General features: G+C 29.6%; 5 protein-coding genes and 2 long non-coding RNA genes across 14 annotated transcripts in view; 5 read left to right on the top strand and 2 right to left on the bottom strand.

Annotated features, from left to right (window-relative positions):
• LOC107454221 (histone-lysine N-methyltransferase PRDM9) overlaps positions 1-632 on the bottom strand; it is a 14,014-nt gene extending 13,382 nt beyond the window's left edge. Inside the window, exon 1 of the mRNA XM_087160395.1 lies at positions 512-632. Coding sequence (XP_087016521.1) covers positions 512-632 — 121 coding nt within the window. The remainder of the gene's footprint in view (positions 1-511) is intronic.
• Positions 633-10,524: 9,892 nt separating this feature from the next.
• On the bottom strand, positions 10,525-34,528 carry LOC122271924 (uncharacterized). The gene is made up of 2 exons (XR_015433198.1): positions 34,395-34,528; positions 10,525-11,221 (listed from the first exon to the last, which is right to left on the bottom strand). It is a non-coding gene; the product is annotated as an uncharacterized LOC122271924 (long non-coding RNA).
• s-cup (spermiogenesis-related protein stanley-cup) lies at positions 21,308-51,788 on the top strand. 3 transcript variants are annotated; one of them, XM_016058698.4, is made up of 4 exons: positions 21,308-21,477; positions 26,966-29,625; positions 36,459-36,530; positions 50,042-51,788. In XM_016058698.4, the coding sequence occupies exons 2-4, from the start codon at positions 29,616-29,618 to the stop codon at positions 50,491-50,493; spliced, it is 534 nt and encodes a 177-aa protein (XP_015914184.3). In that variant the 5' UTR covers positions 21,308-21,477; positions 26,966-29,615; the 3' UTR covers positions 50,494-51,788. The 3 variants fall into 3 exon arrangements, with proteins under 3 accessions (XP_015914184.3, XP_042910593.2, XP_042910594.2); XM_043054659.3 differs by lacking the exon at positions 21,308-21,477 and adding an exon at positions 24,826-24,980; XM_043054660.3 differs by lacking the exons at positions 21,308-21,477; positions 26,966-29,625 and adding an exon at positions 32,501-32,663.
• A 2,873-nt stretch (positions 51,789-54,661) lies between these two features.
• LOC107444539 (uncharacterized) lies at positions 54,662-95,521 on the top strand. Of its 6 annotated transcripts, none has more exons than XM_087161609.1 (5): positions 54,662-54,880; positions 85,711-85,789; positions 89,180-89,299; positions 92,751-92,816; positions 94,880-95,521. In XM_087161609.1, the coding sequence occupies exons 2-5, from the start codon at positions 85,711-85,713 to the stop codon at positions 95,329-95,331; spliced, it is 717 nt and encodes a 238-aa protein (XP_087017735.1). In that variant the 5' UTR covers positions 54,662-54,880; the 3' UTR covers positions 95,332-95,521. The 6 variants fall into 6 exon arrangements, with proteins under 6 accessions (XP_087017735.1, XP_071038741.2, XP_087017733.1 ...); XM_087161607.1 differs by lacking the exon at positions 54,662-54,880 and adding an exon at positions 58,868-59,020; XM_087161608.1 differs by lacking the exon at positions 54,662-54,880 and adding an exon at positions 75,967-76,090.
• A 2,715-nt stretch (positions 95,522-98,236) lies between these two features.
• On the top strand, positions 98,237-111,351 carry LOC122271925 (uncharacterized). Its single transcript, XR_006226671.3, has 2 exons — positions 98,237-98,375; positions 111,121-111,351. It is a non-coding gene; the product is annotated as an uncharacterized LOC122271925 (long non-coding RNA).
• Positions 111,352-138,145: 26,794 nt separating this feature from the next.
• On the top strand, positions 138,146-139,015 carry LOC122270319 (uncharacterized). The gene has a single exon (XM_071182317.2). It carries the CDS (start codon positions 138,146-138,148, stop codon positions 139,013-139,015), a length of 870 nt encoding a protein of 289 aa, XP_071038418.2.
• Positions 139,016-141,099: 2,084 nt separating this feature from the next.
• Positions 141,100-142,110, top strand: LOC147812021 (uncharacterized). The gene has a single exon (XM_087162297.1). The coding sequence runs from the start codon at positions 141,100-141,102 to the stop codon at positions 142,108-142,110; it is 1,011 nt and encodes a 336-aa protein (XP_087018423.1).
• Positions 142,111-144,179: the final 2,069 nt, after the last annotated feature.

Consider the following 144,179-nt stretch of genomic DNA (forward strand, 5'->3'; position numbering starts at 1 on the left):
TTTTTAAAAATTCCGATACATTTCTTAGAGAACATTTAATAGGCCTTTTATAAATCCATTCGGTGTCTTAGTGGCCGTAATTGGCGTGACAGATCACGATACGGAAATATTCACATGCTAATCCCAAACTTAACATGCGGTTCCTAATTTTTTCTTCACAAATAAAATGAAAAAAAGGAATATTTCATCTAATTTAAAATTCGATAACTTTCAGATAGATATTTCTCAGTTTCAGATAAGTATTTGAACAACGTGAACTTTTTTTCTAATAAGATAAAAAGACATAAGAAATAAGAAGATTATAATAAGAAGCTAAATAAAGATAAAAATATATAAGAAATTACAAGTGATCTATTTTAACTAATCATTAAGAAGATTGTTCTAATAGCTTAAATTATTATTTAATTTAATTATCAACCATTTAAACCGAAGAGAAAATTAATCACATTATGAAACTTTCATGGAATATCTAATTAAAAGAAATAAGAATTCTTAAAGAAATAAAACATACCTAAAGATTTTAGAACTTCCCAGTTTTTAACAACATTTAAATAGCGCTTTCTTTCGTACTCACTTAGAGATTCCCATTTACTGTTACAAGAGAATTTATTTATTCCGCAAGTTTCACTCATTTTTATCGAGAGTTCAATAAACCTACTATCGACATTTAGAACAACGTTATAGCAATCAGAATCAGGAAAATCGTTTGCTTTCAGTTGAGATTAATTAATTTATAGCAAACGATTAAAAAATATGCAGAAAACTTTTTTAATTCTACTTCGAAATTATTTACTACAATTAAAATATGATACTAATGCTATTTTCTAAATTTTAGAATTTTAAAAAATAATAATTTTGAATTTAAAATTTAAGAAAGCTTTTTTAAAAAAAAATTCGTGCCAGAAAAGAAAATTAAACTATTTTCTTTAAAAACTTACGTAGCAAAAAATATCGTTTGCATTTCATTTTATTTGTGACGTAATTTTTTAGGAAATAATGCAGACGATAATATTTCATCAAATCTAACTAATAAAAAAATTATGAAGAAAAAGATATTATTTAAATTTTTGTTAGAGGTAAAAATAGTGTGTACGAAACCAATGACAAAGGAATTTAGATGCTTTTTTTAATTTTGATTGACACAGTTGGAAAAAAATAACGAAAAAAATGATAGATTAAAGCATTTTAATAAATCGAATGATAATGAATTTTATTTGAATTTCCTTTTTTCCCAGATATAACAAATAAAATTATTGATAAAATCTAATATTAGCTAATGGATAGCAATGCATGTTCTATGTAATTTGTGTTTAGGTATAATAAATTCAATGCATTTTAATTGATAAAATTGTTTGAAATATTACATCGTAGTAAAATTATTAGTTGAACTTCCCGAATAATTTAATAATAAAGAACATATTTCTTGACAATGAACTGTAAATTGTCTATATTTTGACTAGAATGCGAATATTACTCCTTTATGGAGAGAATTTCGGTATCGGTACTTATTCATGCTAACAACAATCACCAAGGTTCCAGAGCAATTTTAAACTTGCAAAAATTCCCTTCAATGATTTTCTTCCAAACTTGGCGATTATTTTGGCTTAAAGGGAGAATAATACAGAAGTCTGTAGAGAGTAGGTAATTAAGGTAAAATACTTTATTACTATAAAGAAGGATTTTTAAATGAATTTTGCTACGATTGTCAGAAACTATAAGCATTTTTTTAATCTTATCTTATTATTATTATTGTAAACATTTTAATCTTCATTTTTTTCATGTTGCAAATACAAAAATTTTCAAAAATAAGCGTTCATATAATATATTACAACTTATTTTTTAAATTATCCACAACTTTATGTATTCATAAGTTGAACAAAAAGGATCCGAATTTGATTCCATTTAAATTTATTTTAAACTGCATGATTTAGTTTTCGTAGCACACAGGATTTTTAAATAAAAATTGGAGAAAAAAATTTTAAAACCAACATAAAATAAGTTGCTTTTTCGTTGAATTATTTAAAATCAGTCAAAGCAATTAAAATATTCTTAACCGCAACGGAAATTATATTTATGGTAAACATTGTGTTGAAATTGGAAATAAATCGGTTGAAAATTGTACTAGTAAGAGATACAACAAGTAAGATAAGCATAATGTCGAGTAAATTGCTTTTAAAGTTTTGTGTTCAAAAATCTATATAAATATGTAAATTTTTTTAACTAACTATTATGCATCAAAAAGTGGTCTAGAAGCTACTATGCTTTGTATGAGCGATAAAATGTATCGAAACAAACTAATGAAGTTACAACAAAAAATGTATTTAAACAAACAAATAATATATCAGTAATAAAATTCACTTAGAATGATTTTTAAGATCATATGATATCGCCACGACCACTATATGTTAAATACTAGAAAAATCTGTATATAGTTAAACATCTTATTACACTTGAATATTATTATATAGAAAAAAAAGCCTTTACTGCTTAAATTATTTTTCTAACTGTAAATTATTTGGAACTAGTGATGCTCGTAAAAAAGGTTAAAATTGTTAATAAACGTCTTTTTATAACAATAATTGTCTTTCGAATTTTTAATAATTGCAGCATTAACTTAAATCACACAAACCAAAATTCTCGAAATTTCTTGGAAAAGTACAGTAAATATCGTTTCAAAATTTTATAGACTGGTAAAACATTAGTTACTGCAACTTTAGAAAGTGCAATTTAAGTAAAGAGATATACTTTAGTCCTATATTGTAAAAATATGTAATTGCTAAAAACGTAAGTACGTCTAAAGTTAATAGCTGTACATTTTTAGTAGATGGTAATATTTTTGGAAAAATCTTCACTAGACTGGATTGTTTTATGAAGGATTAAGTATAGAAGGAGATTAAAACCTTAAAAGGAATCACTTTCTTTTAAACAGAATGGATATTTCAGACGAAAGAATGACAAAAACACTATCGCCATATCCTTATTAAAAAAATATAATGTACGCAATGGCCATGGCAATATAATTGTATGTAACAAAAAAAATTTGGTATACCTTGTGGTATTTGTAGTATGTTGCTTTACGCCATGCGTAAAATTTTATTTTATAGTGTAGAAACATTAATATATTATGAATATTATTGAAATTTTATTATTTTACTCGCTTATTATTTTTCCCAACTGCATAATTTTAGCAACCTGTTGAGTTATTAGATGTTAGTTTAGAAGTTGTAATTCTATATCTAATTATGTATAATGGCAGCAATCATAGTAAGTTGGCGAGAATTTGGCAAAATTTAAATGATTTTACATCCCATAGTATCTAAAATTTGAATTCAAGATGGTAGAAGGAGTGAGTAGTTGAAGCCATAGTCCATGAAAATAACATATAATATACACCAAGACAATGACATCTTAAATACGATTAAAATCTTTGTATAGTTCCTCATTGGATATCGCTAGATTAAAAGTTATTAAGAATTTATTATCTTAATTATTTATTTGTTTTCTTAACTGTTCATTTTCAGAAGTAGAATGTTTTTGGAAATAAGTGAGAGAACCTCAGAGTCTTTATCTCATAATGTAAAATGGCGCCATTTAAAATAATTTGGAGAGAAGATGAAGTATACTTTAAAATATTTTCACTTCACTTAATATCTAGACCAAATGCTCAAGATGGAAGGAGAGTTGAGAAGGAGTTGCCAAGGGTCTATTTAAAACGTTTCGTGATGTGAATTATAGCTATGTAAATCGAATCACCTCATCAGAATTTGGTAGTCGGTATCCAATGGCAGATGGGTAGAATGCGGAGGACAGATAGTTCCAACAGCTTCAAATGAAGAATCGTTTTGCTTTTAGCTTGAGATCGAATGATTAGTACAGAAAGTTTAAGCAAAAACTTGTCGAAAGTATGTTATTTGAAGCACGTTATTCAAATCAAGTTTTTTTGTTGATTTTTCTTTAAAAAAAAACAATAATAAGGAACATTTCGGTTTACTTAATAAAAATATTTTATTTCCCTATCTCCAATTGGAAGCGCTTTATTCTAGTTTTTTAATTTAAGCAGAAATATTACTAGTGAAGAAAAGTATGCCTTGTTCGCTTTAAATATTCTCATATAATTTTTTTTTATTTTCCTTATTCTTTAATTTACTCACTTGGATTGTAAATGTAACTCAAATAATAGGTTAACACGTGTAATTTCTATATAAGTCCTTTAATGATAACTGTAGTATTAGTACAGTACAGCTAGATAGCAGTACTTCCAGAGGTAAATAATTAAGGTAAACAGAGTGCATAACATCTTACATATGAATAATCAAGCATTTTGCTCGAGAGCATTTAAAGTAAATGATCATATGCATTATATTGAGAGGGAAACTACGAAAACCTCCTACGGTTAGTCCGCCAGCTATAAAATTCTGACCCCTGATCAGTCTATTACTAAAGAGATTGTACACCAGCTCTGTGATTTTTGCGAGCCGGAAGCGGAATTTGTATCAGCCACAGCTGGGATTTGAACCTAGGTCACCTCCTTTGGGAGGCAAAGGCTCTAACACTTGGCCTACCAAGGATCGCTTACTTTTATTAACGTCAATGATTCTTAATAATAGACACTTTATAATAGACACTAATTGAAATTTAAAAAATGAGATAGGTACTAAAATTCAAAATTATCTCTATTTATTATGCTGGCATACGTCTTTCAGATTCGGGAGTTATTTTGCATTATTATTGAGCACTGATCTATTGTTTAATTACTTTTTGTCCCCCCCCCCGTACAAAGAACGGATATTCGGCTAGTATTAAATAATTTGACTTTTGTATTTTTATTCAAAGAATTACTCCTGAAAATTTCAAAAGAAAATTCCAATTTCTGTTCACAGCAAAATGTTTCATTTCATAGAATTCTTTTTTCCTCAAAAAATTATACTAATTGTTTTTAAAATTTTTAAAAGTTCAGAGAGCTGTTGATTATAATTTTTAATTAAACAGTATTTATAACACTTAAAACTTTGTTCAAATTAACTACGTTTCATGAAAATGAAATTACTTTTTTTTCCTATCTAAACACTTCATGAAGATTTAAGCAATGTAGAGCATGTCCAAAATTAGTACATTTTCTGTAGGATTCTTTTTCCTTAAAAAATTATACTAATTGCTTTTAAATTTTTTAAAAGCTCAGAGAGCTATTAATTATAATTTTTAACTAAACAATAACTAACAATACTTATAACGTTAAAAACTTTATTCAAATTAACTAACTTTTATGAAAATGAAATTACTTTTTTTTCCTATCTAAACACTTCATGAAGATTTAAGCAATGTAGAACACGTCCAAAATTAGTACATTTTCTGCAGCTTATTCTGCAAAAAGATAAGATTTTATCTCCCATTAATGCATGTTAGGATACAGAACATTTAACAGTCTCAGAAATTAATTATGATTCTGCATTTCGGATTCGACAAGATTATCAGTTCTCAGAGAACGCTTTTGGATGGCGTAATAATGTATCCTTGACAATTATCATACCTCTCAAATGGAAATGCATTTGTGTGACGTAAATTGTAGGTAAGATAAGAATAATTTGAATGGTATTAAAATATCCTCTCTATAGAGTTAACGGTGGTAAAACACTTAGAACGTAAAGTATTCCATTTACTATGATCATACATGGCAATACTTTTAGTTTTTCTACAATACTTTCACTTGTACTTCGTTACTTTTTAAATTCAGTTCTTTTATTAGAAGTTATTTATTACTTTTTTGAGGAAAAAGTAGAAGAATTTGTAACAAAATTGTCATAAAGATCGTTATTTGCATTCGTTACTAAAATTTTCTTAAAAGAAGGTTTTTATTCTGCATCTTTTTTCTCTTTTTTTCTTTTTTTTAATTAACACTAGAAGGACGGAAAATTAGTATATACCTACATTGCCCAAATGCAGTCAAAATGACTGGATTATAAAAGAATGAATAAATTTGTTTAAAAATAATTTTTAACATTTTTTTTAATATTATAATAACAAGTTATTAGAAAATATTAACAATTAAAAAAATTATATGTTGTACAAAAAGTCACAAAATTCTAAGAAATTGTGTCATTATGTACATCATTGCTTTTCTAATTGAAATTAAAAACAGTTAAAATGACTTCCTTGGGCAATCTAGTATTAAATAGCTTTTTGCTTCAAATTTATTAATACCGTGTATAATATAACCTAAACAGCTTGAACAGATAGCTTTTTTTCTATGAAAATTTTCTTGAGAATCTGATCTTTTGTCTGAGAATCTGATCTTTAAGTCATTGCGTGAGGGGTTATTCAAGTAGTATATGGAACAAGCTTTATCTATTTTACATAAGCATATTCTGAATTGATTTTTTTAATTATAGATTGATTTTTAACATATAATTGATTGACATATAATTGATTTTTTTAATGAAATAATATTTCTTATGCGCAACCTGAAATTAATGTCTACCTTTTCATTCATTGAAATTTATAACCAATATGACATTTAAGCCGACTTTGAAGTGAAGTTTGAAAAAGATCAGAGGATAATCTAAGGATAAGATCTGGACATTCCTTCATGAAAACCCCCAATTAATGCTCCTAATGCCTCTACAAAAGTAGATGTGGCCGGCTTTAGACTTTTAACTAGACATGACTGTCTGGGGTCTTACCTCTTTTGTATGTTAAATATTCAAAAATTATTACGAATCACTTGAGACAATGTTGACATCTAAATTTAAAGAAAGTTAATTGTTCTTGTCAGGTTTTGAGTCTGGTTTAACATACATTCAATTCGTCTTGAATATTCATAAAAAACATAAAGAAATACTAACCTTTCAATCATTGAGACTTTTGACTAATTTGAAATTTAAGCAGAACTTGAAGTTAAAAGCAGAGAGTATAAGAGCTGGTCATTCCTAACTGAAAACCCCAACTATGTTCCTTATGTCTCAAGAACAGAAACTGTAATTGTCTTTAGACTTTACACACACTTCAATTAAAAATATTTCAATATCGTAAAAAAAATTCTAAATATTTAATTGATTAAAAATGTTTTGTTTTTTTGAATTTATTCATAAAATTGAACAGAGGTTATAAAGAAATATTTCATAATAAACCAATTGAAGAAAAACACTTTTGAATTCATACTTCTATTCAAAACTTATTGTGATGAAAAAAAACTATCCTTTCACAAAAAAGAAAGTTTCCCCTCGAAAATGAGCATTTTAGTTTTAATAGTAAAAATTGAAATACTTATGTCATTTATCAATTATATATCATCCCTTATAATGAATATATCCTGTAGCCACTGAAGAATAAAACAGTCTCTCTAAAATAGTTCTTCAGTTAAAATTCGTAAATAGTTAATTAAATTTTACTACTATTAACTACAGCATTCCAGCTCCACAAAAAGCATTTAAAAAGTGATCCTCCTATTAAATGTTTGTTAAAATTTTACAGTCATAATCACTTTTATTACGCCTTGCAATTAGCTTTACAATTTTGTTTTGTGAAATATTTTATGAATTGGCAACTACATATAGTGATATAAAATAAAGATTTTGTGATAAATGTTAAAAAAAAACGACAATGGATGTGAGAGAAATAGTATTCTATTTCTCTATATCCCTTTTATTAGAAAATTATGATTGAAAAATATTATCAGAAGACAGTGTTTTCAGTATTAGGTAAATATTCACTACATCTAAATCTGCAACTTATCAGTAATTTGCTTAAATAATGAACTTAAGTGTTAAAATACCTTTGAATTAGTTAGATAGTCTAACATTAAATTCCTTACAGGATACAGCTGTTTCAAAAGGTAAAAAAGTCAGCAAAAAGTCTTTAAAAAAAACTTGACTTATGCCTAAGAAAATTGGAACAGATTTTTCTTAAGACGAAAAATTTTTATAAGAGCTAAATCCCAGGCAGAAAAACTTCGTAAAACATTTATAAAGAATTTTTTATAAAATATGTAATTTTTATAAAGGTAAATTAACTGCAAAAGATTTTCAGTTGTTTTATAGTTAAAAATTTTTTTATCAAAGTTTAAAAAATCAAAGGTGAATATTTTTTTAACAAAGCATTTTTTATGAAGTTATCATCTACCTGAACCCAAGCCGCAACAGAAGGGTTGTTTTTTGCTACTCAATAATATGCTCTCAATGCTTCTCAAGCTTTTGTGAAAGCTTTTGTAAAGCTTTGGTACAGAATCTGTCACTTTAGATATTGCAGAATTGTTCTATTCTATTAATGACCTTTTTTTTTCCTTTTTTATGTTCTGTGCATATACAGGATGGCCTATATTTTTTCCTGTATATTAATCTATAGGTCATAATTCTGAAATTTCAATTCTAAAATTATAGCCAAACTAAAACTTTCACCTAACACTAATATCATGAAGAGAAAAATTTTAAATTTTAACAGCTGTTTTAAAAAAATATTTTGGTGATCAAAACTAGAAAAGAATGTTGAAACTAAAATATCCGATCACATTTCTTCCAAAGTAACAATATTAATATAAAAATAAGGCTGTCATAAAGTTTCAATTCTTCCATAATCTTTCATACATCATTTATAACCGTTGTTAAAAAGCAGACACAATTTTTGGGTTTACTGCTGCTAAGGTTCAAAAACGTAGCCTTGTCATCATGAACCCAATCCAGAAGACAAGTGAACTCCTGGATCAAGTATTAGGAGAAATTTCGTAGAGGATTTTTTGGTGAAACTAACTCGCATTTGTGCTACATGGAGAGGTAAACCACAATAATTTCTCACGGTTAGCTTTACGGCAAGAGGACTCAAACCCATGATCGTCTACTACTGAGGATATTTAACGTCAGCATTGTGGTCAATGCAAGCCGGATGCGGATTTCGTACCGACCAGTTATCGCTGGGAATCGAACCCGGTTCACCTCATTGAAAGGCGAACGCTCTTTCCCCTGAGCCATCAAGGCTCTTATTTTATAACCGTCATTGAACAGCCGACCCAATTTCATGGGTTCACGACTACTAATGTTCAACTCCGTAGCCTTGTAATTTTGAACCCAATCCAGAAGACAAGGGAACTCCTGGGTCGAGTATTGGGGGAAATATGCTTCATGGAGGACTTTTTATTGGAACTAACCCACTTTTGCGTTACATGAAGAGGAAGATCACGAGAACATCCCATGGTTATCCTGACGGCAAGGGGACTCTAACCCATGATCCGTCTACCACTCAAGATATTTCACGTGAGAACTGTGATCCGTGCATTGTAATAAATATATCAGAATTGATCTCTTATTGTAATAAATATATCAGAAGTACTTTCAACATTTAGTCTTTGTATACCGCTGCCTTTTAGCACTAAAATGTCATTTGTCAATTACAGCCCAAGGGTTATAAGAATTCATGGCAAATCATTAAATGACTCAATCTTCAAAAAGTCTGTGTGCTGTCTTTCGTCAATTATGAGAGTTAAGGCTCCTATACTATCAGGGGCTCTAGTGAGAGTGACATTATCTGTATCGCGTAAAAACTAAATTCCAGAGAATATGGTAATTTAATTTAAAATACAAGATTTTTACAAGACAAAATTTACACTCCTACCCTTGATATCCATTCTCCAAGGAAGAACGGAAATTTCGCAACTAGTTTTATAGTATCAAATAATACTGTTTATTTAACCCTTTGACGCAGTTGCGACACCGTGCTCTTTTTAGGTTTTTTTTATAACATTCTAATTACAAGCAAAAATATATTTTTGGATTTTTTTTAAATTTTAAAACTCTAAAAAATACTAGAAACGTCTGTTAGATTATCAGAATTCTATTTGTACTAAAATTTAAAATCCAAAAAAAAAAAATGTTTTTTTTCTCATTCATATTTAAAATTTTAAAATTATTTTTGAAAGTAATAAAATTTCAATAATGAATAACTCTTTCGCTTACATCTAAATAACAGCAAACATGAAGGAATTTTTTTTTTCAGAAGTGAGCTGTGTTTGGAAGATTCTACTTTTAACGCATAAAAAGACACCGGTATTTCATGCTGTATGTAAAATGCTAAATATAATATTTTTCACTTGTTTTTATATAATTTTATAGAAAAAAAGAAAGTACAAAAAAATATGTTTAATGAAAATTCTGCATCAAAGGGTTTGGTTAGTAGAATTTGCATGTTATATTCAGTATATTTTAAAACTTTTTCTTGAAAACTTGCGTCAAATATATAATATAATAACGTTTATCAGTCTTTGAAAGATTTTTCTTCGCTATTGTGCATTTTAGGTTCATAAATAATTCCGACTAATATGAATACTATATGTATTAACTAAATTTGAACGCAAAGGGATAAAAACGGTAACTCACAAACACCTTATATTTATTGGTTTAAATTAATTTTGTCCTCACTTTAAACTTTTATCTAGCTAAATTTTGAAATTTTACGACTTGAGGGATGATCCAAATTATTAAAATGTAATATCAAAATAAAATAAGTATTACTGTATAACAATAAGATTTACAGACATCACAATTCCGGTGTTTTTGTCATTTTATTGCTAAAAATAACCAAAATTTAAAATAACAAATGCACGGATTATCCTTAAATAAACAAAATACAAAAACACCATTCAGCAAACGCAGATTGAAAGTAATCAGACCTCATGTAATTATTTTACATGGAGTTAGAATAAAAAAACTTAAATTATTTACAATACTTTAAGCAAATAACTAAGATGAAAGATTTTGATTTAAACAACATGAATAAACATGTATAATTCCAAACACACATAAATAAACACTACACGAAATCAAGAATTATCAAGCTATTTAATTGAACAGTGCAAATTGTTTGTTGTGCAAATATGTTTCCGATGCAACTGCAATCAAAACTTTCTTTCAGGCCAATCGGAAGCTGTTGACATTTCTTGTGTCAAAAGTGGAGCAGTTGATAGATTGTAAACTGGGTTGTCGAATTCGCTCCTAGTGGGTGGCATGTTGTTTACAATCACAACGGATGGATTTTCGGGTTGTGCTTGAACCATGTTTGTGGTGTTAACGACAATGACTTGTTTATCTCTTCTGCAACAACAGCAGCAGCAACGGTACATGCAATAACATAAGGCAACTAGAACAACAATAGATCCGATTGGCGCTGCAATTAGTGCACCCAAATTGGAACTTCCTGGTTCTGTTTCAGATTCCATACTTGGTAGTGCAATTACTTTCTCCTAAAATTAAAAAAAAAAATTAAGAATTATACATCTTGTTATTTGGCATCAGAGAAAAAAAACATTTGGTTCGAAATTGCTAAAAGTAATATTTTTGTCTACGAAATTCAATTTGCAGAAAAAAATGATCGAACTAACCCACATTTGCGTTAGATGGAGAGGAAAACAGCGAAAACCTCCACTCATTAGGAGGCGAGAGCTCTATCCCCTGACGCATCATGGCTTAAAAAGAAACATTAGTCGAAAAATCTTTTTAATTTTCAGTTTTCATTTGGGACCACGTTTCTCTTTATTAAGATTCTTTTTATTTAGTTTCTTTCCCCTCGGTAGTCAAAGATTCCTTTACTTTAAATCTATCTCTCATTTCATCAAACTTTTACTCTTTACCCAAGATTTTTCATTTTAATTCTTTCATACTATATTTTAAATTTATAAAGGATACTTAGTATCATGCTTACTACCCTTGAAGTGCAACCCTTAAATTTTGTATTTATTACATTCTCTTAGACAAGAATTCTAAAAATATAAACTAAGGGCGATGATTGCAGAGGAACTTTATTAATCAAAATAAATAGCGAATTAAATTACACTTGAAAGATCATTAGATGAAACTAAAAAGTGAAATTTTTAAGTTATTAAATTTTTTATATTTAAAATTATGCCACAGTAAAACACAAATTAGGTCATTTTGCGAAGTCTTTAAACACATGCTTTTAATTTGGTGTTTTATGCAAAACCCGTATAAATACAAAAATTATAATTTTGTGACATTAAAGCACTCATTCTGTCTAAATTTTTTGTACTATACAATTAAGTTGGTTTTTACAACATTTTGCCGAAAAAGTACATAAAACTATACCTCACTAGTATAGATGACATATTTCAAGCATGTAACTCAAAAATTGCAATTTGTACTTACTAATACTTTCTAAACTATTGATTCTATCTACATAATTCTAATTTCATTTATTTTACAGTGAAACAATCAGTAGGAATCATACACTGCTTATTAATATAGCAGTATTAGATGCATAAATAGTTATATGAACAAAATTTCACGTTTGTACATTAAATCTTTAACAACACTTCAACATTCAATCATATTCACTTAATTTTGATATTCGATTCAGATTAATAATTACACATGAAATTATAATTTCGACTGTATAGCATGGCCAAACATATGTAAAAAGTACCTTGCGAAGCTTGGTTTTATATAAAACTTGGTGTAATTTTAAGGTATTGTAAATAATTATACTTCACTTTACAACGTATTTGGGTAAAAATTTAATTAAAAAATTAAAATTTGTTCGAAAAAAACTTTTTAATTATCAGCAATTAAAAGACATTTGTTTTTACCACATACATTTTTAGCTATAACTTTAAAAATAATAATTATTTTTTTCTAAAGCTTTGCGCACAGAGTTTTACTAATGCTACCAGTATTTTATTAAAGATTGAAGTTGAGTGAATAATTGCACTTTTGTCTTAATCGACCTGTGTCCACTTAAATAGCATTATTCACCACAATTTCAATTCACTTAACTCTCAACAGTTTCATCATACGATCTTAAAAGCCAACTATTAAAATCAAGGTTATAAGAAAGTTGTAATTAAATACAAGACAATCAATAAATTATAGTTTTTATAGATGGATAGATTTGAAATAAAGAAATATTGACGTTGTAAAATTATAAAATAAAGGTCAACCTACTATAACTTCAAATAATAAAAAAGTATTTTGAATTACTTTATAAGTAACCTTTCAGGCAATTACAATAAAAAAGAACTTTCTAAAAAAGCCCATTTTTTTAAGGAAGTAAAGCTAATATTAAAACTAATCAGTTAAATTGAAAAGAAATGTCACAGCAATATTTTTCTTTTAAATTTGTTAGCATATAACAAGGATATTAATTCTTAACAGAAAATGTAGTGTACTTACTAATCACGAGATTGCTTTATTAAAAATTCTACTTACAGGGAATTCTAAAATTAAAGATCTATCTACAATGTAAAAGTTACGTCGAGTACATCCTAAAAAATTGTTGGTTGTATACGAGAATGTAGAATGATTGATGCGTGCCAGTTAAAAAAATAGTTGTTCGTAAAAGGTTGAAAATATCCATCCTATTGCTGAAGAATGATTTAAATGGAATTATTGGAAAAACTTGGTGAAGATCATTCATAGCATTTTATAATATTAATCCTTTGGCATCGAATTACACATGCATGCATGTATGCTCAAAGGACCTTGGGTATTGTCCTCCGCCAAATGCTCTGTAACGTTGATATAGTAGGTTCGAATCTCGCCGTTATGCTGGATATATGTTTGATCGATGCTGGATATATGCTCTTCTCTAATTTTGGATATATGTTCTTGGGATTAAAAATGGTTATAAGTTGTTCTTTGATATTGAGCACACAAATTTTTGTTGAGAATGAGAAGTTTGTTTCACATACATATGCGTCCCGCGCTGGTCTGATCGTTAACATACGGTTCCTAGCAGATCACCGAAGTCAAGCATCACTGGATGCGTTCAGTGTGCGGGTGGCTGACCACTTGTATCAGTCTGAGTAGGGGCCGAGGGTGTGTGGTATGGGTCCTCGTTAAACTGTTCTACGGTAAAGTGCTCGACTTCGCGTGCAGGTCGTCGGGCTACCGAAGCGGGGGTGCCATCCCCTCTGCAGAGGATCAAAATTGTGATGGCATGCTTTCGGATCATCCTCAGAGAAGTTTTCCACACCATCGTCAATAGCCCATTGTGCAGCTCTAGTGCGACGTAAATGAACAACAACAACACATACATATGCAGGTTTGTGTGAGCATTTAAAGTTGGTAGGTATGTATGTATTTTATTTTCCTAGCACTAGAGCTGCACAATGGGCTATTAGCGACAGTCTGGGAAACATCCCTAAGGAAGATCCGAAGACATGCCATCACAATTTTGATCCTTTGCAGAGGGGATGGCTCAATCGCTTTGATAGCTCAACGACCTGCGAGTGAAGTCGGGCACTTTACGGTAGATTACGAGGACCAATATCGCGTACCCTCAGTCTCTACGTAGGTTGATCAGAGTGGTCACCCACCCGCTTACTGACCGCAGACTGTGATGCTTGACTTCGATGTTCCACTGGGAGCCATGTCTTTACGATCAGTCCACTGCAGGACAAAATTAATTTTAAATCTCTATATTTGATAGTAAGAGCCACGGTGGCTCAAGGGATAGAGTTTTCGCCTCCCAATCAGATGATCCAGATTCGAATCTCAACGTTGGTAGGTTGATACGAATTTTACTCAAGGCTCGCACCGACCACAGACATAAACTGACATAAAGTATCCTCAGTGGTAGACAGATCATAGATTAGAACCATCTTGCCGTAGGACTAACTGTGGGTAATTTTCGTGATTTTCCCCTTTGTGTAATACAAATACAGGTTTGTCCTATCATAAACTTTTATGAAAAAGTTTTCTGGTCTCTTGAATGAGACCAGAAACTCAGAAATGGGTTGGCTTTTCAACACTAGATATAAAATAAAATATTTGGTATTAAAGTAACCAGGCATAAATAAATTTGTTGACGAATAGTATTTCGAGTCTCGTCTGAGTTAAATCTGTGAGATTGCTATTTAATATCATTGAATATAAGAAGTGAAGCTTAGGATAAATTTGTAGCGGGTTCGCTATAATCAAAAAATAAAATGTCAGATTGCTTGAGAAAATCTCCCTAAACATAAGAGATTGATAAATGGAGGCCGAGAGGATAGAACGTTCGCCTTCCAACGAGATGCACAGGGTCCGAATCCCAGAAATGGCTGGTCGATACGAATTCCGCACCCCATTCGCACAGTCCACATTGCTAACATAAAGTTTCCTCGGTGTTAGACAGATCACGGATTCGAGTCCCCTTGCAATCAGGCTAACCGTGTGACTTTTTCGTGGTCTTCCTCTCCATATGTAACGCAAATGTGGGTAAGTTTCATCAGAAAGTCCTCCAAGAAGACAAATTCCTCTCAATACTTGATCCAGGAGTTCACTTGTCTTCTGGATTGGGTTCAAAATTACAAGGCTGCGGAGTTGAACATTAGTACTCGTAAACTCAAACTTGGGTCGGCTGTTCAACGATGGTTATAAAAAAACGGATCAGTGTTTTCTCTTGTTAATGCAACTGATACAGGTTTTTACTCTATTAACGTTACATTCAGTGCAGCTCGACTTATTTACACACATAATTTTAACATAAATAATAACGAATAAGTCTGATGACGTCATTATTATCAGAATCAGACAATAATCACGATACTGCTAAATCGTAAAATAATTCTGGAACAGGATTAAGCGTTTCTTTTTTTGGTTCAATCTAAAAAATGTGTGTAAGTTTCAGAAAATACCGTCCAATTTAACATATTCAAATCTGTTCCACTTATTGCAAGTTTAAAGATTTTATTTCTCTTTCTTTCAATTCTAAACGTGTCTATAAACTTCAAAATTGCCACTCCAACTTTACATAAGTGTTTTAAAATAAAAATAAAAAGCAACAAATAAGACTTTCCTACATGAAATACTAAAAAAATATATATTATTTTGAGATTTAAAAATGTTGCTTTTTTAGGCTCAATTTAAAAAAAAAGGTATCAGATTCACAGAAGACTGTTTCTTTATGCAACATTTTGGTATTTCATTTCAATGAAACAAGAGAACGGGAAATAAGCGAACGAAATAGCAGTAACCGATCGAATCTTTTCTCTGTTATCAATCTCCAAGTGAGTAGTACTCCTTCGACATTCTATCAAGAAACGCTGCTTTCAAGAAGAATAGCTTTTTAGCTCTCCAATATCTTTTACGAATTATTGGCTTTCGTGCTTTTTTTCTGTCTGATTAAACGTCGAAATTGAAATGGATTGCTTGTAACTGTTTTCTTCTACTACATTTACCATTCTCCGATTGATATCCCAAAATATGTGGTAAAAGATTTGGAGTAACTCTTGCCCTGTTAGAATAGATAGTGTATATTGAACTCCTTAATTCTTTTTGCGATTCAAGAATTCCTATTTTTAATACTGAACTTTGAATAATAAACTTAGATACTTCTGAACTAAAAAAATTTTTAGTTTTTAACAACCTGGTTTCCAATGTAGTTTCTTTTTGTAAAAAGCTATAGAAGAGAAGCCTTAGTTAAAAGCAATACATTGGTCTTTACTCGTTGGAGTGTTTCGTGGTAGACATCATCAATATTTACTCCTTAATTCCTTTTGTGATTCAAGAATTCTTATTTTTAATACTCAACTTATATTCATGAATTTAGATATTGCTGAAATAAAAAATTGTTTAGTTTTTTGACAACCTGGTTTTCAATGTAGTTCCTTTTTTCAAAAAGCTATGGAAGAGAAGCCTTAGTTAAAAGCAATACATTGGTCTTTACTTGTTGAAGTATTTCGTGGTAGACATCATCAATATTTACTCCTTAATTCTTTTTGTGATTCAAGAATTCGTATTTTTAATACTGAACTTATATTAATGAACTTAGATATTGCTGAACTAAAAATTTGTTAGTTTTTGACAACCTGGTTTCCAATGTAGTTTCCTTTTGTAAAAAGCTATAGAAGAGAAGCCTTAGTTAAAAGCAATACATTTGTCTTTACTCGTTGGAGTGTTTCGTGGTAGACATCATCAATATGTACTCCTTAATTCTTTTGGTGATTCTAGAATTCGCATTTTTAATGCTAAACTTATATTAATGAACTTAGATACTTCTGAACTAAAACATTTGTTAGTTTTTGACAACCTGGTTTTCAATGTAGTTCCTTTTTGAAAAAAGCTATAGAAGAGAAGCCTTAGTTAAAAGTAATACATTGGTCTTTACTCATTGGAGTGTTTCGTGGTAGATATCATCAATATTTACTCCTTAATTCTTTTTGTGATTCAAGAATTCGTATCTTTAATACTGAACTTATATTGATGAACTTAGATAAATATGAACTAAAATTTTTTTTAGTTTTTGACAACCTGGTTTCCAATGTAGTTTCTTTTTGTAAAAAACTATAGAAGAGAAGCCTTCGTTAAAAGCAATACATTGCTCTTTACTCGTTGGAGTGTCTCGTGGCAGACATCATCAATATTTACTCTTTAATTCGTTCAGTGATTCAAGAATTCGCATTTTTAATTCTGAACTTATCTAATGAACTTAGATAAATATGAACTAAAATTTTTTTTAGTTTTTGACAACCTGGTTTCCAATGTAGTTTCTTTTCGTAAAAAGCTATAGATGAGAAGCCTTAGTTAAAAGCAATAGATTGGTGTTTACTCGTTGGAGTGTTTCGTGGTAGACATCATCAATATTTATTAATAGAATCTTAATCAAAAATGAAAAGAAAAGTTCACACATTAGAGAACAAAAAAATTAATATTTAAGGGAGGAAGACTTTATTTTTTCGGTTCAATTCTTAAAACGTGTGAAATTAAAAAAAATTGTCAACTCAAATTATTTAGGCTTACGTTATTAAAATATAATTAGCAACGAATTAAAGTTTTCTACATCAAAGTATTAAAAATTCGAATTTGAAAATTTAATTTTTTAAAATACAATTTTAAAAAAATGGTATCAGATTCAAAGAAGACTTGTTTCGTGCAACATTTTGGTATTTCATTTCAATGTAACAGGAGAACGGGAAATAAGCGAACGAAATAGCAGGAACCGATCGAATCCTTTCTCTGTTATCAATCTTGATGTGAGTAGTACGCCTTCGACATTCTATCAAGAAACGCTGCTTTGAAGAAGAATAGCTTTTCAGCCCTCCAATATCTTTTACGAATTATTGGTTTTCGTGTTTTTTTCTGTCTGATTAAACGTCGAAATTGAAATGGATTGCTTGCAACTGCCTTTTCTACTGCGTTTACCATGCTTCGATTGGTTACCTAATAGCTGTGGTGACAAGTAAATCGAAGAAAAATTTTCAGCTATTAAAAATTTTATTTATTCGGTTCAATTAAAAAAAAAGTATATAACTTCACAGTGGATTCTTTAACTCGAATTATTTACATCTATGCAATAAAAGAAACAATGGCAACGGCATTTTTACACCAGGAAGTAATTGGAATTATTAAAAATATCTTTTTTTTTCAGGTCAATTTCAAAAACATGTAAAACCTCATGAATAACATGTATATAAGTTGAATAATATGCATATATCTCATATACTTGTTTATAAGTACATACTTATATACGTGTATATAAGTTATGTGCATATAAGATATGTATATAAGTATAGTTATATTCGATTCATACAACTTATATGCAAGAATAACGTGTGTGTAAGTTTGTGTATATAAGATACGTGTATAAGTATAGTTATATTACATTCATGCAACTTATATGCATGAATAACATGTATATAAGTTGTATGAATATATGTATGTAAGTTTGCATGCATGCAAGTATATGTAAACTGGTCGTTAATATCTCATATCTATGCCTATTTTAGTCATTATTAATTTTTCTACACATTGTAGTAATAAAGCAGTATGACAACGCAAAACATATGTATGCACAATTCATGATAAAATTGTAGAAAACTCTTTAAAAGGTCGCATCATTTCTTTCGAAACTAATCATTCATATTTAATATCTATCTCTATTTTAATCATTATTAATTTATTATTATATTGTAGTAATAAAGCAATATGACAACACCAAATATCTATATATATATTTCTATAATGTAGTCCATGATAAAATCTCAGCAAACATTTTATAACTAAGGACCAAAATGACTTTATAATCCTTTTGAAACTGGTCACTCATATCTCATATCTATCCTTATTTTAGTCATTATTTCTACTCCAGTTCAATGATAAAGCTTCAAACAATTTCCAACAATGTTCTCCTTTGCAAGCCTGAGAAACACAGAAAATTATTAAATATGTCTCCCTTATCTAAAAGTCCGTCATTGTTTGAGACTTCTGGGGGAGAACAGCGTGCTTATCAGCTTTATATAACAATGGTCAGGGTCAGAAACGTAATAGCGTCTGGGAAAACGGAATAGGAAACTGGACTTCATTATCTTCAGCTATACGGGAAACAGTTTTCCGGAGTTTGGGAGGAAATCTTTTATTTTAATTTGTGGGGCTCTTTTCCTTTTATCTCTTATTGTGAAACATGGCGTTTTCTGAAGTTTAAATTTTCAACTTTTCGAACGAGAACTGTTTTAATGATGTTACCGAGTTGTTTTTTGTTTTTGAGACAATGAAATAAACTTAAAATACAGTTTTGAAATTTTGAGCTAAACTGCTGGTTGTTTGTATCATGTTTAACTTTAGAAGTATTTTCAGTAGTTTATTCTTTTTTGTAAAAAAAGTTGGATTTTTTTTTATTTGCCTGAAAATTAAGATTTTTACAACAAAAGTAAATCGTAAAAACGCAATAAACGAATAAAGATTTGTGAGGAGAGTGTTTTCGACTGTGCCAATCTTCATCTTTCAAAAGGTGCCTCAATATTGATCCGAGTTATCATGTTTTATATACTAGTGAATTGCAGTATTATAAATGTAGTGGTAGTTACACAATAATATTACCGCACGTAATAATAATAAACAATGACGCAGTCACAAAAAGCAAATGAACTGTTGGATGTGAACCATTCATCGAAGTGAACGTAACTTTCGATGTTGACGAGTTAATATCAAAAAGGCACTCCAAGATTGAATCGAATCAGCATGCCTTATGTACTATTGAATTGATATTTAATAATCGTAGTGGTAGTTACGTGAAATATTGAAACATATGTAATGTATAGTATGCAAAAAAGAAGGAAAAACGGATAATTTCATAACATTAGCTCTAATGATTGGATTTTCACGTATTACCATTCAATATTAATGATTTGATCACATAATTTTAAATATGCCGAGAGTTTATTGTAGACGATGTTTTAAAATACGGAAGCAGACACAGAAACATACATTCTTCAAATAAACGTTGCCTCTTTTTTTTTTTTTTTTTTTTTTTTGACGGATTTAGAATTTTTTTTACCCTCAAATATAGGCAATCCCGAAAAAATATGATCCCGATACTTAAGGAAGGGGAACAGTCGAAAGTATTTTCCCCCTTCAATGTTAATCTCACTTTTTTCTTATTTCGGCAATATCGTAAGAAATCATATTTTTAAATTTTTAATTTTCGAAAAAAAAAAAAAAAAAAAAAAAAACGCAATTTTTTTCAAAAAAAAACATTTTTTTTTCATTGAAATTCAAGTAATTTAAGTAGGTGTAATTATTTGTATACCATAATATTCAAACTTCCTTTCGAAAATTAGTAAACTATATCATAATAAACAATTACACAGAGAGATTTACCCAGACTGTGATTACTCATTGTTTCATTATTACTATTGGCAACGTATTTGGAAAATAGAGTCAATAAGACAAATGCGTCGTTCTTTTGAAACCGGTTCGCCTTACAAATGTAACCGGTTTCAAGTGAAAGCAGCGGATCAATATTTTAAATAAATATTCGCTCATTTTCCGTAAGTTGACCTTAAACAACGAGATAACATTTTTAAAAAAGTCCGTACATCACCATACTTTGATTGAAAATTAAATCATGTTCATGTTTGTTAGTTTAAATAATGATTATTGAGAAAGAGTATAGAGAATAATTGAATGATTATTGAGAATAATAATTATTGAAGATTTTAAAAAGTTTATTGTAAGCAAGGGGAAAACTTTACCTGAATGACGACTTTTCCACAAATTGACACCCCCACGTAGAAGTAAACTCTCTAAAAATTAATCGTCTTCCTTAGCTGGACTATTTATATATTCCGAAAACATATTTTAAAAATGGCGTCATTATAACCATTCATACTTTCGAGCTCAATGTTTAGACAAAATTTAATATTTAAAAACTTTTCTATAATTATTTCTACATATGAGCGTTTTTCAAAAACTTGATGTCTATTCTCTTATATTAAACCGATATAAGGTAATTTCTAAGTCGCAGAAAAATTATAAATACTTCGAAAATCCTTTGCAAGATATCACAAAATACAAGTACAAAGATAAGTAAGCTAGAGAAGGAAATGTGAAACAACGATTTCGTGACATAAGCTTGGTGAGTCGTGTATTTATTCAGGTTATAGGTAGCAAAATATGTGAAAGCTTATTGAGAAAGAATAAAACTTTCACTTTAGAAGTTTTTATAGTCCTAAAAATTGAAAAGCAGATTCTAGTTTTCTTCGATTCTCATTTTTTGGAAGAACACGTAAGAAAGTTATGATTATCAGTTACATTTTCAGTTATAATAATTATAAGATATCTATAATGAATTTAGATATTAAACTTTCAATTTATTATGTTTTAAAATTAATATAATATGGGAAACAAAAATGACTTTTTATTCATTTCATAAAATTTTTTTAAAAAATTATGTCATTTATTTGCTAAGCGAAAGTATTAATTGAAATTGCAACTAAAACAAAGAAAAATAACTTTGTGCTCCTAGCATAATATATAAATAACTTTTTTTCGCTTTAAAAGCATTATATGTAATGAAATTTATTTAAAAAAAACTTATGAGATTTTTTCTGTTTTTTATTGTTTTAAAAGAGCGCAATATTTAGTAGGTTAAAAGAAAATTTAAAATAATTCAAGGCTCTTTTTTTCATTCTTTTTTCTTCAATAGGCATAATATTTATTGGGTATACTCTTATAATCGATACTTTACTGATCAATTAAAATTTTAACTTTACGTACTAAGAAAGGAATGTGTAAGATCTTCAGTTTTGTAGGAAAGGAGATCAGGGGTTGCCAACAATTGCCAAACATGTCGCCAAATTGGCGATTTTTTAAAAAAGTTTAATAACTTTTCAAATAATTAAATTAAAATAAGTTAAAGTAAATTAAGGTATCTTAAAAGTTTAGTTTGAATTATTATACTTTCTTAATAATAGGTCTAATCAAAACGCCCAGATAATTCTTCAAGGCAAGATTATATATATAGCACAAAATCATCGCATTGATTCATGTGTAAGGTACTTAAACTATGAACTTTTTTTTTATTTTCCTTGGCAACGAAAAATAGCGTTCAACTCAAATTACTCAAACTTCTCAAATTATTACATAAAAATCTTTTTAAATCAAAACCAATGTTGCGTCAATCTCAGTGAAAACATTAAAAAATATTATTATTTTATGTAACTTATATTATTTTTTTTGGTTACTTTAAGATAACCAATAAATATCTAACATTCATTTAAACTCTTAACGTTTTACAGTTCACACCCTAAGCTTTAATAACATTCTAAGATTTCATAAGATTGCACACTCTAAGATTTCTCTAAGGTTCTGCCTCAACTTGCCATGGGCACTAGAAAGCTTTTTCTCTGAATATATATTTAAAGATCGACCTGCATCTATTTAAATCTATTTAGATTAGTTTCTCTCATTTGGCGTCATTATGACAAATGGAATTTTTGCTTAAATTTTTTTAGATTTATTGCATTTAATAATGAACATATAAAACAGAATAAAAGATTTTGTACAAAAAAATTAATTAGATTTATTTTTAATTTTTGCTTTCTATCCTTTCCGCTAAAGCTCCCATATCGGGACCAAGGAACAGAGAGGTCTTTATAATTTACTTGTAATAAACTTAATGAATTATTTTTTGATAGTTATTGAAGATGACTTACTTCTAAAGATTTTTCGCAATTATAGTGATAATTAATTTTAAAAATTGTGTTCAAAAAAGTTAATACGAGAAAAAGTCACAATTTTTACATTTTGTCTATTTTCATTATTAAATTTGAATACTTAACGCCTTTTCGGTGATGCCCAAACTCGGTCCGGTCAACGAAAAAGCGGCAACTTTGGAGTGCTCGACCGAGTTCGGGCAAGAGAAAAATCGTTGCATCAACTACGAACTCAATATGTATTTTACCATTTCTCCAATAGATGGCAATACTTGTTCCCAAATTTTCCCGCGAAAAGTTCTGCAGTTTCGTGCAATTTTACGCATTTTTGTAGTTATACTATTCAACGGAACCTGAGGGATATGAAATTAATTCATGACAGTAGATATAAATAATAATATATTTTTGTATTAGTTTATTATATTTATCTTGAAAATTATGTCTAATATGAATAAATTATTCGACGTATTTTGCTACAATTTGAGCAAATATATTATTAATTGTAATCCTTTAACATTTCCCAAAACATTTAATATAGTAGTTATTGAGTACAACATTTTATTTTTTTTTAAAAAATAATCTATTTCTAACAAAATTAAAGAGCAAAAATAATTTTCCATTATTTGCACTGTTTTTTTTTCCTTCAAAAATATTTTACAGACAAGGGATTAATAAATATTTTTCCTCTCCCAAAAACTAATATAAGATTGTCATATTTTTTACTTGGTGATACATTAATAAAATTTTAATTAAGCGATGAAGGGAAGGAATGAAAAAACAAAGAGTAGGGGTTCCGACAGCGTGTGTTTCGGAGCATAACAGGCATTGCCCAACTTTCGATCTCCCATTCAAAATTTAAAACAACGAAAAAGTAATAGGAAAATTTAATTTTAAATGTTAAAAAAAACAGCATTCTTTTCACATTCAGAAAAAATCTATAAGTTATATAACATATTTTAGTACCATTCCCCATTCAAAATTTAAATCCATGAAAAGGTTGTATAAGGGAAATTTAATTTTAAATGTTAAAAAACAGCATTCTATTGAAATTGACCCGGAAAAAATCTGTAAGTTATATAACACATTTTAGTACCATACTCCATTCAAAATTTAAATCCATGAAAAAGTAATGGGAAAATTTAATTTTCAATCTTAAAAAAGAACGGCATGCTATTGACATTGAATCAGAAAAAATCTATAAGTTATATAACACATTTTAGTACCATTTCCCATTCAAAATTTAAATCCATGAAAAGGTCGTATAAGGGAAATTTAATTTTAAATGTTAAAAAACAGCATTCTATTGAAATTGACCCGGAGAAAATCTGTAAGTAATATAACACATTTCAGTACCATACTCCATTCAAAATTTAAATCCATGAAAAAGTAATGGGAAAATTTAATTTTCATTATTAAAAAAAACAGCATTCCATTGACATTGAACCAGAAAAAATCTGTAAGTTATATAATACATTTCAGTACCATTCCCCATTCAAAATTTAAATCCATTAAAAATTAATAGGAAAATTTAATTTTCAATGTTAAAAAAAGCAGCATTCCATTGACATTGACCCCAAAAAAAATCTGTACGTTATATAATACGATTCAGTACCATTTCCCATTCAAAGTTTAAATCCATGAAAAAGTAATAGGAAAATTTAATTTTAAATGATAAAAAAACGGCACTCTATTGACATTAAACCTAAAAAATCTATAAATTATAGAACACATTTTAGTACCGTAATAGCCTTGTCTAGTATCGAAAAACGCATGTCAGACGATAGAATGCAAACTAATAAAATGACATAAAAATCTTCGATTTCCGGCATTCCAAGGTTTAGCATAACACACACGTGATGACAGTAAAAAAAAAAGAGTTAAAGAAAACGCGACCTTCTCTTATAAGGTATAAAAGAATTATTTGAAGTTCTAAAATGGTACGCATCATGCTATAAAATTACTTTTATTTCTCCGAAAATGCATGTCATTCTCAAGTTTTGATTTCGCAGTTTATGTCTATTCATTCAGAGGAAAAAATGTTTCGTTTCATGTAGAATCTTAGAAAATCGCCAAGGTAAGATCATTTTGTTTAAAAACTTTAAAGACGTATTAAATCTTAAACCCACATAAAAATAATTATTTCCATGTCTAATAAATCAAGTCAATAAATACAGCAATCAATCAATAAATTAGTTGCTTGTTTGATTTATTAATATTTATATCCGTCGTTGAACTGCCGACCCAATTTTTTTGGGGTTTACGGTTAAACTCCGTAGCCTGGTAATTTTGAACCAAACCAGAAGACAAGAAAACTCCTGGATCAGTACCCACTGAGGTATGGATTTTTTATGGGAACATGGAGGACTTTGCGACTCGACAGATTTAACGTGCATCAATCACCATTTACTACACGGGGCGTCTTTCGCCGGAGGGGATCGAACCCACTAACTTTTGGACATGGGTCCAGTGCCCTACCAACCAGGATATCTCGGCTGATTGTTTGATTTTATTAACTTTTGAACTTAAATGATTCGAAAGTCGTTAATGCCCACATTATCAATGTAAAATGCAGAGAACTCTTGATTCCGCACTTAATGGAGTACAAAAGCCAGTCTGTAGATTAGTTATGTAACGTGCATATTAACGGTAAAGCTCCAAACTAACCGTTAGTATATATTTCCATCAACTGGTATGTATCCCACGTTCATGAAAACAGAAGATCGAATCCATTTAGCCGAAGACCCTCCGTGTAGTAAATAGTGACTGGTGCACGTTAAATCTGCGTTGTCACAAAGTCCTCCATCTTCCTATAACAAATTATACATCTTCTGGTACGGAATTGGAGATTGATCGTTCTCTGGTTCAGTTCAAAATTATGATCTGTGGATTAATGAATGGGGGTGGAGGAAGTCGAATTATTGGCCATAAATGGCGCCACTGATAAGCAAGATCAATCGCACCCACCCTTTGCGTTAACGGCCTACGACAGCGTTTCCCAAAGTGTGGTACGCGTACCCCCAGGGGTATGGGAGTAGTTAAGGGGGTGAGCGTTCTTATACAAAATATCTTGCAACAAACGAAAATTTCAAAAAATTTTAATTTGAAAACAAAGCTAGCCATGAAAATTTACGATTACGTATTTTTCTATTGGCTATTTTTTGCAGAGTTAACAGTTAATAGTTAGTGGTGTCAACAGCCGATTTTTTACTTTTGTGCAATTTTTTTATTAGTGGTACACAGCGTTACGAAAAATTTAGAAAGAGTAGACAAAAGTCATAAGTTTAGAAAACAATGGTCTATGACAACAACTAGTATGTATCAAAGTTTGAGCACATCATAAGAGGTCCGATCTTTAGATTTCTGATTTTTATTTTAAAACCATTCGAAATTATTCAATATAAAAAGTGTTTTGTAATTAGTGCTCTTGCTATAAATTTTTAAAATCCTTGTCAGAAATAATACACAAAATGCAAATTTTTTAGAAATATTAAATTATTAAATCCAGGAAAATGCATAAAGCCATCGTAATCGAACGAATCGTAACTTTGGAGGGTATAAATAAAAATACTAAAATTCGTTTGATTGCCTGATCCTATTGTGATAATATTCCTAATAAACTATTTCAACTCCTCTGTTTCTTTCTGCAAATTACAAATTTTCGTGGTTTAAGTCTCTCTAATTAGTTATATTTCGATATAATTTTTCTTTTTTTCTTCAACGCTTTAACATTAATTTACGAATCCTGTTTTGTCTTGTACTTCATTTTTGAAATAAAATTCTAAAATACGTAACTAAGGTGGTCATTAAAAAGCACCCTTAATGTTTCAAAATTCATGGTCAGCTCTCAAATTTTAAGCGACTTATTAAAAATGAAAGTCATTAAAAACTTTTTATAATCACCCTTTAAAAGTGAGAAAAAGTAGTTTTCGATATTAAAATTAGTTTTTTTTTTTGCAGTTCACGAATTTACATTTTCTTACTGATGAATAAAAATAGTATGATACTTACTTGTTCATTTTTATTTGAGATTTTAAATGCAAATTCTTTTATTTTTTTCAGATTATGGTATCAAATATTTTATATGCAATCCCACTGCTCCTTGGATTATTATTTGTATTCATTGTAGGTCTTTGCTCACTCAAATTAAGTGAACAAACTAAACTGAGAAAGATAAGAAGACAGGAACTAAGCTATCGTACTTTTATAAGTACTGATCTATAAATAATTTCTGGTTTGAAAAATCAACGTAAATATTGTGCTCACATCTTCAACGATTTTTTCTTGTGATGGATGAACTCACTCTTGATCTTTATGAAATACGCCTACCTTGATCTTTATTTTGCTACAGTAACAGATAGCGCCTAAAGTTTCAACGTCTCTGATCATCGGGAACATAGTGTCCAAATCTTTAATGATTTTTTCTTCTTGTACTGATGAACTCACTCTTGATCTTTATGAAATACGCCTACCTTGATCTTTATTTTGCAACAGTAACAGATAGCGCCTAAAGTTCCAACGTCTCTGATCATCGGGAACATAGCGTCCAAATCTTTAATGATTTTTTCTTCTTGTGACTGATGAACTCACTCTTGATCTTTATGAAATACGCCTACCTTGATCTTTATTTTGCAACAGTAACAGATAGCGCCTAAAGTTTCAACGTCTCTGATCATCGGGAACATAGTGTCCAAATCTTTAATGATTTTTTCTTCTTGTGACTGATGAACTCACTCTTGATCTTTATGAAATACGCCTACCTTGATCTTTATTTTGCAACAGTAACAGATAGCGCCTAAAGTTCCAACGTCTCTGATCATCGGGAACATAGTGTCCAAATCTTTAATGATTTTTTCTTCTTGTGACTGATGAACTCACTCTTGATCTTTATGAAATACGCCTACCTTGATCTTTATTTTGCAACAGTAACAGATAGCGCCTAAAGTTTCAACAATTTCGATCACCGTGAACATTTTATCCAGATCTTCAACGATTTTTTCTTGTGATTGATGAACTCACTCTTGATCTTTATGAAACACACCTTCCTTGATCTTTATTTTGCAACATAGCGTCTAAAGTTTCAACAATTCCAATCACCGTGAGCATTGTATCCAGATCTTCATCGATTTATTCTTGTGAACTTACTTTTGATCTGTATGAAAGACGCCTTCCTTGATCATTATTTTGCAACAGTGGCAGATAGCGTCTAAAGTTTAACAATTCCGATCACCATGACCATTGTATCCTAATCTTCAGCGATCTCTTTCTTGTGATGGTGGATCTCACTCTTTATCTTTAAAAAACACGCCTACCTTGATTTATATTTTGCAACAGTAACAGATAGTGCCTAAAGATTCAACATTTCTGATCATCGGGAACATTGTGTCCAAATCTTCAATGATTTCTTTCTTGTGATGGAGGATCTCACTCTTGATCTTTAAAAAACACGCCTACCTTGATTTATATTTTGCAACAGTAACAGATAGCGTCTAAAGTTTCAACAATTCCGATCACCGTGAGCATTGTATCCAGATTTTCATCGATTTTTTCTTGTGAACTCACTTTTGATCTGTATGAAAGACGCCTTCCTTGATTATTTTGCAACAGTAGCAGATAGCGTCTAAAGTTTCAACAATTCCGATCACCGAGAGCATTGTATCCAGATCTTCATCGATTTTTTCTTGTGAACTCACTTTTGATCTGTGTGAAAGACGCCTTCCTTGATCTTTATTTTGCAACAGTGGCAGATAGCGTCTAAAGTTTCAACAATTCCGATCACCGTGAACATTGTATACTGATCTTCAACGATTTTTTTTTCTTGTGATTGATGATCTCACTCTTGATCTTTATGAAATACGCCTACCTTGATTCATATTTTGCAACAGTAACAGATGGCGCTTTAAGTTTCAACAATTCCGATAACCGTGACCATTGTATCCTGATCTTCAACGATTTATTTCTTGTGATGGAGGTCTCACTCTTGATCTTTAAAAAAACACGCCTACCTTGATTTATATTTTGCAACAGTAACAGTTAGCGCCTAAAGTTTCAACGTTTCTGATCATCGGGAATATTGTGTCCAAATCTTCAATGATTTCTTTCTTGTGAACTCACTTTTGATCTGTATGAAACACGTCTACCTTGATCTATATTTTGCAACAGTAACAGATAGCGCTTAAAGTTTCAACGTCTCTTATCATCAGGAACATAGTGTCCAAATCTTTAATGATTTTTTCTTCTTGTGACTGATGAACTCACTCTTGATCTTTATGAAACACGCCTACCTTGATCTATATTTTGCAACAGTAACAGATAGCGCCTAAAGTTTCAACGTCTCTGATCATCGGGAACATAGTGTCCAAATCTTTAATGATTTTTTCTTCTTGTGACTGATGAACTCACTCTTGATCTGTATGAAACACGCCTACTTTGATCTATATTTTGCAACAGTAACAGATAGCGCCTAAAGTTTCAACGTCTCTGATCATCGGGAACATAGTGTCCAAATCTTTAATGATTTTTTCTTCTTGTGACTGATGAACTCACTATTGATCTTTATGAAACACGCCTACCTTGATCTATATTTTGGAACAGTAACAGATGGAGCTTAAAGTTTCAATATTTCCGACAACCGTGGATATCGTGCCCAGATCATCAAAAAAAAATTTTCTTGATAGATGATTTCACTAATGATCTTCATGAAACACGAGCAATGTTTCGTGGTATGTATTTTAAACTTCAACATTAAAGTAAATATTCATATAGCTAATATATAATTAAAGGGTGTAACAATTATCGATAATTTAGATGCATATAAGCAAATAAAGAATTTAAGGGTGGAAATAGTTAAATGAACATTTAATTCGAAGGGATAAAATCAGCTTTAACGCACTCAAAGCTTAAAACTTACATTTAAAAACACACTTTTTCTTAGTGTTTGAAACTGAGAAAGAAAGTATGATCAAAACTACCAGGTTATTGTAAGATTTACCTTGTTTCTAGCTCTGTGGGAAGACTAAAATGCTCGGTAATTTTCACCGCAGGGCATTGATAATAATTTTAAAAAAATTAACAATAAAATATAGTTTTATATCAAATAATTTGTCTTGTATTTTTTGTTAACTGTGGCGTAATACGAACAAAATTTTGAAAACCAGAACTGATGGTGAATCTTTCTCATATAAGCAAAAAAATTACCGTATGAATGGTTTAAATTACTGTATATTTTGGTTCTTATAACCTTATGTTTTGTGTTGTTTTTTTACCAGTGATTTTATTATCAAATAAAAAGGTAATTTTAGTAGAATTCATTTCTTCGTGAAACAATTTTATTCACTAAAACTGGTTTATGAGGACAATTTAAAGATAACTTTAATGAAAATTCGTTTAAAGTTTAACAATAATATCAGTATCTTCAACCACATTATGGTGGAATTCGTTTATAAGGAGTTAGTTAATCAGATTTTCATTACAGTTAAACATAGTATCCTGGAATCAAGTTTAGCAAAGATTATAATATGTTTTAATTTTTCATCGTACTAAGGTTGCAACAGGCTTTTACTATACAGTGCAATACGCTCCAAAACTTCTAACTCTGCATTGCTGCTGGTAGAATCGAATTCTATACATTGGTATAACGTTTAACCATAACATCACTTGCTTAAACCATAATACTTTCAGATATGTTAATTAATCAGATATACATTCCAATTAATTATAGCATCATGGAATTGAGCTCAAGATACAGGATAATGTGTTTTAGCTTTTCGTCATATTGAAGTTGCAGCAAGCGTTTACGATCTAATAGTGCAATACGCTCCAAAACTTCTAACTCTCTGTTGCTGTTTGAATTGAATTCTAAAAATAGATTATCTAATTAAACCGTAATTTTCAGAGTTTTTTTCATTAAGCGTTTTTATGTAGTTTCAACGGTTTCTATTTCAAAATCAAAATCCTTCTACACTGTAAAAAAAGACTTAGGTTGCCGGTCCATTATTTTACAGTAAAATTCCTCGTTAATATAAAATTTTACTGCGCAGAAAACTCGTTACATTTTGATTTTTGCAGAATTATTTGCTGTATAATCCCTGAATTATTACAATTATAAAAATATTACGGTAAAAAGTATGATGTAATATTTTACAGTAAAAATGTATTTGACAGTAAAATGGTTTTGAAAGTAAAATTAATTTTGCAGATGATGTCCTCGAGTATCCAATTATATTCACCGTAATTTGATCTGGAATTTTTATAGTGTACGTGTAAATTAAAGAATGCTTTCTGATCACAACAAAAAAATAGATAACAAAGAAAAACAAAAAAAAATAACAAGATAAACCGTTAATGTGTTGGATTTCAATAATAACTTATATTTTTCCAAAAATCAATACATCACAGTTAAAATAATATACGTAAATGCACCTTCCTTTGAGTATTTTTTTCTCCATGGAAGCATATAAAATGATTCTGGTTACCCTTTTCTTCAATCAGATTTATTTTAGTCAGTCAGATATTGCAATTTTGATACAGTTGGGTACTTACGCCGCTAGGGGTACTTCCCCTATTATGAACATTTGTTGAGATAGTTATGTTATTTAAATTCATTTCAGCAATTGGAATTAATTTCAACTATTTAAATTTGTTTGGACTATTTAAATTAGTTTCAACAGACTAAATTTATTTCGACGTTTTAAATTTATTTCAGCTATTTAATTTCATTTCAACTATTTAAATTAATTTTAGCTATCTAAATCCATTTCTTCTTTTTAAATTAATTTCAGCCATTTCAATTAATTCCAGTTATTAAAATTTATCTCAATTCCTTAAATTAATTTCAGTTATTTAAATTAATTTCTGCTATTTAAATTTATTTCAAATATTTAAAATAATTTCAGCTATTTAAATTTACTTCAATTATTTAAAATAATTTCAGCTATTTAAATTAATTTCAGCTATTTAAATTAATTTCAGCTATTTAAATTAATTCCAGCTATTAAAATGTATTTCAGAATTTTAAAATTATTTCAATTATTTAAATTAACTTCAGTTACTTAAATTCATTTCGTTTATTTAAATTAATTTCAGCTATTAAAATTTATTTTAACTGTTTAAATTCATTTCAGCTATTTAAATTCAAAATATTTAAATTAATTTCATATATTCCAATTAATTCCTGCTATTAAAATATATTTCAGCTTTTTTAAATTAATTTCAGTTCTTCAAATCAATTTCAGTTATTGAAATTCATTTCAATTATTCAAATTCATTTCAGTTATTTAAATTTGTTTCAACTATTTAAATTGATTTCGGTTATTTAAATTAATTTCACCAATTTGAATTCATTTCAATTATTTAAATTATTTTCAAATATTTAAATTCATTAAATTTTTTTCAGCGATAAAAAAAGTAACTCGCTATAAAATATTACAGCTCCATAACGAATTAAAAAGAATTTATAATTGCACCAAATGAAACAAAGACCTACGTCAACTGATAAGTTTTCAGTTAAGTAATCTGAGTGCTATGAACGTATTATTTTAATATTAAATTGATTTCAACAACGTTATCTTTTGATAAGCTATCTTTCTCTCGTATCTGACTGCTTACAATTTTCACTAAAGAACAGTAATAAAATTCACTGCAAAGAATATTAAAAAAGAAAGGGGAAATATTTAGATGTTTTATCATTCTGATTCATTAGTCATGAGCTTTTGACAGAGTAATCAAATTTTAGAGTTGTAAAGTTCAGCTATAATGCAAGGTAAGATTTGTATATTTGCTTATATGAAATCATTGCATATTTTAATAGATAAAAAAAAGAAGTATCACTTTCTTTTTCATTATATTTTATAACCGTTGACGAACATCCAACCTATTTTTTGGATTTACTACTACTACTGTTCATTTCCATATCCATGAAATTTTGAACCCAATCCAGAAGACAAGGGAACTCCTGGATTAAATATTGGGAGAAATTTGTCTTTATCGAGGACTTTTTGATGGAATTAACTGGCATTTGCGTTACATGGAGAAGAAAACCGCGAGAACCTGCCTCGGTTAGTCTTTTTGCAAGGGAACTCTTATCCATTATCCCTCTCCTACTGAGGGCATTTTACGTCAGGACTGTGGTCGGCGCGAGACGAACGCGGAATTCTTTTCGAACAGCCATCTCTGGGATTCGAACCCGTTTCACCTCATTGGAAAGCGAACGCTGTATGCCCTGAGCCATCACGGCTCTATACCACTTCTCTTGTATAATTTAGAACTTTTATCAAACATTTTAAAAATTTTAAAATAATTATAGATTTTGAATAATTAAAAAATATTGAGAAATGAGGTATGTTTGCTGCAAAATACACATTCCTAGATATTATACCCTATTCTTGACGATTCAGCTATCCTTGATTTGTTTTTCGCATTTTTTTACTATCTTTTCGTCATGAAGTTATGTGATTACGAATAAATTAGACATAGTTGGAAGTGGACCATTGATATTATACTTCAAAGAGAAAAAAATAATTCTGGTAAATACCACCGATCTGTAGGGTTATGACATTAACAATAAAAAAAAATTGGTTAATGAAATCAAAATGAACGGTATATAAACCATTAATTTGGTAATTTTTTCGTTCAAATGGTAAAAATGATGAAATTCTAATAAAATTACCGTAGAGCATGGTAATGACATTCTGGTAAAAAATAAACCATAATTCTGGGAATAAAAAACAAAATATAAGTTACTTAAACCATTCATTCAGTAATATTATGAATATGAATATAACTATAATTATAATTATATTCATTAATTATTAATGAATATAAATATTAATGAATATGAACGAAAAGAAATTCGTTTTAGCTTCTTTGTATGGATTTTATATTTTAATACTAATATATTTCCGTTAGTCTAACAATTTTTTTGTAACTATTAGACTGTTTTTATAGATAAAAAAAATACCAAAATGTAGTTTTGCTTATAATTAGAGCATCAAAAAAAATATGCAAGGGAGACACAGGTGTCCCGTTTGCGTCTAAGGCCTAAATGTTTTGTTTTAGATTAAAATAAACAACCAATTGGTCATTTTTTCCGCACTAGCCATAAAAACTTAGAACTGCACACAACAGTACAACTGCACGCAGCAATACAACTGCATACGACAATACAACTGCACACAACAAATGCAACTGCACACAACAATACAGCTGCACACAACAGTACAACTGCACACAACTATACAACTGCATACAACAATACAACTGCATACAACAAATGCAATGTGTATTCTATATTTCTTAAAACTAAAATCGTCATAGATTAACAAAACTTTTAAAAAAAATAACTTATATGAGGGTGTTTTTTAAACATATCAACAACAACATAACTAATTACACTGTAGGTTTACACTTCTATGTAATATTGGAACAACAAACTTTTAAGTATACAGAGAGACAATATTCTAAATATTTTTTAAAAAAAGTAAATGACTATTACCTTTTTTGTTGTTGAAATGAAAGTAAATTTATAGTGCCAGCGTAGTAAAAAATACATAAAATATTTCCTATTATTTTACTTTATTGAAAAGAGAAATAATAAATTCAACTTTTATTCGCATTTCGTAACTAAGACATGCATGTTGGTTAAATAAATAATGCAAACCATACACGTTTTTAGAACATTTGTAAGGAAAACATACATAGAATGTTTCTTAATAAAAAGTGAAATAGCAAGTTCATTCTATATTCATCTGTATTATTATGTATATTATACATGTTTCATATTTAAAAGAAAACTTGCTTCTACAACGGGCATAAAAAATACAGTAAGACCTTGATTATTCGGAGTAGACAAGGATCTATTTCGGATAATAGAAATATTCAAATTATAAATGTAACATAGTTTTAAATCTATTTTCACCAGTATGTTTTTGAAATAAAAATTCAAGAAAGCAGAAAAAGTTGAAAATAAAACACTTCAGTGGTCAAATTCTGTTATGAATACACACTCAGAAATAAAACTCTCAATTTTGACGTTTTAGACATCTTAGAGAAGTACTTCCTTAATTTTGAAAATCATTTCGTCTTTAATTCTCTTGATTTGTGATAAAACAGGAACTCTCAAGAAAATGACGAAAATGTTTCCTCAACCCGAAACCTCATCGTAGTGCATTGTGTGAGATGGTTAACTAAAATGATGGAGCCAGAATAAGGACTAGACAATCAGAAATAAAGTGACAACATAAGCTGTTCGGCCGGTATGGTGGTCAAGGAGTTGGCCTCAATACATACATATATATATATATATATATATATATATATATATATATATATATATATATATATATATATATATATATATATATATATATATATATATATATATATATATATATATATATATATATATATATATATATATATATATATATATATATATATATATATATATATATATATATATATATATATATATATATATGTATATCAGAAGGCGTTTTCGTCAAAGACGAAGAAGGTTTTGGAATATTTGATAATCTATTTTTTACAGAGAGGTGTTGGTATGAAAGATATTCGGGTTTCGAGATTCTATTACATATAATTTGTTTAAGAAAAATTTTTAATTTCGTTTTTATGATATTCACTTAAAAACTATTTTAACGAGCTCTAAGTTTATTTGCTTCTAAATTTTAACACAAATCTTGATGTGTAAAGCTTTAAGTGAATTGAAACTTTGATAATCATAAAGTCATACTTTCTTTTAATGCATTCATCGCACCTTATAGTAAAATCTTAAATTTATTAATAAACACTATATCTTCAGGCAAGACCTATTAACAATGTAAACAATACATCTGCTTATCTTTAGCAGTTAAACTACATGAGTTAATTTTTAATAAAAAAATATACTTAAGGACTTTTATTAATTAAAAAAATACACTCAACTTGTAAGAAAACTTGTAACAAAAGGATTTTAATAAACAAAGTCTAAGAATTCATCGAAGCTATTAATTTAGATCTCTTGGAGAACTTCGTGACGATGCATAAAATAAGTCTGCTTTTTAAGTTGCCATAAGGAAAATTAGTAATTTTTTTTTTCAGTAATCGAATTTCATTTATATAGCAAATAGATACTAAAAGAAAACAAAGTAAAGAAGTTACTTCATTCTTTTTTTATAAATCATTCTTTAAGTTAATTTTTATTTTATTATTATTATCTTGTTCTTTTATAATTAAGAATTAATTAAATGCTTCTATTTATTCTTTTAATAACATCAAATTCGTTTATAAAAATGTTTCTTAAATACTTAAACCTCGCAACTAAGTAATAGTTTGCCATGTAAAATGAAACAGTTTAAAACAATTTCAAAAGTGTAAACATTTGAATTAGAAATTTCAATTGTTTTACTTATGAATTTACAAATTCAAAAATTATCCTAAACTGTGATAATTTTTTCTAATGAATCAGAATTTATATTTGCAAAATTTTGAAACATTATTTACTGCTTTTATATTATTTTACTTATTTTAATTATTTATTTATGATTTTAATTATTTTCAGATAATTCCTCTGAACCTTTTACAACATTAAATTTGACAAAATTTTCAGCGGAGCCTACATTGTTGATGGGCAGTAAGTGAACAACCAATTATAAATAGTTGATAATTGTACAGAAATCATACGTAAATATTTTTTAAAGTTACAAGCATTTATACTGTAAAATTTGAAGCAATGCAGGGAATAAATATTGATATCAGTATTTATATATTTATTTATCTCCTTACACTAGCATATGCATTAAATAATAATAATGCAATGTGAGTTTAAGCACTTTTTTTATGTAAAAAAAGTAAAAATCTAGAACCTAATTTTTAAACTGTGGTATTAAATCACATATTTTAATTACAAAAGCTATAATCACATCTTAATTTTATTTTACAAATTCAAAGAATAGCTAATACTGTTTGGTGATGAAAAATTTGATTAACATTATTTTATTTATTGCTCAAATTTCAGGGAAATATATTTTGAACACCAAATATTAGAATACTAAGTAAATCAACATCAGTAAATACTCGCAAACCACAAACTAAAACTGCTAACGCAACTCATTTCAGATTGTTTTGCTCTCTTATCTCATTTGACTAAAAGTTAAAATAGCGTGCGTACGTTGATTAATTAAAATAACAATATTGATATTTATGCATGTATAAAAATAATAGTAATTCGTATTCTTAAAAAGGTCGCATTCTTAAAATTCGATTTCTTGGGAATTATTCTACTGATTTCGCTCAAATTTTGTATTGCGTCACGTAAAATTACATGCTGTGAAATAATTTTTAACAAAAAATTGCCTGACGTACCATTCATATTTTTTTAGACTTTTATTCAATAAAATAATAAAAAATAATAAATATTTGCTAATAGTTATTTTATTTAGGGAATCATCTTTGGATAAACGAATTTTATAATTTTGTACAGAAAAGCTCTGATTCCCTTAAAATGTTCTCTAGCCATGCGAAATACGCAGAAATCATAGTTAACGTTAAAGGCTCCAAAGTTTAGATTGCTCTACTGACCAAACTATCGGGTTCATATTTCCCTGATTGTAACTGTATTGCGGTAATCAGCAATCAAAATCAGTCAGCAACAAAAGTAAAGTATGTTTGTTCAGAAGAAGTAAGTTTTCGTGTCGGATTTCGTAACTTGGAATATGATGTGCTTAAATTAATTAGCACAGTTGAGGTAACCTCCTCCTGTGGGACTATTGGCATCATATTAGGGGGACTAAGGGGACCATACTTCCCAGATTGCGGTTACCCCAGATATTTTTTGGGGGTCAGAAATACAAGTTCGTCGAAAAAGGGTATATTTATTCAGAGAAAGTACGTTTTAGGGTCTGATTTTGTAATTTAAAATATAGTCTGCAGTGACTATTAAACGTATTTGAAGTCAACCCTCCGAGCCATTAAGATTGATTTCTAGAACTTAAAAATCCTATCATTAGATCAAAAGTTATTCTGGGTGGTCCGGTTTTTGCGCATTGAACTTCTTATCTCAACATCAATTTTTTTCACCTTGACAAAAGTATGAACCATCTTTATATCTGTTATTTCCTTTTGTTTTGAGAATATGTTGTCTACGAGACTTACTCTACTTTGATAACACACTAAGTAAGTTCATTGCTTTTCCATATCGATATCAAAAACGTTTTGTAGATTGATTCATACTTGCATCTGTTAACGTTTAATTTTTATAGATCGTTTTGTTTATATTGTTAAATCTTTCCTATCATTTGTACAGTGTTCAAAAAATGGATCACCCTGAATAATTTTTGATCTAATAATCGGATCTGACTTTCTTACAAAAAAAAGTATGTTTATTCAAAGAAAGTAGGTTTTGTGTCTGGTTTTGTAACTTACAATATCGTCTACACTTATTAATAATTATATATTTGAGATCAGCCCCTCAAGCCATTAAGATTGAGCCCTAGAACGTGTGAGTCCAATCATTAGATCAAAAGTTATCCAGGGTGGACCGTTTTTTTCCCCACTGTACAATTCAAAATTGTGAAGAATACAGATGCAATAAAAAAGCAAGCATATCAGCTGAGCACTTACAGATGAACAGAAAAACCTTTGTAGTTTGTAGCCATGAAGAAGACAAATTTATATGTATTTAAACAGATTTAATTGATTACTTAATTGTTTCAAACGTTTCACATAATTGAAGCTTTTAGTTATAAATACTGAGTGTCAAAAATTAAAATTTCCCAGTTAAAATTTTTGCTGTATCTGCACGTCTCAGTTCCAAAGATAACTTAAAAAAAGTTTCTTTTAGGTTTTTCATGAAATCCAGATGAATTTTATATTGGTTTTAATTTATTCGTCTCTTAAAGAGTCTCTCCATAATATCCTGTCGTACCAAAAATATTTTTGCGATTGTCTAAACTAAGATTGTTTGGAAAGTGATTTTTCCTCTCAGTGTTACAAGCATTGCATATATTGGTTGTCCTCGATAGTATTTCAAGTATTGCATATATTGGTTGTCCTCCATAGTATTGCAAGTATTGCATATATTGGTTGTCCTCCATAGTATTGCAAGTATTGCATATATTGGTTGTCCTCGATAGTATTTCAAGTATTGCATATATTGGTTGTCCTCGATTAGATTGGTTGTCCTCTATAGTATTGCAAGTATTGCATATATTGGTTGTCCTCGATAGTATTTCAAGTATTGCATATATTGGTTGTCCTCGATTAGATTGGTTGTCCTCTATAGTATTGCAAGTATTGCATATATTGGTTGTCCTCGATAGTATTTCAAGTATTGCATATATTGGTTGTCCTCCATAGTATTGCAAGTATTGCATATATTGGTTGTCCTCCATAGTATTGCAAGTATTGCATATATTGGTTGTCCTCGATAGTATTTCAAGTATTGCATATATTGGTTGTCCTCGATTAGATTGGTTGTCCTCTATAGTATTGCAAGTATTGCATATATTGGTTGTCCTCGATAGTATTTCAAGTATTGCATATATTGGTTGTCCTCCATAGTATTGCAAGTATTGCATATATTGGTTGTCCTCGATAGTATTTCAAGTATTGCATATATTGGTTGTCCTCGATAGTATTGCAAGTATTGCATATATTGGTTGTCCTCGATAGTATTGCAAGCATTGCATATATTGGTTGTCCTCGATTAGATTGGTTGTCCTCTATAGTATTGCAAGTATTGCATATATTGGTTGTCCTCGATAGTATTTCAAGTATTGCATATATTGGTTGTCCTCCATAGTATTGCAAGAATTGCATATATTGGTTGTCCTCGATAGTATTTCAAGTATTGCATATATTGGTTGTCCTCGATTAGATTGGTTGTCCTCTATAGTATTGCAAGTATTGCATATATTGGTTGTCCTCGATAGTATTTCAAGTATTGCATATATTGGTTGTCCTCCATAGTATTGCAAGTATTGCATATATTGGTTGTCCTCGATAGTATTTCAAGTATTGCATATATTGGTTGTCCTCGATTAGATTGGTTGTCCTCTATAGTATTGCAAGTATTGCATATATTGGTTGTCCTCGATAGTATTTCAAGTATTGCATATATTGGTTGTCCTCCATAGTATTGCAAGTATTGCATATATTGGTTGTCTTCGATAGTATTTCAAGTATTGCATATATTGGTTGTCCTCGATTAGATTGGTTGTCCTCTATAGTATTGCAAGTATTGCATATATTGGTTGTCCTCGATAGTATTTCAAGTATTGCATATATTGGTTGTCCTCGATTAGATTGGTTGTCCTCTATAGTATTGCAAGTATTGCATATATTGGTTGTCCTCGATAGTATTTCAAGTATTGCATATATTGGTTGTCCTCCATAGTATTGCAAGTATTGCATATATTGGTTGTCCTCGATAGTATTGCAAGTATTGCATATATAGGTTGTCCTCCATAGTATTGCAAGTATTGCATATATTGGTTGTCCTCGATAGTATTTCAAGTATTGCATATATTGGTTGTCCTCCATAGTATTGCAAGTATTGCATATATTGGTTGTCCTCGATAGTATTTCAAGTATTGCATATATTGGTTGTCCTCGATTAGATTGGTTGTCCTCTATAGTATTGCAAGTATTGCATATATTGGTTGTCCTCGATAGTAAACTGCTGTTTGTAGAAAATGCAACACCATGAAAGAATCATCAGAATCAAATGAAATTTAATGCAGAAACGACTTGTACTGATACAAATAAATGATGAAATTTTCAAAACAAAATAAACAAATTAAGCGTCCGAAATCAGTATTTGGTGCAGCCACCACGCGCTGCAATAAGTGCTGCTATACGACGTGGCATGGAGTCAAACAGATGTTGAATATCTGCTTGAGGAAGAGAATTCCATATCGCTTGTATGCGCAACCAAAGTTCGTCTTTGGAAACTGCAGGACGCGGATCACGAGTGAGACGCCGACCAACCATATCCCACACGTGCTCAATAGGCGACATATCCGGCGAATAAGCAGGCCAAGGAAGAAGTTGCATGCGTTGTGCTGAACAGAAGTCTCTAACAGTCCGCGCAACATGTGGGCGTGCATTATCCTGCTGAAAGATAGCTCCAGGGATGCCTTGAAGGAAAGGAACGACTTCGGGCTGTAGCACTTCACGGACGTATCTGTTGCTATTGAGATTACCCTCAATTCGTATCAAATTGGATCGTCCATGATACGAAATCGCACCCCAGACCATAACTCCGGGTGTTCGACCACTATGTCGTTCAATAATACACTCAGGAAGGCAGCGTTGACCGGCATAACGTCTAACACGAACACGGCCATCATGGGTCCACAAATGAAGCGTGATTCATCTGAAAAGACAACTTGGTGCCAATCAGCTCGCCAGTCTCTGTGCTCAAGAGCCCACTGCCGACGCAGCCGTCGATGATCCGCCGTGAGGGGAATCCTGTATAATGGCACCCTTGCACGCAATCCACGGCGCAGCAGACGACGACGAATTGACGAAGCCGACAATTGTACACCTGTAGCAGTAGACCAATGTGCTGCCAGCTGCCTGGAGGAAGCTGTGCGATCATTCACCGCCATGCGGAGCAGGTGTCGATCATCGCGCTCTGACGTCACCTTCTGTCGTCCAGTGCCTGTTTTTCGAGTTGTTCGGTGCTCGTCGGTCCACTGCTTCCAAACTCGCATCACTGTGGAACTGTTCCGCTGCATACGAGCTGCTATTGCGCGATAGGAAAATCCTCCTTCTCGAAGGCCGATTATCCTCCCTCGTTCAAACTCCGTAAGTTGCTTGAATTTCTTATTCTTCCGTCGTGGAGGCATACTCAGGTCTCACTAAACGTTTGCCACTAACAAATAATCATAGACTATTTTCAACGTCCCGCTACAGCACTTTATTTATACGCTTTCAGCATCAATTCAGAGGGCGCTGCGCGCGCCACGCACGCGCGATGGCTCTGAAACTTTATTAATTTGCATAATATCCTATAATTGACATTTGCTGCGAATTTCATTTGATTCTGATGATTCCTTCATGGTGTTGCATTTTCTACAAACAGCAGTTTATTTCAAGTATTGCATATATTGGTTGTCCTCGATTAGATTGGTTGTCCTCTATAGTATTGCAAGTATTGCATATATTGGTTGTCCTCGATAGTATTTCAAGTATTGCATATATTGGTTGTCCTCTATAGTATTGCAAGTATTGCATATATTGGTTGTCCTCGATAGTATTGCAAGTATTGCATATATTGGTTGTCCTCCATAGTATTGCAAGTATTGCATATATTGGTTGTCCTCGATAGTATTTCAAGTATTGCATATATTGGTTGTCCTCCATAGTATTGCAAGTATTGCATATATTGGTTGTCCTCGATAGTATTTCAAGTATTGCATATATTGGTTGTCCTCGATTAGATTGGTTGTCCTCTATAGTATTGCAAGTATTGCATATATTGGTTGTCCTCGATAGTATTTCAAGTATTGCATATATTGCTTGTCCTCCATAGTATTGCAAGTATTGCATATATTGGTTGTCCTCGATAGTATTTCAAGTATTGCATATATTGGTTGTCCTCGATTAGATTGGTTGTCCTCGATAGTATTGCAAGTATTGCATATATTGGTTGTCCTCGATAGTATTTCAAGTATTGCATATATTGGTTGTCCTCCATAGTATTGCAAGTATTGCATATATTGGTTGTCCTCGATAGTATTTCAAGTATTGCATATATTGGTTGTCCTCGATAGTATTGCAAGTATTGCATATATTGGTTGTCCTCGATAGTATTGCAAGCATTGCATATATTGGTTGTCCTCGATTAGATTGGTTGTCCTCTATAGTATTGCAAGTATTGCATATATTGGTTGTCCTCGATAGTATTTCAAGTATTGCATATATTGGTTGTCCTCCATAGTATTGCAAGTATTGCATATATTGGTTGTCCTCGATAGTATTTCAAGTATTGCATATATTGGTTGTCCTCGATTAGATTGGTTGTCCTCTATAGTATTGCAAGTATTGCATATATTGGTTGTCCTCGATAGTATTTCAAGTATTGCATATATTGGTTGTCCTCCATAGTATTGCAAGTATTGCATATATTGGTTGTCCTCGATAGTATTTCAAGTATTGCATATATTGGTTGTCCTCGATTAGATTGGTTGTCCTCTATAGTATTGCAAGTATTGCATATATTGGTTGTCCTCGATAGTATTTCAAGTATTGCATATATTGGTTGTCCTCCATAGTATTGCAAGTATTGCATATATTGGTTGTCTTCGATAGTATTTCAAGTATTGCATATATTGGTTGTCCTCGATTAGATTGGTTGTCCTCTATAGTATTGCAAGTATTGCATATATTGGTTGTCCTCGATAGTATTTCAAGTATTGCATATATTGGTTGTCCTCGATTAGATTGGTTGTCCTCTATAGTATTGCAAGTATTGCATATATTGGTTGTCCTCGATAGTATTTCAAGTATTGCATATATTGGTTGTCCTCCATAGTATTGCAAGTATTGCATATATTGGTTGTCCTCGATAGTATTGCAAGTATTGCATATATTGGTTGTCCTCCATAGTATTGCAAGTATTGCATATATTGGTTGTCCTCGATAGTATTTCAAGTATTGCATATATTGGTTGTCCTCCATAGTATTGCAAGTATTGCATATATTGGTTGTCCTCGATAGTATTTCAAGTATTGCATATATTGGTTGTCCTCGATTAGATTGGTTGTCCTCTATAGTATTGCAAGTATTGCATATATTGGTTGTCCTCGATAGTATTTCAAGTATTGCATATATTGGTTGTCCTCGATTAGATTGGTTGTTCTCTATAGTATTGCAAGTATTGCATATATTGGTTGTCCTCGATAGTATTTCAAGTATTGCATATATTGGTTGTCCTCGATTAGATTGGTTGTCCTCTATAGTATTGCAAGTATTGCATATATTGGTTGTCCTCGATAGTATTTCAAGTATTGCATATATTGGTTGTCCTCCATAGTATTGCAAGTATTGCATATATTGGTTGTCCTCGATAGTATTGCAAGTATTGCATATATTGGTTGTCCTCCATAGTATTGCAAGTATTGCATATATTGGTTGTCCTCGATAGTATTTCAAGTATTGCATATATTGGTTGTCCTCCATAGTATTGCAAGTATTGCATATATTGGTTGTCCTCGATAGTATTTCAAGTATTGCATATATTGGTTGTCCTCGATTAGATTGGTTGTCCTCTATAGTATTGCAAGTATTGCATATATTGGTTGTCCTCGATAGTATTTCAAGTATTGCATATATTGGTTGTCCTCGATTAGATTGGTTGTCCTCTATAGTATTGCAAGTATTGCATATATTGGTTGTCCTCGATAGTATTTCAAGTATTGCATATATTGGTTGTCCTCTATAGTATTGCAAGTATTGCATATATTGGTTGTCCTCGATAGTATTGCAAGTATTGCATATATTGGTTGTCCTCCATAGTATTGCAAGTATTGCATATATTGGTTGTCCTCGATAGTATTTCAAGTATTGCATATATTGGTTGTCCTCCATAGTATTGCAAGTATTGCATATATTGGTTGTTCTCGATAGTATTTCAAGTATTGCATATATTGGTTGTCCTCGATTAGATTGGTTGTCCTCTATAGTATTGCAAGTATTGCATATATTGGTTGTCCTCGATAGTATTTCAAGTATTGCATATATTGCTTGTCCTCCATAGTATTGCAAGTATTGCATATATTGGTTGTCCTCGATAGTATTTCAAGTATTGCATATATTGGTTGTCCTCGATTAGATTGGTTGTCCTCGATAGTATTGCAAGTATTGCATATATTGGTTGTCCTCGATAGTATTTCAAGTATTGCATATATTGGTTGTCCTCCATAGTATTGCAAGTATTGCATATATTGGTTGTCCTCGATAGTATTTCAAGTATTGCATATATTGGTTGTCCTCGATAGTATTGCAAGTATTGCATATATTGGTTGTCCTCGATAGTATTGCAAGCATTGCATATATTGGTTGTCCTCGATTAGATTGGTTGTCCTCTATAGTATTGCAAGTATTGCATATATTGGTTGTCCTCGATAGTATTTCAAGTATTGCATATATTGGTTGTCCTCCATAGTATTGCAAGTATTGCATATATTGGTTGTCCTCGATAGTATTTCAAGTATTGCATATATTGGTTGTCCTCGATTAGATTGGTTGTCCTCTATAGTATTGCAAGTATTGCATATATTGGTTGTCCTCGATAGTATTTCAAGTATTGCATATATTGGTTGTCCTCCATAGTATTGCAAGTATTGCATATATTGGTTGTCCTCGATAGTATTTCAAGTATTGCATATATTGGTTGTCCTCGATTAGATTGGTTGTCCTCTATAGTATTGCAAGTATTGCATATATTGGTTGTCCTCGATAGTATTTCAAGTATTGCATATATTGGTTGTCCTCCATAGTATTGCAAGTATTGCATATATTGGTTGTCTTCGATAGTATTTCAAGTATTGCATATATTGGTTGTCCTCGATTAGATTGGTTGTCCTCTATAGTATTGCAAGTATTGCATATATTGGTTGTCCTCGATAGTATTTCAAGTATTGCATATATTGGTTGTCCTCGATTAAATTGGTTGTCCTCTATAGTATTGCAAGTATTGCATATATTGGTTGTCCTCGATAGTATTTCAAGTATTGCATATATTGGTTGTCCTCCATAGTATTGCAAGTATTGCATATATTGGTTGTCCTCGATAGTATTGCAAGTATTGCATATATCGGTTGTCCTCCATAGTATTGCAAGTATTGCATATATTGGTTGTCCTCGATAGTATTTCAAGTATTGCATATATTGGTTGTCCTCCATAGTATTGCAAGTATTGCATATATTGGTTGTCCTCGATAGTATTTCAAGTATTGCATATATTGGTTGTCCTCGATTAGATTGGTTGTCCTCTATAGTATTGCAAGTATTGCATATATTGGTTGTCCTCGATAGTATTTCAAGTATTGCATATATTGGTTGTCCTCGATTAGATTGGTTGTCCTCTATAGTATTGCAAGTATTGCATATATTGGTTGTCCTCGATAGTATTTCAAGTATTGCATATATTGGTTGTCCTCTATAGTATTGCAAGTATTGCATATATTGGTTGTCCTCGATAGTATTGCAAGTATTGCATATATTGGTTGTCCTCGATTAGATTGGTTGTCCTCTATAGTATTGCAAGTATTGCATATATTGGTTGTCCTCGATAGTATTTCAAGTATTGCATATATTGCTTGTCCTCCATAGTATTGCAAGTATTGCATATATTGGTTGTTCTCGATAGTATTTCAAGTATTGCATATATTGGTTGTCCTCGATTAGATTGGTTGTCCTCTATAGTATTGCAAGTATTGCATATATTGGTTGTCCTCGATAGTATTTCAAGTATTGCATATATTGGTTGTCCTCGATTAGATTGGTTGTCCTCTATAGTATTGCAAGTATTGCATATATTGGTTGTCCTCCATAGTATTTCAAGTATTGCATATATTGGTTGTCCTCCATAGTATTGCAAGTATTGCATATATTGGTTGTCCTCGATAGTATTTCAAGTATTGCATATATTGGTTGTCCTCGATTAGATTGGTTGTCCTCTATAGTATTGCAAGTATTGCATATATTGGTTGTCCTCGATAGTATTTCAAGTATTGCATATATTGGTTGTCCTCGATTAGATTGGTTGTCCTCGATTAGATTGGTTGTCCTCTATAGTATTGCAAGTATTGCATATATTGGTTGTCCTCGATAGTATTTCAAGTATTGCATATATTGGTTGTCCTCCATAGTATTGCAAGTATTGCATATATTGGTTGTCCTCGATAGTATTGCAAGTATTGCATATATTGGTTGTCCTCCATAGTATTGCAAGTATTGCATATATTGGTTGTCCTCAATAGTATTTCAAGTATTGCATATATTGGTTGTCCTCCATAGTATTGCAAGTATTGCATATATTGGTTGTCCTCGATAGTATTGCAAGTATTGCATATATTGGTTGTCCTCGATAGTATTGCAAGCATTGCATATATTGGTTGTCCTCGATAGTATTTCAAGTATTGCATATATTGGTTGTCCTCCATAGTATTGCAAGTATTGCATATATTGGTTGTCCTCGATAGTATTTCAAGTATTGCATATATTGGTTGTCCTCGATTAGATTGGTTGTCCTCTATAGTATTGCAAGTATTATATATGTTGGTTGTCTCGATAGTATTTCAAGTATTGCATATATTGGTTGTCCTCCATAGTATTTCAAGTATTGCATATATTGGTTGTCCTCGATTAGATTGGTTGTCCTCTATAGTATTGCAAGTATTGCATATATTGGTTGTCCTCGATAGTATTTCAAGTATTGCATATATTGGTTGTCCTCCATAGTATTGCAAGTATTGCATATATTGGTTGTCCTCGATAGTATTTCAAGTATTGCATATATTGGTTGTCCTCGATTAGATTGGTTGTCCTCTATAGTATTGCAAGTATTATATATGTTGGTTGTCTCGATAGTATTTCAAGTATTGCATATATTGGTTGTCCTCCATAGTATTTCAAGTATTGCATATATTGGTTGTCCTCGATTAGATTGGTTGTCCTCTATAGTATTGCAAGTATTGCATATATTGGTTGTCCTCGATAGTATTTCAAGTATTGCATATATTGGTTGTCCTCCATAGTATTGCAAGTATTGCATATATTGGTTGTCCTCGATAGTATTTCAAGTATTGCATATATTGGTTGTCCTCGATTAGATTGGTTGTCCTCTATAGTATTGCAAGTATTGCATATATTGGTTGTCCTCGATAGTATTTCAAGTATTGCATATATTGGTTGTCCTCGATTAGATTGGTTGTCCTCTATAGTATTGCAAGTATTGCATATATTGGTTGTCCTCGATAGTATTTCAAGTATTGCATATATTGGTTGTCCTCCATAGTATTGCAAGTATTGCATATATTGGTTGTCCTCGATAGTATTGCAAGTATTGCATATATTGGTTGTCCTCCATAGCATTGCAAGTATTGCATATATTGGTTGTCCTCGATAGTATTTCAAGTATTGCATATATTGGTTGTCCTCCATAGTATTGCAAGTATTGCATATATTGGTTGTCCTCGATTAGATTGGTTGTCCTCTATAGTATTGCAAGTATTGCATATATTGGTTGTCCTCGATAGTATTTCAAGTATTGCATATATTGGTTGTCCTCCATAGTATTGCAAGTATTGCATATATTGGTTGTCCTCGATTAGATTGGTTGTCCTCTATAGTATTGCAAGTATTGCATATATTGGTTGTCCTCGATAGTATTTCAAGTATTGCATATATTGGTTGTCCTCCATAGTATTGCAAGTATTGCATATATTGGTTGTCCTCGATTAGATTGGTTGTCCTCTATAGTATTGCAAGTATTGCATATATTGGTTGTCCTCCATAGTATTGCAAGTATTGCATATATTGGTTGTTCTCGATAGTATTGCAAGTACTGCATATGTTGAGTTTGTTGAAGATTCTGTTCTGGTGAGACGCGTGCGAACCGTGGTTTGTCAAAAATGGTTGACATAAAAGTTATGTTGAAGTTTATTCCTTGTTATTAGTTGGTGCTTACAGAGTCCTTTTGTTTCCGGGTTGTCCCAATCATTTTACCACGTGTCTTCTGCTCGGTCAAGGAGGATTATTCTTATTGTCTTCTTAGTCCGAAAGTACGTTGAGATATTTAACTGGTATTTTACAGGCAAATTTCTCAAGTCTGTCCTCCTGTTAATCCCTAACACTAAAATGTACTTTTATTCAGTTTAATTTTATGTGTTCTGTGGTGTTTTCCTTAATGAATTTTAGAGAGAATTTTTCTTGATTAGTGTTTGAAAAAACTTGAAGTCCGGAAAGTTAATGTGAAAAGATGCTGAATGCTTGTTTGATCTGTTAATCTTTTATCCAATAGATCGACTGGTGGATGGCCCATAGAATTTTAAAATAAATACAACGGAAATTTTAAAATAAATACAAATCAGCAAATTAAAAATTTCTAAAACCTTAAAGCACAGATTTAATAATTTATATATTAAAAACATCAAAATTTAAAAATTCAATAACTTTTAAATGAATTCAAAATTTTGAAGGAAGGAAGAAAGATTATTCTTTTTTATCATCAGTTATAAAATGTTTTTTTATAACTGTTTTCTTTCATCAGTTTTTTTATCATCAGTTATGGAAAAAAGTATAATTCTTTTGCATTTATTATTGCTTTTTCAATTACATAATGCAATATCTATTTGTTTATTGCAGCGTACAATCCGAAAAACTGCCAATCTAAACTATTTATTTTCTCTAAAATGAATTTAATTTGAAAAAATGAATAAATTTATGCAAAATGAGACGTCTTTATTATTTTCAGATATGAAAAGCCCGTAGTTGCCAAAAAATGCTCCCCTCATAATTTTCGATAAATTACATTATGCGGCTTAAAAGAAATCTTCAACTTTGACGTAAAATAATGCAAAAACTAATGATCCAATTAATTATGTTTTAACTCGAGGCTGTTACTTAAATATTTCTTGCCTCAATAAAATTAGCCATCTTGGAAAATATCCAAAATTTCATTTTGTTTTGTTCAATAGTTAAGTAATGAGAGGGTAATGCTTGCTCATCGAAAATTTTCTGAATCATCATTCATTTACTTGGAATGATGCTATTATGGCTTTGAAGCTACATAAAAACTAGCATATCCCTTATGAAACAGAATATCCCTTATTAAATCTTTATTTATGTAGGAAATAGCAGAAATTTGAACAACAAAAAAACTTAATTTGTCCTTCAAATCGAAGTGAATAAGTTATCAGATTCCTTTTTATACCAGTCTTTAAATTATAAATTTTGAGAAATAAAACACATATTTATTTTTAAAAGTGTATATTATTACAAAGATATATTTCTGTTTAACGTAATTCGATTACTTTGAATATTATAATTCTAAATTTTTACTCAATTACTAATTTTTTCTAATCAATTTGTTTAATAAAAAATATGAATAAATGTTTTAATGGTTGCTTTCAGGTACAGAAGTTGCATCTTCCGTTAATTACACAATTATTTTTGTTGCTGTTGCTGTTTTTACAATTCTCTACTTGATTTTTTGGTACTATTGTTTAAAATGTTGCTGCTATTCCATCAGACAGTGCATTGATAATAAAACCATCACTCGAGGAGACGTCCATGAATCTCCACCGCAACCATCTACCACATCTGGAATAAACATACGGAATCACCGCGTTACCTCAGATGAATCCCCGCTCATAGTGTCACATCATGAAGTTGCACCACACTCTCAACGGCTTCCACCGTACGATCCACCACGATACGATCAGATCTTTGTAACATCATATCAACGTCATTATCAAGAATGGGATCAACAGTTGCAACAAAACTCAGACATAGGGGTGTCTAATGCTTCTGTTTACAATAGAATTTCACCACCACCACCTTACGAAGAATGCTTAAGAACCTAAACAGAACATGTCTATGAATGTACATTAAGAGCATGTCTATGCACGTACAGGGTGGGGTAAATAAAAGTGGCCCTGGAGAACAGTGTTCCACGCAACAAAGAAGAGCAGCAAAGGAAAGTAAATATTTCACTAACATGCCAAAGAGCAGATGTTGTAAGCGACCTCCATTCATTTCTTGGCATTATTTGGACCCTGGTCAACAAGTTGTGGAAGGCAAATCGAAGCTTAGCATCTGGAATAGCTGCAATCTCTCGTCAGAAACGTTTTTCCTGCCTTACTTGTAGACTAAGAAAGTTGTTGCAGTACCCCTTATTTGTAATACTCGAGGTTTCCTCACAAAACGAAATTGTTTACTGACAAAACAGTGGTGTGATTACTTGCATGTATTCAAGATAAGTCGTATTCACGCATCCGGCCACTTTTATTTGCCCCATCCTGTATATTCAAACTACGGTACAACTTAGAGGATTGTTTAAATGTATTCTTATCTCGATATTTGTATTGCCCGACCTGTATATTCAAACTACGGTAAAACTTAGAAGATTGTTCAAATGTGTTCTTATCTTGATATTTGTATTGCCCCATCCTGTATATTCAAACTACGGTACAATTTAGAAGATTGTTTAAATGCATTCTTATCTCGATATTTCTATTGCCTATCCTGTATATTCAAACTATGGTACAACTTTGAAGATTGTTTAAATATATTCTTATCTCGATATTTGTATACTGAATTTACAATGACATCACTTCATAGATAATAAAAAAAAATTTAGATGTACTGTATGCAATTTAACAAAATTTCAATTAAGTGACTTTGGAGATTAATGGTAATATTTTTAGGCATTAAATTTCTCTCTTAATAATCCTAAAGGTTAATCTTGTAAGTTAATTAATTTCTGCAGGCACAAAATGTACTGAGAATTAGTTTAATATTTGACGAATGGCTAAACTGTTTTTATCTTGTTAATTACAAAACGTACTGATAATCAATTTAGTACCCAACGATTAGTTTGGTGATCTGTATTTTATCTCATTAACTAAACAGTTGTATATTGCAGAGGCATGATCCCAGTGGGCACCTGTCTTTAGTCTGTTAAATATAAGCGTATTTGACTTAATATGAATTTTTTTTATTTATAAATATTGAACTATATAAGTAGATTTATACTTAAGCCACACTTAAAAGTCACCGTATAACAATATATTGATTGCGTATTTATTAGTTTACACAGGAAGAAAATTTGATCACGTATTAAATTCAACTTTGTAATAAACTATTTTTAAAAGCAAAATTTTGTTTGTAATTTTTGCACAACTAAAATCAAATTTCCTCATTTTATAATCACTTAAAAAAGCTGTTGGACATAGATTCTCAAACTTCTTAGATAAAAACGGCATTCTTTATGAATACCTTTACAACTATATATATATATATATATATATATATATATATATATACAAGAAAACACTAAGAAAATTAAGAAAAACAATAAGTTTCATTTATTGCGCTTAAGCTGCAAGTAAACAGCACTCATTAGATAAGTTCAAAATGAAGAACAAAACAAAGAAAAAATATAGACACGTTAAACAGGGAGGTGGGAAATAATTGGCAAAAAAAATAACAAACAACATTTTATTAAAAAAAAAAAATGAAATGCCAATTAAAAAACCGGAAAAAAAGCCGGAAAAAAAAGATATAATCTTTTCTTCAGCCCACACGATTATATCCGCAAAACAGAGTTTTCAATTTCAAACAACTTTTCAAACAAATTTTTTCTTTGTTTCGTTCTTCATTTTGAATATATATATATATATATATATATATATATATATTCTTCATATATATATATATATATATATATATATATATATATTCTTCATATATATATATATATATATATATATATATATATATATATATATATATATATATATATATATATATATATATATATATATATATATATGACTATATACCATACCTTTATGACTAAAAGGAACCAGTTTAGAGTTTGTTTTATGAGTGTTTACCATGTTACACCAGGCGACATTATTCCCCATAGTATATTTTTCTTATAATCACATTTATCAAGTAATTTATACTCATACTTTAAAGTGCGAGGAAAAATTGTGAGGAAAAACTCGTATTTTTTTAAGAGGCATATTTTGAATTTTCGTTTTCTTGAAGAAAAATATTTTGTACCTAATAAGCTTTTGATGATACAGTGTCATTCGACAGCACTGTACCTTTCAAAAACTTTAAATTATATTAACTATTAAATAAGGAGTAATAGTACTTATAGCTTTATAGTTTCCAGAGATTTTTCCCAAAAACTGAAAGCAAATTTTGAGAAAATTTGCGGTTTTTATAAATATCAATGATGTGGTTTTTATATTGTACGAAAATATTTATCAGAATTTTTAAACAAAAGAATTCATATCTAACCTACCTTGACAAAAATGCTGATTGCAGAATTTTATTGTTATAATTTTATCAGAAAAAAAGCTAAAATAAAAGAAAAAAACTAATAGAGAATCTAAAAGACCGCATACCTTATATCAAAAATAGTGATTGGACGATGAACTTGTTTTACATTTTTCGAAAGGCAGTTTTGAATAGAGTAAATATCAACCACCAATTTATTTGAGAAAATTAAATGCATGGAGAAATAATCTCTGGCAAAATTACTGTACTGTATTAAATTTTTAGCAAAAAAAACAACAACGTAATTTTTGTTAATAAAACCAAAATATATGCTATTTAAACCATTCATTTAGTAATTTTTTCTTTCATATGGTAACGGATTAATAAGAAATATTGGTTTTTCATGATTATAATCCTTGTTACCACACAGTTACTGAAAAATACAGCATTGAAAAGTAAACGTAAACAAACTTTATGCCATGCTCTAAGGTATCATTATAAAATTACCAAATTTTATTATTTTCATTAAAATTTATTGCATAATAAAAAACTATATTTTAATGTTAATTTTACCAAAATCATAACACGAGTGCTTTCATAAAAGTTGCCGAGCTTTTTGGTGCTCCCATAATGCCAGAAACAATATAAATTTTACCTTATTCTGGTAGATTCAACCATACTTTCAGAATAAAAATGAATAAATTCCTGTTCAGGATTTCCCTCCCCGTCTCTATTCTTTTGGTAGTTGAATTCGGTTAGGAAGAAAATGACTTCTTAATTACTTATCTTTTATTATATGTATATATGACCCAAAAATGGATGTGCGCAAGGTATATATATATATATATAATATATATATATATATATAGGTATATATATATATATAAGGTATATATATATATATATATATATATATATATATATATATATATATATATATATTTATATATATATATATATATATATATATATATATATATATATATATATATATATATATATATATATATATATATATATATATATATATATATGTATATATATATATATATATGTATATATATATATATATATATATATATGTATATATATATATATATATATATATATATATATATATATATATATATATATATATATATATGTGTATATATATATATATATATATATATAAAATATGTTTTTTTTTTTTTTTTTTTTTTTTTTTTTTTTTTTTTTTTTTTACGTGACTGAAGCCGATTTGTACTTTTTTAAGTTCGTGCATAAATTGGTTAAATTAAACGATAAATTATATAAATATAGAATATTTATTACATAAGATATCATATTAGTATAATAATAATTGAACCAAATTATTACACGCACTGTAGTTTTTAAAGAATTACATTTTTTGCGCGAGTTTGTATGCAATATTTTTATTTTAAATTTACATGTAATACATTTAAATGTAATAGATTTTTATATACTTCCTGTTTGTATTTATTTTTAATGTATTCCATTACAATGTCAATCAACTGATACACGAACATTAATAAATGCAAACCGATTTCAGCAGCGTGAAAACAATAATAATAATGTTAATATAAGCCGTCTATAAGCTGTTCTCAAGTAATAAATACAAATATTTTTATTTTTTCAGTACATGAAACAAAAACAGTTTTACCTTGCAGTAAGGTGGAAAAAAAAAGAGATTAAGTAGACATCCTAAGTAGATAAGTGAAAATTATAATATTCTTATCTGCAATGTGTTATCTACTATTGCAAGAAGACATAACACATCTGACTCCGTGTTCGCTTTATGATAATAGAAATCACTCAATTCACTTCGTAATAAATTGACCTAATACTTAAAGTTTTAAAAAATACTTTTTTTCCCTTTTAATTGTTCTTAAGACAATCGTATTTGCATAATACAAATTATTCTGCTTTTGGATTTTAAAATATTTTTGATCGTTTAAGGTAAGATTTTTAATATTTGAAAATCAGAGTCGAATTTTACTTTAAAAAATTCAAAAATATGTTTAACGAAATCATTCATTTTTACAAATATACTATATTTGAAATAATTTGTTATTTGTTTTTTTTTTTTTTTTTTTTTTTTTTTTTGCTGTTTTTCCTTTTCTATTCTTCTTTGTCTTTTGAAATCTAGTGGAAAATAATCCAATTTGAAATTTTAATTTCGGTGAAATGTATATGAAAAATTATTTGATATTGTCAATTAAAAAACATTTATTTACGAAATATAATTTATTTGTTTTAAAAACGAAATCATTCTACAATTACAAACCATTAAATAATTTTATACAAACCATTAACTCGTTTAGTTTTGCTCATAACAAAACAACTTTGATGGATTTTTTTCTTAAAACTTCCTTTAAGACTTTAAGGGGAAATTTCTCTTCAACTAAATGACTACGCTGCATTTCTATTAACTACCCTTTTGATTGTAGTTTCTGCGCCTTGTTTCTAATAAATGATTTTGTTTAGGTTATTGTCGAAAAAAAAAGAATCAGCCTTGTGAAATCATTTAGGTTACGAAAGGGAAATTAGTTCCATAGAAATATTTAGGATAAGGGAATTAGGCCTAGTATTTAGGATATTGTGCAAAAAAGAGGAATTAGGCCTAGTATTTAGGATATTGTGCAAAAAAGAGGAATTAGTTCTATAGAAGTATTTAGAATATAGTTCTAAAAAGACAAAATAGTCCTGAAAAAGTATTTAGAATATTGTCTTAAAAAAGTGTAATCAGTCCTATGTAGGTAAATATCCTAAAAAAGAGGAATCAGTTCCATAAAAATAATAAGGGTATTGTCTTAAAAAAGAGAAATTAGTCATATAGAGGTATTAAGAATATTATCTTAAGAAAGTGGAATCAGTTCCATAGAAATATTTAGCTTAATGTCCCAAAAAAGGGAATCAGTCCCATATTGTTCTGTAAAATCCTATTTAGTCCTATAGAAGTTTTTAGGATAATGTCCTAAAAAAAAATTTATCCTAAGGACTTACTTAGAATTTTGTCCTATAGATAAAGTGAGTAGCGTCAGCTGAAGCCTTTATTAATATTATCGATTTTTTTTCTGATGCTGCATATTCATTTTTTAAAAATTATGATATTTTTCAATATATATTGAAATAGAATTTTGTAAAAAAAAAAAATATTTTTTTCCTTAATAAAAAAGAAATTATTAACAAAACAATGCCTTTTTCTTCTCAAAAACAATTTAGTTGACAATGGTTTTTACAGCTCCACCAGTCCTCTTTGCATTTGTTATAAAATCAAGAATTATTAGGCAAGGCGAAAATTACTTTTAAATTCCTGGTTAAATCTCAACTGACTTAGTTTTTAAAATAGATCACTCTTAACTTAATTCAAATTTCTAGCTGACGAGAATTAGTTTAATATAAAGGAGTCTATTTTAAAAATGAAAAAAATCATATTTTTGTTATTATCTAAAATATGTACTTAATATATTATTTGTCTAATTATTCAAATTACACACAAAAATTGGTTTATCCGACAAGTTATACTTATTATACAAATAGTGACTTATTACCCAAATTTCTTATTCAGTAAATATTAATATTTTTTCCGTTGCATTTGACGAAAATTTAAGTTATAGTTTTTTTTTTCTTTTGTGTACCATTAACACAATAACACGAATATCTTTAGAATGCTAACTTTAACACTATAAAATAATTGGTAATGCTTCTAATCTTTTTACAGTTTTTTTCCATATTTCATTTATTTAAATATTTGTTCTTAATTAAAACTCTTGAATTCATATTTTGTACAAGAGTATGAAAATTTAAAAATTTATACACTATAAGCTTATATTGAGGTGTTTTGCTATACAAAGTAAATTATTTCAGAAAAAAAAATACGCAAGCAAGAAGAATTTTAATTTTAGATACTTTTTGAAAATACTTATTTTAAAACACTTATTTTATTATAGCTTAAATCTAGGTAAAATACAACCTAAAATACTTTAAAAAAGATTTCAAGGAAATAAGACCTGATAATTTCAATAAAATAAAATCCTGAAACTTCAAACAATTATTTCTTATGATTAAGCAGTGAGTTGGAGTAAGTTAGATGCAAATAAATTATAAAATTCACAGTTTCAAAATAAAACAAGATAAAAGGAGTGTGTTTTTTTTTCAAAAAATAAAATAGGTTCGTATCTTATAACTGTCCTTAATAATTTGTATTGAATTTGAATTTATGGTTGATTACTCCTAAAACAATTACTTGAATGTATTAAAATACAAGTAACAATTATATTGATTCCTGTACTATGCAATGAGATAAACTTTATCTGAGCAACCTGACGGTAGCTTTCAAAACTAAACGAGTGTTTATGATAAGATGTATTTTTTTATCTCTTTTAAATCATTATCAGCTAAAATGTCTTTTTTTAAAGTTATTAATAAGAATTAAGTCTAAAGTACAAACATTTGGGATTGTAAATTCATAGCAAATAAGTATAAAATTTATTCATTTTACACTCATCCACTCAAAGCCAATCGAATCAGTTTTCGAAATCGTTACAATAATTTTTGAAACTCATAAAAATTTTAACTAATACTTCCAAAGGGAAATTACCATTTTCTTTGAATACCAGAACATACAGAATGATTGTAAATGAAACACAGGCATCTCTCCCATCGCCAAACAGTTTGCCAAGATTCTCATGAATCTATCTTTTATATACACGTGAAAATTACGCTTCCGAATTACCACGAAATTTAGCTTCCAGTCAAAAGACGTGGTTAGCACCTGAGCTGGTTCACTTCTGTCCTGACTCCCACACCACAACGAGCAATACAACTTTTAGCCCAGACGGTATTTAACGTGAACCGAACTCACAACCACCGACTCATCTCTAGGAGTGATCGGCGGCTGTATTGACAGCGCTACCGGATGGCTTATAAACGCAACATCAATAAAAAATTCGTAAACAAATTGCCAAAAAATTAAATGACTGATAACTAGCTGGAAGGAAAACTAAAGATGTAAATGCAACAAAAAATTATCTAGAGAAATATATTCCTTTAATTTAAACTTGTTGTTGTAGTTTATTTACGTCACACTGTTGTTGTTGTGAATGAAGTAAGTGAGATGAACATTTACGTCACACTAGAGCTGCGCGATGGGCTATTGGCGACGGTTGGGAAACATCCCTGAGGATGATCCGAAGACATGCCATCCATCACAATTTTGATCCTCTGCAGAGGGGATGGCACCTCCGCTTCGGTAGCCCAACGATCTGCACGCGAGGTCGAGCACTTTACGGTAGAACAGTTTAACGAGGACCAATACCGCACACCCTCGGTCCCTACGCAGACTGATTCAAGTGGTCAACCACCGGCACACTGACCACAGCCAATGATGCTTGACTTCAGTGATTTACTGGAAACCGTGTCTTAACGATCAGTCAGTCTACTGCGGGATCAATTTGAACTTGAACGATTTGCCATTTTTTTGTTCATTGCCATTTTTGTGTTTAGTATCTAATTTAAAATATAATTCAATTTATTTAATTTTTCCCTCATCAAACAAATACATCTCCAAATAAAACATCTCAACTTTAAATAAATAATATGTTCTTAACTTTATTTTAGAAAATTTAATTTAAGACTTAAATTGTTTTTTTCTTCTTTCGAAATAAACAAAAATGGTGCGTTTCGTTCACTTTATATTTTTTTAACTATACTCATTTGCATCACAAAGTAAAGAATTATGTAAAGAAAAATTACACTATTTATATTTTTGATAATTGCAATAACAAAACTTTCTCTAAATGATTCTGAAAGATTTAAAAATTAAGCCTTTAAAAAAGTCGTCTTTCAAACACATTTAATGAGCAATCGTGATTCATACGGTTTCCGAGAACAGAAAATACATTTTAGATTACTCATCTATCTACCCGATGAGGATGTATTATAGTTTCACTTTAGAGTAAACAAGTAGTTTTCGCATTCGACTCAAAGTGATGAGATAATGAATATTTTTCATCCGTGTATGTTGTTAAAACTGTGGAGCTGGATTTATTGCCTGAATAATCAGGTTTTTTTCGAGTTCCAATGAGGCCTATTTGGGTAACTTTTATCAGTTATATTTTCAAATCTCTTACACTAATTCAGAATTAAATTATGGTATATAGTATCTACTAGCTCGCTGAGTGTATCATTTGTGAAATTCATTTTGCCGTAAAATTCATTTTAACGTAAAATTGTGCACGGTATTTCAGATTTTTTTGTTCAGTAAAATTTTACCGTAACTAGGGGATATTTTCGTAGCGTGATTTGTCGCGCCAACTACTTTCGCCAAGGTGCCAAATAGATTTCAAACTTGCAATTTGAAAATATATATATATATATATATATATATATATATATATATATATATATATATATATATATATATATATATAATTTAAAAAAAAAAACATGTTGCTGTTTGCCCGGGGGGGGGCAACGAATAGCACCTTTCGAGTTGGCTCTTTCTGTAATGTTTTTTTTTATTTTTTTTTATTCATTTTTATTTTTTTAGTTTTTGTCGGGCCACTGCCCTGAGGTTGCCAAGACTTACCCATTATTCTGGTACAGATCACAATACTGAAATCTCCCCTCTCATTCCAGTATTCTATTTCTGTAATGAGCCAAACAGTAAAAATAATAAAAAACTTTTAATTTTTAACTTCTTGAAAAAATAAATTTTATCCTAAAAAGTCTTAAATTTATGAAAAATTAACTTAGTATGGAATTATATACAATTTTTTATTAATAATTTCACTTTTATTTAACAAAATGGAATTGGTGTTAGTTTCATATAAAGCTTTGACAGTAAAATGCATAAAATTTGATATTTCTATGTCTATACAATTATATTTTTAATAAAGATGAACAGTCATCACATAAAAAAGTAATTCAACAGGAATCCTTTTGGTTTTCAATAAATGCAAATATACATCTTTATTTTCGGAACTTAAAACTAATTCATGTACGTACTTGTTTATTAACTTTATCGATTCTTCTCGTAAATATAATAAGATTTTCTAATAAAAACTTTTTATCTTTATATTAAGACTAGAAGAATATTTTAAATTATGATATAAAAATTAGAAGCGGTTTAAACTTTATACCACTTGGATTTTTCGCAACTGTAAATTGTTGTTTTCTAATATGGTAGTTTATTATTTAATACCAGTTTATTATTTAATACATAAATTTTAAAGGAGAACATAAAACTATAATTAGTTATTTTTATTTTTATTGATTTTTTATATTGCTGATTTTTATTATGGAAGATTAAAATTTATCACCAGAAGAATATTATAAATGAGGATATATTATTAAAACTATTTATTCTTAATTTTATTGATTTCTTTGCAACTGTAAATATCTTTTTTTTAATATAGAAAATTAAAATTTATAACCAGAAAAAAATTTAAATGAGGACATATAACTAAAATCAGATATTCTAAATTTGATTAATTTTTTTGCAACTGTAAATTGCTTTTTTACAATGTAGGAGCTGTGAAATATTATTGTTATAAATATGTGAAGATTTATGAAAAAGATCATCCCCTTGTAGCTATCAATTAACTATATATCTATAGTCTATTAATGATGCATAATATCTGCACAAACCTAATTGAAAAAATTAGAAATTCTATGAATTAAGATTTTTTATATAATGTTTTTACATAACAAAAAAACATAAATCGTATTATTTTAAAAACCCAATCTTTTCTAAACACGTAAGTATTTTTTACTTGCGTTAATTCATAAACTAATGACGCGACAAGTTGTTCCAGTTTGAATTAAAATAAAACTTGGTCCAAGCCTTATAACCCTTATTATTTCCTAACTATTCGAACACGGAGAAAACAATTATGTTAAAATTACCATAGAGTGCGGTAATGACATTTCTGATAAAAATAAATAAATAATTCTGGTATTAAATATTAAAATATGTGTAATTTAAATCATTCATTTGATATTTTCTCGTTCACATGATAACAGTTTGCCGAAAATTCTGGTTTTTATGATTATAGTTCTAATTACCACACATTAATTTTGTGAGGAATATCAAACTAAAAGGTAAACTTAACGAATAGATGGTTTTTGTGCACTGATCTGAGGAATCATGATGAAATTTCCAAATTTACCAAATTTTGCAACATATTATAAAACCATATTTTATTGTGACTCATTGCCAAATCGCTTCGAAATAAATAGCGAGATTTGAGGTGTTCCCGTAGAGTCAGAAACATGGTAAATGTTACCATATTCTGGTAGTTTCGACCATTTTTTCCCTCAGTTTTTGCTCTCCCTTGCTCACACAATATTAATTTCACCCAAATAATAAATAAATAAAAAAAAGGAAATCTTATATATCTTGTGAATTAATGATATGATTTTCAAGTACTTACTGCTTCAAGGTACATTAATTAACTCCTTAAAAAGCAGTGAAAAATATTATTAATGAGTAGTAAAGGTTTGCGTGGGGTCAAGACGAGTGACTGACACAGGGGAGCAGCTATTTTTACTTGTGTTCTATGCGTTCCTCCTATTGATCATTTTTCATCGAGTTTATTTGTATTTATAAACCCTGAGTTTATAAGTTCGGTTACTTATAAGCATAGTTCAAGTTTATGGCTAACCCCTTACAATAGGTAAAGCTGTATGAAATTCCCACCCATCCTTCCACCATTAAATGGTTTTTAAGAATCATATTTACTTTAGATACTAAACTAGCTTTATTTCCTTAAAAAAACAATCTCGATCTCAAACTAATTTGACTTAACAATACTAAAAACATCTTAAAAACATTTTTTTATATTATTATATAACCATCGATGAACTGTAGACCCAATTTTTGGGGTTTACGACTACTAATGTTCAACGCAGTAACCTTGTAATTTTGTACCCAACCCAGAAGACAAGAAAACTCTTGGATTAGTACCTCCAGAGGTATTGATTTGTTATGGGAATATGGAGGACTTTACGACTCGACAGATTTAACGTGAATCAGTCACCATTTACTATGCGGGGAGTCTTCGGCCGGCGGGGATCGAACCCACAAACTCTTGGTGATGGGCTCAGTGCCCTAGCAACCAGGCTATTCCGGCCTGATTGGTACGGTGTTAATTTTGCCGAAGGAAATGTATAACTTTACTGAACTAGTCATAGAATAAAGAGCCATTTTTCTTTATAACGTTTATCTCGTCCCGCTTAAGAAATATCAAAATATTATTTTTTTTACACATTTACGCCTTTTTACAATAAAAAAAACAGCTTACTCCACGCCCAAAGATTCATTAATTTTAGTTTTTTGAAATAAACGTAGTTTTTATTGAAGCAAATAAATTCCTTCGCCAGGAAAATTTCCTACTGCCCTTTAATTACACATCTGCTAAGAAGTGCTTAAACAAAAAATTTTTTTGCTCAATCTGCCATACAAATTGTCTCTTTGGCAATGAGAACTCGAAGTGTCGCCAAACACCAGAGATGCTAACTTGCTCCGGACAGCAAATATATATTTTAGAGTGGTAGTTTATCAATTGTGATTCTTGGTTAATTAAATTCAATTCAGTAAATTTTTATCCACCACTATTTCTAAACAATTCGTAGGCTTATATAATTCACCTCTTCATTGATCATATGCCATGCTACATGTTTTAAAAAGCAAGCAAAAATAGTCAAATATTTGCAAAATTTACCTTTAAGTTATTTACCGTTGTTTTAATTATTTTGACGCGTCCGGAGCAGTTGGCATCTCTGAAACACTGGAGAATTAGAAGCGAAACATACGCTGAAACCAAACGTTTTTTCCCATGAGTCTGTCACAGAATGGTTTTTTGGAATCTTCCCAAAAAAGAATTGTGTAACACCATTTTGTCGGAGTTGTCACGTAAATACGTGACCAGCATGTTGGGTGTCACTCCCATTGCAGACGATTTTGCTTTGGCAAGGTCTTCTTTCATTTGCTTTGTGAAAGAAGTGTGAAACTAAACACAGTGCTTAAATGAATTGAACACATTGTCTTCTGGCATGAATGGGCTTAATTAATTGTCTTAATTATTTCAGATAGAAAAATTGATTTAAAAAACACATTTTATTTTTTCAAAGCTTGTTTTTCCTATGCTGGATTTCTTAATACATGAAACTGTGTCAAGGTTGAAAATACTGTTGTTCGTGAGGATGGTTGGAATTTATCGGTTAGAGGGATTATGTGTTGGAGAACGTTTTTCCGAGTTAATGCCAACATGAACTTTGATCTCCACAATTGATACAATTAAAAATGCAATTGATTAGAAAAATACTTAGAGATTCTGCTGCCAGATTCCGGTTACGAAGTTCAATATCGCGATTCGTTGCTCCAAAAAATAGATATTTACTAGTGGTCCTGCCCCCCCTGCTCGCTAACGCTCGCCAACCTCCAAAAATTAATACGCAATCTTATATGATTTGCTTTGCAAACCAAGTTCGCTTCGCTTGCTACTAACTTAGGTACATTGCAAATGCGCAAAATTCTAAGAATTCAAAACAATCATTCAAATCCACATAACAACTTTTTAAAAAAAAAATTACATCTTTTTAGTAAATACTAAGTCATTAAAATAAATTTGAATTCAAATAAATGACATGTAATTCGTTAAACCTATTAGAAATGTGCTATAGTATAAAATCTTAAAGCGTAACAGCACGACTGAGACTCATTTTTCAATGAATAACTAATAACAATAATAAAACAAATAAATTCGTGATATAAATCAAAAAATGTCAAATAAATTCGTAATATATATTCGTAATAGTCGTGAAAAAAAAGCGCTTTCGACGGAATACTAAAATATAGATCTATCGACAAAGACTAATCACTTCTGCCTAGCTTAATAGTACGAGATTGCCGCAGCTGATAGGGTGAATTTCGGAAGAGATCCCATTTGATGAGAATGCTCTCTCTGGTTATTTCCGTTTCCGTTTTTGAAAGTACTATATGTTGAGCCACCTCAGCTAGATTTGGCATGTGACATTTTTAGAGGCAATCATCGGTCGATTTTCTAGCGTTGCCAATCGAGGAGTTGTAATGAGGCTTTTTTTTGTCGCTGTGTAAGAGAAATTTATATATAGATTATTATATCACGATATTGATTTATGAGATCCTAGTTTCAAACATAAGATATACATTATAGAAAAATTTATATATTTGTGGCGTTGACCACAAACAGAGTAAAGGAAACAAACATCGCCGTACTGTCAGATAAGGGAAGGGATAATTCCAAGAAAATTTGAAAGGGTCGGATTTATTAGAATGTTCATCCGATAGATTAGTTATAATTTATGTTTAATCTATATCAGAGTACAATGTATATAAAATGCATCAAAATTTTCCGTAAAATAATGTTTTGGTGTTCGAACCTTTTTTTAATAAAGCTTGATTTTATACCCACTTTACCCCACCTGACCCTATTAATTCGTTAAGGAGAAACGTAATAAAACGCTAATATCATTGTTGACATCAATGATAATTAGTTTTGGTAGTAGGGAACCGATTATCCGGAACGATTGGGACCATCGCTATTCCGGATAACTGATTTTTCCGGTTTGCTGAATCGCTACAGAAAGCCGTTTTTTTATTGTTAAACCCAGCTAAAAAAAATTTTTTTTTGGAAATAATCTTAAAAAGAAGAAAAAACGATGAAGTAATACACTAATGATTATTTCCAAAATGATGGTAAGATGAACATCTTTCAAAAAAGAAAGACAAATCCTAAAATCTTATGAGGAAAAAAAAAATTTTTTTTTAAATGGCGGGAAAATTTATCGAATTTCGTTCCGGTTTTTTGGTCTTCCGGTTTTCTGATTTCCGGATAACGGGTTCTGTACTGTAGTTACCAGTCGAAGTAAAAAAGTAAGCTATGTGCTAAAAGGCAAAAATAATGTAGAAAGGTACTAATTCATTTTAAAGGAAGCAGAGATTGTCGCCTAACTCAGAAATAAAAACTTTAAAAAAACATTTCGATCATAAAAAAAAATATTGAAAAAAGAATACATTTAAAATTGTATTCAGTCTAAATAAAGCCAACTTTACTGAACTAAAAAATATTATATTATATAATTGAAAGTATTTTAATAATAAAGAACTCACAAAAGCCGAAACATGTGTTAATTTATTGACCAAATATTAATTATATATTACCAAACAATTGAAGCGAATTAAATTTGACAATTCCCAATATTGAACAAAAAATTTTTAAATATGTTATCAAAACAACAGCCAAACCTCAACTTGCACGAAAAAGTCTTATACGAAACAAACTTTTAATGTCTCATCCTTTAAATACATTCTTCTGGTCCAACATCTTACGTTCAGAAATCTTTTTCTTGGCACAACATCTTACATTCGAAAGCATTCTTCTAGGCCCAACATCTGACATTCAGTAATCTTTCGCTTTATCCAACGTCGCAGCAATCAAAAACGTTCCATGCTAAATACTCAGACCGATGAATACTCATAATATTTTACACATTGTTTAAATTAACTATAAATTCTTAACGTAACAGATGCTGAAAATGATACAAGGTCAGAATTGATGCTTTGGTTTTTAATGCTATTTTGGAGGTACTGGCAGTAAATTTCAGCATCTTCTAAACAACCGCGCAATTATAACAATGATAAAAACCTTCTTAATAATGACTATTTATTTTAAAGAAATGTATGTTTTTATATGGAAATTATTTGGAATGATAATTTTTGTTACATTTTAATATTATTTGTGTATATAAAGATATATACAAAATTTATAATACTGTTCTACATACACATGGTATGTATTTCAAAATTAAAAATTTTAGATATTAAATTATTTTTAACTTTAAATATTTGTTTGCTTTTTAGATAGTTTTAGAAAAAAAAAATATTAGTCATTCTGAATGAAAATTTCAGAAATATATAAAATATTAAATTCATTTTAAATGGGATTAAGAAGTTATTACAATGCAATAACTGTGCAGTCGTTTGAAATATGCATGAAACTGCTTATACTATTCCTTTAAATATTTTTACAGAACATTTTTAGCCATTTTTAGAAACTAGTAGTATTTTTCTTCCTCAAAACTGTAATTTTGTTATTGCCAGAAATTATAAAAAAACAGTATTTCATTTCACTACTTTTACAGTGTAAATTTTCAAATCTGACTTCTTCTGGCGAAATTTTTTTGAAACTACATTTTCTATGCATCCTGTACGTAAATTAACTGTGCAGTATCTTATTTTATTTTTAACTATTTTTAGGTTTTAGTATTTTGCCAAATTTTTAAGAAACTTTATCTATACACATCCAATCTATCAAACTGAAATTCTTGTGTTGTATTTTACTATTTAAAACTTTAAATCTGCTTTGCCAAATTTTTATGAAAGTTGTGTCTTATTACTTTTTCTAATTTAAATTGAAATCTACTGCATCAAAGTTTTATGAGTATTCATCCCTTCATATCCTATATCTGCAATCCTGTCATTTCTGCAAAAATTCTCTCAATATTCCTTCTCATTTCCATTCAATGCTCTTCGTAAAAACTACCAATCTGTTATCTGTCCAAAAATCACCAAACCGTTTCTTTTTCTCATAATTTTGTAAAAGACATTTCAAATTTTACTTAACAATCAAGAATTTCGGAAAGATTTAATGCAAGTTGAGGTGTTTGAGAACAATCACTCCTAATTTCATCCGCAGCAAGCGAACATTCTGAGGAAGCGAGTGCTTGCAGCGCGAACAGCTTGTCCAATTCTTCGAATTGACGATCCTCTCATATGGCTGGACCGATGTTTCTGTGATATCATTGGTTTCTTTTGTGTAGATTCAATCACGTGGTCTTCCATATTTTCTACAAAGATTTTTTCTTCAGTGGTTTTAGATGTTACTCCTTGAAGAGTTGCTACAGTTGTTTCATCCCCTTTAAGACTACTGACACCTGATTCCACCACATCTTGATTTTCCTTCTCCATAAGAATATTATACAATTCTATGAATCCTTCATGGTTGTAAACTGGCTCATGGTCGGTACTCAGCATTTCTTCAGGATCGAGCAACTCATTCTCGAAATCAGTCCCAGAACATGATGTTTTAGACCAAGGACATGATGATTTTGTGCAAAGTTCGGCTAAGTCTACAGGTTGGTAATTAGGTGATCGTAAATAATCAGTGTAGGAGGTGATGGCAAGAAACTCCTCTTCACTGTCACTGGATTCTTCATCAGTCATTTGACTGCAATCAGATGGAATCTTTCTATTCGCATCTGGAACAATATTCGATGTTTCCCAACCGGCAATACTTGTTTCCTCAACATCAAGATCTTCTTGGGATGCTTCATCATCACTCAGATCATTATTTTGCGACTTTGATAGAAATTGATTGAAGACACCTTCCATTGATGCGATAACATGATGCAATTTCAACAATCCTTCATAGTTAGAATCAAACTCATCAGACGAGCTCAATACTTCCTCTGGATCAGGAGACTCATTTTCATAATCAGATGGTAAATGTTGTTTATGAGAGTTAGGTCTTGATGACTTTGAGCTATCGGAAGTAGATTCTTCGACAAATACTTGGATGGAATCAAAAGGACCCTTCTGTGAAAAATCTGCGACACTGACAGCTGTTTCAAAATCAGCAACACTAGATTTCTCAGCACTATGATGTTTAAAATCTCCGCGATCTTGTAACACAGCAGCGAAACCATCCTTTGCGTTTTTAATATCGCCGTATGCTTCCATATTAGGTTCGTCACTCAAGTCTGTCATTAAATGTCCATTCATATTTAAAATAACAAATTTAATTTGAGGAATTATATTTGCTTTCGAAATGGAAGTTTAATTCGTGAATCGCAATTCTCTTTATTGAAACAATGAACTTACAATAAAAGAATAAAAATGTTATTGTTAAGAAAGATATTTTTTTTTAATATTGTTGTACTTGTATAGGACTTTATTGTACTAGAATTTTCTTAATACATGAAATGAATACCAATAGTGAACAATAAAACTTCATTAATATATTGTTAAAATATAGAAATGGCTATTATTTTTCTGCTGCAAAAAAAAAAATTCTTCCTGTCTTTGATATTTCTAAAAAGCATTTTGATTGAAACACTACATTTTGTTCACGTTAAAAAAATAAAACTAGATGAATTAGAAATTGTTTTAACTTCATTATTTGTATACCTCAGGGCGTAAAATTTCAGTTCTAAAGTACTAGCCAGTCTAAACTTTTTGCTCGCCTCAGTTTTCACGAAAAATAACACAAACAAACAACTTTTAAAATGTTGACAGATGTAGTATAGATAAGAAATTTTAGTGGGGAAAAAACAACATAAGAATGCATCGGATGAAAAACTGATACACTTTTATAGCTAAAAAACACTGATATTACTTTAACCCTTTAAAGACCGGCGGATGGAGAGCGAAGCTCTTTTTCGGACCCTAAAATTCCGAGTAAAGGGAAAGTGGGGTAAAATCGGGTATCTAAGACTTAAAGGTCAGTTGCAGCTAATTTGTCCATCCTACAAACGGTCAGATATCAGCAAGATATTCATTGTTTAGTTGTATGAATATATCATTCCTGAAAAGTCAAGGATAGGATACACTACCTTTTTTTATTAACAGTTTTTTTTAAAAAAAACGTCAAATAACCCGGTCTTATCCCACTACAGACACCACTAGTGTGGTAAGACCATATATGGCAACGTTACTTTTAAAAAGTAACGAGTAAAAGTACAAGTATTTTTAAAAAAAGTAACGAGTAATAAGTAAAAAGTTTTTATTTTAAAAAGTAACGAGTAAAAAGTACAAGTACTAAACAAAAAAAGTAACGATTTAAAAGTACATTTTTAGGAAATCGAAAATTCAAAGTAACCTAAAATTTTATTGAATAATATTCTCATTTTCTTGCAAAATTATTATTTATTTAATTATTTTTAATTTTGAAAGTTATGGATATTAATTTATTTTTAAATTCGAAAAAATATTATATAATTTTATAATATAATCGTATAATATAATTTTAAAATCAAATATAATTTTAATATCATATTTTTAATGAATTTGCACGAAAAAGAAATTTTATCTATTGATCCTAATTTTTAGTTTATTATTTTTATTTATTTAAATTACCATTGATAAAATTGTTTTACTCTTTAGAAACGCGTTTTAAAAGCACAAACATAAACAAAGCAAACACGGGGTTACAGACAGCTTTGTGATCTTTGAGCTAGTAAAAAATAATTGAATGTGCAGTATAAGTTGAAACAGAAGGTATTTAAACACGAAGTTAGCTGTGAATGCATATATATTGCACATTAATTTTATAAATTAAAAAAAACATAAGCATTTTTTTAAAATTAAATTATTTTTTTTGGAAAACTTACCGAGTTTTAGAAAAAAGTAACGATTTCATTCGATATTTCCATTACAAATACTTGTACTTTTTCCCTAAAAAAGTAACGAAAGTACAAGTAAAAGTACCAAATTTAAAAAGTAACGAAGTACAAGTAAAAGTACGTACTTTTTACTTGTACCGGCGGTACAAGTAACGAAAGTAAAAGTACTGCCATATATGGGTAAGACCGGGTTATTGAGAGTCCACTAGTGGGGAAAGACCGGACCCTATGTTAACTCTGTGGAAAACGTAGAAATACTAGAATTTCAGTGAAAAATTAACAGAAATTTTTTATTTTATATGACGATTCAAGAATATTATACATGCAATTTTCATGCAATGTAGTTAGCTTCTCTTTCTGTTGCCCTGCACCTCTCGTAATCCCAGCATAGACATATATCAAGGAGGGAAGCAAGACCGGATAGAATCCGAAAGCAGAAGTATTCAAAACGAATTGTTTTTATAACTGTACTGACCAATAATAAGGGTAGTTATAAAACAAAAGAACACAAGACAGTTGACATAGTAAAGCAACATTATCTACACAAATGCGAACTCTTGGACATGGGTCCAGTGCCCTACCAGCCAGGCTATCCCGGCATTTGATCAAGTATTAGGAGAAATTTGCCTTCTTAGATGACTTTTTGATGGAACTAAGTGTTTGGACAGGTCGGTTATTTTACCGTAGTTTTACAAAGAAAATTTTAACAGTCTTGATGAATTTTCGAATGAATTATAAATTACTGAATTAATTGTTTAAATAACGTATATTTTGAATTTTTATACGAGAATTGTGCTTTTCTTTTCACCAGAAATGTCACTACCAATAATTACGGTAATTTCGCCATTTTTTTTATCTGTGAAAAAGTGCCTTAAACGTCTTTCGTCTTGAACTTCTTCTCCGTCTTTAAATTCTTTCGTCTTCTTTCTCGTCTTTCGTCTTTAAATTTTTTCGTCTTCCGTCTTTAAATTCTTTCTTCTTCTTTCACGTCTTTCGTCTTCTTTCACGTCTTTCGTCTTTAAATTCTTTCTTCTTCTTTCACGTCTTTCGTCTTTAAATTCTTTCTTCTTCAAAAATTACAGTCTTTATTCTTTTTGTCTTCGCAGGCACTAAAATTCTTCTTGGCAACTGTTCCATGGTTTAAGATACTCCGCACACGTTGTCGAGCAGTTTGGTCCTTCGTGATTCCCTTCTTTTACTACATCATAGGTATTTCCTCCTTTTACTCTTGTTATTTTGTAGGGGCCAAGGTACTTAGGTTTTAGCTTCAAATGAGGTCCAAATTGGGTTCTTTTGATGGCGACCAAATTTCCAATTTCGTACGATTTTGGCTCCTTTCTTCTTAAATTATAGGTCTTTTTATTTTCTTGTTGAATTTTAAAAATTTGTTGCTTTGCGTTTTTTCTTAGTTCCTCTCTTTGGGCATCAAAATGAGACTGAAATTCAATTTCGATCATTTCCTTTAGTTTTCCCAGTCCATTAGTGTTCATTTTTGTCCCAAAAAGCAATTCAAATGGAGTAGTGTCTATGCTTCTTTGATAGGTTGAATTTATCGCTTGTTGAACTTTATTTGTATGCTTGTACCATTCAGCTGGATTTTCTAGGGATAATTTTGAAAGAATCGATATGATGGTTTGATTAATACGCTCTACTTGTCCGTTAGCTCTTGGTAAACCTGTTGTTATTAAATGATGTTTAATATTTTCTTTCGAGCAATAATCAGCAAATTCACTGGAGGTAAATGTTGTACCCCTATCTGAAATTATCTGGGAAGGACTTCCAAATACAGTTTTTTGGATTTCTAGTTTAGCTAAAGTTTCAGCTGACGTAGTAGTCTTCGTGGGATAAATCCATACAAACTTGGTAAAAGCATCTATTATCGCTAACACATATTTATAATTTTTATGGGTGCTCTCCAAAGGTCCGAGATGATCAATATGAAAAGTTTTCAAAGGCACATCTTCTTTATGCAATGGATGCAATAGTCCTTCTTTCTTTCCTCTTTTATGATTCACGAGTATGCAGTGAACACAATTTGCTATGATGTTTTCTATTTTCTGTCTAAGTTTAGGTATGAAATAATATTCTTCGATTTCTTTTTCCGTATATTTAATTCCTGAATGTCCTTTCTCATGAGCTGTTCTTATAATTTCGATTTGCATATTTTCTGGCACAACCACCAATTCTTTGCCATCAACAAATTTATACAAAATTCCATTTCTATTGCAATAATCTTCATAATTCGAAATTTTAAGTAGTTCTTTTATAGTCTTAATTCCAGTATCTTTATCTTGGGCTGATCTGAGTTTTGGTAAAATATTATCGACGGTAACACAAAATACATTAATTGGAGATCGACTAAGGGCGTCTACGTGAGCCATCTTATTTCCAGAACGATGCTCAATTAAATAGTTGAATTCTTGCAGCAAAAGTGCCCAACGAGCTACACGAGTTGACAAATCTCGTTTTGACATAGTCTTTTCAAAAGCAGCACAGTCAGTAATTATTTTGAATGGAATACCTAACAGATAGATGCGAAATTTCTTAAGGGCTTCTACGATAGCAAGAGCTTCAAGTTCGTAGCTGGAATACTTTTTTTCAGCATCAGTCGTTTTTCTACTCATATAGTAAGTGGGGTGAAAATGTTTTTCATCAGGGGGTTTTTGCATTAAAATGGCAGCATATCCTTCTAAACTGGCGTCTGTGTGTAATTCAGTTTCATATTTAGGGTTATATATTGAAAGAACAGGATTTTGGGCTAACAAAGATTTTAATTGATTAAAGGCTTTCTTTTCTTCAATGCTAAATTTAAACTTACGATCTTTTTTTAGCAGGTCACTCAACGGTCTAGCTATTATAGAATAGTTCGGAATGAATTTTCAGAAGTGGGATTCGCGAAAAAATTGATTCACGAAAAATTGGATGAAGTAAAAATTGATAGTGAATGAATGGATTATGAAAAAGTGAGATTCTAGAAAAATTGATGAATGAAAAAATTGATGATGAAAAAACTGGATTGTGAATAAATTGATAGTGAAAAAAATTGAACTGTGAAGAAATTTCATTTTGAATTGAAAACAATTTTCATTTTTCTCGAAACAAATACTTTTCATTCTCGTGAACAAAAAATAACCAAATGACGTTGTGATGAAACTTTCGTTTCTTGTTTAAGCTCATATCTGCAACAACAATTGGGGTATGTACATTTTTTTCATTGATTTAAAATGATTCTTAACGATATTAAGCAAGTAAGCAAAGCATTGAAGAATTTTAAGACTGACAAAATAAAACTTCTACATAAGTTTATTTTCGATGTAGAAGGCGATCGGTCAAACAGAAAACGATTAAGAAATTTTAATGGTTTCAGTTTTATTTTGGATAGCGAAGAATTTAAAAATAAATTGAAAAATATCGAAAAAGAATTTACTCTTAATCAGTTAATAACTGTTTCCAATATTCTAAATATTTCGTATGAAGGCAATAAAACAGAAATTGCAACAAACATATTGACCTTGCTAACCGATTTGAGTAAACTCTCTCATATCGTTAATGACGACGCCCACACGTCTAGCTCCTGTGAGTCAGACGATGACTCCATGGAACACATAAACAATCAAAACGAAACTGAAACTTTAACTAAGAAGAAAGAGAATGATTTTTCAATGCTGTGCAATAATGAAAATAAAAACATTGATTCTTGCTTAAGAGATAAAAATAATGCCTGTAGAAATTTTGAATTTCAAAATGTTGCTATTAATTATTCTGATATCGAAAGTACTATTTCTAAGTATAATGCAGAATCGCATGAAAATATTGTTAATTGGATCGAACATTTTGAAAATATTTCAAAATTGTTTAATTTGTCTGATTTACAAAAGTTTATTTTTGCGAAAAGATCTCTTGGTGGTAACGCCTCTTTATTTGTCAGAACTGTCCCGGAAATAAATTCATGGCAAAAATTAAAAGAAGCTTTGATTGATGAATTTTCTTTTGAAATTAATTCTGCTAATTTGCATGATCTTTTGAATCGACGTAGAATGAAGGATTCTGAATCCGCTCAAGAATATTATTTAAAGATGAAAGAGATCTGTAATTTCGGAAAAATAGATGATGCTGCTTTTATGCATTATGTAATTAAAGGGATTAATGATAAACATGAAAACAAAATTGTTTTGTACGGCTGCAAAAATTTGTCCGAATTTAAAAAAAGGTTTTTTACGTCCTTTTCATTACGTCTAAAAAACGTCATTTTTATTCCTTAATTTATCCAGTGCATAATTTCATTTCAAAGGATTTGAATTTATGATATATACAAGGGTAGAGATAGAGCATACAGCAAGTTACGGTGAAATTCTAAAAAATTAATACTTAATACGATATATTTTTAAAAAAAATTTAAAAAAGCAAGATTTATTAAGCAAATAAATTTCTGCGATGCGGAAAATGCTTTTATTTACATATAGTTTGACATGACTCGCATTAGTTCAATCGATGCAGGTAATAAAGATTTGAAAACATATATTAATAAAGCAAGGCTATTAACTTTAATTGTTCTAAAAATGTTTACTTTTATCTGTTGGTTTTGTTACGCAAAACCTTTTTGACAAAAAGATATCATTATCTAAAAAAAAGTCAATTACATCCTTATTTCAGATTTTAAGTGGCAAGATAAAAGTCAGATTACGTCTTTTTTAACATTGCCAGATTTTTTTTCTCATTTTCCACAACATTCCTTTTTGTTATTAATTTCACTTAAACTCGAAGCATGCCTAGAGTGATGAAAATATAATAAGCGTAATCAAAGAATAATGATAAAATATTAAACATAAAAACATGAATTAGACTTTAATTTTTGTAAACGTTTCTTTTTAAAGCTGTTTGTTTTGAATATACAGGAATATTTTTTAAAAAATAATACTTTTGAAATAAGGATCATAAGTTACTGTTCTAACATAATAAAAGTTTTGTATAAAAGCTTTATAATTACATTAAGACGTGTCAAATTCAGTTGAGTTTAGTACAAACGTACATTATTTTAAGAAAAAAAAAATTCAAGGTAATAATTTTAATTAATAAAAGATTATGATTACTAATAAAACTGTAAATTATCGAACTTTTTTTTGCAAATTAGCATTTTTAAACAAGAATATTTTTTTGCAAATTAATATTATTAAAATTACTAAAATTATTAATGTATACATATTGGACTTTATGCCAGTAAATGAGATAATAAAATTATATTTGGATGTTGAATATTATCAGTCATGGATAGGAGAATATTAAATATTTCAAAGCAAATAAGAGAACAATTATAATTAAGACCAAAAAACAGAATTTTAAGTAATTAATGAAACTTATTGGAAACGTTCAGGACAAGCCGTAATACAAAACAAAGTATAACACAATAACCCAATAGGTTCAATTGTGAGCTTGATATTGAAAAGATTGGTAGGCCTCTAAAGATATGAATAAGCTGGAACAAAATGATCAAAATTGCATTTAAAATTTGTGATGATTAAATCAAATGACTGAACATACTAAAATCAACAAATAACGCTTTTAAAAAGAGAGTGAGTGATTTTTCTACTAACAATATAACGATAGGGAAAGAACTGTACTCACCACTATGTTATCACTAACACTAATATATAAGGAGAAATATCAATACACCAAAGCAACAAGAAAGAAATTTTTTTGGCATGATAAAATTATAATTTGATTGGAAAAAAACAAAATTAAATCATTAGAAAACTTAAACACATTTAGTTGTCATATATTTACCTCATACTGGATAACCTGGTTGGTAGGTTGAGCCGTGTCTAAGAGGTCTTGAGTTTGATCCCTGTTGACTGAAGACTTCCCGAGTACAAAGGGTGACTGGTGCACACTATATATATCGGGGTCACAAAGTCCTCCAAGTTCCCATAACAAATCAATACCTCTGGAGGGTACTGGATCGGAAATTTATCATGCTCTGATTCAGATCGAAAATACGATCTGCGGATGGATGCTGTGTGGATGTGTTTTTCCTGAAAAACGGGCTGTGACGTAGGTGTGTCGTAGAAGTCTAATTTTCGGCTATAGATGGCGTTACTGAAAAACAAGAAGAAGCATATTTCTGTTGCCTTAATGGTATATAACCAGCATCAATGGCATACAATCCATATACATTATAGTGTGTTACAATATTGAAGTACTTATTATACCGTCGACCATTTTCACCAACAACGCACCAAAATCATTTTTGGTTTCTTCAAAATTAATTTTTACGAAATAATTATAAAGAAATAGACAAAATACAAACGTAATATATTGCACGCAAAAATTTTTTTGAGATACTTCTACTGTCACTGCAGAATATTTTGATAATTAGCTTAAAATTTTTTTTCATAAAAACGAATAAATTGATACCCCACCTTGTTCAAAAAAATATTCTTTTTAATCCTTACATCAGATCTTGTTGCATCTCTTTCTATTTAACTACTAATTTTTATCTCTCAATAGATGGCGCAGTGTTCGCGTATTAGACAGGAGTAAACAGTTTTTAATTTTTCTCTTTAGTGTATTTGTTTGTCGTCGTTCTATTAAGTTTGTAATAAAAAGTTTTAAAAGTAGGCTCGCACTGAATCTATTCAACAGCCTAAGTAATATTTCTCGTCTTCTTTACAGATCTTCATGTTTTAAAAATTTTCTCGCCTTTAGACCATCATAAAACGTTTAATGGTAAAAAAAAATCATGATTTTTTTTTTTTACTTTACTACTTAAGTATAGATTCCTTTTCTTCCTCAAAAAAAATCTTTCTTTAATCCTTACAGAAGATGTTGTTTCATCTCCTTCCAGTAAACTACTAATTTTTATCTCAATAGATGGCGCAGTGTGCGCATCTTAGAAGGAAGCTAAGAGTTTTTTATTTTACTCTTCAGTAGTGATGTGCCAATCGATTCATTAAAATGAATCGATTCTTTTTAATCGATTCACTTAATTGAGTCGATTTGTGAATCGACTCTTCGATTCTTTTTTTTTTCTTCTTTTTTTTTAGTAAATCTATGAAATCGTTGCATGTAAGAAAGTTCGAAGATGCAACTGAGATCGTTCTTGGTACCCACAAAATGATTTCCCTATCATTTTCGCTTAAATCCACGAATTTTTTTAATATACAGAGATTAATCCTTTAAAGAGCATTTTCTCCGAATGCTGTTATCGCTCCTCTGTTAAAGGGCGAGGAAATATGAAAACTTGATTGAATATACATATTTTTGAAAAAAATTCACTACTCAGGTTCCCTTTAATTTTGAAAGGTGATCAGATATGCGATTGACGCATCCGAATGGACTGTTTTTTTTAGGGGCCGTTCCCGCTGAATGCAAAATATTTGCGTTTGCGAATAAGATCCTGATTGGTCAAACATATTAGCATGCGTGAAATTCACCAATCAGGAACTCAAAACCATTATTCAGGTAAAAATACGTGCATTTTTTACTGTTTCCAGTGGAAATAACCCTTTAAAGTCTAATAAAGGTGGTTGGCTCGCTGCCTACAAAGCGAGCTATAAGCAAATGTATCAATACTGTATCATAATGCATTCTTATTTTGATTTTCGCGCTTGATCATAAAAATGTATGTTTTATTAGTTTCTTTAAAAAAATTTTTTTACTTCTGTGTAAATTAAATTTTAAATAAATTCTTAGTGTTTCAATTGCTATGATGTACATCCCCAAATAATTGTATTGGCAATGCAATGAAATCACTATACCTGAAAAACAAACAACCTGAAGAGAAGTGGTATTTTTTCCTTAAAGAAGAAAAACAAGTTTTGGAATTTTAAAAAAGTGTTATACTTTTCTGGAAGAAAAAGTGACTGAAATTTTTTTACTATATTTGGAGAAATTTTTATCATTAGAAAAAAATGCACAAATTTCTGCTGCTCACTTTGAAACCAAGGAGGCGGATTCCTTTCAATACCCAGTTCTTCATCATTCCTTTTTTTTCTCCAGAAGAAGTGCATGGATTTGAAAAAAGATTGCCTATAATAGTCTTTTAAAAGTTGATTGCGTACCTGTTTCAGTGAAATATTTTGAGTCATCCATAAAAAATGTCTTGCATTTGACTATACACAAAGTATATTCTAGATCTCCCTATTAGTGGAAATTATGAATGATAAAAGATTTTTCTTTGATTAATAAAAGCAAATTTTATTCATTAGACTTTCATTACTTGATGTATTTATTTCTATTGCTAACTATTTTTTATTCTTGTGGTTGTTTATGTTAAACTTGTTTTTGATTCAGAAATGCACATTTCTTTAAAATGATTCATTTTATTTGTAACAGAAAGATATAGCCATTCAAACAACATAGAATTCTTGAAATTTAACTGTATGTAAAAAAAAAATATATAGCTAAGAAATTATTATGGAAAGATTATAAAACTGATTAAAGATTTTCACATTGATACAAAAATACTATGACATACCTTCAAATTATCTTGTTGCACTTTTTCATTAAGTAAACTTAAATTCCTATACCATGATTATGAAAATAACTTTTAAAATTTTTCAGTATATATACAAGTAGTACATACAATATGTATGCATACAATTAATTTCTTCACATAACAAATATAAATTTATATTCATAAAATGTGATAAATAACTCTAAATTTTTTTTACATCTTAACTTCTTTATTAACTTAACATAAATTCTCAAAGAATCAATGTGATATATAATTTTAATACTTTTTGATATATACTAGTTATCTTCATTTAATTTACATAAATTTTTATACAATTATGATATATACCTGTAAATATATATACATATATAAATGCTTGAAATTTCATATTCAATTTATAACAGCAGTTAAATACTAAAATAAATATGAAGTAGTTTTTATTCTTCGAGGATAAATTTTTATAACATTCTCAAAACTTGATGTTTCTTGCAAATTTATTTTAAATCATTAAATTGGAATAAATTACTGATAATAATTATCAAGTAATATGATGAATATTCTCTCATTAAAAAGATATAAAATTCTTGAAAAATGAATTTTATAAATAACACTAAATTTTTACTATAAAGAGCAGTAATATTTTTCAATTATATAGCATAAATTTTCATACAATGAATATGGTAAATGCCTCTTAAATTTTTCAATATACATGAAATTTTTGCTCAACTTATAAGAACAGTTAAAAGCAAAAAGTATAAAAAAGTGCTTAATCTTCAAAAATAAATACAATGAATATGATATATACCTCTAAAACTTAAATATGTACATATATATAAATGCTTGATATTTCGTGTTCAACTTATAACAGCAGTTAAATACGAAAATAAGATAAATATAAAATAATTCTTATTCTTCAAGAATAAATTTTTATAACATTCTCGAATATTGATGTTTGATTTTAATTGCAAATTTATTTTAAATCATTAAATTGGAATAAATTGCTAATAATAAATATCAAGTATGATGAATATTCTCTCATTAAAAAGATATAAAATTCTTGAAAAATGAATTTTATAAATAACACTAAATTTTTACTATAAAGAGCAGTAATATTTTTCAATAATTTAACATAAATTTTCATACAATAAATATGGTAAATGCCTCTTAAATTTATCAATATACATGAAATTTTTGCTCAACTTATAAGAACAGTTAAATACGAAAATGTAAAAAAGTGCATATTCTTCAAAAATAAATACAATGAATATGATTTTTATACAATGAATATGATATATACCTCTAAAACTTAAATATGTACATATATATAAATGCTTGATATTTCATGTTCAACTTATAACAGCAGTTAAATACGAAAATGAAATAAATATAAAATAATTCTTCAAGAATGAATTTTTATAACATTCTCGAAACTTGATGTTTGATGTTTCTTGCAAATTTATTTTAATCATTTTTTATTTTAAACCAAATTTATTTAAACTTTTATCAAACGAAGAATCAGTACTTATGTTACAAATTTGAATTTAAAAACAAAATTTCTGTTACCTTTGAGGGCTTTAATCGATTTCTGCGATCTGTGATAATTTGCCCACTTTTGGAAAAAAGTCTTTCACAGGGTACAGATGTGGCTGGAATTGGGAGATATTTTTTCATCATTTGAAAGAGACGAGGATAAACAGATTTTCTGTCTTTCCACCAAGAAAGGGGATTCTCCTTTCTTCTAATTAAGGGCTCCTCCAAATATTTGTCGACCTCAACTCTGCTAGCTGCTAAAGGATTAGTTGGCAGCAATTTCTTAACTTTACTATCAAAGTCATTCCATATAGATGAAGATGGAGTTGGTTCGTTTGGCTCGGTCGCACTCTCAAAATTTTCAATAACTTCTGTCATAATCCGACTAGCTTTTTCTGCCAGGGAATCAATACCTCTTTTAAGTGCAATTTCATCACTGAAACCTTGTTTCTTGAATCTTGGGTCTAACAATGTAGATAAAGCTAGTGTTTCGGATCTCTCTGCATTAGAATATATTATTAATTTTAATTTCATTTTCTCTATAACGGTTTTTATCTCTTTATTGAGTGTGATATCGATTAATAATTTGTTGAGGAATTTAAAAATGCTATTGCTTATTACTATTACTTTCGAAATTGTTACTTGTTTTTCACTGCTGAACTCTGTTGTAATTTCTTCAAACACTTTAAGAATTTCAATTAATTTATTTAAAATGTTCCATTCTTCATCTGAAAATTGTATTAATTTTGGATGTGAAATAAGGGCTATTGTTGAAATTACTGCATCCCTAATTGTTTGCAGCCTTATTAACATAAAATAAGTTGAATTCCATCTTGTTGTTATATCAATCTTCAATTTTAGTGGAGGAAGTCCCATTTGAGTACATGTTGAGAGCAATTTTGCCGAAGCTGTTGGGCTCCTCCTGAAATGTTCAACAATTCCTCTAACTTTATCCAAAATTTTTTCCACTTCTTTCAGCCCTGCTTGAACAGCAATGTTCAAAGAGTGCGCAAAGCAGGAAACATGAGTCCATTGACATAAACGAACAGCTGCTTTCATATTGGCAGCATTGTCTGTTGTTACACAAATAATTTTCGATAAGTTCCATTTTTTTACTACACGTGAAAATTCTCTACACAGATTGTCTGCAGAGTGACTCTCTGGCATTTCAAAGCATTCCAATAAAAAAGTTTTTAAATTACATTCACTATCGATAAAATGGGAGGTTATTGCTATATAGCTTTGATTTGCCGATGAAGTCCACGCATCTGTTGTTAAAGCGACTCCTATTATGCCAGGGTCCGATATTTCACTTTTTATCATAGCCATTGTTTTCTCATAAACAGATGGGATTAAACTAGTTGTTAGAACTTTTCTGCTAGGCAAATTGTAGGAATTGTTAAGCATCCCAATAAATTTTTTAAATTCTTTATCCTCTACAATAGAAAGGGGGTGGTATTCTTTACATACCATTTTCACTAATTGATTGTCCAATAGTTTCCTTTGTGGGACATTTATTGGACGTGGAAAATAGCTTGCTATATTTCCTTGAACCTTTCTTTGTTGCATGATTTCTGTGTCATGTGAAGTACTTGCAGTATCCACATTCATGTGAATCTCTTCTGGGTTCTCATAATCTACGTTCGTCGGAGAATCTTCAGTGATAGCAGTCTCTGGATTGGTCTGTTTTTGTCTTTTAAACTTAGTAAATGGATGTTTTGAGCTCATATGCCGCATTAAATTACTCGTTGAAGATTTTGAAAATGTAATTATTTTTTTACATATTGAACATTTGGCTTTATTATCTCCCAGATCGCAGAAATGGGTCCAAATTTCGCTGCGCTTACGCGATTCCATTATTTCAATATTTACGAGAATACATATAAGCTTCTTTAACACGCAGCATCGAGATGAGCAAAGAACTGATACTGAACTGATTCCAACAGTTGCTTAAAAACAGAAAGAAAACGAATATTGAGGGGAAAGTAAGAAATTCCTACCCCTTAACTCCGGATTTGTCGCAAAAATACCCTCCCCCACTTCCCATTTCAAAAGCGCGACAAATCCGAAGTCAGTAAATGAAGAAACTGCCATTTCAACTGGGCCTCATTACTGAGGTCAGCCAAATATTAAATTATAACGCATAACACTTTCGCTTTTCTTTTCATCTTTTCAGCAGGATGCGGGGGAAGTTGATTTTGTCGGCTAGAAAGAGCCGAAAAAAACCCCTTTGCGGTTGCAATTGGAGTCCTCCTCACCCATCACCCTTTGTACAAGACCTCCGCCGTAACCCCCGAAAAGATCCGCCGTAATCCCTTTCTCCTCGCATCCGCCGGTTACGCCTCCGCCCTGTCCACTTGGGGAAATTAAGTACCCTCACAGCTGTCCACTTCAGTCAACGCCCTGTGAATTTCGGTTTGTCTTTCCCATTAACTACTAAATTCCGCCGGACACAGCTAATCCATAAGAATTTAGGAAAAAAAATTGAAGAGAAATCAATGGTTATTTTTCTATTACTTAAACTATATGTTAATCTTCAAATTAAGTTCTGAGACGATATTTTTTTAATCAAAAATTCAAAGTAACATGTTTAGCCTCCTTTCTATCGAGGCAAATTACTTTGAATAAGAATCCCTACATGTTCCATCAATCTGACATTTAAATGATTTTAATGATGATATAAATTTGTTTATACAAAAATAATCATTAAAAATACATAATTTATTTCTTGAAAATTTATCTAATTAAATACAGCCAATACTCTATATGGTAAATGTTAATAAAACAAATACTCACAAGTCATTACAAAAAAAGTTATTAGATTTGACCTCCTAGAATGAGAATCTCGGATACAACGATTGTGACACTCTTCCTTTATTCAAAAGGAATAACACATTTAATGCTCGGAAATATTAATTTAAATAATTTCTTTAGTGGAAGTATTTTGTTTCGAAAGCATTAGAAATGATGACGCCTATTTTCAAACTGACATTCACGGAAATAAAAAATGCAGCACAAAATTTCAGTCCTTAATTTGCAATGAATAATTAAGACCGAAAGTTCTAATGGGAGCTTAAATAACATTACGACGGTGGCATAGAAAACAGGACTTGCGTATCGGTCGTTATTATGGAAGAGTCGTTATAAGAGGAGGTCCTGCAAATGAGTATAGACACAACAATCAATACTATTTTTAAAATATTTGATTAGAGGAAGGAAAATTTTCATCGTTTTGTCTTAATCTAATTTTATCTTAAATTTGGTTTTATGCCCAAAAGTTATAATAAAATAAATAAATAAAAAAAAAATTCTTTTTAAAAAAAATTACCAGTTATACACCCGTATTTATAATTGAAAAGGTGAAGGGTGTGAAATGTGTCTAAAAATTATCCAAAAAAAAAAAAAAAAAAATATCCATCCTCCCAGCATTAAAAAATATTTACGCTAAATATTAAAATTTTTTACAATCAACTATTTTTCAACCATTAAGAAAAGAAAAAATAAATTAAAAAAAAAGTTTAAAAAAAATAAATAAACAAAAGAAAAAAAAATTTTTGAACTTTTTTTAAAAAAAATTTATTTTTCCTAAAAATGACTTTGGTTACTACCCCTCTTCATAACTCCTCCATCCCTCTGCAGGTATCCCTTAATGTTAAATCAGAGTTCCGCGAAACACCTTTTGGGAACTACTAATCTAGGCAATACTAATAATTATATATATATATATATATATATATATATATATATATATATATATATATATATATATATATATATATATATATATATATATATATATTAATATTTGTTTAAAAATTATTTAATATAAAGACAATAATTAATAATAAAGATATTCGCAAAAAATTAAAACGGTAAATTCACTTATAATAATGAAAAAAATTCTAAATGTATGACGTGAAACAAAATAATAAATAGTTAAATTACGTTTTAATACTTAAAAAATTAAAACTTGAAAAAATGAGAGGATGTGAATTGATATTCAATAAGTTTGTCTAAAAGTATTCCTAACAAAAAATAAATAAATAAATAAAATAAAATATATCCCTCCCCCACCAGCATTAAAAAAATATTTACTCTAAATACTCAAATTTTTCGCAATAAACAGTTTTCCAACCCCTTAAAAAATAAATTAATATTTTTTTTTATCCTTTTCTTAAAAAAAAAAAAAAAAAAAACTGTCCTTTTTTCAAAAATTTTAGTTTTATGCCCCTCAGCATAACCCCCATCCCTCTGAAGGTATCTTTTAATTTTAGAAAATAAGATAATAGCGAAAAGAATCGATTCGTTTCACAAAACAGTTCTTTTAATGTTAAAAGATATAAAACCGCTCAAATGAATCATTTAAACAGTTCAGTGAATCGAATGCAATGTTAAAGTATAGGAAAACGACTCAAAAGAACTGATTGGAAGTCCAAATCAACTCTTTGAGCCGATATCAATGTTAAGAGATACGAAATGACTCAAATGAATCGTTTAGAAGTTCAATTCAACTCTTTGAGCCGATTTCAATGTTAAGGGATAGGAAACAGTTCAAAAGAATCGATTCATTTGGCTTTATGATTCTTTTAATGCTAAGAGATAGGCAAACAGTTCATTGACTCGTTTATTCGACTCTTGATTCTTTTTCTCGCATTCGGCTCATTTTTAACCAATCAGAGGATCGTTCATTCGATTCTCGACTCTTTTTGTCTCATTCAACTCATTTTCAACCAATCAGAGATTTGCATTCATACGTAAGTTCATTACCCAATCAGCGCAACGGTTTCATTTTCCGTAGCTCTCGCTCCTTGGCATAGAATAAACGATAACACAAAACTCTGCTTTACTTCATATTTATTGAAATTTATAAATTGAAAACTATTCATCTTTTGAAAAAATTTGCTCTTTAATATTGAAGGACTGAAAAGTAATATCTGAGCTTTGCAGCTTTAATATCTTTTTTATTTGTAAGGAAGAACCGAAACTGTAGAAGACAGCTTTTCAGTTATTGTTGCCATTTTCAAATTGTTGTTTATCAAAAGAATTTATTAATTTCGCAGATGAAAAAAAAAGAGAGAGAGTGATGCACACTTTTCACAGCATCAGAATGCAGTCCGTATTGCATTAATAGCATTTTTAATTCCCTTCATCCTTCAAGTGAGTCCACTTTATTAATCACCTCTGGAAACCAGCTGTGCGCTAACGTTGACATCAGGGCCATTCTCATTGGATGCGATTTTTTCGCTTGCGAAAACTCTCACACATACGAGTACCTTATTGGCAAGTTGTTCGCATGTAAATATTTTCAACCAATCAGATTGCCATTCACATGATGCTCGAATGAGAATGAACCTGTGTCTATTCGATTGAATTGGGATTTTGGCAAGTTCCAATGTATAAATGAAATGGTGCATCAAATGCTTATGCGGATGTTTAGTAAGTATAAGTACTAACTTTGAATAAGCTTATAAAGCGTAGAGTGCAAAATATTGTCAAAAAAAAAAAAAAAAAAAAAAGAATCGATTCTTTTTCAAAAGTGAACTTGATGAATCGATTCACAAAAAAGAGTTGATTGAAATATCGATTCGTTCGTTTTTCGCACATCACTACTCTTCAGTGTATTTGTTTGTAGTCGTTCTATTAAGTTAGTAAAAAAAAGTTTTAAAAACAGGCTCGCGTTGAAGTCATTTTTACTGATCTTCATGTTTTAGAAATTTTCTCATCTTTAGACCATCATGAGTTGTTTAATGGTAAAAAAAAATAATAAAAATCTTTTTTCTTTTCGTCAAATCAAAATCACGATTATAAAATTATTAAAAAATGATAGACATAGGAGGGAGGTTATTCTCAGAAAACCGTTGGTGTTGCGAAAAATTCGGAGAAAAATTAGCCTTTTCCTTAAAATCAAAAACGTTTTTTTTTTCTTCTTTTTTTTTCTTCCTTGTAGCTCTGTAATTGTTTATAGCAAAATATATTACATGAAAAAAACGAATACTTTTTTAAAGAAAATACTTTTTTTTTCTTCCTTGTAGCTCTGTAATTGTTTATAGCAAAATATATTACATGAAAAAAACGAATACTTTTTTAAAGAAAATACTTTTTTTTTCTTCCTTGTAGCTCTGTAATTGTTTATAGCAAAATATATTACATGAAAAAAACGAATACTTTTTTAAAGAAACACAACAATACACACAATATTTTATACAAAGAAAAATTTTTAAAAATTGCTATATTTGGAAAATATTTAAAATAAACAATGGAAAATACATTAGTGAATAATTTTTTTTTTAAAATGTTGCATTTTCTTTACTTTCAAATCATGTGTTATTTGCGTTACAGCTTTTTTTTTGTTGCTTTTTAGATGAACTTGAGCATCTTGTTCACATTTATACTTCTACTACCTGTGATATACTGTAATAAAGATCACCATGAGGATCATGGTATGTAATGCTTCTTATCATTCTGATTATATCCTGATCAGTTATCCTGATCACTTTATCCTGATCAGTTAAAAGCTTGAGGTTTTTGACTTATCGCATAGTCAGGTGGGAATAATTTGATTAAAAGTGAATCTTAAAAAAAATGGAAGTATGACATATAACGCTTTGATATATATTAATATGTTTATTTTTTTAATTTTATTGGATTTTATTGTTTTTATTTTATAACTGTCGTTGAACAGTCGATCAAATGCTTTGGGTTTAAGACTACTATTGTTCAAATATGTGTCCTTGTAATTTTGAACTCCATCCAGAAGACAAAGGAACTCCTGGATAAAGTATTGTGAGAAATTTGCCTTCGTGGAGGACTTTTTGATGAAACTAACCTATTTAAAGAATCAAGAATTCAAATCCTTTGAAAAAGAAAGATATTTATTTAAAGGAAATGCGTTTTGATGCTTGATTTCATAACTTTAAATATCACACAGTTGAATTACCATGAGTAGGCTCTCGAACTATTAAAGTAGGGTTCAAGTGCTTATGAATCCGATCATTAGATCAAAAGTTATTCAAAATGTTTTATTTTTCGCGCACTGCACAGATCACTTCATTATCACTGCCTTAAAAAGACAATTACGGAATATTTTCCAAAAATAAAATACAAAAAAAAAATCCACACATTAATGTCCTAATATTAATATTTGTTAAAGAAAAACATTATCCAAATATCGCGAACTAACAGTGAGGAAGGATGGTTTAGAAATATCGAAACCCCTATGTTTTCAGAAGAGGTTTTACTAATCAGCTGTACTTCTTCGGCAATCAAACTGGTTTTAAAGAGTTTTAACTTGACCATCAACGATTCAGTCAGATTTCGTTTACACATTTATTATTTTTTCTTCGTGAACCCTAGTGCACATTGGACCTCCTTTATCTTTAATTTTGACCAGGATTTCAAAAGTATATATTTAGGATGGTGATTACAGAACATGCATGCCGATTCTTAAATAAAATGTGATGGGAAGAAATAGTTAATTTGGTTTCTTGCGAATTACTTAGATATTTCTTGTTAAAAAAATGGAAGTTAATGACTGTTTATAATATTTGGTAATAAATTGATTATTTAATTTTGAATAAGTGCTTTGCTTTACTTGTAATGGAATCCATAAAATATAAACCATGTATATTTATACATATTTAAGATATATTGTCAAAACTGGTTTTTAGCAAAATGCCGAGATAAAATGTATTAAAAGAACCGAAATATTCGAGAAAAAAGAAATTGTCAAAGAAAGTTTATAATCGATAGTTTCAAGTTTAAAGCTTTTACGAAGAATCCGCTGTTATAGACTTAAAATGGTCAAGCGCTTAAAGCTAAAGTTTAAAAAGTTCTTGCTCGTAAAATTCGTTTGAGGCAAATAGGAAAAAAATTAAAACTAAACTTAGATTTTTAGGACATAACTCTCTTTTGCTTTATGTGTTCATTTTTTAGATTTTTAGACCTTTTTTAACATTTTAAGTTAATTTTTTTTTCATTTTCAGGCCATTTTTTTTAGATTGTTGGGTATTTTCTTTGTAATGTTGGGTAATTTTAATTCCATTTTACAACTTTCAACCATTTTAAGTGATTTATTCAATTTATTTCATTACAATTTCCAAGAAAATGGCACATTTTTCACACTTGAAAGGAGCTTTTTATAAAGACAGAAAACAGAAGTAACTTCTGAAAATATTATTGTAGAGGGGGGTGTAGTGGCTTAGTTTTTGGAAAGGGTTTGGGTGAAAGGGTTGTACTATTTGTACCATAATTAGGTTGTAGAAATTAAAAAGTTTTCATTATTCATTTTTTGTAATTTAAACATTACGTTTAGAATATTAATTCACAAAATGTGTTAGTATTTAATTCGCAAAATGTCATAATGTCAAATAAATTTTTCCATACACGATTTATTAATAATAAATATGAAGATAGAAATTCTATGCATGGTAACATTTAATATAATTAAAAATTGCTATATTTATGATTTTTAGTATTTTGTATTCTTAGGATAGTAATTTGTAAATTGAATAATGTAAATTTAAAAAGTTCTTTCAGTAAAAGTACGTTTTTAAATTACGTTATTTAAACGAAAACAACTTACAAAAATTTTAAAACCTGCCACCACACTTAATCAATGATTGGTAAAAAAAGGCTACAATTTTATGACATAAATGGGAAGTTTTTCCTATGGGGCATTTTACAGCCCTCACTCTTGATAAACAACAGAATTCTAAAAATCGATTTAATTCTTTAGTTTGTAATTCTTTAGTTTTGTTGTTGTTTAGTTTAGTTTGTTTAGTTGTGTATTCACTCGGATATTAGTGTAAAGTATTCTGGATAAAAAGCATCCACATTTTTATACTCTGTCACTAAACCACTAAAAAACCACTAAACACTTTTTATTAATAATAATAATGATAAAAATTACTCTAGAGTAGTAAACATTGAGAGCCCTCAATAATTTAATATTTATAGAAGTTAATTCGCGTAACAATATGTAGATGGCGCTTGAGAGACGAAAATGATTTTACTTCTACAAAGAATAATGTGAACGCAATTTCCTTATTTATCCAGTAACTCATTTCTATTCTAGAACATGGTTTCATTTTATTCTTTGAAATATATATTCGATTGAACTTACTGAGCAAATTTTTAAACTTTAAAATATTTTGTGTCTTTAAATTTCAGGTTTTAAAAATACTATAAAATTTAAATTTCGGTAACTTAGTCAACAGAATATACTTAAAAAATGAAATAAAAAATATTCAAAAATGTTAAAGTTACTGAATTAATAAAATATTGCGCTTACATAGTATTCCCGAGGTTAACATACATGAAATAAAAATTCATTTTCTGGTTGAAGAGAACCATTAAGAATCAAATAATTTCATCCTACTAAAGGCAAATTGTACTTAAAAAACAATTAATCAATTTATTAATTATTTATATATTATTAATTAATAATTAATCAATTAATAATTATATATATTATTTATTTATATATGTATATTTATATTATTTATATATTATTAATTAATAATTAATTAATTTATAATTGTAATTAATTATTAATAAATTATTAAATAATAATTAATTATTAATTAATAAATAGTTATTAATTTATTTATTTATTAATTATTTATAAAGCATCTGTACAAGAATGTGCAACGACGTCTTTCGTTAACAAAACTAAAATGATTACGAAGCAATTTTTATCTTAAATTAAAACTGAATGCTTTTTTTACTAATCCTAAATAGTAAAGATTGTTTTTCTACCACACAAGGTACTTAGTGAAAAGAATGTGTTTTATTTAATGACTAAAAATTATTAGAAGTATTTTCCTTAACAGATGACATGGATAATACTAAAAACTGGATGCAGTTTCTTCCCAGCCATGTGCAACATATTCTGAAATCAAAAACAACAACCACTACAGCGAGTGATGTCGAAATGTCATCCAATGTACAAGGTAGTTTTACGATTTTGCATAGGGTGTTCTGTAAAGACCTTCCTTTATGTGTATTTTTAAAATCTTTAAATTGAGGGTCACAAATTAGAATTTAAAAGGGAAAAAAACGCTATTTAAATCCGAAAAATCACTACAGGAAGGCGCATAAAACAAACAAGACAGGTTTGATTGCGAATCAGAAGAGATAGGAGGTGAAAGACGACTATTAGAAACAAAACAATGAGGTAATCCCAGCGGCGGCTTGTGGCGACGAATTCAGCACCCGGCTCACACGAACCACAACCGTGAGAGCCGCGATTTCTCATGGGATGGAGCGTTCGCATTCCAATGAGGCAAACCGGGTTCGAATCTCAGTCGATACGAAATCCGACCGGACCGATCACAGTTCTGGCGTGAAATATCCTCAGTGGTAGATGGATCATGGGTTTTTTTTTTTTTTTTATTTTTTTTTATTTAAACGACTTAAAACTCCTCATGCACCACAAAGTATAGCATGAGGCTTACAGTTGTAAGTAAAAAACAAAAGGAGAAAAATTTACAAATTTACATTAAAAACAAAATTCCGCATGGTTTAGAGTCATGGTTTAGATCATGGGTTAGAGTCCCCTTGCCGTCAGGCTAACCGTGGGGTGTTCTGGTGGTCTTCCTCTCCATGTCACGCAAATAGTTCCATCAAAAAGTCATCCAAGAAGACAAATTTCTCCTAATACTTGATCCAAGAGTTCCCTTGTCTTCTGGATTGGGTACAAGGCTATGGAGTTAAATATTAGTAGTCGTAAACCCAAAAATTGGATCGGCTGTTCAACGACGGTTATAAAATAAAATAAAAACTCTAGTGAAACCTGTTTTGATTACACACGCCATCCTTTACTGTCGTTTGTTAATAGTCATAGATTGCGTTTTTGTTTTCTCCTCGCTTAAATATTAAGTTGCGTCCCTAATATGTTTACTTTTCCGCCTTCATATTATGATAACGATTCTTAAAAAGAGATAATTCTTAAAAGATTCATATTAAAGGTGGCTTTTGTGTTACACCGTGTATGTACCTATAATAAAAAAGCGTACAGTGTGTTCAGTATATAGCAACTTTTGTAAACATTTTTAAAATTCTTACTAAAAATGAAAGTATAAAAGTTTACACATTGCAGGTCACAAATTAATATTTAAACGAGGGGAAACGATAAAAAATACTATAGAAATCTGACTAACCATAACTGAACAAATTTGGAATATGAAGCACCGAAACATGTTTGATTACGGGTGGGAAAAGAGAGGAGCTGAAGTTCGATGATTAGAAATATCCTTAAGCTTCAACCAGCAATCCAACAGGTTTGAAAGCTCTGTGCGTACGCCTTCCACAACTCTGATTTTGTCTGATTTCGATTGCATTTTTCTCCGCTTATCTGTTAATTTGCGATCGTCGATATGCATACTTTGTTTTCTTTATTTTTTATAAGGAGTTTACAGATCTAGCCTAAATGATTTGTCCTAGTTTCAAAGCACTGTTTATTTCTAAGTATACGGCGTACACAAATAAGTCATATATGCCGAGATACATACACTCAGAAGTTTCTGGTGCATTTTACAAAGGTACAATGAGTGTGCTTCACTTGTCACCTAGCATACATACACTTCATTGGGAAACCAGTTCTCTCCATACGTTTAAGAGCATGTTTCTATGAATATCCATCACAGCATCGATGGTGCAGTGCTGCAATATTGTTGGCGATGGGGGTGTAGTACCCCAAATAAAGAATATACCACCTTAACTTTTGTTTTAATTATCAGATTTTCTCAAATTAAAATATCAGAAGTTTAAAAACGTGTCCTCAATTTTGATAATTAGTCCTAACTATTCATCAAATTGGACTAAAAAATGTACTTTCTCGTAATAAAGATGCGTTTTTTTTTAATGAAATTGAATTTTTGACTCTCAAAATAGGAAAGGAGCAGCCGCAACTTGAAAAATTTGGTCTAGGAAGTTTTGGGATGGGAGAACTGTTTAAATTTATATTAATTTAACTTTCTGCGTGTTCAGCCATATCTTGCGAAAGAACAAAGTCCCGTAGTGGATTGATCGTAAAGACACGGTTTCCAGTAGAGCATCGAAGTCAATCATCATTGGCTGCGGTCAGTAAGCGGGTGGGTGACCACTTTGATCAGCCTACGTAGGGACTGAGGGTGCGCGGTATCGGTCCCCGTTAAACTGTTCTGCGTAAAGTGCTCGACTTCGCGCACAGGTCGTCGGGTTAAGCGGAGGAGCCACCCCCTCTGCAGAGGATCAAAATTGCTATGGCATGTCTTCAGATCATCCTCAGGGATGTTTTCCAGACCATCGCCAATAACTCAATGTGCAGCTCTAGTGTGACGTAAATAAAGTCTCTACCTACCGAGGGAATATTAAAAATCGACACAATTTTAAAACTCATTTACCCAAAGATAATTCCATGTAAAAAAATTATTTTTTAATAATCATTTTTTTTATAATGTTAGAAACCGTTTTGAATCAGTATCTAACAAGTTTTAAAAGATGAAATTTTAAATGACGAAATACAAAAAACATTGAATGAAAATGGTTAAGTAGTTTTGGAGTTGAATTTTTGAAAAAGCAATTTTGTCCTTAATTAAAAAAAATAATAAAATATAATAAAAACATTTAAAAATTATTTTTAGGTGAAATGGTCTTTGTAAATATTAAATTTGCTATTGCATCTGAAGTATTGTCAATTTACTTTTAAGATTCCCTAGACATCGCTTTTGATCGTGCTTGATTTTACCCTGTATATGAAACACTATAAATGAAATACGTATTAGTGTAATGAAACACTATCAGACAAGCCGAGATAGCCTGGGTGACAGGGCGCTGTTCTCACGTTCGTGAGGACGGGAGTTCGAATTTAACCGGTCGAAAACTCCCCATGTAGTAAATAGTGACTGGTGCACGTTAATCAGTCAGGTCACAAAGTTCTCCATGTTCCAATAACAAATTATGTCTCTATGGAAACTGAATTGGAAATTGATTGCTCTCTGGTTCAGGTCAAAAATTACGATCTATGGATGAATGAAGGGATGTATGAATCGGTCCGCTCTATAAACTGGTGTGATGTATGGGTGTGGAAGAAGTTGAATTCTTTTGACCATAGATGGCGCCACTGGAAAACAAAAACATTCGTAGCCGCTCTGTCTTAATAGCCGACATCAACAGCAACAACAACTATTAGAAATTTACCTTTTATTGTTTTTCATATTGTTTTTTTTTCACTTGTAAAAATTCATTTAGGTGAGAAAAATACAAGTTTACGAGTTTTCATTAATTTTTTTTTTGGACATTCAAAATTGAAATTAGAAAAAGAAACATTGAATTTTGTTTCATACCACCGCTCCTTAAATTGTATATAAACAACATTATATTTTATTTGCAAAGATAAAAAATATTTTCATATTTTTTTAGAATCTACGGAGCTGCTCAATATAGGAGAAACAACGAATTCATCGTCTACCCCTGAGATAATGTATGGTAAGGAATAATTAAAATTACCTAGTGAGTGAATGAAGCAAAAAAAAAAGTGTGTTTTAAAAATACGAAAGAATCAAGGAAGAAGCAAATCACATTTGAAATCAAACTAAATTAAACTGTTTGTTTGGTTCGTAGGTTTAACTTAGGTTTGTTTCCATTAATCGGGTTTTAATTCCTCTATTGACTTTTGGAGCTTATTTTTGGCAAGAATTCTTAAACAGGATATAAAGAGTTGCCAATACGACTATCCTGCATATTCAAGGTTTTCGCCGTTTTTCAGGTTCTGTATTTGAATATTCTGCATTTTAATTTATTATAAACATCTTCCAGTTTCAAGCCTTTATTAAATTTGTTACGTGGTTTATTACATTCTCCTTCCTACGCTGAGGAAAGAAGTATGGTAAAACTCTCAGTATATGGTGAAAATTAACCATATTTCTAGCTCTATGGCAACATTAAAAAGCTTAGTTTTTACCGGAGTGCTCTGGTAATGACTTCAGGTAAAAGTAGCAATAAAATATGGTTTTATTACCTTGCTGTTTGGTAGTAAATTTGGTAATTTCAACATGTAACCTTAAAACATGGCTAAAAAAGCATTTATTCGGTTACATTTACTTTTCAGTTTTACATTTTTACTGTATGTGTGATAATGAGAACCAGAAGTTTTGGTAAACCTGCAAGAGTATACGAACGGAAAAATCACCAAATGAATGGTTTAAATGATGCATATTTTGGTTTTATTACCATTTTTTCGGTTAGAAATGTTATTATTATGCAAGTACGGTAATTTGTACCAGAATTTTTTCTCTTTGTATACTGTAATTTTTCACATTTAAATAGAGTTTTTGTTTTTTTCTCGCTTCAACATTAATTTGTGTCTATATCTTGCGTAAGTTCTTACCTTCGTTTTTGATGAGGATTCTAAAAATACATATTAAGGACAGTCTTTAGGAAACACCTTTCTTGTACTTTTTACAATAAAAATATACATGGTGTTCAGTACGGACTATCCTTAATATATATATTTTAAATCCTTTCAATCTGCATGATAGAGGTTTTGGCTTTTGAACTTGTGTTTAAGAGTAACCTTCGTCTGTATTTTACAAATAAATACTTGATTGTTACATCTTTTAAGTAGACTTTTATGGTTTATACAAATTTTGAATGATTCCTCAAAATGTTTATTAACTGATGTTTCTGAAATCCGTATATATTTGCTCATTGATTTTATTTTTATAAAACTTATATACTAGAGAGAATAATTTTTTTGGTTCTTATGCATCTTAGAAATTCGTGTTAGACTAAAGAACTTAAATCAGCTTGTGTCTCCAAACATTGAAATCGATAATATCGAGAAATTATGTCAACTTTTTGTTTCAAATTAAATTTATAAGTAGCATCATAATGAATGTAAACCAATTCACAATTTATGTAAATTTGATGGAATGTTTATAAATATAAAGTTAAAGGTTATAATAAATACATGGCATATTTTCAGAGCTACGTTTTAAAAAGAGTACCCGCTTAAAAATGAATGCTCCCGTGAAAATAACGGGGTGAGGTTTTGCCCTACTATTTCCAGGAAAACATTTTATTTCTCATTTTAAACACCATGTGGCAGTACCAGGATATTTTTAATGTAATTGCAGATGGTTAGTTTATTTTAAACTAGATGTCAGCACTAATCAAATACGTTTATTTGGCAAAATAGGCACTTTTATTACTGTTTTCTTAAAAATTAAACGATCGTTAGGGGGTTAAACACTGAGCCATCAATCGAAGAAATCCGAAAGCAGTTCCGAGGCTAGCAGTTCAAGGAAAGTTAGTTAGGACAGGTAAGAGGAAACCTCAATAATTGTAAATTTTCATTAAATCTATGGAAAATCCATTGTTTGCATTAACTTAAATTACATCTCCCGCAATTTTCGTGTTAAAAATTAATATTTCTGGGCTTAATGGAAAAGAAAAATGTGGAGAAAAAAAAGTTTCTCTTGTTCATGCCTTGTTTTAAGTTACATTTTTTTCTTGCGTAGTTATTTTTTAAAACATATTTTACATTTCAGGAAGTAGTTCGTCGTCCTCCAGCAATTCTGTGCCAATAGGTGCATCAATAGGTGGCATTATATTCTTCTTCCTTATTTGTTACTGCTGTTACAAGTGCTGCTGCTCACGTGGTTCAGTCTCACAAGGTGTCATTATCACACCAATGCAACCACCACCGCCACCACTACAAGAGCAACCCAACATCGTAATCCAACATTACCACACTACACCTCATATGCAACCCGCCCAACCAGGCATGGTACAGCATGTTCACCATACACATGCCCCGCCACCAATGGGACAGCCACAGTTTCAGCAACCACCCCCATATCCTCCAGCAGAATATGATAACAGACAAATGATTCAACAGGAATGGAGTCCACATGCACCAATGAATCAGCAACTGCAACAGTATCCATCACAAGATCCGTATAATCCATCAGCACCACCACCTTCTTACGGAAAATACTGATAGATATAAATGCGTGTTTAGGCATGATTTATTTTAATTGTACGGTGTTTCGAGTTTAACATGAGAAGTTATTATTTTAATTGATTTTGCTTCGATTGTATAAAAAATTATTCTTGTGATATTGTTAACGTTTTTTTAAACGAGGATTAAATTCACTCATTTAATAAATCATTCATATTTTTATAATCCACCCAGATTTGCATTATAATTCAGATTATGTATATATATATATATATATATATATTCAGTGGCGAACAGCACAATCTTCGTAAATATAAATTTTCCTGAGAGCCTAACACAGTCGAAAAGAGACCGTTGTTTTAAAAATTACACTTAACATAAAATGTGAACATCAAAATTGGCAGAAATAATGTAAATAAATATTGTACAAAAAATGTTTTACTAAGTTTTCTTTTTGTTAAAATTTTAATATTCTTTTAAATAAATAGTATAATTGAAATTTTAAAAAAAAAATTAATTTTTTTTTTATAAATATTTTTACTTCAAGAACATTGATTGGAATTCTTGAAAACCAAAACTTTTCTTTTGCTTATATATCTGCAGCTTGCTAAACAAATATTGTTAAAAACCTGAAACAAATAGTAATTAAGTTAGATAAGGAGTTAAAATAATATATTTTTTTTTGTTTCTCCTCTCAAAAACATTGTACACAGTTGGGATTGTGTTATTATATAAAAATTAAGATATTTGATTCAATAAAAAATTAAGAAAATATTTAAAATACATTTTAAATGTCTCTTGTACATGGTAAAGCTTTGAAACAATAACGATAATATCTATAAAATGAGCAAAAGCCATAAACTGTTTACGTTGTAAATTTTCGTATTAGGAAAGAGTAATAGAAAAAATTTACTTCCATACAAAGAGTTGAAAATAATTGTTTTTTAAATTCTGCTTAACTTTTTCTACTATTTCTGAACAAAATTACAACCATTTAAAATTCAAGAGTAATATCAATTGTTTATTAATAAACATGAATTCTGCTCAACTCTATGTAATGCCGAAACACAAATAATTCTATTATTTTAATTAAAAGAAACGAAATATATATGAAATATTGTTAATTGTTATGAAATATTGTACTTAAATTGCTTTAAAAATACGAAGAGTGACTGCGCAACTGCCAACTCATTTGCAGTCCTTCAAAAATGTATAAAACATATCAATAAAATTAATTACATATTTTTATATTCCTAGATTACTATCTACGTTGTAAAAACTTCTCAACATTAAATCATATTCAAATATTTTATGATAATTCAAAAGTGAACCACATAAAAATTTGTAAAAACATACACACTGAGAAAAAAATATGGTAATTATTCATGGTATGAAAAATATGATTATTTATGATAATTCAAAAGTGTCCCACATTAAAATTTGTAAAAAAATACACACTGAGAAAAAAATTTGATAATGATAATTTACAATAATTCATAGTATGATAAATATGATAGTTTCTGATAATTCAAAAGTGTGTATTTTTTTTACATATAAATTTGTAAAAAAACACACTCTGAGAAAAAAAATAAGGTCAAAAACACCAAAAAATGTACCATGTTCCGGCTTCTATGGAAACATCAAAAATCTCGGAAAATTTTACCGAAACGGATTGGTAAACTGGTATAGTGTTGGTAAAATTAAGAAAAAAATAAGGTTTTGTAATCTGCCATAAAATTTGGCAAATGGGGTAAAATGTAGGTATTTTCTCATAATACCTTAGAACATAACATAAAAATCATTTATTCGGTTAAATTTGTTTTTCAGTTGTCGTACGTTAAAAATTGCTATTTACAATTGGTTGAACTTAAATTAGTTCTCTAAGCATGTTTGCCATTAAAGTACATATATTGCCTTTAAAACTTGAGAAAATACTTTTTTTTATGGCTATTAAAAACTATAATCCATTATAGGTATCAAAAAGAAATGGTACTTGAGTTAAAATAAGGCAAAAATTTTATACAAATTTTAGTAACACCAGAGACCTTACCGTAAGGCGATCTGAGATAATTTTTTAAAACCATTTCAAATCTGTACATATTATTTAAATTTCTTGTATTCATGTGCCGTTTAAGAAATTTAAATTTCTTACAAACTATATGGGAGACATTTTAAAAATAATTGAAATTAAAAAAAATCATAAAAAATAAAGTCTTCAATTTTTGATATTTTTGGAAATATTAAGCTTTAAAATTTCATTTTTAATTTGGATAATTAAATGATTAAATTTCAGGAAATGGTCAATTTTCATTAAAATAATACAAATTTAACAACAGTTATTACATTTTTAAAAAAAGATGAAAAATTTTATTTTTCAATTTGCTTCATTCTTTATCGTTTAAAAAAAAATATTATGCATTAAAATTGAAAATAATTTTTTTTCATTTCCTGAATGCAAATTAAAGTAAAATGGCTGGATTATAATTACTCCTAATTTCAGGAAGATTTATTGCCTTAAATTTTGAAAAAAAAGTGAGAAAGAAAGATATTCTGGAAAAACAAAAATCCGAAACTTCTGCATATATTAAAGATTAATGGAACAACAAAAAAATAAACTTCTTGTTCTAATTTAGATACAAAAATAGTTTTTCATTTTTTTTAAAAAACACTAATTGCAGTATTTTTTTTTTAAAAAATAAAAAAAGAAGCCCTAAATTTTCCGAATGATCGATTCCTATAAAACTCGAAATTATAATTGTAAGTCTGAAACGCAACCAAAAGTGCATTCAAGAAACAGTTTCACTTTCACTTATATCCCACTCAAGCACTTATCACGTGATGAAATCACGTGATAAGAAAGAAAATGACGGGAATATTTTTACCCGTTTCTTCCCGTGATGTAACTAAATAAAAAGAAAAAAGAAAGAAAAAAATATTCATTTGAGAAAAAAAAAAAGACCTCTTGTAAGAATTTCATGGTTTTGTTTTCATTAGTAACTCCAGACAGGAGCGAAGAAACTATAATATTCACAAATTCTATTAATTGTCACTACAAATCTAATTTATGTCGGAAATAACGTGAGGTAAGATATTTTGTTAAATATTCACTTTTTTGGGATAATTTTTATCTTTTTAGTATAAGTTTATTTTATGATTTTAGACACTGACTGTTTGGAAAAGGATGATTAGTGTATACATGTTATTAAACTTTAAAACATGCATATTTTTATAATTTTCAACGATTTCAAACTACATTGATTATTTGATGCCAAATACATCCTTTCGAACTAATGTAATCCGTTGATTGTCATTTCCAATCTATTGAAGTATGAGATTTTGTTAAATATTTAATTTTTAAAAAATGTAATACTATTAGTAAATGTTTATTTCTTGATTTTTGACATCATAACTGCCAGAAAAAACATGTTTTTTTAAAAGTCAGGATAATTAACTGAGGTAACAGTTAGAATAAATAATTGAAGAATTAACTGAAGTAGGAGATTTTGTTGAAAATGTATTTTTGGAGAATTTTAATCATGTTAGTAATTTTTGATATTTTTATGATTTTGAACTCTAAGACTATCTGAAAAACATCTTTGTAGTAAATCTTTTTAATCTTATTAAACGTAATAGAATATATATTTTAATATAGTGTACGCATTTTAATCAACATTGTTAACTTGTTGGCAAACATATTTTTTCAAAGTAATGCTTTTTTTTTTCAATTGATCGACGTAATATCACACATATATTTCAATGAAATTCAATTTTATGTTTTTTTCGCTTAAATTATTTCAATAGTTGGTATAAGTAATTATAATTAAAAATTAATTATAAACGATAACAAAAAATTTTCAACAAATGTTAAATGAAATTGAAGGAAAAAAATTGAGGGAAAAAAGAAATTTTAATTAATAATATGATGCTATATTAAAAATATATTTTCATCTCATAGCTAAAGAATTAATAGTAAATAATTCTTAACAAATTAAATACTTATAATTTATAACTAATTATAAACAATATGATAAAGGATTTCTTAAAAAAATGGAAACACCGAAAATTAAGATAAAAAAGTAATTTCAAACGATACTATGATGTTATAATAAATACCTCTAGTCATCCCATATGCTAAAGAATTAATTACAAATGATTCCTTACAAATTAATAATTAAATAATTATGATTAGTAATTCATTACGAATGACATGATAAAGATAAGGAAAAATTAAAGATAATAACGATTTATGATAGGGATTTGGATTTATGAATTTAGAAACAATGAGAATTGAGGTAAAAAAAATACTCCAAATGATAATATGATTTTACAATAAATTTATGTCATAGCTAAACAATAAATAATAAATAGTTCTCTGCAAACTAAGTAATTTTAATCAACTATAATTTGAAATTAATAAAGAAATTTTTTAAAATTTTTTTCTTCAAATCAAATTACTCCGTCAAAACCCAACAAGTTGAGGACAAAAGAAACAAAAATTAAAAGAAAAAAATAAATTTCAAACGATAATAAGTCGACTCTAAATGCATATTTTTTGTTTAATAACTATAGAATTAAAAAATTATTTTTCCTGAAAATTACTTAATTAACTTTGCTTTAAAAAAGCTTTAAAGAGGCATTATTGTCTTTGTATATAAAGATAAATTTTCCTATTTTCATTGACAAATTTTCGAAAAGACAATAAACAATGTTTTTAAAAAAACAATAAGCTGTACGACCATATTCTATTACATCAGATGTTAATTACTCAATTCCGCGGCTTTTGTCCGTAGCGTTTTCATCAACTTATTATTTTTTTATGCACGCCAACTTTTTTTATGCAAAGTAAGCAACGTTTTTTTTTTTTTTTTTTTGAAAGTATGTTTGTAAAAGAGAATGAACATAAAAATTTATCCGCAAAAGAACATACCTGTAATTTAAAAGAAAAAAGAGTAAATTTATTTTGTACAGTGATCAAAAAATAAACGGAATACCACGAATTACTTTTGATCGAATTATAGGATCTTCACGTTCTAGAATCTTAATGGTTCGAGGACGTATCTTCAAATATGCTAATTAATAAGTGCAGACGATATTTTAAGTAACGAAATCAGACACAAAAACGTACTTCTCTGAATAAAGATACCTTTTTTTCCGACGAATTCGGATTTCTGTTCCACAAAATATAAGTGGTAGTCACAATCTGGGAAATCTAGTCCTAATAATAAGGTCAAGAGAGGGATCCAAAGTTTGGATTTTTAATGTTTATTTTATTTTTTGGGTATTTGGCCATTTGAGAAGTGAGTCGAGAAATTTTTGCTCACAAATATATAATACCCTCAGAGGGTCAGAATCCCTCAGCCATTCTGCGAACAGGGAAAGTTTTTCTTTGGTTTTCTGAGTCATGTATCGCAATTGCAGGTTAGTTCCATGAAGGCCATTTTTTCTCGACGTTTGATACAAAAGTTTTCTCGTCTTTTGGGGTGAGTTCGAATTTACGAGAATTTGGAATTGAACTCCCGAACCGAAAAATGGATTTGCTGTTCAACGTCGATTATGAAATAAATGAAATCAAAACAAAACCAATTGATTAAAATTTTCGTTTCTTTTCCTTTGTTATTGACGTATGCCTGTCAAGCCATGTTATCAGCCTGTTTATCAGTGGCGCCATCTAGGGCCAAGAATTCAACTTCTACCACACTCATATGTTAATCCCGTTTATAGGGCGGACCCATTCATACATCCATTCATTCATTCACAGATCATAATTTTGACTAGAATCAGAGAACGATTAATCTCCCATTCAGTATCCCCAGAAGCAGGGCTCGAAAAAACTCAGAAATTTTACCCGTTCCCGAGGACGGCTTGTCCAACAATGCACCCGTCCTCCATTGAAACTAACCCGTCGCTTTTAAATAAATAAAAATATAATTTTCTCCCATTTATTACAAACATTTATATAAATTGCACAATGAATTAGTCGTTACTAGGATTACATTATACAGTAATAAAAGAAATACTAGGTTACTAATAGTTACCTAGTATATTTCTTTTATGAAATAATTTAAATGACAAGGGTCAAGTTATCTGAAATGTCAAGTTATCCGAGGGTAATGCGTTTTTTAAATGAGTCAAATGTGACGTTTGCCAGTTCCACAATCAAGCTAATGATTTACAGAGGTTCCTGAACAGAAATCTGAAAGGGTTTTTCCATTTAGGTAGATGTTCATAATTGCTTTTAAAGCTTCTTGTTTAAGACCAGTACGTATTGTGTTTTTTTGTAAGTTTATTGCTGCAAAGCCCCTTTCAACCGCTGCAGTACTCCCAGACAGAGAAAACATCAATATATGCTCAGTATGTTGCTGTATTGTGGGTCATTTTGCTGCCTTGTAACTTACAAGATTCTTGTAAGATAACAAAAATTGAAAATGTATCACGAACATTAACGGGAAAATGGCCGTCCACACGGACGTCGGATTCGAGAAATTCGTTGTCCGCGGAGAATTTTTGACCGTCGAGGACGGGCGGACAAGCCCAGAGCTCTGCCCAGAAGTATTTTTTTATTTATTTTACACCCTTGTGCAAATTAATTGAAACAAACTTTTTTTTTTCGTGTTTTTTAAAGAAGATGTTTTGAGGTTGTTTCGGTTACAATGGAGTTGGACCTTTGTAGCCTATTGACGGTATGATGCGTTCTGAGCAGTACATTACTATTCTGGGTAAAAAAGTTGTTCCAGAGTTGAAGAAACGATACCCAGATGTAACAGGGATTTTTCAATAGGATTTAGCTCCTTGCCATACGTCCAAAATTGTCAAGAAATTCGTGTCTGAGAATCAAATTGAGACATTGGAATGGCCAGGGAACTCTCCGGATATCAACCCAATTGAGAATCTCTGGGCCATATGCAAGAATCGCCTATTAAATATGGACTGTACAACTATGGAGAAGCTAATCACGGCGTTATTTCATGTGTGGTACAAGGATACAAATATTATAAATGACTGTAAAAAATTAGTGGAATCCATGCCGAATCGTGTCCAAATGATAATAAAGTGTCGTGGAGATCATATTATGTACTAAAAATTTTTGAGTTTGTGTAAATTTAAATAAAATAGCATTTTCTCTTAGTTTTCTGAATTTATTGAGTTTGTTTGAATTAATTTGCACAAGGGTGTATAATCGTCGTTGAACCCAATTTTGTGGGTTTACGACTACTAACGTTCAGCTCAGTAGCCTTGTAATTTTGAACCCAATCCAGAAGACAAGGGAATTCCTGAATCGAGTACTAAGAGAAATTTGCCTACGTGGAGGACTCTTTGATGGAGCCATTTGCGTTACATGGAGAAGAAGACCACAAGAACCTCCTACGATTAGCCTGACTGCAAGGGGACTCTAACCCATGAACCCTCTATCACTGAGAATATTTCAAGTCAGCACTGTGGTCGGCGCAAGCGAGATATGGAATTCGTATCGACTGGGATTCGAACCCGGTTCGCCGCATTAGAAGTCGAGCACTCTATCCCCTGAGTCATCGCGGTTCTCCCCAGAGGTATTAATCTGTTATGGGAACATGGAGGATTTTGGGACTAGGCAGATTTAGCGTACATCAGTCACCATTTTAACACATGGGGAGTCTTTAGCCGGAGGGGTTCGAGCCAGCGCTCTACCGACCAGGCTATCCCGATCCCTTCCCTTCTTTTGCATCATTTCAATGTCCATCTTTGACACCATACCATACGTTTCTTTTCCCGCCCGTTTCTGTAGAAAAAAAAACAGCAGCGTCTAAAAAGAGCGAAAAAGAAATAGGAAAAAATAGCACGGGAAAAAGCATTTTGTTAATTATATAAATATAATGATCAATTCGTTTCGGATTAAGTCGGAATTTCATGTAATTAGATAATTTTCTGAGCCTAATTAAATATTTCTTTGAAAAAATTAATTAACATACAAGGATTCATTTAAAATTTACGGAAAGCAGCTTTCCTCACTTTTTATTATTCAACAAATTGAATAGAACTTTTTAGCAAATCAAAAACAATTCTTAATTTCAATAACTCTTATTGTACTAACATTGTTATATCGTAATAAACAAACAATGCCTTTTCAACGAGTTATTTATTTTTAAAAAATATTGTATTAAATTGAAATATTTTATTACTTACTTATTTCTACGACACTACAGCCTGCTGTAAGTCTTGTCTTGCAGAACAATATCGTTTCAGACTTTCCAATATTTATCTTTTGACTTCCTGTTTTTCTCCTTCAAGGTGTTTCGATCTTTGGTGTAATCTTATTTTTTCCGGTCCACCTATTGGTCTTGAATTTAAAGATTTACAATTTAAGGACTTTACTACGATTTCTAATATCGTTTAACCTTTCAATGAACTCTGGCCATGGCAAAAGTCTTGATTTAATAAATCAAACTGGATTTTTTTTCGCTTGATTATTGGTCAAGTTCACTAGTGTTGCTCAATATCCACAGTGTATTATATACTTTATTTAGACTGAAAATTCCTTTCAAAATTTTTCTGTGAAGATTTGTTAAATTAGATTTGTTTAGTCCAAGTTTCACTGCCATACGTAACTATTCATCTTATTTCTGAAGGTGGTTTTCTCTATTATCAACAGATGGCAGCACAAGGAACCTATTTATAACCTTCTCTGAATGATACGAATGATTTGATTTAAACTAATTTGAGTTATAAAGTTTATTTTTGAAGTATAAAAATAGTAGAGTTGTAAATTTTTGTTTTGTGTAGTTGAATTATAAAGTTTAGCATAAAGTTTTTATTTAAAGTTTAAAAAAAATTATAAATGATTCAAGTTATGGGCAATTTGCTATGAAAAGAAAAATTAAGATGGGAATGAGAATTAAGAATTAAGATGAGAATGAAAAGAAAAATAAGAATTAAGATGAGAATGAGAATGAAATAAAAGTGATACAAATTTAATCACGTATCAAACCTAATCATTCAATATTTATTCCTAGAACTATTTTGTTCATATGATTGCGACTATTAACTAAAATAAAATATAAAATAACATACTAGCAATTTACATAACGTAGATCTCAGTTCCGAGCCATAACAATATCTTTTTTTTTCTTTAATGGAACGAACAAACTATGTGATTCTCTCATTAAGAATTAAAATAAAGTGAATAACTGTTTAAAAATATTCAATATTGTTTCAATTCTATCGTTTCAACTGTTACAAACTAACGAATGAAACACACTCGCTACGTTAAAAAGGAAAAAAAATAGTTACGTCATGTTATGACGTCATGGAACAGCCCAAGACATCCGGTATTTTTTTTTTAGGGATAGATAGTGAATAGACCTAATAATTGTTATTGATGTTTACGCATGATTACGCATGATGTTTACGCATGATGTTACGCATGATGGTTACGTATGCATACCCTCCAACTTATGAGGATTTTGAAAATAATTCTTTCTAGTGGTAGCGAACCAAAGTAGAAATTTTTAAAGCAAATGGATCTCTCATAAAACTTTTATCAGAACTTAAGAATCTAGCCAATATGGCCTGCACTTTTATAAGTAATAGTGGACAAGTTACGCTAAAATTAATTTTTTTAAAATATTAAGACATTAATTTTGCTACCGTCTGAAAAGAAGATTTCTGAAACTACGGAAATTCCGTAGCAGTTGGAGGGTATGCGTATGATTAACGCATGCACTGATGGTGATGCCATAAATTTTGTTTTTTGTTCATTAATAACGAAGCTTAATTCATTTGCTGCTTTTATAAAATGACTGATAAAGAAAATTTGTGCAGTTCTAACTCTAATAATATATTTAATGTTTAACTCGTCAAAAAATTTACTCCCCGAGAGACTATTATTAATTGATAAATTTTAACAATACAATTAGGTAATATAGACTTGTTTTAGACATAAGGAAATTTTTGACATAATAGATTCATCAAGAATTCGAGAAATCATCAATTGCTTTATACTGTCGGAATCTTGGGTATGAATTCGATTTCGACAATGTTAAAATTATTTCAGTCACGTCAGCTCATCTTGATGCCCTGGAAATTTTTTTTTTATTCATTTCATTAGTTTCTCTTTAATTCTCCATAAAACGTGGAAATGCATTTAACCCTGATTCGCGCATCTGAGCCATTGTGATTTTTCATGTTCTGTATTTCATCTTTTTTCTCTTCCGGCTACTGTGGTTTATTTAGTATTGTATTTTGCTCATTTTTATTTTTCGAATTTCGTTGGTAAATTTACATGTTTTTTTTTCTTTAAATTTAATTATTATTATTTTTTTTTTAATGGTGGTCATTTGGAACTACTGCCCATCGGCCACAGAAAGTGCCAGAATTGCTAACTCTCTCTTCGTTACCCAGTGGGCACTTGTGGCGAAGCAAGACCGCCTCCAAAGAAAAAGGAGTAACTCCTCCTTCTTTCGAGGTGGCCTTGGACGGAGCCACGGAGGTGGAGCAGCGTCCCCCACGTCACCCTACCACAACCCGTTTTTAGGGCGGGTCACATTCACACACAAAGGACATAGAACACAGAAAGAAAAAAACATCCATGCCTTGCCCCCGATTCGAACCCAGAACCTTTCTGATGTAAGGACAGTTCTCTGCCCCCTACACAGGCCGATCAACGCTCGACTAATTATTTAGTGACATCGAATTCGGGTTCAACAGAGTTTGAAATTGATTTCGACTTCACATTTATACAAGAATTACTAAGGTGCTTTTTTCTTCGGTTTTTTTTCCCGCCATCACTTGTGTAGACCTCAGGAAAAAGCCTTACCTATTAGAAGATCTATACTCTGTTGCAAGTTAAGAAAAAACCATTATCTCTAAGGAGCAGTGGCGTACGCAAGGGAGGGGTTTAGGGGTTTAAACACCCCCCTTAAGCTCAGATAAAATGGCAAAAATAAAACTTTTAGTAGAAATTATGCGTGCTATTATTTTTCAAGACTATATATTTTTATTTGCCTTTTTTTCTCACGGTATTTCTCAGAATAGTGAAAAAACATTTACTATAATAGGGTTGTAGTTTTGAAACCAAATTCACGTGATACTGTTACGGACTGGTTCCTTTCTGTCCTGCCAGTATAATAGTTTTCGAGACTAGCTGTCATTCGCGAGGTCTTTACGCAATGATTACTGGAATCCTAGACGTTCTGTCGTCTTAAAGACAATTCGAGAATTTTGAAGATGCGGTGAAAAATTATATAAAAGGGGGAACGGAGTACAGTGGAGTTAGTTAGTCAGTCTAAGATCTATCTCTGCCGCTTGTCTTTCGGAGCTTGTCGTTAAATCTGTTTTGTCTTAACAAAAAGTTCATTCAATCGCTGAACCCGTCGTCGCCACTATTTCGACTAGGGAAAAAATTAGTAACAATACCATTGGAGATACTGTGCTCGTTGAAGTTATTCATTCCAGCTCGAAACTTTGAGATCCTAGCATAGCGGATATTTCTGTGCCAATATATGTATATATAGAGAGAGAGAGATATTTGCTGTTCTTGGATCTTTAGAATGTCAAAACGCAAGAATTTAACGATTTTTAATTATTTTGTGAAAAAATCACGACCTGAAATTAGTGAGGGCACAGCATCTAGTACCAATGTAAGTTTTTTTGTTGTACAGAAATGTGATACTTCAGTTGAAGAAAACGTTTCTAGCATAACAAAATCTGATGAATGTGAAAGTGGTCCTCAAAGTGTTACTTCCCACCCGTATGACATTGGACTTTTTTCAGAAGATATTACATTATGTTCCTAAACTTAAAAAAATCAAATCAAAATTTAACTAAACAATGTTGTCGAAATAAAAAGTCAAAATTGTCCAGCTGTCTAAATTAGATAAATAATAGTGCTTTATTACAGACTCGAATTTCTTTTAGCAGTTTCAGAAAATTATGAACACCCCCCTTGAAAAAATTCTGCGTACGCCACTGCTAAGGAGAGAGCCTTTTTGCATCTAAGTGTACGCCAAATGGATGCCAAGCTCCCCGCGCAAACGTATATCAACAACGCCAACTCTTGAAACGACGTTGCCTTTTTCTTTGACTGCTTTCCTTAAATGGTGTGAAATAAAGGAAAACAAAACTTATTGAATAATAAATTAACAAGTAATCAGAACTAATAAAAATGAAATCTAAAAATCGGAACAGATATGCTATTTTTCTTTTCTTTCGCATTTAAAGAAACTTAAGAAGGAATAATTGATTTCATTTCGTGCAGACTATTTTCGACCGCAATGAAATAAAAGCAAAAATTCCTTATCTCTTTGATTTGTTAAGAGCATGTCAGCACAAGACGCGCTATTTTTAGTGGTCCAATTAAATCCAGTCCTCTTGCAACGTTACATAATTGTTCCTTTTCAAACGAATGCTCGCCTTATTTATCGAAATATGTCGCCAAGTCTAGGATTCCAGTAAGACTACGAAGCTATAACTTCTTTTTTGATAATTCTATCATATATATCGTAAAAGATAGCACGAATTATATTTTTGCCCGACGTGTTTAACTTTTAAAAGCTTTTAAATTGTTTTATAGGCATATTTGTATAATTTTATAACGAAATAAAACGGAACTATATGCTGCCGCGGATGGTTACATAAATCCTATAACGCAATGGCCTTTTCTTAAGTTGCAACATCGTTCTCCATTTTTTTATGGTTATGAAAACCTAATTAATCGAGCTTCTTTTAGTGGAAATAAATCAAAATTATATAAAAAAAAAAGTTCATTTATAGCTTTGAATATACTAACAAATAAGACTGCTATTTTTTGTCGAAATATTGAATGCAAAGAAAAAATGTTTAATGAATTTGTTCTTGGTGTATCCATGTGCTGAAAATGATTAAAAAAAAATTGAATAATGGCTTTCCAAACAAAAAAAGGAAAGAAAGAAAATTTTTTATTAACAATTCTTAATTTTTGAATGTAGCTATTTTAACAAATCTAGAACATCTAATAACTGTCTTGTATTATTAGATGTCAAAGATCTAGAACTAGAACATCTTTAGTTATTTAAGATATAGAACAGCAATTAAAAAAGACTGTAATTATAAAAATCATTGTATAAAACTGCTAATAATCATTGTATAAGACTGCTAATTATTTTCAAAATATTTAATGCAATTAAAAAATAAAATATTTAATTATTATGAATTGTTCTTAGTGTCTGCATATGCTGCGAATGACTTAAACAAACTGAATTATGGTTTTCAAAAAAAAAATTATCACAGTTATCAGAAAACCAATTCTTTACTTAAGAATGTTGTTATTTTATTTTGAATTGAGTAACTCGGTGAAAAATACTTACTAAATTCTTGTATAAATGTATATCCTTTCTATAATTTATTCAACATATTATTATTTAAATAGACTTTTTTTAAAAAAATTGCTTATATCTATCGGAATTTTACACACATAGGTTCATTAAAAAAATTCAAAATATGAAATAAGTTATGGATTAGGGGTTGGAAATAAATATAATTATTTCTGGTTTTAAAAAAATCGAATCGCTTCAATAAGTCCTAGGATTGAGCAAGAAACTTTTTAGGAACCACTGATCTAAGTCCTATATTTTGGAGTTTGGGAATTGTAATATGGTATTAACTTCTATATGGAGACAAAAATCCTAATATTGTGACTACAATATCAAAAATATCATATTACAAAAAATTTGCATATTTCCTCTAACATTTTACACACATTTCCTTAAAAATGTTCAAAATATTAAATAAATTATGGATTAGGGATTGGAAATAAATATAATTATTTCTGGTTTTAAAAAAATCGAATCGCTTCAATAAGTCCTAGGATTGAGCAAGAAACTTTTTAGGAACCACTGATCTAGAGAGTCCTATATTTTGGAGTTTGGGAACTGTAATATGGTATTAACTTCTATATGGAGACAAAAATCCTAATATTGTGACTACAATATCAAAAATATCATATTACAAAAAATTTGCATATTTCCTCTAACATTTTACACACATAGATTCCTTAAAAATGTTCAAAATATTAAATAAATTATGGATTAGGGATTGGAAATAAGTATAATTATTTCTGGTTTAAAAAATCTTTCTAATGCTAATCTTTTCATGGAACCCTAAAATTCCGAAGGAAAATTTTTGGGAACAGCTGATCAAGAGAGCTCTATATTTTGGCGTTTCGGAGCTGAAATAAGGTACCGTCATGTGGGGCTACTTTCTGCAGTGCAAATTCTAATTTGACACTTTTCAAGTGCTGCTATTCAGTATTATGTTTTTTTCACGTTGAAAATGCGTAGAATTTAAAGATAGAAGTCTCCTCTATTACTACAAACATTTTTTTCGAATTTTAAAACAATCTCAGAGTGTGTTTTGTTTATCCAATGTCAACTTCTTTCCGAGAACGTCAGACGTCGAAAAGTGTGCGTGGAAACTTTAGCTGTGAAATGCAAAGACGTTGATAAAACAATTGTCGTAAGTGCAAAATTTTGTATTTATATATTAATAAACAATTATATCATGTTAGCGTTAAAAAATTTTGAAAATTAATAACAAATAAACAGAAAATGAAAAAAAATGCACTGTGGGGCTACTTCGTGCAAAGTTTCATTCGTTTTTTTTTTCGACCGAAAAATTTTCAGACGTTATAAAAAAATATCTGGAACGAGAAACTACCATGACTACACTTTCGAAAAGCTGCAACAATGTTTGCAAGCAGTTGCTGGTGGTATGTCGATTGCAGAAGCTTCTCGGAAGTACAAAATCCACAGAAATACTATCTCTAATAAAATTCACAAGAAACACGTGAAACGTGCTGGTAAACTATTATTTTTCGTCTACAAAGATTTTTCTAATGAATTAATCAAACTGTAGTGTAACGGAATATCGGCTATTTCAAATTAATTGTAAATTAGGACAAAAGTGACTAAAAGTACACTTAATAAAGAAATTTAATTAATAACCACAGATACAAACATAAATTACATTTGAACAAAAGTAAAAAGAATTAAAATTAAAGAAAACTCGGGGAAAGGGGAAAAGTCATGTTTAGGGTTTCATATCCGAACTTGAACTGAGTCTCGGTGGTGGGGACATAGGTGGCACCACAGGGTATTGGTTTGTTACAAAACGATTTAACACATAAAAATATATTTTATAGGACATCAGGTCATTTTGACAGAAACTGAAGAGCAAGTTCTGTCATGTTCATTCAAGCATGTTATGTTCAAATTTATCAGTATTATAAATGATAATGAATATGTAATAATTATTATTTTCTAAATTTCATTCATTTCAATGTTCAAAAATGTATATGGTTTCCTTTTGTTTAAACTCAAATGTTATGAAATAAACATTCTTTTCAAGAAAAAATTCTTTAAAGAAAATAGTAAAATTATTTTCAAACTAATATCTTTGCATATCTTGATGTTTTTGTTATTAAAAATGTCAACAATTAACTTTTTTAACAATTTTATATCAATATTTTACCAAAAACGTGATTATTAAACTGAATTCCAATGCTACACAAAGTAGCCCCACTTGGGGGCTACTTTGTGCAAGGCATGTTTTGACCTATTATTCGTAAATATTACATACAAATAATGCCAATATTGATCAAATTCACTCGTCTGAGTCCAGTTATGAATATAATATCGATAAATTTTATTTAAGTTTGAATTAACATAGTTTTTTACATGTCAAAGTTCAAAAACTGAGAAATCCTGCACAAAGTAGCCCCACATGACGGTATTAACTTCTATGTTAAGACAAAAAATCTCAATATTGTGATTTCGTTACAATATTTTAATTCATTTGATTAAAGTATTATTTTCATTCTAGGTCCAAGGAAGGAGAATGATTTGGGAACTACTTGAAGTTCTTATATGTATCGTAATAGTTGCTGCTTTCATATGGTGCATATGCAGATGCTGTTGTAGGGGCAGTGGAATATGTTGCTGCAAAGATAATCTCGTCGTCATTGTGTAGCAAAGGTGCTATCGAATATTTATATCGATATAATATCGATATCAATATAGTATCACTCATCTAATAAAGATAATCTCGTCGCCATTGTGTAGCAAAGGTGCTATCGAATATTTATATCGATATAATATCAATATCAATATAGTATCACTCATCTAATAAAGATAATCTCGTCGTCATTGTGTAGCAAAGGTGCTATCGAATATTTATATAGATATAATATCAATATCAATATAGTATCACTCATCTAATAAAGATAATCTCGTCGTCATTGTGTAGCAAAGGTGCTATCGAATATTTATATCGATATAATATCAATATCAATATAGTATCACTCATCTAATAAAGATAATCTCGTCGTCATTGTGTAGCAAAGGTGCTATCGAATATTTATATCGATATAATATCAATATCAATATAGTATCACTCATCTAATAAAGATAATCTCGTCGTCATTGTGTAGCAAAGGTGCTATCGAATATTTATATCGATATAATATCAATCTCAATATAGTATCACTCATCTAATAAAGATAATCTCGTCGTCATTGTGTAGCAAAGGTGCTATCGAATATTTATATCGATATAATATCAATATCAATATAGTATCACTCATCTAATAAATATATATTCACTCTTTTAAGCTATAATGCTACAGAGGAAATAATTGCTTCTGTCACCACCAACAACGTATAAGTCTTATAAAGCGCTAATAAAATATGAATTTTCGGTGTAAGTTAGATGCATTTGAGTTATAGTTAAAATGTTGCATTGGTATCCAGTCTGCGATCAAACTACTTAATTTAAAAAATTAAAATGTATCAAAAAATGGCGTTACGTGAGTTGGTGCAATTCTGACGGAGCGATGTGTAAATGCCATCAGTAATATCACAACAAGATTCAGGGTTGAGATATTCTGTGAAAACTAAAAACATGTTGTATGACTATCTTATCTGAGGCCAAACCCTTAATTATGAATTTAAAATGCATAAAAAAAATGGCGTTACATGAGTTGATGTAGTTCTGACGGAGCCATGTGTAAATATCCTTAGTGATATCACAGCAAATGCTGCAATTAGAATGATGGGCACTTCTGTAAAGAATTGGATCTCATTATTTACTTATAACTTGCAACTTTCAGAATTGGCATATTTTGCGAGAACTAGTCTGAGACAAACGTCTGAGAGAGAGTCTGAGGCAAAAGCCCTAAAAATTACGAACTTAAAATGCTCCAAAAAATGATGTTACGTGAGTTGATGTAATTCTGACGGAGCAATGTGCAATGCCAGCAGTGATATCACAACAAGTGTCACAATTAGTATGAGAGACTCTTCCGAAATGAATTGAATCTCTTCATTTGCTTAGTAACTTGCTCTTTCAGGATTGAGATATTCTATGAAAACTAAAACAATGTTGCATGGTAAGTAGTCTGAGACCAAACCCCTAAAAATTATCTACTTAAAATGCTCCAAAAAATGATGTTACGTAAGTTGATGCAATTCTGACGGACCGATGTGTAAATGCCATCAGTGATATCACAACAAGCGTTACAATTAGTATGAGAGATTCTTCCGAAATTAATTGAATCTCTTTATTTGTTTAGTAACTTGCTCTTTCAGGATTGAGATATTCTGCGAGAACTAAAAACATGTTGCATAAGTATCTTAAATGAAGGCAAACCCCTAAAATTGTGAACTTAAAATGAATCGAGGCAATTCTGATGAAGCAATGTGTTATTGCCCTCAGTGATATTACAACAAGTGTGACAGTTTTTTGAATGTTATTATTGCATTATTATTTAACACCGTTATTGTCAGAGTCTCATTCATAGCAAGTATATATACTATATTCGTGGTGCTATATTATACTATAATCATGGACACAACCCTGTAACTTTAATTAACACAACAGCCAATTGATAATGTATAAATAATTTAAATCAATGAAACTTTTCTTAAATTTTTCTGTTCCGTAATTCAGCTTGAGTTTTATTATTGAATATCTTTTAAACATTTTTGTTGAATAAGTGACATTTATTTTGATAAAATTCTAGTGTTTTTTTAATGTATTTTTTACTTTATCAAATTTGTTTAGTAAATAATGTTATTAGTTGATTGTGGATTACAATAAAAATGCATTTTCCTTTATAATATTAGTTTCAAAATCAATGCCCAATAATTTTATTATGAGTTTTCGAAAACAGTAGTTTAGTTCTTAGTATTAAAAAGAGTATTGAAATTTAAAAAAAATAGCTATCAGCATTATATAATATATACATAGCTGCAAACATGGATAGGGAAAAATCCAGTAGATTTTACGAAATAGAATAAATTTCTTGACAATTGTTACAAAATGTTTTTAATATTTTACACGTAGGGAATTTTAGGTATTTTTAGCCATCAAAATAAAAATAAAAAACTGCAATATTTTCCAGTTACAATTAACACTGAATGAACTCGATGTAATGTATTATGTTTACTCTTAATTTTGAATAGTAATAAGGATTTAATTCATTAAAGATAGTCAACTGACTTTTATAAATGTGGCTCGCTTCTTCATGCATTAGTAACACTTATTTAAATGTTCAAGCAAGCAATAATCTGCGCAAAAATTCTATTTCAATAGGGATTTTTTAAGGTAACTTTTTCAATTTTAGGGAATTTTCTAAAATGCACAGAAGCCAGGAGAATTTTTATTAAACCAGTAGACCAGGTGAATCTGGCAAAATCCAGTAGAGTTGGCAGCTATGTATATATAATCACGGTACAAAGTCGATAGCATGAATTGCTGCACAATGATAAAGAATAAACAAATCCAAATTAGTTCACACAAAAAATACTTCTAAAAAATATATTTTTGTTAATTTTACATGAAAAGAATATTTTTTTTAAGATTGTTTAAACCATCTATCAAGAATTTCATTGTTTCACCATTAACAGCTATTTCAAAGAAACTCATACAATCATAAAGGAAATTTAACTTTCATCTGTATTTTAAAGTTTTTGTTTTCACTTTTTTAAAAAAATACTAAGTATAAACTATTTCAATCACGTAACTTGTGAGGATTATCTAATATCCCTATGTATAGACACCACTGTGCAGTCCTTAGGGGCGACTCCGAGAACTTATGAGGCAATGACTTCGGTCAATTTATTGTTGTGTCATCTTTACTTCTGTTCCTGTTCATTTATTTTTATTTTTGCCTCACCATTAGAAATAAAACTTGTGAGGATTAAAAAAAGAAACTACAAAGCTTTTGGTTGTTCATAAAACGGGGATTTCCCTTTGCTTTACGTTACCTAATTAAACTTGGTGTTTTCATTATCTAGTTTAGATACAGATTATAAAAACATTAGTCTTCTAGCCGAATTAGTCTTCATTTATATTATATTCCCAAGATTTTACACTTAAATTAAGCGAAAGAAATGCAACCATGAAGCCGCAAAAAATTAAACACCGGATTGTTTATCTTAGAAGTATCCCTTCTTGTGGCTATTATTCCCAAACATTTTTCGCCAAAAAATAGCCAATTGAGTACTTTATAATGGAATTAAAATACTTGTGAGCCATTTTCTTTAGATAGAGCTTATTCTAGGTGCTGCAGAGTTACAGGTATTATTCTGACATTTGCAAGAGTTTCTCAATGACGGTAATATACATTCAAATATTACAGTTAATTAAATATTTATAATAATTACATGTTTATTTTTAATTGCATACTTTTTTTAAATGTTTTATTCATTTCGAATCCTCAAGTTCGTTAAAATCTTTTTTGCTATAATTTAATAAATAGTCTATTTGTTTAGAGATTAAACATGTTTTTTTTTCAAATACGTGAAATTTGAAATAATTAATAACTTTTATTCCATTTAATATCTTTTTTATATTATATAATAAATATTTTAATTAATGAATCATTGTTATCGTCTGAATTTCCGAAGCCTTTATGCCTAATTAATACAGCAAATTTTAAAATGTTTTCATGTAAAGGTAGATTAAATCCATTTTTATATTCTTTGATGGATTGAAGTGAAAAAATATTTTTAAATTAATAATAACTTATTATTTTCTTTAAATATTCACTCCACAGAAAAAAGCTCATCCATTTTTTCTCACCCGTGTTCAACATAGAATTAAATAATGGAACTTTATTCTGAGCAAATTTATGTAAAATATAAATTAGGGTAAACTAATTAGTGAAGGAACACTTAAGCTTCGCTTACCTTTTAAGAAATCATATTAATTTCAAAATTCGTAATTTTAGTTAAATGACAGTGTCAACATATTTGTTACTAATTGCAAATTTTACAAATTGCTAATTTGTTACTAATTGCAAATTGTAGAGAACTTACATAATATTGTTTTAAAGTTTTGGAGGTTCAAATAACAAGTAGTAAGAAGACCAAGTGAAGAAACAGCTCTTACCAGTGAATGAACACCCAGTAAAAGAACACTTAATTTTGGTTATTTTTTAATGCTCTTTATGAATTTATAAGCCATACAATTATTTAAAAACAAGCCTATTCTTGAAATTATAACATATAAATACTTGGAAAATGTTAACTTTTTTTTGTAATCCTGAATTGAAAATGAAAGTGTCATCATATTAACACATACTGTTCATTCACTGGGAAATCTATGCCCAGTAAAGGAACATGCCTGTTCCCTCACTCGTTCGAAGTTGTTTTTCGTATTTTTAACATACTTTTGATGCGGAATATCACTAACGGTACAAGAAAATTAAAATTTATCTCTTATTTTCATTAACTTAGAAAAAAACTAAGTAAAAGAACACTTGTTCCATCACTGATTTTTTTTCGTTTGGTGATCCAGTGAATAAACACCCCCATATCTCAGTACTTTACCATGCTATGATGCTTCAAAAAAATAAAACGTAACTTCAATAACTATATTTTGAATTCTCTTTTTCACAGTGAGAAAAATAAGACTATTACATGCAATTAATTCCACTTCAAACATATAAATACAAACACTCACCTTATAATTTTTTCAAAAAACAAGGTGTTGCAGAGATAATAGAAAATTCAAAAAATTTTCCAGAGAAGTCTATGTGACCAGGTAATCCAAAACATTGTTAGATGACTTCATATTGTTTGGCAGTTAGCTATTGTTACCAATCAGTCTAAAAAAAAACTTTCAAATTCTTATTTTTAATCAATACATATGAAATGTTCCTTCACTGGGTAGTGTTCCTTCACTGGTTGGTTTACCCTATGTTTTGTTCGTTCTATGAAACATTAAAAAAATAATGATATTGTTTCTGTTTGTTTTAATTGTCTAAATTTGTTTAAAAAATTGCTTATAATTACTTATTTTTCGTGTTATTTATTGCAAAATGCATGGAAAATAAAAGGAAAACGAACGATCAAAGTTTGCACAATAAACTATTTTGCAAAATAAATTGCAAGCTTCAAGATGTGTTAATATTATTTGTTTACTATCTTTTAAACATATGTTAATATTATTTGTTTACTATCTTTTAAACATATTGTTGTTAGATTTTGTCAAAATTTCTATTTCTTTTAATAGCCTAAATTTATTTTTAAAAACATGCAGATAATAATTTATATTTTGTGTGATTTATTGCAAAATGTACGAAAAACATAAGGAAAACGAACAATTAAAAAATTATTATGCGAAACAAATTGCAAGCTTAAGGTTGTCTTAACATTATTTGCTTATTACAAAATCTTTAAAACTGATTATTGTTAGATTTTGTCAAGATTTTTATTTGTTTAAATAGCATAATTTATTTTAAAAAAGATGCACGCGATAATTTATATTTTGAGTGATTTATTGCAAAATGTGCGAAAAATATACGAAAAACAAACAATTAGAAAACTATTATGCGAAATAAATTGCAAGCTTAAAGTTGTCTTAACATTATTTGTTAACTTCAAAAACTTTTAAAACTGATTATTGTTAGATTTTGTCAAAATTTCTATTTGTTTTAATAGCCTAAATTTATTTTTAGAAAAGCATGCATATAATAATTTATATTTTGTGTGATGTATTGCAAAATGTGCGAAAAATATAAGGAAAACGAACCATTAAAAAACTATTTAACATTATTTGTTTCCCACAAAAGCTTTAAAACAGATTATTGTTAGATTTCCTAATATTTAAAGTTATTTTGATACCTTAAAATTATTACTTTTTTTTAAAAAAAAAAATATGGTGTTATTTATGTATTCTGTGGTGTATTGCAGAAAAAAATTGAAATTAAAAAAAAATGACTAATCAAATTTTTCACTAAAAAAAACTTTTCATGTAGAAAAAATTTTAACCCTTAAGGAGTCTTGACATTTAATATCCACAAAAACTGATAAAAAAATTATTGTAAGATTTTTTCACTGTTATAGTTATTTTAATAATCGAAAATTATTAGTTTTTAAAAAAGAATACAAGCAGCATTTTTTATATCTTCTGTGATTTTTTGCCTAAAATATTTAAAATACGAATAAAAAGCTATCAAATTATTCTCATAAAACTAATTTGGAACTATAAGGAAGTTTTGGCTTTATTCGTTTTCCACAAAAACTAATTAACAAAAGATTTAAGATTTTATCATATCTACAGTTAATTTATGACCCTAAAACTATTATTTTTTAAAAGAAATAAAAAATGCAGTAATTTATATCTTCTGCGTTGTATTGCAGAAAATATGGAAAATATAAAATTGAACAAAGATACTTTTTGCAAAAAACTATGTAGAATAATTTTTAACCTTTAAATGAGTATAAGAGTTATTCCAAGTCAAATCATCCCCCCTTTTAATTTCAAAAAAGAAGAAAAAAAATAAGTAAAAGTTCATATTAATATCTGATAAAAAATCTGAAGGGCGGTGATCATATCTTTCGAATAATATATATTTTTATATACATATTCCTAAAAAATAAAAATTTTGTAAATTGATAAATTTTATCTATTGATTGTTACTAAGTAGTGTAAATTTGTAAAAATAAAATAAAACAATGAATTAGGAAGTAAAAGTGGTAAAAAAGGGTGTACATGTAATTTAAAAAAAAAATTTTTTTTTTTCGTGGATTCCTGTGCATTACATTGAAAGTACCTGTAGCTGTTACTTCTGTCACTTGGTTGTTACTTCTTTTAAGTAATATATAATAAGAAATAAGCATAATAAATAATGAAGTAAAATCCTTTTTTTTTATTTCATTTTTTGAAAGAGGAAGAAGAAAACAATTCTTTCTGAAAGAGTAGAGAGTAATACCAAATAAAAAATTTCGATATATGTTCACTTTGACCTTCAAAAAAAAAGGAGGGTTAAAGAAAGTAAGAATTTAAATAACATTGTAAAGAAGTCTTAGCTCCCTTGGGTTTCAATTTCAAGCATTTTGTTTGACGGTAATTGAAGATTAAATTATGAACATTCATACTTTTTATTTTTCTCAATGATTGTATGGTAGTGCTTTTCTTCCGAACACTGATAAAAATTCCGTAGAACTCTTTTTTTATCATTAATTTTTATTATATTGAAATGAAAGGATCTCATATTCTGTAGATAATTTTTTTTAATTTCATCACATATTCTGCAGACTTTATTCGTTAAGTTTTTTTTATTATAATATAATGATGTGCATCCAGTTTTGTTTTTGCTAGTCTTAGAAAAAGAAACTGACATCATTGACATAGTCCCCACCCCCAAAAAGGTCAACTAATTAGAATTCCTCACCAAAAGATACTAGACAATTGCGCGTAGCGGGTTAAAAAGTGCCTGAAGTTGTTTTTTTATCTCTCAAAATGAGATTTTTTTTTTAGCCTTGTCCACTGTCATGCAATAGTTTACCTACATTTTGATGCGTTAAAAACATTTGTATTCACTTCATGTTAATCTGAACTCCTTTTTTAAAAACTTTAAATTATAAAATACCAATGGAGTTAATTCAGAATTTGTCAAAGAGACTTTTTACCGCGGTATAGCGCCCTTTTAAAGGGCTTCTCTATTATTTCCCCGAATTTATGCTTGCTTTAACACTGAAAGTACACTTATCTATCCAGGAATGCATATCGTTTAATATTAAAGAAAACTATAATACGAAATATTTAGGTGAAGGGGTAAGTAACAAGGAAAAATATATTTTAAAACACTGCATACAGGACAGAAGTTGCTGTTACTAAAAAAATTGAATGTGTTTGCTTTTTGCTAGAAGTAATTTTGATGACAGTTACAATTGAATATTAATGAGTTCAACTGGTGGTTATGTTAATATAGTTCAGTGATGCCCGCTAGTGTTGCTTCTGATTATTATTTTCCACAAAGGGTATTCTGTATCGTTTTTAAACAATATCCTTGTATTTCGAGCGACAATGTTAAATCCATTTTATTATTTCAGGAATTAAAAGATGCTATGTTTCATATTGTTATTCTTAACATTATTATTGATACCATTGTCGTGGGGGCATGCATCTCACTTTGTGTTGTTGGTATGTGTTGTGGCAAAATATGCTGCAACAAAGAGCAACGAGTGGACAACAGACAATTCATCGTTATTCCGACTGCAACTGCACAACTGAATGCTACAGCTGAAGTCTAACTATTTTTATTTATTTCATGTGTCAATTATGTCTTATTGTTGTTATTCATGCTAATTCATGAATCAGAATTTTGATTCCCATCTTAATTTTTTTTCTATTTCTGCCCATCCATATGCATACCTCACATTTCTTTGCAAACAATAATGAATATTCAAAGGTATTATCTAATGAAAGATAATATGGAATCTGTTAAATGAGAATAAAAACTTCAAATATCAAACCTTTCATTTTTTTCCAGAAGTTTCATTTTAATATATTTTTTTATGTGTCAATTAAGTCTTATTGTTGTTATTCATGCTAATTCATGAATCAGAATTTTGATTCCCGTCTTAATTTTTTTTTATTTCTGCCCATCCATATGCATACCTCACATTTCTTTGCAAACAATAATGAATATTCAAAGGTATTATCTAATGAAAGATAATATGGAATCTGTTAAATGTGAATAAAAACTTTAAATATCAAACCTTTCATTTTTTTCCAGAAGTTTCATTTTAATATATTTTGTATGTGTCAATTATGTCTTATTGTTGTTATTCATGCTAATTCATGAATTAGAATTTTGATTCCCATGCTAATTTTTTCTTTATCTGCCCATCCATATGCATACCTCACATTTCTTTGCAAACAATAATGATTATTCAAAGGTGTTATCTAATAAAATAAAATATTTAATCTGTTAAATGTGAATAAAAACTTTAAATATCAAACATTTCATTTTTTTCCAGAAGTTTCATTTTAAAATATTTTTTAATGTGTCAATTATGTCTTATTGTTGTTATTCATGCTAATTCATGAATCAGAAAGCTATCAAAGCTGTCAAATTATTCTCATAAAACTAATTTGGAACTATAAAGAAGTTTTGGCTTTATTCGTTTTCAACAAAAACTAATTAACAAAAGATTGTAAGATTTTATCATATCTACAGTTAATTTATTACCCTAAAATTATTATATTTTAAAAGAAATAAAATATGCAGTAATTTATATCTTCTGCGTTGTATTGCAGAAAATATGGAAAATATAAAATTGAACGAAGATACTTTTTGCAAAAAACTATGTAGAATAATTTTTAACCTTTAAATGGGTCTAAGAGTTATTCCAAGTCAAATCATACAGGACTCAGAATTACATTACTCATCTCAAATTTTGATGAAAATTTGCACACTTATTGAATTTTTGACATGGATTTCAGAAATATCAATAATATTAGAATTAGTAAAAAGCTTTATAAGTTATAATTATAAGTTATATATTTTTGCCAATGGCTCATTCGCAGGTACTTTTATTCACACAAAGGCTATCTTATACTTGTCCCAGAATAATAATTCTTCTTTTAAGGAATTAGTCATTTAAACCTAATTTTATAGAAATACGTGCCATACTTGTTGAGTAAGACGAATTTGCAGGTTTTTTTAGCAACGAAGTTGAGTAATTTCAGCTGATTTCGTGTTATTCACCCCTTTCAATTTCAAAAAAGAAGAAAAAAAATAAGTAAAAGTTCATATTAATATCTGATAAAAAAATCTGAAGGGCGGTGATCCTATCTTTCGAATAATATATATTGTTATATATTCCTAAAAAATAAAAATTTTGTAAATTGATAAATTTTATCTATTGATTGTTACTAAGTAGTGTAAATTTGTAAAAATAAAATAAAACAATGAAATAGGAAGTAAAAGTGGTAAAAAAGAGTGTACATGTAATTTAAAAAAAAAAATTTTTTTTCGAGAATTCCAGTGCATTACATTGAAAGTACCTGTAGCTGTTACTTCTGTCACTTGGTTGTTACTTCTTTTAAGTAATATAAAATAAGAAATAAGCATAATAAATAATGAAGTAAAATCCTTCTTTTTTATTTCATTTTTTGAAAGAGGAAGAAGGAAACAATTCTTTCTGAAAGAGTAGAGAGTAATACCAAATAAGTAAAAAGAGTCTATTTAAAATTTCGATATATGTCCATTTTGACCTTCAAAATAAAAAAAAGGAGGGTTAAAGAAAGTAAGAATTTAAATAACATTGTAAAGAAGTCTTAGGCCCCTTGGGTTTCAATTTCAAGCATTTTGTTTGACGGTAATTGAAGATTAAATTATGAATATTTATATTTTTTATTCTTTTATTTTTCTCAATGATTGTATGGTAATGCTTTTCTTCCGAACACTGATAAAAATTCTATAGAACACTTTTTTTATCATTAATTTTTATTATATTGAAATGAAAATATCTCATATTCTGCAGATAATTTTTTTTAATTTCATCACATAATCTGCAGACTCTATTCGTTAAGTTTTTTTTATTATAATATAATGATGTGCATCCAGTTTTGTTTTTGCTCGTCTTAGAAAAAGAAACTGACATCATTGACATAGTCCCCACCCCCAAAAAGGACAACTAATTAGAATTCCTCACCAAAAGATACTAGACAATTGTGCGTAGCGAGTTAAAAAGTGCCTGAAGTTGCTTTTTTATCTTTCAAAATGAGATTTTTTTTTAGCCTTGTCCACTGTCATGCAATAGTTTACCTACATTTTGTTGTGTTAAAAACATTTGTATTCACTTCATGTTAATCTGAACTCCCTTTTTATAAACTTTACATTATAAAATACCAATGGAGTTAAAACAGAATTTGTCAAAGAAACTTTTTACCACGGTATAGCGCCCTTTTAAAGGGCTTCTCTATTATTTCCCCGAATTTATGCTTACTTTAACACTAAAAATACACTTATCTATCCAGGAATGCATATCCTTTAATATTAAGTAAAACTATAATACGAAATATTTAGGTGAAGGGGTAAGTAACAAGGAAAAATATATTTTAAAACACTGCATACAGGACAGAAGTTGCTGTTACTCAAAAAATTGAATGTGTTTACTTTTTGCTACAAGTAATTTTGATGACAGTTACAATTAAATATTAATGAGTTCAACTGGTGGTTAAGTTCAGTGATGCCCGCTAGTGTTGCTTCTGATTATTATTTTCCACAAAGGGTATTCTGTATTGTTTTTAAACTATATGCATGTATTTCGAGCGACAATGTTAAATCTATTTTACTATTTCAGGAATTGAAAGATGCTATAATTCATATTGTTATTCTTAACATTATTATTCATTCCATTGTCGTGGGGGCATGCATCTCACTTTATGTTGTTGGTATGTGTTGTGGCAAAATATGCTGCAACAAAGAGCAACGAGTGGACAACAGACAATTCATCGTTATTCCGCCTGCAACGGAACAACTGAATGCTACAGTTGAAGTCTAACTATTTTTATTTATTTTATGTGTCAATTATGTCTTATTTTTGTTATTCATGCTAATTCATGAATCAGAATTTTGATTCCCGTCTTAATTTTGTTTTATTTCTGCCCATACATATGCATACCTCACATTTCCTTACAAACAATAATGAATATTCAAAGGTATTATCTAATGAAAGATAATATGGAATCTGTTAAATGTGAATAAAAACTTTAAATGTCAAACCTTTCACTTCTTTCCAGAAGTTTCATTTCAATATATTTTTTTTATGTGTCAATTATGTCTTATTGTTGTTATTCATGCTAATTCATGAATCAGAATTTCGATTTCCATCTTATTTTTTTTTTTATTTCGGCCCATCCATATGCATACCTCACATTTCTAGGCAAACAATAATGATTATTCAAAGGTATTATCAAATAAAAGAAAATATTTAATTTGTTAAATGTGAATAAAAACTTTAAATATCAAACCTTTCATTTTTTTCCAGAAGTTTCATTTTAAAATATTTTTTTTATGTGTCAATTATGTCTTATGGTTGTTATTTATGCTAATTCATGAATCAGAAAGCTATCAAAGCTATCAAATTATTCTCATAAAAATAATTTGGAACTATAAAGAAGTTTTGGCTTTATTTGTTTTCCACAAAATCTAATTAACAAAAGATTGTAAGATTTTATCATATCTACAGTTAATTTATGACCCTAAAATTATTATTTTCTAAAAGAAATAAAATATGCAGTAATTTATATCTTCTGCGTTGTATTGCAGAAAATATGGAAAATATAAAATTGAACAATGATACTTTTTTCAAAAAACTATGTAGAATAATTTTTAACCTTTAAATGAATCTAAGAGTTATTCCAAGTCAAATCATACAGAACTCAGAATTACATTACTCATCTCAGATTTTGATGAAAGTTTGTACACTTATTGAATTTTTGACATGGATTTCAGAAATATCAATATCACTAGAATTAGTAAAAAGCTTTATAAGTTATAATTATAAGTTATATATTTTTGCCATTGACTCATTCGCAGATACTTTTATTTACACAAAGGCTATCTTATATTTGTCCCAGAATAATAATTCTTCTTTTAAGTAATTAATCATTTAAACCTAATTTTATAGAAATACGTGCCATACTTGTTAAGTAAGACGAATTTGCAGGTTTTTTTATCAACGAAGTTGAGTAATTTAAGCTGATTTCGTGTTATTCCCCCCTTTCAATTTCAAAAAAAAAAGAAAAATAATAAGTAAAAGTTCATATTAATATCTGATAAAAATATCTGAAGGGCGGTGATCATATCTTTCGAATAATATATATTTTTATATACATATTCCTAAAAAATAAAAATTTTGTAAATTGAAATATTTTATCTATTGATTGTTACTAAGTAGTGTAAATTTGTAAAAATAAAATAAAACAATGAATTAGGAAGTAAAAGTGGTATAAAAAGGGTGTACATGTAATTTAAAAAAAAAAATTTTTTTTTCGTGAATTCCTGTGCATTACATTGAAAGTACCTGGCTGTTACTTCTGTCACTTGGTTGTTACTTCTTTTAAGTAATATATAATAAGAAATAAGCATAATAAATAATGAAGTAAAATCCTTTTTTTTTATTTCATTTTTTGAAAGAGGAAGAAGGAAACAATTCTTTCTAAAAAAGTAGAGAGTAATACCAAATAAGTAAAAAGAGTCTATTTAAAATTTCGATATATGTCCACTTTGACCTTCAAAAAAAAAAAAAAAAAAAGGACGATTAAAGAAAGTAAGAATTTAAATAACATTGTAAAGAAGTCTTAGCTCCCTTGGGTTTCAATTTCAAGCATTTTTTTTATTATAATATAATGATGTGCATCCAGTTTTGTTTTTGCTCGTCTTAGAAAAAGAAACTGACATCATTGACATAGTCCGCACCCCCAAAAAGGACAACTAATTAGAATTCCTCACCAAAAGATACTAGACAATTGTGCGTAGCGAGTTAAAAAGTGCCTGAGGTTGCTTTTTTATCTTTCAAAATGAGATTTTTTTTTAGCCTTGTCCACTGTCATGCAATAGTTTACCTACATTTTGTTGTGTTAAAAACATTTGTATTCACTTCATGTTAATCTGAACTCCCTTTTTATAAACTTTACATTATAAAATTCCAATGGAGTTATATCAGAATTTGTCAAAGAGACTTTTTACCGCGGTATAGCGCCCTTTTAAAGGGTTTCTCTATTTTTTCCCCGAATTTATGCTTACTTTAACACTAAAAATACACTTATTTATCCAGGAATGCATATCGTTTAATATTCTTTATCCTGACGATAATATTACTCCTACACGTCCACTAATTTACAGTAATAACACACCGGATCCCCCATTCACACACAATGAGTTACAACGCCTAATTAAAACTTTAGGAAAGCTATAATACGAAATATTTAGGTGAAGGGGTAAGTAACAAGGAAAAATATATTTTAAAACACTGCATACAGGACAGAAGTTGCTTTTACTCAAAAAATTTAATGTGTTTGCTTTTTGCTACAAGTAATTTTGATGACAGTTACAATTGAATATTAATGAATTCAACTGATGGTTAAGTTCAGTGATGCCCGCTAGTGTTGCTTCTGATTATTTTTTTCCACAAAGGGTATTCAGTATTGTTTTTAAACAATATCCTTGTATTTTGAGCGACAATGTTAAATCTATTTTATTATTTCAGGCATTAAAAGATGATATGTTTGAAATTGTTATTATTAACATTTTTATTCAAGCCATTGTCGTGGGGGCATGCATCTTACTTTATGTTGTTGGTATGTGTTGTGGCAAAATATGCTGCGACAAAGAGCAACGAGTGGACAACAGACAAGTCATCGTTATTCCGCCTGCAACGGAACAACTGAATGCTACAGCTGAAGTCTAACTATTTTTATTTTTTTTATGTGTCAATTATGTCTTATTGTTGTTATTCATGCTAATTCATGAATCAGAATTTTGATTCACATCTTAATTTTTTTTTATTTCTGCCCATCCATATGCATACCTCACATTTTTAGGCAAACAATAATGACTATTCAAAGGTATTATGTAATGAAAGATAATATGGAATCTGTTAAATGTGAATAAAAACTTTAAATATCAAACCTTTCATTTTTTTCCAGAAGTTTAATTTTAAAATATTTTTTTTATGTGTCAATTATGTCTTATTGTTGTTATTCATGCTAATTCATGAATCAGAATTTTGATTTCCATATTATTTTTTTTTTATTTCGGCCCATCCATATGCATACCTCACATTTCTAGGCAAACAATAATGACTATTCAAAGGTATTATGTAATGAAAGATAATATGGAATCTGTTAAATGTGAATAAAAACTTTAAATATCAAACCTTTCACTTTTTTCCAGAAGTTACATTTTAAAATTTTATTTTTTATGCGTCAATTATGTCTTATTGTTGTTATTCATGCTAATTCATGAATCAGAATTTTGATCCCCGTGTTAATTTTTTTTTATTTTTGCCCAGCTATTTGCATACCTCACATTTCTTTGCAAACAATAATGAATATTCAATGATATTATCTAATAAAAGGTAATATGGAATCTGTTAAATGTGAATAAAAACTTTAAATATCAAACCTTTCATTTTTTTCCAGAGGTTTCATATTAAAATATTTTTTTATGTGTCAATTATGTCTTATTGTTGTTATTGAAGCTAATTCATGAATCATAATTTTGATTCCCGTGTTAATTTTTTTTATTTCTGCCCATCCATATGCATACCTCACATTTCTTAGCAAGCAATAATGAATATTTAAAGGTATTATCTAATAAAAGATAATATGTATTCTGTTAAATGTGAATAAAAACTTTAAAAATCAAAGCGTTCATTTTTTTCCAAAAGTTTAGTTTTAAAATACTTTTTTTTTCAATTTATGCTTTAATTTTGCAGATTGTAGCTGCATTTTTCAATTTGAATATTGATTTTTCTACCTGTATCGGTCATAGTACATTTTAGAAATTTTTGTGCTAAGAGTATAAAATATGTTTGTCACTGAGGAAAAAAAAGATGGATTCGTTAAATTTTCCTTAAAACATAAAATATTATTTCGTAAATTATTTTTATCAAGTTTCCAGTGTTAAAACGACTGTTAAATGTCATATGTTCTAACTTTTTTTCCTGTTAATTTTTTCTAATCCTTCTATATGCAGATTTATATTTTTTTCACAAAAGAAGAAAAAAAGAACTCAACCTACTTGTAAGCATAACTGTTTATCACTGCTGTATAAAAGGACTTGAACTTCTAAAAAAAACAGATGTTTGAATTTGTTAAATTTAATTTAAAGCGTCGAAATGAGTAACTGTTGCATTTTATATTTATTTTTCTAAGGTTCTGATAAAATTATTAATATTGAGTTTCATAATTGATATTTTTCTTTTGAAATATCATCTATTTATAACATTTTATTTCGAAAACTGATATATTCAATTCTGAATTAATTTTTCCGAAATTCTAGAACATTTAATTTTTAAGCTCTTTGCTTAAACGTTTTTAAGTGATTAAAACTTTCCTGGATATTGAATATTCCACATGAATTAAAGGGATAATTTGTTAAATTTATTTTCAGTTTCAAGTTCAGTTTCAGTTATTACATAAGTGTTCTGTTGCTGTGGAAATAATTCATAATTTGCATTCTACTCCAAATGATTCAATTAAAAATTGATAAATGTAAAAGCTAAATTGAATTAATTCGATTCCGAAATTTTAATGTAAAGGTAGCATATTTTCATTTTACGTCATGAAAATTATTATAGTGTAAAAATTATTCATATTTTATTATCTATATAACAGAGTCTGTATTGTTTATTGTGTTGGATTTAGCAGTAAATAATTGCTTATCGTTCGGGGGGTAATTTTTTAGTTTATCATCGAGGGATAATTTTTTAGTTTTAGCAATGATATTTATTTTTAAATTATCTTGACAATAGGCTGTAGCCAAGTTGAATTATTAATTTTGTTCAGTCACTTATTAGAGTGAAAAATTATTGTTTCTAATAGGTAGACCTTATGTGTTAGATCAGAGGTGTCAAACTCGCGGCCCGATATGAAAATTTTTGCGGCCCTGTCAATATGTCCGACGCAAAGTAAAAATAAAATAGAAATTTTAATTAGAATAGAAACTAGCATATAAAATTATAATATACTTTTTTTACAAACTATACGCGGATCATTGTAAATTGTACGCGCGAAAATGTAAAAATCTAATTGGCTTGCGACACCTGCCATTCCAGGGAAATTGCAGCGTATCAAAAATACGCAGAAAAAATTTCTAATCTTAGAATAGAATTTGAAACAAGGTTTAAAGATTTTAATTCCTTGGAAGACAAATTTTGTTTTTTTTCATCGATTTTCTCAATAAATATAGACTCAGTACCCAGTAATATGCAAATGGAAGTGATTGAGATTCAGTGCGACTCAAATTTGAAGGCAAAATTCATTGAAGTGGATGTGCCTGAATTTTACAAATATTTACCTGCTAAGTTTGAAAATATTCGAAAATTCGCATATGAAATTAGTTCCATGTTTGGAAGTACTTATCAGTGCGAGCAATTATTTTCTGTTATGAATGGAAATAAATCTCCTGTCGGAAACCGTATTAATAACGATTACGCTGGGTCAATTTTGAAATTAGTGTCAGCCAATAAAATTTCTCCCGAAATAGGAAAGATAGTAGGAGAGAAGAGATGTCAAATATCAAATAATTTTACTTTACATATGTTTAATACAATGTACAGGGTCTTTATAATTAAAGTTCCATTTTGAAATGCCTATAAAAATAAAATTACCCGACCAAATGTCATCAAACTTGGTAAATGTCTATAAAAGGTCATGGGATTTTAGTTCCTGCAAAAAAAAATTTAAAAAAAGTCAAAAATTCACCATTAGCGGAGAATGGAGCTGTATGCAATAGTGTTAAACAAATGTGAAATATGCAAATTTGTTTTACACGTCATGTGACTTTGCAGTTATAAAAGTGAGGCGCCTCGTCTGAGCTGTCAGTGTTCTGAGTCGACAATGTTTGTTACCATGCAAGACCGTGCTTTGCTCGTGAAATGTTACTATGAATGCGACAGCAATGAACGGAAGGCTTTACAAAAGTTCCGTACTGTAAGAGGAAAACGCCGAGGTCCAATGACACCGCAAGGTTTACGGCAAATTTACGGTAAAAGCCGTGTAAAACAAATTTACATAATTCACATTTGTTTAACACTATTGCATACAGTGCCATTCTCCGCTGATGGTAAATTTTAGAATTTTTTTTTTTTTTTTTTGCGGGAACTAAAATCCCATGACCTCTTATAGACATTTACCAAGTTTGATGACATTTGTTAGGGTAGTTTTATTTTCATAGCCATTTCAAAGTGGAACTTTAATTATAAAGACCCTGTACTATTGAAAATAAAAATATTCGTTTCTATGAACACTGATTTTTTTTTCTTGCGGCCCACCTAATGTCAAGCATTGTTTATTTGGCCCAAGTTAGCTTTTGAGTTTGACACCGCTGTGTTAGATTTTAAAGAATATCTAACAAAGTTCTGAATCAAATACGATATTGCAACAACAAAAAAATGGTACATTGAGAGTAACCTAAATAATTTTTAATTCGGCTCAAATTTTTTTGGTAAATATTTGGCTATGGTAACGAATTTTTATGGGAGGATATCTAATAAAATTTTATTATAATCAGAGATCTGTTTAGAAGAAATTTGAGTCCGTTAACGGACCCTTCACAAAATATCTTTTCATAAAAACGGACCCTTCACAAAATATTTTAACTTAAAAACGGACCCTTCACAAAATAATTTATCTTTTAATCATATCCTTCACAAATTTGTTTATCTTCATTATTGTTTTGTTAATCAATAAACCCTTCCCAGGAAGGGGGGGGGGAAGAAAGAAAGATGTAAACGAACTAAATTTTGTCTTCACGCTTCTTCCTTTATTCGTCCGAGATTAATATTCTGCTTTCAGCAGTATAGGCTAAATACCAAATATGTGTATGTTGCAACGCTAATTTCGTAGCTGCAATTGCTGTTTATTTTTTAAAATTAAATTTTTTAATTATATTTTTACAGTGTTGAGCATAATCTTGTATGTCTTTGCAGTTTAAAAACTCCTTGAAAAAGTTTTTTTGCAATAACGGACCCTATTTGCACAAATTCATAAAAGCGGACCCTGGTTAAAAGAATGTGACTTAACGTTTATTTTATATTTACAAATGACGAGTAATTTTTTCCCTATTTTACAAAAAAGTACCTTTCGCAAAATGTTTGGACAGACCCCTGTACATATATCCAGGGTCCTAAATAATATTCCATTTCGCGGAAATTATTTTGGTAAGTCTTCGGCCATAGTAACAATTATGTGTGGATCGATATCAAACAAAAGTTTATCTTGATATTGCGTATTAAATACGCTTTAAATAATAATTAAAATAGGTCCACTTAGAAGGGCCTAAATAATTTTATAAATGTCTGAAATTATTTCGGTAAATATCTAGCTATTGTAACATGTTTTATGGAATATCTAACAAAAATTTATCGTGATACGCAATGTTGTGAATTAAGAACGATATTGCAACAAAAAAAATAGTACATTCTGGGTGACCTATATGATTTTTAATTCGACTCAAATTATTTTGTTAAATATTTGGCTATGGTAATGACTTATTGTTGGACGATATCTAACAAAGTTTTATCGTGGGACGATTGTTGGACGATATCTAACAAAATTTTATCGTGACACAACCCTGCAGCTTATTCAATACAATTATGCTAAAGCAAAAAAAGCTAACCATCATTTTTAACAGGGTGCGTAGCGTTTTTAAAAAGTGCTTAAAGGTGCTTATTTTTTAAAGCCCTTAAAGGTGCTTTTTTCATCGGATGTTTTTAAAAGTGCTTAATTTTCCCTTTTTCAAAATGAGAATTTTCCTTTACTATGTTGATTTTTGCTTCGAATTATGCAAAAAGGCACAGTTCACATTGTTCTATTCAACATTTTCACAAATACTTCAGCACCAATCTATTTCGGCGTATTGTCAGTCCGTAGCGTATGAAAGCGCCATTCGTTTTACATGATTAAAAATTTCATGATTTTTGACAATTGTCAAAAACAGTGCCAAAAGGTTTTTTTCTATTTATTTGTCATGACGGTTGAAACAAGATAAAACTCTCAATTGTCAAAAACTTTCCAATCCTGCCTAATTAAATATTTTTTTAAAATGATTGAAAATATTTTTGAGTGCTTAAAAGGTTCTTATGTTTCTTTGCATAATTTGGCTACGCACCCTGTTTAAAAAAGTAAATAAAATGGGGTTTCTTCAAAAAAAATAAATTCAGTTTTTTTCTCGTTAAGATGACAATTATTATTTGACAAGCAGTTATGCTTTTTCTTTTCAACATCAAAATCGTTTTGAATCCGTTTTGTTCTTTGTTAGAAAAAAATGAGAAAAAATCAAAATGCATCCCGTCAATACTAGAATTTATACATTGAGAAGACATAAATGAAATTCTGAAACGGCCATACTGCAAGAATTCTTCCGATTGAAACAAAGTGTTAAAAAAAAAGTAATACAGAATGCTGTCTTCGCTTTTCTTGATATAAAGTGACAGAGTTAAGGCAGTAGTCAACCACAAATCAAAGCTAAAAAATCATTCTTTACCTTTCGAGTTAAGTTATATATATTCTCAGATAAAAATATGAATGTTGTCATTGATTTTCAATCGAAATCTCTTTCTTTATTTGAGTTCCATGTTTGATACTTGCCATAATATATTTTTATTGCGGTACGTTTTCTGGGGAAGTTTTTGAAATAAATTCTAAAAAGATATCTGACGTCCACATGTAAGTCGTTCTTATATGTACTTCTTGAATAAGTTAATTCCACCGAAGGTGTCTCTAGAACACAAGTGAAAAATCTAGATTTCTAAATTGTAATACAATTAAAGACTTATAACTACAAATCATTATAGTAATTGCTATTGTCAGTTTGCCGATATAAGCAGGTACATTAGATATATAACGCTTAAACAACGATACGAAAAAAAGTGCTAGAGATGATTTCGGGCTTGCTTTTGACAGTCCGAGCTAAATAAAAGTTGCAGAGCTTTGTAATTTCCGAGTTGCGTTGTTTTGTACCTTATGAAATGCAGAAATTTCAGTGATTCGAATAATTAAGCAGGGTTGCCACGGGTGACTAAAATGCGACTATTTGCAACTATTTTCGGATTAAGACGCTAAGGCATTTTTGCCTGAAAAGGTTAAAAAAGCAACTATTTTCAGGAAAAGGAGACTATTGGGAGACTTTTCTGTGCTCTTAGTGATGTTTTTTAGCATAAATTGGGTTGACAAGCTGTGGCCAATGGGAGCTTCTGTACACAATGAATTTTTTTTCTCCTTAAAAATAAAAAATGAGAAGAATTTTGAAGTGCTAACTTGAGTCATCACTTTTTAATGCACTCAATTTGCAAAGATTTCATTGTAAATCTCTTCTGATCTCGATCGCCTTTTCAGCAGTTATTGCTGCGAAATTCTGCATGATTTTAAAAAACCCTAATTTTTAATACGATATTACGTTGCGTGAATTGTCTAATTTAAATAATCACTTTTCACAATATATATATATATATATATATATATTTGTTGAATCAATTATTGATAAAAGGGGGAATTTTTAGAAAAAGTAAATTTTTTTAATCAAAAAAGTATTGTTTTGAATGAATTTTAGTAATTAAAGGTATTTAATTTTTATATATAAAAATTTGGTCCCAGAACAATATAGTTTATATAAAATTCCAGGTCCAAACAAGGAGAATGATTTGGGAACTTCTTGAAGCTCTTATATGTACCACCAACAATGTCACCACCAACAATGTATAAGTCTTATAAAGAGCCAATAAAAATATGAATTTTCGGAGTAAGTCAGATGTTTTTGGGTTATAGTTAAAATGTTGCAATAGTATCCAGTCTGCGATCAAACCACTAAATTTAAAAAATTAAAATGCATCGAAAAATGGTGTTACGTGAGTTGGTGCAATTCTGACGGAGCGATTTGTAAATGTCCTTTGTTTCCTCCAATTAGAATGTTGGACACTTCTGTACTGAATTGGATCTCCTTATTTACTTAATAACTAGCAACTTTCAGAATTGAGATATTCTGTGAAGACGAAAACAATGTTGTCTGGTATTGAGTCTGAGACCAAACCCCTAAAAATTATCAACTTCAAATGCTCCAAAAAAATGATGTTGCGTGAGTTGATGCAATTCTGACGGAGCGATGTGTAAATGCTATCAGTGATATAACAACAAGTGTCACAATTAGTATGAGAGACTCTTCCGAAATGAATTGAATCTCTTCATTTGCTTAATAACTTGCAACATTCAGTATTGAGATATTCTGTGAAGACGAAAAGAATGTTGCCTGGTATTGAGTCTGAGACCAAACCCCTAAAAATTATCAACTTCAAATGCTCCAAAAAAATGATGTTGCGTGAGTTGATGCAATTCTGACGGAGCGATGTGTAAATGCTATCAGTGATATAACAACAAGTGTCACAATTAGTATGAGAGACTCTTCCGAAATGAATTGAATCTCTTCATTTGCTTAATAACTTGCAACATTCAGTATTGAGATATTCTGTGAAGACGAAAACAATGTTGTCTGGTATTGAGTCTGAGACCAAACCCCTAAAAATTATCAACTTAAAATGCTCCAAAAAAATGATGTTACGTGAGTTGATGCAATTCTGACGGAGCGCTGTGTAAATGCTATCAGTGATATAACAACAAGTGTCACAATTAGTATGAGAGACTCTTCTGAAATTAATTGAATCTCTTTATTTGTTTAGTAACTTGCTCTTTCAGGATTGAGATATTCTGCGAGAACTAAAAACATGTTGCATAAGTATCTTAAATGAAGGCAAACCCCTAAAATTGTGAACTTAAAATGAATCGAGGCAATTCTGATGAAGCAATGTGTTATTGCCCTCAGTGATATTACAACAAGTGTGACAATTTTTTGAATGTTATTATTGCATTATTATTTAACACCGTTATTGTCAGAGTCTCATTCATAGCAAGTATATATACTATATTCGCGGTGCTATATTATACTATAATCGTGGACACAACCCTGTAACTTTAATTAAAACAACAGCCAATTGATAATGTATAAATAATTTAAATCAATGAAACTTTTCTTAAATTTTTCTGTTCCGTAATTCAGCTTGAGTTTTATTATTGAATATCTTTTAAACATTTTTGTTGAATAAGTGACATTTATTTTGATAAAATTCTAGTGTTTTTTTAATGTATTTTTTACTTTATCAAATTTGTTTAGTAAATAATGTTATTAGTTGATTGTGGATTACAATAAAAATGCATTTTTCTTTATAAATTTAGTTTCAAAATCAATGCCCAATAATTTTATTATGAGTTTTCAAAAACAGTTTAGCTCTTAATATTAAAAAAGAGTATTGAAATTTTAAAAAACAGCTATCAGCATTATATAATATATACATAGCTGCAAACATGGATAGGGAAAAATCCAGTAGATTTTACGAAATAATATAAATTTCTTGACAATTGTTACAAAATGTTTTTAATATTTTACACGTAGGGAATTTTAGGTATTTTTAGCCATCAAAATAAAAATAAAAAACTGCAATATTTTCCAGTTACAATTAACACTGAATGAACTTGATGTAATGTATTATGTTTACTCTTAATTTTGAATAGTAATAAGGATTTAATTCATTAAAGATAGTTAACTGACTTTTATAAGTGTGGCTCGCTTCTTCATGCATTGGTAACACTTATTTAAATGTTCAAGCAAGCAATAATCTGCGCAAAAATTCTATTTCAATAGGGATTTTTTAAGGAAACTTTTTCAATTTTAGGGAATTTTCTAAAATGCACAGAATTCAGGAGAATTTTTATTAAATCAGTAGACCAGGAGAATCTGGCAAAATCCAGTAGAGTTGACAGCTATGTATATATAATCACGAGACAAAGTCGATAGCATGAATTGCTGCACAATGAAAAAGAATAAACAAATCCAAATTAGTTCACACAAAAAATACTTCTAAAAAATATTTTTTTGTTTATTTTACATGAAAAGAATATTTTTTTTAAAGATTGTTTAAACCATCTATCAAGAATTTCATTGTTTCACCATTAACAGCTATTTCAAAGAAACTCATACAATCATAAAGAAAATTTAACTTTAATCTGTATTTTAAAGTTTTTGTATTTACTTTCTTAAAAAAATTACTAAGTATAAACTATTTCAATCACGTAACTTGTGAGGATTATCTAATATCCCTATGTATAGACACCACTGTGCAGTCCTTAGAGGCGACTCCGAGAACTTATGAGGCAATGACTTCGGTCAATTTTTTGTTGTGTCATCTTTACTTCTGTTTCTGTTCATTTATTTTAATTTTTGCCTTACCATTAGAAATAAAACTTGTGAGGATTAAAAAAAGAATCTACAAAGCTTTTGGTAGTTTATAAAACGGGGATTTCCCTTTGCTTTACATTAATTAATTAAACTTGGTGTTTTCATTATCTAGTTTCAATACAGATTAGAAAAACATTAGTCTTTTAGCCTAATTAGTCTTCATTTATATTCCATTCCCAAAATAAGCGAAAGAAATGCAACCATAAAGCCGCAAAAAATTAAACACCGGATTGTTTATCTTAGAAGTATCCCTTCTTGTGGCTATTATTCCCAAAACTTTTTAGCCAAAAAATAGCCAATTGAGTACTTTATAATGGAATTAAAATACTTGTGAGCCATTTTCTTTAGATAGAGCTTATTCTAGGTGCTGCAGAGTTACTGGTATTGTTCTGACATTTGCAAGAGTTTCTCAAAGATGGTAATATACATTCAAATATTACAGTTAATTAAATATTTATAATAATTACATGTTTATTTTTAATTACATATTTTTTTAAAAATGTTTTACTCCTTTCGAATCCTTAAGTTTGTTAAAATCTTTTTTGCTATAATTTAATAAATAGTCTATTTGTTTAGAGTTTAAACATGTTTTTTTTCAAATACGTGAAATTTGAAATAATTAATAACTTTTATTCCATTTAATATATTTTTTATAATATATAATAAATATTTTAATCAATGAATCATTGTTATCGTGTGAATTTCCGAAATTTTTATGCCTAATTAATACAGCAAATTTTAAACTGTTTTCATGTAAAGGTAGATTAAATCCATTTTTATATTCTTTGATGGATTGAAGTGAAAAAATATTTTAAATTAATAATAACTTATTATTTTTTTTTACATATCCACTCCACAGAAAAAAGCTCATCCATTTTTTCTCACCCGTGTTCAACATAGAATTAAATAATGGAACTTCATTCTGAGCAAATTTATGTAAAATATAAATTATGTTCTGTTCGTTCTATGAAACATTAAAAAAAATTAAATATTATTATTACTAATATCAAATATTAAATATTATAAAAAAATAATTAATATTATTAAAATAATAAATATTATTATTAATATTAAATATTAAATATTAGAAAAAAATAAAAATATTATAAAATAATTATAATATTTTTATTTTTCATAATATTATAATTTTAATATTATAAAAAATAAAAATATTATAATTATTATAATAATAATTTAATAATTTAATATTATAATTTTAATAATAATAAATTTTTTTATAATATTTAATATTTAATATTAATAATAAAAAATTAAATATTATTATTATTAATATTAAATATTGAATATTATAAAAAATAATTAATATTATTAAAATAATAAATATTATTATTAATATTAAATATTATAAAAAAATAAAAATATTATTTTTTTTTACATATCCACTCCACAGAAAAAAGCTCATCCATTTTTTCTCACCCGTGTTCAACGTAGAATTAAATAATGGAACTTCATTCTGAGCAAATTTATGTAAAATATAAATTATGTTCTGTTCGTTCTATGAAACATTAAAAAAAAATAATGAGGATTATATTGATTCTGTTTGTTTTAATTGTCTATATTTATTTAAAAAATTGCTTATAATTACTTATTTTTCGTGTTATTTATTGCAAAATGCATGGAAAATAAAAGGAAAACGAACGATCAAAGTTTGCACAATAAACTATTTTGCAAAATAAATTGCAAGCTTCAAGATGTCTTAATATTATTTGTTTACCACAAAATCTTTTTAACATATTATTGTTAGATTTTGTCAAAATTTCTATTTGTTTTAATAGCCTAAATTTATTTTTAAAAACATGCATATAATAATTTATATTTTGTGTGATTTATTGCAAAATGTGCGAATAACATAAAGAAAACGAACTGTGGTGTGCCTCGGCAAACACCCAGTCCCCAAGTATATACCTCGACAACCCTCCTGACCACTCCAAAACGAACTGAAACGAGGTAAATCCAGCCAGCATAAGCGGTTGTAAACCCCCCTCATACTCACTTCCAAACTGACTCGCGTGGAGAGAGGACGCGTTCCTCAACCCGTCTTTACAATTATCTAAATTCTTTGCAATGTAAGTTTTCATTATATGTTTTTGTTGTAAATTCAATTTTTCTTTAACTTAAACTTTTTTTATTCTTATTTATTTTTGTAATTAATTTTTAATTACGCAATTTAAATATATAGCATGTTATTCTTAGCTTTAAAGCACACACATGCTATAATTGGTAGACCCGGACTTAAAATTTAAGTTGATTCTTTATTTAAACGGAACTTTCCTTGCAATATAATGAATTTCAATCTATTAGCAATATGTTTATTTTAATTTTATTCATATTATTTTTTATGTTCAAAATTTTGTATGTTGTACCCACGTGTTTGTGTCTGATTCTGTGGTAGTACTGTGCGCGTTTTTTTTATCTCTTGGATTAGTGTATATATAGCGTAGGGAATGCTTTAAAATTTATTTATAAATATTTTACCTCTATTCTATTTATTGTTTTGATTTTTTTTTGTCAAAAAATGCCGGAAAACGAACAGCCTGGAGACGTGGTGAATGAAGGAGCTTTAGTTAACATTCAACCTTCTCAAATTTCTCGCGTAGCAATTAAACCACCTCCGTTCTGGAAAAACAATCCAGTGTTATGGTTTGCACAGTTAGAATCGCAATTTTCAATTTCTCAAATTTCTACCGACGCTACCAAATTTCATCACGTTGTAGCGGCTATTGAATCTGATATACTTAACTCTGTTCAGGATTTAGTTTTAAACCCACCTGCTGCAAACAAATATACAGCTTTAAAAAATCGCTTAATTAGTATTTTTTCAGAGAGTGAAGCTTCTAAAATTAGAACACTTTTGCAAGGACTAGAGTTAGGTGATCAACGTCCTTCTTATTTGTTAGCTCGAATGCGAGAACTAGCAGGATCTCATCTTAGCGAAAACGTTCTTAAATCGCTGTGGTTAGCCAGATTGCCTCAAAATATACAAGCTATTCTTGCTGCGTCAAACGAAAATTTAACTCAATTAGCTGCAATGGCTGATAAGATTATTGAACTCGCTAGCCCTATTCAAATAAATTCTGCTGAATCAGTTGTAACTAGAGTTAATCCTACACTTTATGATCAAATTTCTGAACTTACTAAACAAATTAATGAACTAAAAACTAGTTTTCAGGAAGCTCAGCAAAACAGACAAGGACGTGAGCGAACTAATACCTATCGGGGTAATAGAAATCATAGTAGGTCCCGTTCTAGACAAAATTATTACCGTGAGCCACAGAATAACATGTGTTTTTATCATACTAACTTTGGAGATAGAGCTAGAAAATGCAAACCCCCATGTACTTTTCAAAATTCGGGAAACCAACAGGGCAGCCACTCCAGGCCATGAGTGGCGAACGCCATATTGATCGTATTTATTTGGCCGATCCCTCTACGAAATTAAAATTTTTGATAGACACAGGCGCAGATGTTTCAGTCATTCCGAAATTTTGTTCAAAAGCTAATTATCCAGAATCTTTGGTCCTATATGCTGCAAATGGTTCTAAAATCCAAACATATGGTACTCAATTAATAAATCTTAGTTTAAATTCACGCAGGAAATTTTCTTGGAACTTTATTATAGCCGATGTAACTCAGGCAATCATTGCAGTTGATTTTTAAAATCATTTTAATTTATTAGGCGATGTTCGTAACAACTGTTTAATTGATAAATTAACTAATTTAAAGTCAACTGGTTTCCCCTCAAATAAATCAACTCAATCAATCATTCTAGAAATTACTCCAGTTCTAAATAACTCACCTTTTCAGCAAATTTTAAATGAATTTCCATCGTTGACAAACCCTTCAATAGTAAATAAACTAAATTCCGAATCGCTGGTTTATCACCATATTGAGACTCTCGGACAACCCGTTTAAGCCAAACCCAGAAGACTCTCACCCGATATTCTTGAGGCAGCAAAGAAAGAATTTGAGTATTTGTTAGAACAGGGAATTATTCGCCCATCAAAAAGCCCCTGGGCTAGTCCGCTTCACATGGTAAAGAAAGCAAATGGTGATTGGAGACCATGAGGGGATTATCGTCGTGTTAATGCAGTAACCGTCCCCGACCGTCCCCGATCCACATATCCAAGATTGTACGCAACAATTCGAGGGCATGACCATATTTTCAACTCTAGATTTAACCCGAGCGTACCACCAAATTCCTGTTTTTCCTGGGGATATTCCAAAAACAGCGGTTACAACGCCATTTGGCCTCTTTGAATATGTATATATGCCCTTTGGCTTGAGAAACGCTGGTCAAACTTTTCAAAGGTATATACATCAAGCTTTGTCAGGGGTTAATTTTTGTATCCCATATTTTGACGATTTGTTTATTGCATCCAAAAGTGCAGATGAACACAGAGAACATTTAAGACAAATTTTCACAAGGCTTGAAGAACACGGGTTAAAACTTAACCCTTCAAAATGTGTTCTCGGTAAACCGCAAGTTTCATTTTTAGGGTGCTTAATTACACCATCAGGTGTTAAGCCTTTACCCGAAAAGGTAAAAACGATCACTGACTATCCCCAACCAAAAAATATTGCAGAGCTTCGCAGATTTTTAGCAATGATCAATTTTTACCGGCGATTTTTACCAAATGCAGCTCAAACCCAAGCCCCATTACACGATTTTTTGAAAAACTCCAAGAAAAATGATAAAACTTTGATCCCTTGGAACGATGTCGCAGTGGAAGCATTTAATAAATGTAAACTTAACTTAGCCAATTCTGCTACTTTGTCATATTTTTCTCCTAATCATAATTTATCAATAATGGTAGATGCATCAGATTCAGCCATAGGTTCTGTGTTGCAATCCCACACACCATCTGGCATCCGCCCAATAGCATTCCATTCCCGTAAATTAACGACAACAGAAAAAAACTACAGCACTTATGATAGGGAGTTATTAGCCATTTACTGAACAATAAAACATTTCAGATATATTTTAGAATTCCGACAGTTTATTATATTTACAGATCATCGCCCTTTAATCTTCGCCTTCAATAAAAAATCCGAATCTTGTTCTCCACGCCAACTTCGGCAGTTAGACTTTATCGCACAATTCAGCACAGATATCAGACACATTTCCGGTTCGGACAACACTGTTGCAGATGCTCTTTCTAGAATAACCGCAATTAACCTTTCCACATCTGACTTAAAAAACTTAGCCGATTGTCAAAAGACTGATGAGGAACTAAAAATTTTAATCTCTTCTAATAATAATTCAATAGATTTAAAACCTTTCAAAATGGGAAATAATATTGAAATCTTCTGCGATGTCAGTAAGGAAAAAGTTCGTCCTTATATACCCAAGAAACTTCGCCATGAAGTATTCTGCTCATTGCACAACTTGTCGCACCCTGGTATACGCGCCACCAAGCGCCTAGAGCAAGATCGATTCATCTGGGCGTCCATGTTGAAAGACGTAACAGAATGGACTCGTTCCTGCCTGAATTGCCAACGAAACAAAGTCCAAAGACACACTGTAAGTCCATTACAGCCTTTCAACCTACCTTCCGAGAGATTCCAGCACGTGCATATCGACTTAGTTGGACCCCTTCCTCCCTTTATGGTTTTAACTATTTGCTGACGTGTGTTGATCGCTACACTAGGTGGCCGGAGGCCATCCCTCTCAGTGACGTCTCAGCGGAAACAGTATCCAAGGCCTTCGTCGCTCATTGGGTATCTCGCTTTGGAGTGCCTGCTATCTTGACTACAGACCAAGGCCGACAATTTCAATCCCACCTCTTCTCCTGCCTGAAGTCTATGTTTGGAATACAGCGAATCCGCACAACCCCCTACCATCCTTCTTCAAACGGTATGGTTGAACGGTTCCACCGTTCTCTGAAGCAAGCTCTTCGGTGCCACAACACCAAATGGACTGAATCGTTACCAGTAGTTTTACTAGGATTGCGAACTTGCTTCAAGGAGGATCTCAATGCATCTTGCGTTGAGATGGTTTATGGACAAACTGTCGTCTTACCTGGAGAGTTCTTTGAACCGCCTTCCGATGCTCCAAGTGATCCTTCAACTTATCTTTCAAAACTTAGAGAAACCTTCAGAACTCTAAAACCTACACCTGCGTCCTGCCATTCAAAATCATCATGCTTCGTACATCCAGCTTTAGAAACGTGCTCCCATGTGTTCGTAAGAATCGATACCTTGAAACCTGCGCTGTCATCACCTTATGATGGACCTTTTGAAGTTCTCCATAGATCTGAAAAACATTTCACGATTAAGAAAAATGGGAAGGAATCCACCATAAGCATTGACCGGCTCAAGCCAGCCTTTCTTTTAAACATAGACTCAACAGACCCCGTACTAGAGGAAAGAGTTTCAACGCCAGCAGTTTCAACTCCACGAGTTCAATGTGAGCAAGGTGACTCTTTACCGGTTATGACTCGCTCTGGAAGAAAAGTCAAGTTTAATCCTCGATACTTGTAATCACTCTATAGATTTTTATAGACTGTTTCGTACCTTTGGTACTAAGGGGGGAGTACTGTGGTGTGCCTCGGCAAACACCCAGTCCCCAAATATGTACCTCGACAACCCTCCTGACCACTCCAAAACGAACTGAAGTGAGGTAAATCCAGCCAGCATAACCGGTTGTAAACCCCCCTCATACTCACTTCCAAACTGACTCGCGTGGAGAGAGGACGCGTTCCTCAACCAGTCTTTACAATTATCTAAATTCTTTACAATGTAAGTTTTCATTATATGTTTTTGTTGTAAATTAAATTTTTCCTTAACTTAAACTTTTTTTTATTCTTATTTATTTTTGTAATTAATTTTTAATTACGCAATTTAAATATAATATAGCATGTTATTCTTAGCTTTAAAGCACACACGTACTATACGAACAATTAAAAAATTATTATACGAAACAAATTGCAAGCTTAAAGTTGTCTTAACATTATTTGCTTATTACAAAAACTTTAAAACTGATTATTGTTAGATTTTGTCAAGATTTTTATTTGTTTAAATAGCATAAATTTATTTTTAAAAACATGCATATAATAATTTATATTTTGTGTGATTTATTACAAAATCTACGAAAAACATAAGGAAAACGAACAATTAAAAAATTATTATGCGAAACAAATTGTAAGCTTAAGGTTGTCTTAACATTATTTGCTTATTACAAAATCTTTAAAACTGATTATTGTTAGATTTTGTCAAGATTTTTATTTGCTTAAATAGCATAAATTTATTTTTAAAAAGATGCATGCGATAATTTATATTTTGAGTGATTTATTGCAAAATCTGCGAAAAATATAAGAAAACAAACAATTAAAATACTATTATGCGAAATAAATTGCAAGCTTAAAGTTGTCTTAACATTATTTGTTTACTTCAAAAACTTTAAAACTGATTATTGTTAGATTTTGTCTAAATTTCTATTTGTTTTAATAGCCTAAATTTATTTTTAGAAACGCATGCATATAATAATTTATATTTTGTGTGATGTATTGCAAAATGTGCGAAAAATATTAGGAAAACGAACCATTTAAAAACTATTTAACATTATTTGTTTCCCACAAAAGCTTTAAAACAGATTATTGTTAGATTTCCTAATATTTATAGTTATTTTGATACCTTAAGATTATTACTTTTCTTAAAAAAAAATATGCTGTTATTTATGTATTCTGTGGTGTATTGCAGAAGAAAATTGAAATTAAAAAAAAATGACTGATCAAATGTTTCACTAAAAAAAACTTTTCGTGTAGAAAAAATTTTAACCCTTAAGGAGTTTTGACACTTATTGTCCACAAAAACTGATAAAAAAATTATTGTAAAATTTTTTCACTGTTATAGTTATTTTTAAAATCGAAAATTATTAGTCTTTAAAAAATAATACAAGCAGTAATTTTTATATCTTCTGTGATTTCATGCCTAAAATATTTAAAATACAAACAAAAAGCTATCAAATTATTCACATAAAACTAATTTGCAACTATAAAGAAGTTTTGGCTTTATTTGTTTTCCACAAAAACTAATTAACAAAAGATTGTAAGATTTTATCATATCTACAGTTAATTTATTACCTCAAAATTATTATTTTTTAAAAGAAATAAAATATGCAGTAATTTATATCTTCTGTGTTGTATTGCAGAAAATATGAAAAATATAAAATTGAACAAATATACTTTTCGCAAAAAACTATGTAGAATAATTTTTAACCTTTAAGAGTCTAAGGGTCATTCCAAGTCAAATCATACAGAACTCAGAATTACATTACTCAACTAAGATATTGATGAAAATTTGTACACTTATTGAATTTTTGATATGGATTTCAAAAATATCAATAATATTAGAATTAGTAAAAAGCTTTATAAGTAATGATTATTTATATTTTTTGCCAATGGCTCATACGCAGGTACTTTTATTCACACAAAGGCTATCTAATATTTGTCCCAGAATAATAATTCTTTTTTTAAGTAATTAGTAATTGAAATTTAATTTTATATAAATACGTGGTAATTCGAATTTGCAGGTTTTTTTATCAACGAAGT

This window comes from Parasteatoda tepidariorum, chromosome 4 (genome assembly GCF_982258835.1).
Source record: "Parasteatoda tepidariorum strain Cologne lab strain chromosome 4, Ptep-v5.0, whole genome shotgun sequence".
Taxonomy (NCBI): domain Eukaryota; kingdom Metazoa; phylum Arthropoda; class Arachnida; order Araneae; family Theridiidae; genus Parasteatoda; species Parasteatoda tepidariorum.

What these genes read in the sequence shown, in the direction of transcription:
- s-cup (XM_016058698.4), top strand. An exon ending in GCCTACATTGTTGATGGGCA is followed by an intron (nt 36,531 to 50,041) that starts GTAAGTGAACAA and finishes GGTTGCTTTCAG; the next exon opens with GTACAGAAGTTGCATCTTCC.
- LOC107444539 (XM_087161607.1), top strand. An exon ending in AGATCACCATGAGGATCATG is followed by an intron (nt 85,790 to 89,179) that starts GTATGTAATGCT and finishes TTTCCTTAACAG; the next exon opens with ATGACATGGATAATACTAAA. An exon ending in AATGTCATCCAATGTACAAG is followed by an intron (nt 89,300 to 92,750) that starts GTAGTTTTACGA and finishes ATATTTTTTTAG; the next exon opens with AATCTACGGAGCTGCTCAAT.
- LOC147812021 (XM_087162297.1), top strand. Translation starts at nt 141,100, where the DNA reads ATGGACTCGTTCCTGCCTGAATTGCCAACGAAACAAAGTCCAAAGACA.
- LOC122270319 (XM_071182317.2), top strand. Translation starts at nt 138,146, where the DNA reads ATGCCGGAAAACGAACAGCCTGGAGACGTGGTGAATGAAGGAGCTTTA.